General features: G+C 43.7%; 5 protein-coding genes and 2 long non-coding RNA genes across 11 annotated transcripts; 4 read left to right on the top strand and 3 right to left on the bottom strand.

The window, feature by feature from the left end:
- Nucleotides 1-1469: 1469 nt before the first annotated feature.
- On the bottom strand, nt 1470-7869 carry LOC311258795 (E3 ubiquitin-protein ligase RNF126-like). The gene is made up of 9 exons (XM_084355386.1): nt 7775-7869; nt 6314-6372; nt 5598-5658; nt 4912-5147; nt 4192-4260; nt 4021-4090; nt 3747-3840; nt 2725-2840; nt 1470-2615 (listed from the first exon to the last, which is right to left on the bottom strand). Exons 1-9 carry the CDS (start codon nt 7847-7849, stop codon nt 2436-2438), a joined length of 960 nt encoding a protein of 319 aa, XP_084211512.1. The 5' UTR covers nt 7850-7869; the 3' UTR covers nt 1470-2435.
- LOC311258798 lies at nt 5059-21882 on the top strand. The gene is made up of 4 exons (XR_014622781.1): nt 5059-5150; nt 10457-10570; nt 21097-21257; nt 21790-21882. It is a non-coding gene; the product is annotated as an uncharacterized lncRNA (long non-coding RNA).
- fstl3 (follistatin-like 3 (secreted glycoprotein)) lies at nt 18065-24883 on the bottom strand. The gene is made up of 6 exons (XM_084355387.1): nt 24790-24883; nt 22396-23991; nt 21773-21958; nt 19798-20013; nt 19479-19706; nt 18065-19393 (listed from the first exon to the last, which is right to left on the bottom strand). The coding sequence occupies exons 2-6, from the start codon at nt 22463-22465 to the stop codon at nt 19341-19343; spliced, it is 753 nt and encodes a 250-aa protein (XP_084211513.1). The 5' UTR covers nt 22466-23991; nt 24790-24883; the 3' UTR covers nt 18065-19340.
- Nucleotides 24884-30602: 5719 nt separating this feature from the next.
- Nucleotides 30603-42715, top strand: LOC311258616. The gene is made up of 3 exons (XR_014622759.1): nt 30603-30745; nt 40595-40748; nt 42609-42715. It is a non-coding gene; the product is annotated as an uncharacterized lncRNA (long non-coding RNA).
- A 2741-nt stretch (nt 42716-45456) lies between these two features.
- cbarpb (CACN subunit beta associated regulatory protein b) lies at nt 45457-64281 on the bottom strand. 4 transcript variants are annotated; one of them, XM_084354357.1, is made up of 11 exons: nt 64197-64281; nt 62136-62349; nt 61112-61184; nt 58040-58188; nt 55958-56019; nt 54197-54359; nt 53530-53701; nt 52654-52800; nt 51761-51998; nt 51034-51223; nt 45457-50006 (listed from the first exon to the last, which is right to left on the bottom strand). In XM_084354357.1, the coding sequence occupies exons 3-11, from the start codon at nt 61157-61159 to the stop codon at nt 48509-48511; spliced, it is 2667 nt and encodes an 888-aa protein (XP_084210483.1). In that variant the 5' UTR covers nt 61160-61184; nt 62136-62349; nt 64197-64281; the 3' UTR covers nt 45457-48508. The 4 variants fall into 4 exon arrangements, with proteins under 4 accessions (XP_084210483.1, XP_084210482.1, XP_084210484.1 ...); XM_084354356.1 differs by lacking the exon at nt 64197-64281 and adding an exon at nt 63429-63652; XM_084354358.1 differs by lacking the exon at nt 64197-64281 and adding an exon at nt 62807-63396.
- Nucleotides 64282-64334: 53 nt separating this feature from the next.
- atp5f1d (ATP synthase F1 subunit delta) lies at nt 64335-69517 on the top strand. Its single transcript, XM_084354360.1, has 5 exons — nt 64335-64573; nt 65380-65533; nt 66293-66381; nt 69090-69219; nt 69378-69517. Exons 1-4 carry the CDS (start codon nt 64457-64459, stop codon nt 69210-69212), a joined length of 483 nt encoding a protein of 160 aa, XP_084210486.1. The 5' UTR covers nt 64335-64456; the 3' UTR covers nt 69213-69219; nt 69378-69517.
- Nucleotides 69518-82674: 13157 nt separating this feature from the next.
- On the top strand, nt 82675-119719 carry midn (midnolin). Of its 2 annotated transcripts, none has more exons than XM_084355412.1 (8): nt 82675-83246; nt 95448-95676; nt 97312-97399; nt 97498-97560; nt 106415-106966; nt 108322-108445; nt 108688-109011; nt 115846-119719. In XM_084355412.1, exons 1-8 carry the CDS (start codon nt 83081-83083, stop codon nt 116106-116108), a joined length of 1809 nt encoding a protein of 602 aa, XP_084211538.1. In that variant the 5' UTR covers nt 82675-83080; the 3' UTR covers nt 116109-119719. The 2 variants fall into 2 exon arrangements, with proteins under 2 accessions (XP_084211538.1, XP_084211539.1); XM_084355413.1 differs by lacking the exon at nt 82675-83246 and adding an exon at nt 92955-93308.
- The last annotated feature ends 454 nt before the right edge of the window (nt 119720-120173 follow it).

The following is a 120173-nucleotide window of genomic DNA, read 5'->3' as shown; positions in this document are numbered from 1 at the left end:
CAAGAGTCTAGGATTTATCTACAGAAAAATGAGACAAAAACAGCAAATACTATCCTTTCTTGATTAGGTAATCCACTTGGAAAGATATTCAGTCAGCAGTAATTGGACATTACACTCAGCGCACAGTTTCAAAATTACTTTGCAAAAAGGCACCTAAGGACAGATGACACAATTCAAATATTAGTTTTAAAAATGTGGTCATGCCTTGAATCTTGCTGTGGGGATGGCTGTCAAATCAAATCAAGACTTGAAGATGGAGGGGAAAACTAAAATAAAAAAACAAAAAAAACACAGGGCCAGAGGCAAAAGACAACTTCAAAGTCCATCAGCGGCCTGATATTAATCCTGTTGAAGTTTCAGATTAATACCCAGCTATTATCAACTTAAACTTATTATATCAACTTACAGAAGGATGAGTAAATGTATCATACAAAAAAAACAACAAATCTATTTCAATGTTCTCACTTTGTCTCAAGATATTTTGTTTATATTAAAAGAAAATCTAAATCCACTTTAAATTCAATACTGGATAAAGCTACCCACCACTAACATATTCACAACATTAAGAGCTAAAATGGGATCTCTAGTTATTGAATCTATAGTAACTAAATATCTACACTGTTCCCCGTATTTCAAGGTACATACTGAGGCAGAAATATGTGCCACAAAGGTAACTATAAATTATGACTGTGAATCAGCAATTTCACACAAAATTTCATATGCCTATTGTACAGTTACTCATAGACATAAGTCAAGTGTCTCCATTGGTGTTCTAGCTGAGCCTATGTTTTGTCCACAACAATCCCTTCAGATTAAAAGGCCATTACACTAAACCCCAAGGGGAAAACTCAGCTACAATGCAGAGGAACTACACCCATGCGGCTCAACAATAAAAGGAAGCAGAATTTATTGGCTTATTGATAAAATTTAACAGGCAAGCATCCTGTTGAAAGATTTAGGCCTAATATGACCCTGTTTACTATGAGGCTTTACTTTGAAAGTACAAAACAATCTCAAAAACCGTATTATGTATTGAAATCACTTCCAGCAATGCTCTCTAATGATGTTATTGTTCCCTGGTTGAGCCTGCAAGACTTCACTGAACAGACAAATAATTCAGACAGAGGAAACACAGGCCAGCACAGCTCAGAACTTTCCTGTTTGCCAAAAATTTGTACCATTCTACCATTTTATTTATTTTGTTTTAGGAAAAACAAGTGAGTTGTTTGTTGAATATCAGCTCATTTGCTCTAGCAATGACAAAAATTTAGAAAATTTCCTGCTCGTGTTACTGCATTCAATCTAGTGTCTAACCACAGCACCACACACTAAGTGCAGAAAAGGAAACAGCCTCTGCCCCAGTGGTTGTTCACATACAAATTAAACACATTTGTTTGTAGCTAAGTCCAGTTGCTCATGATTAGACCTTCAAAGAATATTATATATACACACGCTGAGAATGCTTTACATGGATTTTGAGTGGTAGCACTCGTGCATCTTTATTTTCATATCAGTTCATATTTTTTGGACACAATCATACTGCAAATCAATAGTTTGTCAACTGGCAACTTTAGAAAATATTTCATTTACCTTTAAGTTAAAATGCACCGTAATGTTTGTAAGTGTTAAATGTGAAAAGCTGATCCAAATTGTAGGCTTGCAGATAAAATAATAAACCTTGTGTGTGATTTAGCAATAATTACCCACATCATTATCCAAACAGCACAAAATTACTGCAATTTGACACATCATTTCAAGTGCAAACAACGGTACCTGTGTGTTGTCAGGTAATCTTAAAACTTCGAGTAGATCTTGACAATAAAATCATTTTACAAACTTTTGTAATTTTGTTTTGAAAGCTAATGAATCAAATGTAATATCCTTCTAAACCATGAAGAAACTTAAGTGCACACTTAAACGGTGCACTACAGTGCACTTGAGTCATTCTATCTGTGAGATATGAATGCTACTTATAAAAAGGAATAACTGTACATTTCCCTTTGCTTCATTGGCAAAAGTGGATCATTTTAAATCATACAAGTCCGGAGATTAAAAACAAAACAAAACAGGAACTGTGTTGTTGTTGTCCCGAGTATTCTACCTTTGGATTCCTTTGTATACTCTTCCAGTATGAGGTGGTGTCAGGCGGATCGAGCCTTTTGAAGTTTTACGTGAGCCTCCACATCCTCCCTGACAGAAGCTGCACTCCAGGCCTCTGCCCCTTCCTTTGTTCAGATTCCTGATGAAGGTGGGAGCAACAGGACGGGCAGTAATACCTCACGTATCACTTACCCCTGAATCAGGCTCGAGTGCTCCTGGTGAGATGCACTCAGGTCTCTGCCTCAGAGCAAGGAGAGACTGGAGGTCACCGCTCTGAAGTACAGCAGCCTAGGAGCTATAAACAGCCCCATAGAGTGATAAGGACAAATCATTCTCTATGAGTTATCAGTGGAGTTCTCATTGCTGGTCGAACTTGAGGACTGAGGGGTAGAGGAAGATGAAGAGGAGGAAGAGGAAGAAGAGGAGGAGGTAAAGTTCATCCCTGATAGTTCTGGAGGGTTTGTTGCAGTGTTCTGTCCACTTAGGCTTTTCCTGCACACTGGACAAGTGTCGTGCTGGAGGAAAAAGAGAGAAAAATATAAGTGCGACTGTCACCCTACTGTTTGAGACAGCAAATGGGGAATATTTAAGTGGGACAAGTGTTAGATAGCTAATGTCAAATACCTGTTCCAGCCAAGGGACTATGCAATCATTGTGGAACATGTGATTGCATGGAAGCTGCCTAACATGTTCTCCGACACTGTAATCTTCTTTACATACTGGGCATTCCAGTCCTGAAGCTGAAAGACAAGAAGACATGTTTAAAAAAAAACACACAATTATGATGAGTCAAGCAGTTAATTTAAGAGGCTTGGAGGCAATGCTACTGGTCTGGCTTGCCTTATCTTTTCCTAAGTGACAGTTGTACAACCAGTGCAACTAGGATATTTATAAGACCAGCAGATAAAGATTAAGCATTTCTGATGCAAAATATGAAATGGATGCCAGTTCAAATATTTTAACTTTTCAGAGAGGCACTGGTGTTGTTGCTTAAGCTATTCTTTAGGCAACTAAATCTATATTAGATGGGGTGGGACTTGTCACCGGTCACCATGCATGGTAACCAAGAAAATGGCAAATAGAGTTGTTTTTGGCTGCGTTTGCCTATCCTGAGCTTTATCAGAAACAGGTTAGCCCATTTGTAGAAGCAGACAGACCAGACACTGAATGTTGCTGGTGAGTGTTGTGCTTATATCAACCTATGAGTTGTAAACTTGTTGTTCATTGCATAGTGAACCCTCTATTAATATAGTGTTAAGTTAGCTACCTAGCTAATTTAATTCAAAACCCACGTGCAGTGGGTTTCCTCTCACCACACAAGTGCTTCATCTCTGAAGCCAGAAGACCCAGAAAAAAACGCTATATGGGCCTTATCTGTTTAAACGGGCATTTTTTTGTATTCAACAGAATCTTGCCTCTGTGTCAAAATTCTGGCAAGTGAAACACTGAGAAGTCAGCTTTGCTAGAAAAGTAGTACCTGCATTAAAATTACACTGCAACTTAATAACAGCCTGCAACCATATGTTGTAAAGAAAATGATACCACCATCCAAATGTGCAAATACTAAAGTCTAAAAATTTCAAAAAAGGAAACCAGCCATAAAACATCCAATTACATCAACAGTGATCATTATTTCTTTTACTTACCAACATGCTCATCTGTAACTTGTACTGTAGGAAGACTTTTTATCTTATCCCTATCTGCAGGCGGAGGGCCTGTGTTCTCAAACTGGTTTAATAACTAGAAACAAGACAAAAAGATAAAAAAAAAGAAATTAGATTAATTACATGTTTTATGCATATCGCTACTCATTTCATGACACATCTTAAATGTTTAATGGAAAATATAAATTCCGTATGAATAAGAACAGTAACCAGTTTAAAACATTTAAATGATTTCTTAAAATCTTTTCTTTCTTACCTGAGTTATAATTGCATCTAGTCCATTAGCTCCCCAGGCATAATCCATAGGATTTGAATGTAGAACACCCCTTTAAAAACAAACAGTAAAACAGTTAGGAGACACTTTTGTAGAAAATGTGCTTAAATAAATATTAAATAGTAGTTAACTATAGCTCTGTTTCAGACTTACCAGGGTCCAACACCAATATTTGGCATTGCAGTAGGTGCAATTATTCCATTCACTAGTTGTTGAATAATTCTACAAAAGAGAACAAACAGCTATTATACAGATGTATTGAGGTGGAAACTGAACTAGTTTCCAGCAGAGATGTCTCGATACCATTTTTTTTTCCTGTAACCCTGTATGGATGTGATATGACTGCTATCATTGTTGTATGGCCTGGCTCAGGTAAAACCTTGCAGAGAATGATTGCCATACAACATTCATGTATTATCTATCATAACCAAAAAAGAACAAATCAAGACTGAATGTGTCGCCATTCTACTGGTGGGGTTATCCAGGGTAAAATATTGCCATATAGCCAACATGTTGCTAGCTCCGTCTGACTCACATGAAATCAACTACTTCTTCACTGCTCTAAAAACAGTAGTTGCCAGGAGCAGCACAGCGCAACTTCCTGTGTTAGCTTTTAGAGCAGCGAAGAAGAATTGATTTCTGTTGTGTAACGTTAAGCAGAGCTAACAAAGCTAACTGGGAAGTAGCAGGGTGCCGTTTCTGAATTACTTGGTATCGAGTCAGTGCATAGACTCGTACGCACGTACGAGCCAATATCGATACCTGCGTTTTCTGCATTATCTGCGGTATTTCCAATACTCTAGTTTCCAGGTGTTAAAATGTGCCGCTATTTACTTGATTCCCACAGGCCAGGCTAAACACTGTGCTCCTTACCCCTCTAAAGTAGGAACTCCCTCATGCCTCCCTGCTTGTCGTCTTGAACCATGACGACTTCTTGGTTGCCGGGCACCATATCGTTGCCGTGATGCGTTTTCCCTTTCCCTCCTGTTTTCAGCATCCCTGTTGTCCTCTGTTCCCAGCCCGGCCCCGAAGTCAAAGCGGTCGTCGAAGACACCGAGAGCAAACTGACCATAGCCAGAGGGGAATGTGAACAAGTGCTGGTCTGGATTCTGGTAGGATACACACACACAGGAACAACTTGTACTATAATCTTGATAGTAGGAAACAACCAGGCTTAGGGATTCCTCTACATACCCACAGCCATTTATGGTCAATACAGGACACCTGAAGCACTGAGACATTAGTTGACAGTCAGATTAGTCAGTTTCAGTATTTTTCAGTAAAAAGTCTTCCCAGAACACTGACATAAACTACATATTAAGACTGTTTCTCATCTTTGGGAAAAATTAAGACAACCCAATCATTTAATTGAATATCACTAATAAAGAGCAAGACTGTGGTCGGCCTCAAAAGCAGAAGTGGAAACTCCTACATGACTTCAGTCATGTCCAACAGTACATTAGCAAAAAACATCAAAGGAAACTAGTTTAGGAATTTCTGACAATGTTATTCAACAATGTTGTAGGATAGAGAGAGCTTGTGTAGAAAAGGTTAGACACCTCAAATGGTTGCACGTTTGGAGGCCCACTGGAGATGGTAGACATGGAGCCATTGTCAGCACTAAACAGGGGACAAACAGTTGACAAAGTTATGTCTCGACTATGCGTCATAGTTTCCATCATTCTTAACAGTTATGACATCATGTTTTTCTGTGTGCAATTTCTTCCTCTTATCCTAGCCCGTCCACTGTTTCAAATGTGAAACATAGCTGTTGTTGTCCAAACTTTAATTGTAGCACCTTGTAATGCAGTGAGAATAGTTGGAAAAAAAGAGGATAAAGGACAGTAATACAAAGCTGCCCAAGAAAACCATAAAAATCCATGCAATCATTGTCAAGCAGAGCCAAAAATTAATTAATTCTCCTTTTTTTAATAAAGGGCCACTCCAAATAAAAAACATAACACATACAATCTAAATTGTTTATTTGAAAAAATACATTGAAAGTTAATGTTTAAAGTCTTCACCTGGAAATTTGATTACAATCATTCATGTGATAAATGATTGTTTAGAGAAGACAGGATCATGCTGATTAAATTTGTTGCAGAAAAAACAATTATCGGTGTTGCTGTCGGGCTTTATCCTTAATGTCAGCTACTGTATGTTGGTTAATAACATAACTGTTGATGGCCAAACATATAAAGATAAGACCAAGATTTAAAAAACAAACAAAAGAAAATGATGCCTTGATTAGAACAGCAATATTAAATATACACACCTTCTCTCCTCCAGCAGTTCCTCAATAAACCCTGAATCACATCTTGGACATGTGTACTCCTGTAAACCAACAAAAAGTAGTAAAAACCAACACAGCTCATAATATCCAGCTCAACCTGTTTTGCAGACAGTCACTGATATTCAAATTAATCACTTGCATGAACTTTACAGCTACGACCCAGACGTGTGTCAGTGTGTGAAAAGTGTAAACTGCACATCCGATATGTCAAACACTCTACTGACAGCTGGACAATGAGATAAGGAAGACAGATGATGATAATACTTTTCTTGTGACTGAACCTGGATTCAACCCCAGAAAAAACAAGCAGCTGAGACTGTCCTGACCAGCTGTGTCACTATCTGGTATGTAAACTGTTGTCTTCAAGCCACTTCAGCCAATACTGCAGAAAGTTGAGAGGATCAACCAGATCTTTCTGTCAAGGACAAGTCTCCAGGTAGCTGATACCATGAGTAACAGCTTTATCCTCCAGGCTGTCACACTGCACCTCACAGCAACCCCACTTTAAACACACTGCTTAATTATTATAAACACATACACCTTTAGACCTTATGTAATATTTACAACATATGTGGATGTACAAACACTTTTGTCCTTGTGTTTTGTTTTTTTTATGTATACTTACTACTCTAGTTTATACACCCTGATCCTGAGAGAAACAACATGTATTTTCTATGGCTGAAATTGCAAACTAAAAGGTCCTATTTAAACTAATACACAAGCTATTCTACACGATCAAACAACAGTTACACATCGGTATAAGGTGTTAATGTGACCACAGGTCATTACCAGCAACCCACAGAAACCTATGGCTGATCTGTCACATTGTGAGGGGCACATTTACAGCTCCATGACAGATCATTCTAGCCTGGGACAGACATGCCACTTGTGTGCCTTACTGAATGGCAAAACAAGAAAAGGACGCAGGGGCATTGTTGTCGCTGAATCATTCACAGAAATGACTGACAATAAAGTAATGCACATGGTCTTGAGGAAGACGAGTGTGAGCAACGCTTGATTGAGAAAAGAAACACCTGAAGGCGCTCATTAGAGGCGATCACATTGTTACAGATGGCACGTACCGTTATTCCTAGTCAATATAGCTAACGTTTATGCTAATATGCCTCGTAAAAAACACAGTTATCAAAAAATAATCCCCGCAAACGTTGCTACAAATTTCGTAAAAAAAAAAAAAACAGCGCTATTCTATAAGCAGCTCTTGTGTGTATGCTGACCGATGCGCTACTTAGATAACAAAACAACTAACACAGGAGAGCGTTAGCAAGATAAACGCGACCCCCCCTTAGCAAGCCAGCTAATACTGTTAGCATGCTAACTGCTGGCCCCGCCGCTACAACCGTTTCTACTAAAGTAACAACAACAGCACTGTGTTTCTCATTTGCCCAAACGTCTCCGTATTTACTTTCCGTCTATGGTACTCACGGGAAGCCGAGGACTAATCTCTGCCGAGCATCTGTGACAGAAGAACCGGCTGGGCCATGGAGGAGCTTCCGCCATCTTTAGTCACTAAACAGGTAGAGAGGGGGAAGGACTACGGAGCAACGGAAAGGTCAATTCTAACTTGCTGGAATATACGACGTCCATGTGATTCGCGTAACTGCACTGCATTATACATATTACACGGATATTAAACTGTGTTATACGAATAAAGGTGATGTCCAACTTGCCTATGAGAAGATTTGTCCTTAAGAAGTGGAACATTACTGCATAAATGATACATAGCTATCATAGAATTACATAGTGAGATTAATGTGACATTTTAAAATGGCTAAATTAATTAATTGGGTAAACATGAGGGATAAAAACAGCTTAGTTTACAGCAAAGGCTTGTGTTATTAACTTATCTGCATTTGAAAGCCAGTAACAAGCATGTGTCTTATAAAATATAGCCACATGGTGGTGCTTTTGTGTATCAAGTGCTGAAGAGTGTTCCTATGTTTCACATTGTGGCCAGGGACTGAGGACTCAATACACTCTTGTTAAGTTTCCTCTGGGACTGATGAGACCTTGAGTCAGGTTGAATGTTGGGAAAACCAGGTTATACACACATGTCAATGTAAAAGCCTCAGAGACCTAAAGAACCGAAGATTGATTAATGTAATACCCCCGACAAATCTGTATCATGTATCACCACGCTGTGTCTCCAGTGAACTCGGCGTCTTATTCCTGCAGGTTCAGGGCCCCCTGCTCTCCCTGTTCACATTAAAACCTGAGATGTGTTTTTGCAATCTGGCACTGCACTGGATTTATTTTGACACATGTTACTTTTCCATTGGATTCCTGTCAACCATCTCTTGAGTCCAAGAGGCATATTTTAAGTGTTCAAAAGTTGCGCAGCATCTGTTTTTTAAGCAAACACTCATCTCATCTAAGGTGGATTTGTATGCTGTCCTTGATTATTTGATAGTAGTTGCTGGAACCATTTTGTCAATTGTCAAATCTGAGACATAAAACTATAAATAAGTAGCCTCTCACATGGGAAAGACATCGTCTCCTTTCATGTGAACAAGATATTGTCAGCTATCTGGCGTCTCTGAGATAGCACTGAAGGTCTCAGAAATCATTTAGTTACGTAAGAATTGGAGGGGGAAATGATTGATTTTATTTTGTTTTCAGGTCTGTTTACATTTTGGGAATTGTAAATTAAAATTCCCTCAATAGTTTTTTCATAATATCCATAATGGGATTGCCATGAGTGCAGACTGACAGCGATAAACATGTCACAAGTCAAGTCTGGAGTATCTCTTTTGTGCTTGGCACCACATGTTGAGAGTAAGTAGGAGTTCCCATGCGACTGCCCATCAGCCAATCACATCTCTCAAGCCGTCTGGCCTGATTTTTATTTACAAATGTTCCGTTTTTATACTCTTGAGGAGAGTAGCCCTGGATGGAAGCCGCTCCTGCAGTGTTCTGAATGAAATGTAGCCACATATCCATATCAGCCATAACACACTGTTTCTCAGTTTCAGTATTATGCAGAGATAAGAAGTTAGGCCATGTTCTTTTGACAGCAGAACAACTGCAATACTTCAGCACCACAATGGCTTAATTTCCCAACATGACACGCAGAACATACATGTGATGACTTAAAGTAAGATTGGTTTAAGTTTGGTCTTATTATGACATTTTACTCACACTGCAGTGAATCTACTTTATACAGCTGCTGTACTTGTACTACATTTACAGTACTGGTACTGTGCAGACAATTTCCACCTGTTTACCTGGTTACTTAAACCTGTACCCATCACAGTATTTACAGTCTATTTATTTTAGTACCTGTTTATCAGCTGTCTATTAGCTCTATCCATCATTTACAGTGTTGTAAGAAATACCCAAAAGTCATACTTGATCAAAAGTAAAGATATCTTGTTAAAATATTACTCTGGAAAAAGTAAAAGTCACCCATACGACTTGTACTTCGGTAAAAGTCTTAGGGTATCAAGTAAAAGTAAATAATACAGTATATTTACATGTATGTAGATACTGTGTACCATGGGTTGACCGATTACCCGCCTTGACGATTGTCAAATCCAATATTAAGCATTTTTCCGATTATCAGAATGTGTTTTTTTGTTTTGTTATTCGATGAATAAATTAATTCAAATGCAGTATGTAATCTGACAAGTAACTAGTAACTATCAAATAAATGTAGTGAGTAAAAAGTAGAACATATGCCTCCAAATTGTAGTAGAGTGAAGGTATAAAGTGACAGAAAATGGAAATACTCAAGTATGATACTTCAAAGTTGAATTTAAGTACAGTGCTTGAGTAAAATGACTTGCTTACATTCCATAATTGTATTCACATCTGTCTAGAATCTGTTCTCATACAAACTGCGTCACTGCACAACCTGTTTACTTTACAGTTTATTCATTACCTTATTACTCACCAAGCTATTATATTTTATTATATTCCTGTATTTTAGGGGCTAAACTCTTTAATGTCTTTCAATTTAAATTTGGTAATGTAACACTTTCTTTATACATGTTTTTTTATATATATACAGTATATATATATAAAAGCAAGCCTGAGAATATTATTCGCTGTAATTATTTACATGCCAGTAAAAGAACCTGAACTTGACCTAACGTCCTCTCTCTACAGGCCGGCGTTGTGTCTGATCGGGCCATGTGGGAGCAGGAAAGACACAGCTGTCCCATGGGCTGAGATTAGAGAGGGTCTGATAGCACTGAGGTTTGCTATGTCTGCCTGGCTGAGGTAAGCTATTGTCTCTCTGTGCCCAGTGCGTCACCGCCATCCCAAGCGAATGCTCATTGTAGCAATGCAATCTGGGGAGTGAGTGACTTTGGGTCAGAGACAGGTCATGTGCGCAGCAGAAAACAACTCTGCCAGACAGACGGACCTTCCACATCACGTAGTTTTAGGTCGCTACTAATCTGGATTTGGATACTAGAGAATGTATAAATGTACAAGTGAAGCACGCTTCTTTTTCAGGAGGTATACGAGATGTTTTCTTGCTGTGACATGACTGAAAACACTGAGCACATGCGGTAAACCACTGCAAGGGGTGGAAGTAACTAATTGTTTTTCTTCCTGCCGCTGTAATTAGGTAAGACTACAGATGTATGTACGTGTACACGCATGTACAGCGACTTACACAATAGAACGATTGTTGTTTTCACGACCTACTTTCTACCGTTTCATTTCTATCACACTCTTAGAGGCAATAAAGCGTTGCAGCCAAGGCAGCAGACAGATATGCTGCAAGGGACACTGCTGCTTTTGTCACTCCATAGAGTTTTTCCAGACACTCCAGCCGGGATTGCCCCACACAGTCCCTCTGGGCCCCCGAATCACGCTCACACACACACACATAAACAGACACATAGACACACACACACACACACACACACACCCACACACTCAGCAATAACAGCCGCCTGCTGGAACTTCCTGGGCCTCTTAGTCATGCGTCACTTGTTTTCAGTCCCACCCATCGAAGACTCTTTCTCTCTCCAGACACAATCTGTTTGAGGCCATGTGTCACAAGAGCTGTGCATCAGACACACACACACACACACACACACACACACACACACTGTAAGATTCCTGGACAAACAGCAAGAAGGGACAAAGCTGTTTTTAAAAAAATAAACCTAACCTGTCCTCTACATGTATATACACATATTAGTATCACAGCAGGTATCCCTTCTGTCCTGTACAGTGTTTTTCCGCTCTGCTTGTGTTCCAGAACAAAATCCCCCCGGTACTGCATTGGTACATGACTGTTTGGGATTACATCACTGGGCAGCTAACAAAATATAGATGTTGCTAGAGTAACAGATGTGTACAATTAGCTATTTAGGCTCAACCGCCTTTGTTGTCGTGGAGTGTTTGTGGTCCCTCACCGCAGATGTTTCTGCAGAGTTTGACTTTATCTGCTTTCTTGACCCGTTGCTTCACGAGATTGTAGTAATCAGTCTTAATCATGCGCAGAACACTCTGTTACCAAATACCATTGTTTTCAGTCTGTTAATGTCTGCTTGTATTTACTTGTGGCAAGGTGACTTGTAGTTTAAAGCAGCTTTTAATGCTAGCAGCATGGTGGGGATGACAATATTGGTTTGTCAGTTGGTGGGCTGGTCCGCCACTTTGGTCCAGACTGAAATATCTCAACAACCACTACATGGCTTCATTTTCCACAGATATTCATGGTGCCTAAGGGATGAATCCAACTAACTCTGGCAATCCTTTAACTGTTCATCTAGAGCTACTACGAGGTTGAAGGTTTTAGTTTTTTGGATGGATTGACGTGGATTTTGGTACAGACATTCATGTCGTTTTGGCCTTAAAGATATGTAACATTTCTGCATTAAAAGGTCTAAAAATGACTAAGCCTTTGTTATATAGTTTGGGGAGTTGTTGTTTTTTTATCCTAAACACTTCCAACAATTTTCAAACCAAGAGAAGTCAGTAACTTTCATTTGGTCGCCTGTCGCTATAACTTCAGAAGGTGAAGAAGGAAGCCGGTGAATGGGACCAACCGTAACGTGAAACCTTTACAACACCACCTCTTTCATGAACACTCCTGCTTGAGTCACGTCGATAGATTTTCATCAGCAATAGACCATATTCACACGGCAGCCATTTTCCTCTAATGTCACACTCAAGTTGGGAAGCTCAAATGTCCATACTTCTTTGTTCTAGGGTGCAAGTCATATAAATGTCGGCAATCTGACAGATTGTTATCATTTCACTGCTTTCTGATTGATTCGCAACTGTAAAGACAACGGATAGTTTACTCCGAAGGGAAATCGGACCTCATTTCGAGGTAAAGCCACAGGTTTGACAACTGATTAGCTTCCGTTAGACAACAGCTACCAATAGCATTCAACTACATTCTTTCCTTTTTGGGAAAGGTGTAAATTAATTCAGAGATATCAATGTACATCTTGGAGACATTTGTCTAAACCTGGTAGTGAAACAGGATGTAATCAAACAGTTGTGTTTGCTAGGAAGTTGTTGAATGCTAACATCAGCTAACAAGTTATCAAATATGTTGTTTTAACCTTGAAATATGGCAGATTTTTACTATTCATCATCTTTTCAGTTGCTGATCAACTGAAAAGCAGTGAAATAACAACTATTTGTGGTCATTTTACAACTATCTACATTTATACGACTTGCAACCAGAAACACAAACAAACTTTGAATATTCCAATACTTTGGTTTATGACCAAACACCAGCTAATGACATTCTCATCAGCCTCAGGCGTTGGCCCACTTCGTGATTAATGGCAATAAGCCGTTATTAGCATGCTAAAAAGCTAAACGAAGCTAATGAGCAGGGTAAACGTTTGGATGTTAGCATTGCCGTTGTGAGCACATTAACAACACTTTTGTACCTAGACTCACAGAGAAGCATGGCTGTAGGCTGACACTGGTTATATGAATGTCATTTTTAATACATCAGAATGGCCTTGGACACTTCAGCACAAGGCACAAAAGAGAACATGTCTGTTGTACTCAGCCCATCCTCCAGAGCAATACCAACCACAATCCTCCACAGGAGACAACATTTTCATTTCAACAAGAAATTCCCCCGGCAGGCGGTTCAGTGTGAAATGAGGACAAAAGAAACGACAATTACGAAGGTTGTGCGTGAGAAGAGGACTGTGTCGAATAATCCCTTACAGGAGTATATGGACTCTTATTTTTGCCATGCATTCTGTGTATGTTTGAATGTGCGTCTGTGTGTATTGAGAGTGTTTTGCGTGCATTCAGTATATACATCATGTGTGAGGTTGTTCACATATTTGCATGTCACATCAGCCTCCTCACCAAGCAACACTGGGGCTGATAACACAATGCATGGGTGAAGTCGCTCCTCTAATCTAAAACTGACCATCAATCTGTGTCCAAGATGTGCAGTTCTGTCATCTGGGGGAATAGATACCATATGAGTTTCCTGAGTTCATTTGTGGTACACTGTCCTACTCTAACAAGCAGGGGATCTCTTAACAGATGCTTTATTTACATGTATCCTAGTGGACATTGTAGGAGTTTAACTAAAAGAAGCTGTTGATAATGAGCGGGCCAAATCGAATGAAATCCAAACCAGCGCCACTTTCCCACTCCCGTCTTTGCGGCATACCGTTACGCATGACAGCAAATTAAATGTTCAACCGACTTTCCATGCTAACTGACCAACTTTCCATTATAAACAAGCAGGTATCTGTGCCAAGGCTTATAAAAAAAAAAAAGGTATTTTCGTCTTGTTTCTGTGTGAGAACCACCTGCAAAGCTGATGTGAAATTATGGTCACGGCCTGGTAATCTTCCAAGCCTCAAATTACGAAATTGAACTCAATTTGAGACAAGTTTGGAAGCTAAGTGCAGCCCAATTATCACACTTCATTGACTTTTTTTTCAGTATGTGGCTTGATATTTCAACATGAACTCAAACCAGAGTTAATTCAATGACCCTGTCAGTGCCAAGACACTGTCTCAGGCACAAGTGTTCCCAGGCAGTACCTAACTGTTTATTAAATACCTTCATCTCAGATAACAATTCATATATTGTAGTTACATTTAACATATTTTTCAACTATGCACTATATTTTCATGTATCCACACAGTACATTGTCCTCCTGTTAGACTTAGTACATATGGGCCAGACCACACACGGAGCCAGAAGAGAAAGCCGTCCCAGAGGTCATGACGAGGAAGTGAAACAATTCAGCAAGAATAATTGGGGACAATTAGCATTTGCACAACTTCCTAACTCTGCTGATGTGTTGTTGGTGATCTAATGCTGACAAGCACTACTCATTTGCAGTAAACCTGCCTGGATTTTCAATTGTTGCTTAAAGTGCTGATAGTAGCCTTGGCCTCGACATTTCTCCGAGCCAATGAATCACAACCCTGGCAGACCTTTCTGTCCTGGGGCTCTGAAAGTATGAATCTATGATTCATGTTGCTCTCATTTTATCATGTCTAAAAACTGTTAAATAAGTCTTCATCTGCGATGACAGTTTAGCTGACAGGCCATCGAATATGCCCCAGTAAAATATAGATGAGCTCAGATTTCTGGGAAATCCATAAAACATAATCTGCCGCAGTATAAACTGTAACACTGGAACGTGGGTGTCAGTACAATCATCAACTGTCAGAAGGTAAATTTCAGGCACATGTGGAAAATGAAAAGACTTGCCGTGAAACAAAGCAAGTGTGGGAAATATAATGTGATGGAGTGATGGATCTGATATCTATTAGTTTCAGATGTGGGACCGAGCTGTTTACAATCCAGTGGCGCGATCCAGAGAGTGGGTGGTCTCTCCGAAACACTCCGCAGCGCCTTGTCTCATCACAACATCATTTCAGATCTTAATGTTGGCTGTTAACTTACTGGAAGTAGTAAGGCAACTTGGCGGAAATGAGACCATGTGGACATCGTTGAGAAGCACGCTCGACATGTCAGAGGAGGATGATTACGCATCCCTGAAATGTCAGTGTGGGCGTCACATTATAACCCCATGTGTTTGGAGGGATATAAACAACCCTGCCAGAGGTTGTGATGTAATACGTGTGACTGATGCCGTACTCATAACAGGTGAGCTCCGGCGGGAGAGGAGCACCCGCAGTCGCACACACGCTCTTACAAAGCTGTGTCCCGGTGGTAGTGAGGCTGACCCTCGCCGGCCACACATGGACCATAACATGTAGAAAAAAGATTGAAATATGGAGTAAAGTGGGCAGAGGATTCCTGAGGTCTCATGTTGAGTGTAATTAGAATAGCTGTGAAATGGCTCATAGGTTTACTCTGCGGTTATGTCATTACCACCACTGGTGTGACGCTGGCGCATCATATCCAACATCAGTCAGAGGGCTGTAATGATATACAGAATGTTCCTGGAGAAGGTATCACATAGTCATAATGACAACAGCAACTGGGATTTTTTTATTTTTTCACCTTGTATCCATCAGGATGGTTTGTCCAGACACATGTATCAAAAGTGCTGTCTCAACTTTATTTTTCAGTTGTGTATTTTACTGGGAGACCACAGCCATTTCAACATATGCACCGCAGAGTGAGGTGAACGCTTCATTTCATGGGGTGTTCACTGGAAATTCCTGTGGGGCTGCCACTTTTTAAACTATGGTGAGAAACACTGGTTTGGTGAGTTTATTGTGTGGGTCTCTGAAGAATTTATAGATGACTCATAAAGGTATGGGAATAACTGGCTTTAACGTTATATTTTCAATGTAATGAGGTTTAGATCTGGCAGTTTAGGTTCAGATGGAATATCTAGAATATGTTTCTATGTATTAATTGAAGAAATAAACAATTAAACTGCTGTGAGTAGATAGAAAGTCTTCCTGGGCAAGTCCAGTTTGCCACACTGAGGTCATGTCTGCACACCTGATGACTAAATCTGCACAGTAATGCTTGTGTGGCTCACTACTGAGACAACATTTAAAGGGTCAGTTCACCCTAAACTCAAAAATACATATTTTCCCTCTTACATGTAGTGCTTTGTAGCCATCTGGATGTTTTTGGTGTGAGTTGCTGAGTTTTAGAGATATCAGCCTCAAGATGCCTCCCTTCTCTCAAATATAATGCAACTAGATGTTCTCTCAGCTTGTGGTGCTCAAAGCAACACAAAAATACATTCAAATAACTAAACATGTCTATTTTCAGAAATCATGACACGGTTACTCAAGATAATCCTCAGGCCTCTGACTACTCATGGACAAGATGCTAGCTAGCTAACTAAGCTAACTAAGGCCAGGCTCACACTACAGGATCTTTCCAGATGTTCTTGTGTCTAATCTCAAACCTGCTCACACTACAAGACTTGAAAAAAATGGCGCATCACACACTGCAGAATATTATTAGGATTATCGGGGCAAGAGGGAACTAAGCAGCAGCTCACGTGATCTCAAATGGAGAAAAAAAAAATTGCTGCAGTGACGGGGTCGGGGAGACGCGGCCATCAAGGGCTAGGGTTGTTTACCGTTGCTTGCCATCACCATCCGCTGCTCCGCGATATCTCTCTCAGTGGCTCTTGTGAAAGTACTGACGTAATGACAATTGCGGTCATCCATATTGTGAATCCTAGATACCGAACACATTTTATATTTATCAGGACGGCCCTGATGAGTCTGGAGACGTTCGTCAGGTTTATGATTGGATCTGTACACCCCTCACATTACCAGATAATCTTCGGGACTGACCAAGATCTTCACCCAGATTTCTCCTCCAATTGTTGGGAAATCAGGGCTATATCGGCCTGATAGTCCTGTTGTCTGAACCCGGCTTAAGCTAGCTGACATTACAGCTCAGCTGAGGAGGACGCTGTGAATTTCTATATCACAAGTCGTGAGTAGATGCACGATTCCTTCTGCACAATGATATGGTAGAAATCTAGATGGATGGATGGATGGATGCACTGCAGGTAAGAGGAAAAATATGTATTTTTGTTTTTTGGGAGAGCTGTCCCTTAAAGACACATTTCTGAAAAAGACCATTTGTTGTGCATTTTATGTGTGGGCACAGCAACAGCCTCGTGTGGCATTGTTATTTGCCCCTTTCAAACTAACAAAACATCTAATTCCATTCCCAGTGTAATAAAAGGGTACTTGGACAGGAATATAAACATCTCCCTAAAGTCGAACCAGATGCTGCTGCATGGTGGAGCCCAGGATTCAGAGGAGGGAAAGGGAGAAAGACAGAAAAACAAGGGAGGTACTTCACACAGGAAAGTGAGTCAGTACCCGGGCCTCGGCACTTCGAAACATTCATTCCTCGGTTCCTTCACCCCCCGTCCCCCTGATCCCTCCCACCTAATCCAGAGCAGGGGGATATCCCTGAGGAGAAAAGCCACCCAGCCTGGATTTGATTCTCTGTCGCCTCTCACGAGGCCTCAAGATGCCTGTCCGAGAGGCGACTCAGCCACTGCACGCACAGGAGTGCAGGTCTGCACGCACCACCCTCAACCCCCAAGTGTGAGAGGAAAGCTGTCCAGTTCCCCTTAGGGTGCAAGTATGATCTCATTTGGCCGAAGCTGGATATGATTAAGACTGTGACACAGTTTAGAAGAATCCAAATATTATAAAATATGTCAGACAGTTTCATGATTGTACTGTGTGTATTGAAATTGAATAGATTGCAGACAAGCTGAGGTTAGTTGAGATGTAGTAGGTAAAAAAAAGGTTGGAACACGTGTGATTGTTAAAGAAAGAAGACACCTTGTGGCAAATAATAAACTTTATGTTGTTTTGAAATGGCAGTACAAAAATACAAAAATATGTCGATGCATTCATCATTCAAATTTCACAGTAGGTACACAGGTAGGTACACATGAGACTGTTATTTACAGAAGAGTCGTTGAAAAGTTCCATAATACACTAAAAAGATATTGAAAGTAATTCATAAATCTGCTTTGAGTTTTAAGATTCAGCGGATCACTTGACCACTTGAAACTGGTGATGATATCTGCCAGGTTTGCCAATCATCTCTGATGGCAGTGGCCTAAATTTGGGTCCATTCTGAGACAAATTCAATTTCCAGTTCAATTGGACGATGCTATTAACATTTGTCTGTTCAGAAGTTCTTTAAAAAAAAAAACCCAATCAAATCAAAGCAGCAGCAGAACAGCAACGGAAAAGACGAGCATGACCTACAAAAATGCACCGAGAAAACAAAGCCAAGCACTCAACAGAGGAGGTATTGTTAAGGTTTTGGGGTTGTACCAACAGTTTTCTGAGACTCCAAACTGCTAATTTTAGTGATCACCGGGTGGCCGTTAGTTTGGATCAGGATCCAGAGTAAACATGTGCGGGGGCAGACAGACTATACAGGTTTGTTTAGGCTGAACCTCTTCCTCACCTCCAGATATAAGCTAAAGTACATACAGAACAACTGTAGTTATCCTGTTGTTGTTGTCTGTGGCGAGTTGAAACCACATTGGTAAGCTCTGAAGTGGTATAAATCTTCTAAACAAATTAGTGTTGCCTTCCATCAACTCGTGAGGGAAAACTGTTTGTTTGTGGGGAATGGAGACCGTTAAAAAGGTTGTAAAACACCAATGCCAGTGACCGCTATTGTATATACACAACAAACAAAACACAATAAATATATATTTTTTTGCATCAGCTTTCCCAAGGATATATGGATTCGTTGCTAGGATAAAAACATAAATAGAGTTTGATACCTTCTCCAATAAATAGCAGTGGTATTCTATTTACAATATGCACACATCCTCCAAAGAGTCAGAGATATTTCTACCTCGAGACACATGTGATCCCCTGCCTCTGTTTTAGATTAACTCAAAGGTTTTTGTAGCACTTTTTGAGGCAGTTACACTAATGAATGTCTTCCGACAGAGGTCTTCCATATAACATGTATCGTCATTCTGAGTTTTAAAAAGAAGGGGGGTGGAAAAAAAAAGAGGTCATCATGGGAAGCTAGTGGTGTGACACTTGGAAATTCTTCTCGAAAAAGGGCTGTGTCAGGACTTGTCCGTCTAGACTGCGTTTTCCTCGCTGCCATCTGAGTTGTTAGCTCTCCGTGGGGGATCTGCACAAAAGAAAAGAGTCGTTAGCTGTAAGATAAGTAAGTCAGGTAAAAAAGAGAACGTGACAGTTGTGTTTTCTGGCCTTACTGTTGCAGTGGCCGTAGTGGCGGACTCCTATGGAGCGGCCGAGGAAGCAGGTGGCCCGGCGCAGGTGGCAGGCGCTGGGGTACGTGATGTTGTCGTTGCCGCAGATCGCCTGCTCAGACAGCATGGCTATTTGGCAAGGAGTTGTGCGGCACATGACGCAGTGAGCGCTGTTGGTCTGGTCGGTCACACAGGTGTGGGTGCCTGGACACACCACGTTGGAGCACGACTCTGCGCAGGGAAGAAGAAAGAGTTAATATAGTCCGAAATAAAAAGTGTGATATTTTTGCTTTTGTGCATAAGCAAGATTAATCTTGCTTACTTTTGCAGTCTCCCTGGTACATGACCTCCAGGTCCGGGTGTCCCATGCAGCGGGCCATCAGCAGAGAGCACTCATCCTTGTATGACTTCCCGTCGCTGCCGCACACAGCGTGCTTCCGGGAAATGTGAGAGCAGTCTGGAGAGCACACACACTGGGGCCTTCCCATCTTCATTTTGCAAACCTTTCCAGGACTGCATCTGACTCCCTCGCAAGTCTCTACAAAAGCACAGCAAGCGGTTTCATATGTGCGTGAGTGTCAGTGTAATGTTACTGTATTAACAAGTCTGCAGACATCAGGTGACCCACAGGCATTTTCATACAAAACAAGCTCCAGATCTGGGGTTTTCCCAGACCATAACACAATTTTCACCTTGCACAATATTTACAATAATCACATCTCTTTATTGACCATTACACACAGGGGTGTCTCGCCTGATGGAATGTGAGGCTGGCGTGTTTTCATAACAGATCTATGTGTACGGCTGCACACAGACTGGGCTAAGCTCCTGCAGAGGGACGGAGGGGCTCCGAGGTAGATGGAGTTCAAATAGCTGTCAGAGACGTTTACAGGCTGAGAAATGAGGAAGCCCCGGGCTCCTCTGACACCCCGTAATGTCAAAGCGCAGGAGGAACTGTAATCCTACACAGCGCAGAGTCAACATTAGACAATGCACACAGGTCTCTTCCCAGGACCTTTCTGAGTCTTTAGAGATGATGTCTGATCAGCTCTGAGTCCTGAAGATCCTGTAAACAATGAGAAACTTATTTCTTATTTCCTGTCCCTGCCAGTACTTCAATATCCTGTTTGATTCCAGAGCTGTATTTTTTTTTTCTCTTTTGGTTGATTTCCATCTTTCACTCCGTGTCTTGCTGTGTATACATTTTCTCTCCATCGCCTCTGCGTCTCCACAATAAGGGACTGTCTGAAAACAACAAACATCTCACGACGGCGTAGGTGTCTCGAGCCACCTTTAAACTTTGACGACGTTCTTGCTTTCCTCCCACAGAATTCCAAATGATTAAGATAGTTTTGCTACATTATGAGTCCCAGACATCTGGGCATGTGGCAGGCATTTATTCCATCCTGCAGGAATGCATTTTCTTATTTTGTTCATGGAAGCAAACAGGGCTCCCTTTTTAACAAGCTTTAGAGAAAAAAGTGAAGACACAACAAGGAGAGAGGGTGTATTCTACAACTTTCATTCATTTTCATGTGAAGCAGCTCTTTACCTTCATGTGGGAGGCATTTTTTATCAAGCTGTAGGCTACCTTTAACCGTGGTCTCTCTGCTTCTTCCAGATTTATCCGAACAGATCTCCACATCTCTGTTTTTACTCTGAGTCACCCAACGAGGCCAGAAAAACCCGGGGCCGAGGCTAAAGATCTGCCAGTAGCTCGATTTTTACTGGAACTTAACAACCTGGAGAATTTCTCACATTTTTGGCCCGTTATCACGTCGTGTAAGTGCTGCTTATGAAAACAGAATTTATCTGCGAGTGAACCTGAATGAACCTTGCAGCGGTTCCAGCAGGGGAAGCTTCTCAGGACAGCTGGGTGGAGTTATGTGGAACGCCTTCTCTTCCATCCACGTCTGCATTTTGTTAGAAAGCTGCGCCGGGAACTCATTGTGCAAATATCTTGATTCGCAAATGACGTGGTTTCAATTAACTTTCACTAACTCTCCCACTGAGAGTCATATTGTCTAACGGAACAGCCAATTTTGGCCCAGTGATATTAAAAACCCAAGTTAACTCTTCTGCAAATCATATCCGAGCAGTGTTTAAAACTCCCAAGTACTTACCAATGACAGTAGCAGCTCAGTCAACATATATTTACAATGTTTATTCACAATATGACTGTTAAGCCTGTGACTAATATCATGCCCCGCTGTGCTAAACAAAACAAATACATGAGTAACTAATTCCGTCTCCTCGGCGGATTCAACCGCTTTGTTTTTAATGGTTTGTTTGTTTACCTTTGCATGGTTTACAGGAGACGATTCCCAGGAAGCCCAGCAGGCTGACTTCATTCATGGGCAGGCTGGTGTTGGACCACGCTGTGTCCAGGCGGCCCCCGGCACAGCACTCGTCTCTGGTCACCCCTCTCATCAGCACCATGTCGCACCTTTGGTCCTGACTCTGCTGCAGCCAGCACATCCCAGCTGGAGACAATGACAAATTACAATATATATAAATATTACACTAGTTACACAAGTTACTCAAACACATGTAAACTAAAAGGTAAAAAAAAAAGGACTTCTTCTAGTGAAGATCCACTAATAAATGGCTATTTGTGAGACTATAGTGCTGTGATTTTCCATTACAAAATGCTATTAAATAGCACTTGTCTGCTCGGATGTTTTCACCTGTGTTAACTGTATTTATAGATATATATTCTTAATAAGTATACACAAACTTTTGAAAACACACATTTGTTTAAAACAAAGAGTCCCAATATATTTCCAAAAAGACTGAGGTAAAGATTCATAAATATGAATTCTGGAAAAACAAAAGTACCTCATCATTAACTCACTGAGTTATTTTAAAAACATGCTACATCGTGGTCTTAGAAACAGAAACAAAAAAAATCTCCACTCACCGCTGGTAGGATTCTTCCCGATCTGAAACAAAGTGAGAATCACTCCAAAAACATAGAAGAAGAAGCTCATTGTTGTTCTCTAGTTGGTACAAAAAGTGTTTTCTGAAAGCTTGTCTGAGCAAATGTCAGCAAGAAGCAGTGATGTTCCAAGCCGATCGGATCACTCTGACTCCACTCTGGAAGTAGCTCTCCCTTACGTGAATGAATGTGTTGTGGATAAGTGATGTCGTTCCCCCTCTGTATAAATATTTAGCCCAGATGGAATTATGCTGCTGGGATGGGCGATCCTCTCAGCCAGTAATAAGCCAGGGCAGGACACAGTTTGACTCTGACTCAATTTCCAGAGTCGGGAAATGATCCATGCCCTCCAGCGCCAGACGCTGGGCACTTATGTGACCTCACAAAACATTTTCACACCATATTAGACTAATTAAAGGCTAATTGAGTCCTGGAAAAGATTTAGGATGAGCTTTAGATTAGGCTTTTCATTATTAAACTTTAAATTACATTTTTTTAAATGCAGCCTATTGCACAGACTAGTTAAATTAGCTTGTTCAGGTATTTGGGAAAATACTTTATTGCATAATATGTGAATAATGTGACCTTATGAGAAGTAGTTTAAGCCAATACTTTTTTCTTTTTTGTCTGAACATTATGTTCTGTATTGTCTCATCTCTCTCTTTGATGTGGTATAGCTCAGACATATCTGTTCCCCTCACAAAGTCTATACTATTTGATTATGCAAGTTATCTGTCTATTCTCTGCTCCATGTGGTTTTGGAGGAGAAAAGTGGCCTATAGAAATCTGACCAATCTTATCTCTTTTGATCCTAAAACTGTGCTGCTCTGTAGTGTAAATGCAGAGCAAAGAAAGGACCGCTGCGGCAAAGCGGTTACAGTAACGTCTGAGGTTATTCTAAGCCCATTTTGTGGTAGATAAGATTAAATCGAGTTGCTAAAAATATGCGCAGCCCTCGAATTAAAGAAGTCGTTCGCCTCTCCAACTCTGTCGTACCTCGTTTTGTTGACCGTCTGTCAACGAATGCCGCTATTTCACTCTAGAGCTGCGGTTAGAATAACACCGAGAGACGAGGGGAAGAGTGGGAGTGAAGGTGGTCTGCCCTTGAGCAGCGTATCAAGTTCAATAAACACAACTATGTTGGAGCTTATCAAGCACATTCATGTCTGCAGCCCCTTTGACCAAACACAGACAGCCACAGCAAGCGAGACTGAAAAACACTGAAAAACTGTGGATACATATACAGTATGTGTCTAGCAGATGGACTGGCATGTTTGCTGAAAAAGATCAGCAGAGTTGACAAGAGTGCTGATGTGCACTATCATCATGTCTGATCAGAACATCTGCACCGCTCCTCTCTCTGCACTCGTTCACCTCCGACACTGAGAGGTACGCCTGCCTTTCTAACGCCAAAGTAATGTGAGTCTGCCCATCTGTCTGTCGCTGTTATTTTACGTTCCCTCTTGATCGTTGGGGGGGGGAAATGAAGGTAGCATATGCTGTCGTATCTGAGTCTTTGTGAATGATGTTCTCTTCTTCAGCGGAGATCCCCAGGGCACCGAAGGAATGCTGCCTGACCTGGGAGGGAAGGAAGGAGAGTGGTGAGCGATGGCTGTGGGTGGCCTGCCTCTTCGATGGGTCTCTGCAGATCCACTCAGCTCCTCATATGGTTTGGATCACCACTGTCGAGCCGTACAAATGGATACAGCATGGTGGGGACTTGAGAGCACCCACTTATGTATGATCTTTATTAGGGGTGCAGCTTACTGTGTCTCATCTTTGAGAAATATTGGTCTCTTTCAAGTGGCCGAGGCTCTGTGGGGCTAGTATGAAATTCAAGGAGCCCGTGGTGGACTGTGTCTAATGTGAAATAGAGCGAGTGCGTCTCGTCTCAGGGCAGGTGTGGAGCTCCAGACTGTTCTACTGGATATTCGCCCGTTAGTAAAGCTGAAAAAAAAGCAAAAACACCACTGCCATCTCGTGGAGGAAATTGGCAGTTGGGTTTGTTTTTCTCCCTCACCATAACCATTTAATTCAGTTAATGTAGTTTGTTTGTGTTTCCTACCGCATATCACATTCTAGTATGAGAAACACGACAGATTTCAAACAATAAAATACAAATTAAAAATAAATAAATAAATAAAAATATATGTATAATTTACTACAATGTAAAAGGCAACGTGAAACTAAATGGACATATTTCATCAACAATATTTTAAAACAAGTGATTAGCTAACTTAGCTTAGCATATTAGCTAGTTAAGTAATGTTAGCTAGTAAAGCTAGCTAACTAAAATGACGAGCTAGCCAGCTGCCCCAGTAAAGAAAGACCAAAAACTAAATTGCTTTTGTTACCCACAATTTTATATTAACCTACCTCCGTTCAACATGTTGCTGTGTGTTCAGCCAGAGCAGCTATGCCGTTAGCTAATATCAGCTAGCTGCGTTAGCTCTGTAGTCAAACACTGTGGCCGAACTACAAGGAAGTTTTAACTGGTTATGAAACAGTCTCAATTTAATACCTCTGTTTCAAACGTTTACAACACTATTTACACAAGATTTATGAAAGATACAATCTTTTTTAAATGGTAAACATGTCAGATTTTACAAATTGCAGTAAACAGTAACAAATAGGCCTACAGTCAAATTATTTGAAGCCTATGGATAAAGTCCCCAGACTCCCTTACAAAAACTCTCAATTTTGTGAGTTGTTTAGTTAGGAGACACTTTACAAACTTTGTAAAACGCTGTCTATGAGAAATTCTTAATAATTTGGGCCTTCTTGTAAATTCGGCAAACGCTACACATTAAGTTTTATCTCCTTTCGTCCAGCTGACGTACGTTTATTTACATGTAGAGCAGGGAGGGATCTGAGACACATGTCGACGCCAGGTGCCTCACAGCCTGGGGAGATGCTGCCCTTCTTTATGCGAGGTTATATCACCTGAGTACATCATAAGCTGTCACTCCTACTCACACACACCTAACCATATGTTGCATAATACCTAACGATGATGCTGCATTATGCATCTGCTGGGAGTCCATGCTGTATAGTTGCAGTTGCAATCACGCAAGCTGACCACACGGGGGCGCCCCTCGCCTGTCTCTCAATCTGTTATCCACTCTACAGTCAGTGTGTGCTCACCTCTGCAGCCTCCTTTACACCACATGTCCTCACTTTATATGAAATGTCATTAAGGCATTTATTTAAGACATCTGAGCAGTCTTAATTTCTACTTGTTGTGTCTTAGGTCTATTAGCCATCTTCAAGATACTTAAGTGATGCCTGTTGCAGTGCCATCCCTGAAGAGTGACAGCTGACATTTCAGTGAGTAGCCTCAGCACTTACAACATGACCGTTGCACCGAGAGGATGAGTCAAGTTTTCTCCCTTTGGTTGAGTCACACCAACAACTTAGTTCACTTCACGGTGACTAATTGGGCATAACCTTCTCCTGTCGTCAGCTCGCATCTTTGTTTTTTTTCTCGATTTCCTGTGTGACGCCTAGGCATTCCCGTCTAGTGACACTATTCTGCAGCTTTTACGTAAACCACCCCCTTCATTTCAAAGGTGCAATAACTTGCACTCTAGTCCAAATAGAGGATATGAAGTCTAAGTCTTTGTGCAGAGCTCGACAGAAAACACTTATTTATTGCCATTACGGCTGTCAAATCGGTTGAGGAGACAGAAATACTCCCAACCCATTACAGTCCACCCACTGCCCTATCTTAAGTCATAGTGTCGGTGTGCACGTCACACGGCTAAACAGGGCTCAGCAGTGGTAATTGCTCTGTCTGCCCCAGACTGGCTGAAAGCAGGTGCATCATCTATCCACTCAATTTACTCCTAATGTGTGTTACTGATTGAACCGGCAATGAGGGCAGGAAAAGTGACAAGGCCGGATAGAATCACCCCCTCTGTCCCTCTGCACACAACTTTCCTCCTCCTCCTCCTCCTCCTCACCCTCTTCTTCCCTACTTCCTTCCTGTGTTTAGAGTCGCCCATGTGAAGTCCCTCCAGCGGTTCATTAATGGGGAAGGTTAATGTCAGCACACGCGCTGCTCATACAAACAGCTCTCCCTCCCTCCTCCCCCGGCCTTCCCCCCCTCTCTGGCCCCACGTCACCTTTTCCACTCTCCGTCCCCCTCTCATCAGGGCACCGGCGCGGTCGTGACTAAGGGTCTCCCTTGGTGGCAGAGTGGATGTCGTTTAGCTCTGTCCGTGCGCTGCTCCGGATCTCTGCTCTCCCTCGGTGGGCTAGAATAACCCCCGGTGTTCATCTTCTCAATACACGCCTCATGCTCCTGCATCCTCGACGGCTTGTAAATGATCTCAAGTGTTTTTTTATACAACTTGCATAACAGACTTTCATGACCTCAGATCTGAGATTTGCAGGTTTAAAATGTACCCCAAGTCAGCCTCTTGTAATTGCGTAGTAATGCAGATGTCACTATTTAGTTAGTGTATTAATATCCATTTATCTAACATTTTGGACAACAAACACAATCATGTCATTTTAGTTGATGAAAGTATCCAATTTGCCGTTTTATGGCTGACGACTGCAACCGAGATTGCCTCAGTCAATGGTTCTAGTGTGCTCATTGCAATATGTTAACTGGCAATTTCCTTAAGTGTGTTATGTGGTGATGGACGATTGAGTGCAGAGGATGCTGGAAAAAGTGAGAAAAACGTTTCCTGGGTATCAGTAATTGCCACTGCGTTTCCATTGTACAAGCAAACAACACAAGTGCTCAGTTCAAAGTGCCATGCAAGGTCTCTTTTTGTTTGTAGTTATTTCTGCAAGTTGCTGAATTGATTTTAGTTCTTGCACGCTGAGGGCAAAGTTGTTTGTTGTTTTTTTTTTGAAGATATTTGGAGCTTACTCCTTCATGGTATCCTGCTCTTTTAAATCCAATTTGTCAGTGCAAGAGTCTCGTCTAAATGAATGATTCCAGGTAAAATGTAATTAGATATATAATAATTTCCAATAAACAACGAAACCTTTGCTCCGTTTATTAATTTAGTTTGTCAGCAGGATGACAAAAAAAAAAACAAATTGCTGAATGGATTTCCACGAAACTTGGACGGAGGATGGGGCTCAGCCCAGAATAGACCACATTCACTTTGGGTGCGGCTCCAGATAAAGTGACAGACTTTTTCTCTCTTTATTGTGTATTAAGCCCTTGAGTTGCGTACTTACATTTTCCCAAATGTTTCCAAAAATGTTGAAACCAAGAGAAATCCACAACGGTTTGGTTAGCAATATATGGGCAGCGCAGTGGGTTCTGGGTCCATTAAACTTTAATTCATTAACTCATCTGTGAACATTTTTGCCACGTCGAGTCAGATAGATTTTCATCGCAGTGTTGGTTGTTTGACAATGAAGGCAACAACTCCCATAATCCAATGCTGCTTCACGTCGTCATCAAACTACGTCTTTTATTTTTTATTGTATTGATTGAGTGGCAGTAATTACATACTGTGTCTTTAAAAATGAGCAAAAACGAGTTTTGTCTGATGTGATGTTTAACATTCATCGGATTAATCTTAATTCACCTTCAATTAATCAAATAAAAGACTCCAAAGGAACATGAAGCATTTTCATTTCGGCTCATTCTTTGTAAAGTTAGTTTCGTACTAACAATGGTGGACTCCAGCTGTGTCGTGATGACAGCCCCACCACCGTACTGGCGAACATACCCTGCCTGATTACAACTGATTTGGCTGCAACCACCTGCAGTCTTTACACTTCACACTGAAACTTATGCTGCCATGGGAACTCACTTGTACGAACAGTGTTCGTCATTTCTCATTTAAAGCTGCCACGCTCCGCACAGCTAATTGGTATTCAACTTGATATGACTCACTTACTGTAGGCAGCCAGCCTTTGCTTACTGTAGTCGCTCCCTGAAATGCCGGGGCGGCAGTGGCAGACGCTGCGAAATGACGTAGTGTGGCGAGGGAAAACGTCTCAAAAGTCATAATGATATTTGACCGAGCTCAGAAAAGTGGGTTGGAAAAGAGGAACAGTGATGACAGGCAGACTCTCTGAAAGACATTTCATAAGATACTGCTCAACAACAACACAAACTTTTTGTGTGAATCACCACTACGACAGTCTGTAGACTTTTTGAGCTTCATCAGAGGAGTTAATGTGATTTTTTATTTGCAAAAGTAAGAGTAAAAAGTAAGTTTTTAATGAAATGTAGAGATTCTGCTATCTTATGTTTCACATTTATTTTTAATGGAGACCTATTATGCTTTTTCAGTTTTTCCTTTCCTTCAGGGTTTTATATCGGTTCTTGTGCATGTAAAAGGTGATGAAAGTTATAAAAGCCCAAAGTCCACACCAACGGGAGCTCATCTCTCCCACAGAAAACACTGCTCCTGAAAGTACCACAGTTTTTTCACCATGTTTAACATTTGATAATTTATGCCTATATTCACGGTAGAGTCGAAGCTGAAAACACAACAGAACCGACTGGAGACACGGTGAGCGGTGCTGGCTCAGACGTGTGTGAGCTGACCAATCAGAGCAGACTGTGTATTCTGGAGGGGGGGCCTTAAAGAGACAGGAGCTTAAACTCAGACAGGGAGAACACAGAACATTAAAGCATGTAAACCTAAGCTAATAGTGACCCAAAACAAAATTACAAGCCTGAAAATTAAAATAATATTTCTCCTTTTACAGGTAAATCATATAGTATGTCAAATACAAGCATCTCTTTGAGACTATTGTGAAAGGAAAGTACAGCATCCCTGAGGACTGTAGCTCAGACCTGCTGTAAGATAGAGTTTGACTGTCCTTAAATCCTCTTTTTTCTAAATCAACACTGGGTGATCAATCATCTCAGGAGCTGGTCAGAAACAATGCAACATAAATAGCCTCTGTGTAGGATGTCACACTCTTGGGATGTACGTGAGAAAGAGAAATCCATTTTCAGGACGTATCGCGGGTGTATTTTAATTCCAGCTGTGAATGTAGTCTGGCGATGTCAGCTGTAGGTGCTCTCCGGATATGAGTCACAGGTGTAAAGCAGGTGTCTGCCAGTCTGTCTCTTGTGACGACGTCATTCGCACTTCTGTTGCATGATGTTACCACCAGAGGGTTACATGCCACCACATTTTTGTGCCATACATTTTCAAGGAGTACACAGCAGAAATGATAGGAGACATAATGGCCGGATCGTTTACAAATAACAAATACAACAGATGAACGTCATCCTCTACAAATGCAGCTGTTGAATACTATTGAAATCCACTGGGCCTGATTGAAAATGTTGCGTTATTACGGTTATTTGACCAAATCCTGAGAAGAGCACAGAACGTGTGTGTTGTTTGTCCTTAAATAACACCAGAGCAGTGTCCCTTTTCCATTGTTTCCGGATGCTTGAATGTGACCCTGCTGATACGCATCAAACAGCGTAAGCAAGTAATCATTCTCCTGTTTTGCCTCTGAAGCAGCAATTTAACTCGGATTCGTACAGGCCTGAGAGGAAGTGCTCCAGAAAAATGAAGTGCAGATTACATTTTAGATGAAACGCAGCAACATCAGTGCTAGTTTCTGTCTGAAAACAAGCTCTTGTCCTGTCATTTGCATTAAGCCTCCTGGTTTTTTGTTTTGGTTCCTTTTTTTTTTGGTAGCCTGCATTGTGTTGAAGTGCAGCGTATTTGTTTCCAGCCTTTCATCATTATCTTGTGTGTTGTTTGCCTTGCCTGTTATGTTGTGATGGGTTCGCTGGCAGCGCGGAGTGAACGGCTGTCAGACCTGTCCTCGTCAAAACCTCATGCAGGGAGACCGCGCAGCATCCCATGGCTCAAACATAAGAAACATGACACTCGTCTATTAGGTGATCTACCTTAATTGGGATTTTGCATGCTTGTAAAACGCTGATGAAGAGCTGCTCGCTAATTAACGGGGATAAACAGATTTCAGTGTAGTTTACGCATGCATCATTTTATTAAAAGTTTCATCACCTGTCCAAATAAACAACAGGTGACTCAGAGCTTCAGTGTCTATGCACTGAAGTCCCAGCCCGTCTCTCGCTCTCTCTCTCTCTGCGAGCTAGCCCTTTAAAGACTCTTGACTGCACAAGAGCTGATGCTCATGCCGGCAGCAGTTACCATGGCAACAAATGACTGAAGTGTATTTGTTGCCGCGGTAATGTTGAAAGCTGTCAGAAACAGATAAATATAACAAAACAGAGGAGGGAAAGTTTTGATAGCGTCTCTCAGAATTGAGCGCCATGTGACAGCTCTGTGGACCATGTGACTTTGATTCACTGCGTCCGGGGGTAAAACGATGAATCAGTCGGAGATGAAAACAGTGTCAAGTAAGCGCACACTGACACGACTATTGGTTACTGTCACCGCCAACATGATATTACATTTCAGCTTTTGATATTTGCTGCTGTTTCCTTTTTTTTTTTTGGTGGCACATTAATGTGTGACAAGCTGATTAATGGGCCTCGTTTGCCAAACCCTGTCTCTGGTCATTAACAGCAATGTATTATTCCAGAGAGTTAAATCAATCTCTCTGCCATATATGGTAACTACTTCCTTACAGTGCCAGGCTGCTGGATAAATATTTAAACATGCGAAAGGGCAGATGGGTCTTTTGAATTAATTACCCCTCTCAGTGTAAATATGAACATTTGGAGCGACTTACGATCAGTCGAGGCACCATGCTGGAGTCGCTGCAGTATTAATGCACCTCACCTCTCAAAGTGAAACACGTTTAATGGGCTGCTCATGCAAGCCTCACCATGTTGCAGTTGCTATAAGAAAGAATGAATGAATTTTAATTGATGCTCGACAACATTCTTGGCATCAGGCCTGCACAGGAATGGAGAGGAATGGAGAGGCGAAGTCATGAATGAATCACACGTATGATGTTTGTCAGTTTAAAAGATAATTTTGCAAGTCAGGAAAGTCACAGTTTCTTGTGAAGATAGTACATTTCCATTTTGCTCAATATATGTCACAAACGCCAACATGGATGTCACCTCGGCACAGAGAAAGTATTAATAAAGGTGAAAATCACAACAAGTCTGACCATTTTGACAACTGGAGTTATGTGAAAAGGAGAGTTAATCGGTTTTATGAGCGAGTTGGACCAAGTTGGACCAGTTCTACAAGGTTTCGGTCATAGAAAGCCGAAGTCACGCCCTTTCCGGTTTGTAACCATGGATGTTTATATGTTTCACATGGCGCATTTTAACTGCTAACATCCCCTAGTAGATGAGTGAATACAGGGACAGAGGAGTTGGTTAGTTGAATATGTTGGTCTAGTCTGCCTGACTCATTGAGACTCCTTTCTCTGAATCTACGGTCCGACCATGACTCTGAAATATCAGTGGCCTAACTGTGCGGTGTATTGATTAATCCCTGGTGCTGTCCGTGGTGCTGAATTAGCAGACAGATTTGTAATTGCACCTTTTTCTCCCAGTTTAGTCTTAAATCTATAATATTCTCTAACCTATATACTATATATACTCAATTCTTCACTATAGCCTGACTGTTTACTCTATAGAGCAATATCACTTTCATGATCAAAGTGCCAAGTAGCAATGTGTAGTGGCTGAAGAGCGAGACGATCATAGAGACGCACTGCTGCCTCTGGTAGTCCTGTAATATTCCTATCCACCTTATTCTTAGCCCCCGTGATACCTTCCGAACCAAATACTGTAGCTGCTAACCATCAGCATCTCAACATTGTCACTGTGAGCATGTTAGCATGCTGCTGTTAGTATTTAGTTCAAAGCTCTCCTGTGCCCGAGTGCAGCCCCAGAGAGTTGCTCGCCCAGCTGTCGAGCTATAAAATCTCCCATTCAGTAATTCTTTAAAAACTGTGCTTTTAAAACTCGTGCTGCAAGTAGTATTTGTTAGATTAGAAAAAATAAATAGATGTAAAATGTCTGTGCTCAATCAGAAAGAGACATGGTGCTGACAATACAAATGGAAGCTCCTGGGGAAAAAGAAATTGCAGCATGCAGCCCCATTAAACACAACATTTTAGTCATGAGTACATGTAATAGTTTAATTAGTAAATTTAAGATGAACAGGTTATGTCTCCTGACATACTCTGAAGCTCCCTTTCTTCTCCACAATCAATATTGTTGAAGTACATAATCATGAAATCCATTTGTCACTTCCTTTGTGTTCTGGGAAATGGAGTCCAAAAATAGACCGACATTCACACGACAACTCCACAACTCTAATTGTTGGCAATATGCAATTTAGAGATGTGAAAAGGAGCAGAGAATGTGGAGAGGCTTTGTTAGACGGCACACTTTCTGATGCGGTTGTTTCACAATATTTTAAAAATAAAGACTCTCTAAACCTCAAAGCCCCAAAAAAAATCACTCTGCTAAAAACATTTCCTGTTCGTTGTCGAACTTGTTGAAAGTCACAGGTAATTGCCCCTTTTAATGCTTTTTTATGTAACTGCAGTGGTGGAGGTGGCGGAGTAAGATGAGCTGTTTAACGTCAGAGAGCGGGAGTGGGTAGGAGAGCTCTCGGTCGCAGGAAAAAAAGGAAGAAAAACTCATTTCTGGAAATAATGGATATTGGCGATTAGAGGAAGGAAAGAAAAGCGAGGCGGTCACAAATCAAATAAACATGGACCGCACATGTGACAACAGCACAAAGAAAGCAATAGTTCTCTGCGTGTACGTCTCTACCTACAGTACATGTAACCTCCCACGCATCACACACTCTTCACTACACTCACACCTTCCACACTTGTGCCCACACACACACACATACTTCATGCAATCGGGTTATAAAAACGCTTACCACACACACACACACACACACAGTCACTCACAGCTACCTACCTCATGCCCCTGTGGTTCAGCTGGCATCACTCATGCTCTGTGAGCTGTTACAAAACAAAAGGTCTTCATCCCTCCATCTCCAAACATTACTCACTGCTCTCACAGAGAGGAAGCTGTGTGCACATGCAGTGGGCTGCTTTATTCAACATTTCTGGCAATGGGAAGGACATGTGGGCCATTTTTTTTCTCCTAGACAATACGTAATCTGAACAGGAGAGAGCCACCTACGGAGGACACATGGAGTATGGTAGTGACAATGAATACAACCATTGCGAAACCATCTATTATAAACTCTCCTCGCTCCCTCCTGTGAGTCCTTGGCCTTTTTTCTATTGCCAGAAGTCACGTTGAAAACCAAGTTGTTGTTGTTTTTTATTATTTTTATTAGATAGTGGGGTTTGTCACAGGTAGCTGAGGAGGATTTTCTTGTGGGCGACACGCTATGATCAACTGTTCATCAGCTCATATTAAGGTGTCCACTCCATCGTTTAAAAATATTTTTTTTTTACGCAGGGGATGGAGGTCTGTAAAGGTACACTTCCACCATTGTGCTGAATTTAATATGTATTATGATAATCATGAATGACAAACTTAATTTTAATGCTAGTCAGGAGGGCGAATCATCAATGGGTTTCCACCAGGTCCCAATTAAGACGAGAGGAGCTCCATTACTTTGTGTGTGTGCGTGTGTGTGTGTGTGTGTGTGTCACGAGTGGACTGACTGAAATGTGTGAAAGACACACACTCCATAATGAGCTGACACCAGTCACGACCCCCGTTAGCCTTCACACCGCACACACTCGTACGCGTCTTTGTCCCACCTTTGTCAGTATGTCCTTTGTTGATCTGGGGGCTGGTTTCGTATCTGCTAACAAGCAGTCAGAGGGTTGACTCCGTCCCCGCTGCTCAGCCGCTACTAACAAAGGCGAGGAAATCAAAGCGTAAAACATATCAAAACTTTATAATAAGTCAGTTATCGGACTCAGATGTTATTCTTCTTGTTCTGTGCTTTCCTCCGGACGATTGCTGCGTTGTGACAAAGAGGAGGAGGACGAGGAGGCCCTTCTCTGGGGAGAATGATGTCATTTTTTTTTACCCCCAGCTAAACTTGTGCTATATAAGGCAGAGCCCCGGGGAGTAATAAGAGCATGCCGGCAAAGGAGGTGCTTAGAGATTTCACATTGACAAAACAGATTTCAGTTTGTGACTGAAAGTAAACACCACTTGTATATTATGAGCAAAAGCAGTTATTACATTCATTATTTCAAGACTAAAACAGAAATAAAGTAGTGCTGGAACATTATTGTTTATTATTATGCTTGTTTGCCAATGTCAAACTAAAGGGTGTTTACACCATGAAATCACATGCCGCTTGAGAGAGTGGTGTTTGCCGGTGGGAAGCCAGTGAGGGATCGGTTTTTGTTGCAAGTCATGTCAGCTTTGCACATTTTGGTGGGAGCTGGAGTGTGATCTCTTGAATCACACAGTTTTTAAGTGTTTGATTTGTCAGTATGAGTACTTAATTGCACTTACAAAGGCACAAATGATTCAGAAATTTGGTTTGTGGACAACAATACTGTGCTGCGCCAGTGACAAAGTGTTGTAGTAAAAGCGAAGGCCAATAATTCCTGATTATGGACACCTCGAGGGAATTATCCTGCTTATACCAATGCTCACTCGCCAAAGAAAAAAAAGACCTTTTTCAGGAGCAATAACTCCATTTTCCTACCTGAGAGTTAGACTAATACCTGGAATGATCATAACAATATAAGATTCTTATGCTGTCTCCAGTAAATAGGACAAACCAGATATAACTCATCAACGGGAGATAAACGCATAAGCTGCAGGAAGTAGCCTGGACCATGAGGACCTTGAGTGGTGAACAGGATGTGAGATGATCGCCTGTGTTCACCGGGATGGTCCAGGCTACTTCCTGCAGTTTATGAGTTTCAGGTGCCTTACTTTGGCGTCCAGAGGATAATACACAGGTTAATATTAATTAATCAATTATCCATGTTACTGGAAACTTATTCCCCATATATGTCGATTTGTATTCTTCATGTTCTTGCATGTTCACCCGACCTGACTAAAAGACACTGTGCAGGATAACAATGAATTCGAATCAACTAATTAGAAATATTCCTTAATTATTCCTCCTCTACTTTCTATATAATTAGGAACAAATTGCATACTTATTTCCTGGAAATTTACGCGGAAATTATTCGAAAATTACCGACCAATAAAAGAAGTCGCCATCTTCCCCGGCATGCATTACATAGCATTTCAACTAGTTTGAGAAAACTCACATTTCAAGCACTCTGTTAAATATTGAGCTTTGTGTTCTTCCAGTCTGACCTGCCTCAACAATAATAGCGTGTGAAGCTGTTCGGGATGATACTGTAGTTGTGTCAGCAGCTATGGCCCGAACAGGGATTTGTAGGCAGACTAACAGAAGGTGCTAGCAGCGCTCAATATGTCATCGTCTCTTGTTTGGCTAATTGCAGCATGGTGCCGGTGTCAGCCCTCTAAACAAGCCAACACACCACACACACACATTCGCAAGTAGACATCCAGATATACGCACATATTGCATAACCAAAATGCATGATCTTACATCAATGCGGTTGGGCCTAAGATACAGATTTTATATAATCTATGGTGAAAAAAAAAACATTTATATTGATGAAAAAAGTTATTTTTGTGTAAGATTCAACATAAAAATGCAACGTTTGTGTGTTCAGGTTTAGATTCAGTCGATCTTCAGTACGTCCCTCTCTTCTGTAACGGCTTTGTCATTCTTATGAAACAACTTTTTTTCATCTTCCCACTCTTCTTGCTGTGACTTCTCGGTGAGTCAAACAAGGTGACAAAGGCTAGAGTGTAACAGCCTCTTCGGAGCCGTTTATAATCAAGCCTCCTCAATCACACGCTCGGTCAGCGTGTCGCTGCGGCAGGCAGTCGGAAGTTAAAGACAATTATCTTTTTATTCCCAGTTAACACACGTTCCTCTGACTGCACTGCTTTTCTGTAAAGTCGGACGTGTCTTTGGGGTCACAGGGGAAATTATGTCTATTTATTTATCAGCCTTTCTTGTTTTATTGTGTTAGTCGCTGAATTGGAGCATTTATTTTTCCATAGTGGTGCTTCATGAGCTGCCTGGAACTGTCCACACAGGACCCAATTAAATTAAACATGAAGACCATCGTTCTTCTCTCCCCTTACTTCTGTGTTTTGTGTTTCTCCCACCTCCAGAACAGGAGGACATGGGGAGGGGAATGGTCTGATTCATCTTCTATTGCCAATTAACTGTAGGTTAAGTATGTCTGACCGGAGTCTTGTGTATGTGTGGTGGGAAATTAGATTACTTCCTCTTCCAATTTGAAGTGAGGACACATTATTTTAACACAATCTAGGGACTGTACACAAGTTATTATGAGGGAGGGGAGGTCAGGAAATGGAAAGTTTTTTTTTCTCTTTTTGCTGACGGAAGGACAGTGTGATATTTTATGAGAGCAGAGAAAGGTCTCTATTTTTTATTTTAACACACCTCATTTAAATTTCATCCTTCACTTGCAGGATTAATGAAAGAAAAGGAGTCAGATAGTTGTAGGTGATGGTTCTTATGTGCACAATGGCTCTTATAAAGGTGTGCTTTGCCTTGCAGAGGATGACGACCCCGTCTCTATTTCGGGGATTGTATTTGTCCTGTCACATTTCCCTATTCATCTTTCTCTGAATCATAACAAGTTAAATGTTTCAGATAAAGTTGACCTATATATCTCATAATTCAGGTTCAGCCTTTTGTTATGTGTGCCGTGCTTTTGAAGATAGTTAATTTTTTGCTGTAGTCGCCATTGTGAAAATGATTAGCTCATAGAAATATGTAGGGTCACATTAGATAAGACCATTATAAATTCTTCATATAGTCCCCCTTTTTTAGTTATTAATGGTGGAGCAAGTTGTACCAGCCCAGTACTATATTAGTTGAGATATTAAGGGGAGGATGTTGCACATAAGACATTATAAAGGAGACACCCGCGTAAAGCATTTTAAAACGCCAGATGGCAATTGTACTTACTTACACTTATCCCACCCGTTCCCCTCAAAAGCCGAACAGGAAACATTATGAGCGAATCATGTTGTTGCGCTGACGTGAGCAAACACTTTAAATAGGCATGAAAGAGGAAGATTACTGAGAAAAGTGATGTCATTCAAGTATCAGACGATGAATTTACAATCGTCCAAGTGCTCTTGGGAAAACAAAACTGCAACCCCAGCAAATTTACTGTAATTTTTAACCCTTTTTTTCTAAATCAGATTCAATCAGTGACTCTTCACGCGCAGTCTTGACGGCCCTGCGACCATTGAAAGTGAAGTTATGGCTCTCTCCCCATTCGTTTAGATAGGGATAGTTAGCCTGTTGCCAAGACTTTGCCTAAAAGGACTTTGGCTGCACTTAATAAAACTTTAATTACGTCGTGCAACTTTACAAACAGATTTCTAACGTTGGTCGTTGAAATCCTTGAAGGTTTGCAAATTTGCGAAAACAAAGAGGGCCTTTAAAGTTTTAGAAAACACGAATGGACACATGGGTTATTGGAAGCATTTGAATGTATTAATTTTGTGCAAGAGACTGAAACTGCTGTTTCTGAGCTTCTGTAAAGGCTGCTTTTTTTCTCTAATTTAAAAAATGTGTGTTGCCATATTGGGTCCTCGAACTTGAGAGAATTCAGCCTGGAAAGTCCCTGAAAAGTCCTTGCATGGATGGATGTTTAAGAAGGTGTGTCAACCCTGATATAAGACTGAATTTATGTACAATCCCTTAACTCAACAATTCGGCTGTCTGTGATGACAGAAGTTAGTCTTCTGTTCAATATGATCATCATCCCTATAATACCCTTTTACTAAGAGTGTGAGTTTCTGTCAGCACAAACAAAACATCCTCAGTTGTGTTTACTGGCAGTCCGGTAATAAATCATCTGTGTTTCTATAATTACTACATTAAATTTGGGTGAAAATGGATCATAGGAATGTCTTCTAGTTGTTACATATTACAGGATGCACACACAAATAACCGGAACAATCAAAACTTTTGGCTCATAATGAATTCTAAAGGGGTTTTAGTTTTGTGGTGGGAGGCCAGACTTTATCCCACATGGCTTTTGCTTACCAAGGGCATCCGAGCTTCACACCCACGCACATCAGTCCACTACAGTGGAGAAGAAACAGCTGCTGGCTTTCATACTGCAGTGCTGAGAGACACACACACACACACAGAGAGAGAGAGAGAGAGAGAGAGAGAGAGGTGTGGTTGTAGCTGAGCATTTAGTGTTTTGTTTTTAACACCTTTTTGCTTTTTGGATATTGAGGCTTTTACGCCCGCCATCCGTGTGTGTGTCCGCACGCTGCCCTCCACGCTTCCACCCCTTTCCCCCCCTCGGTGATTTTTCCTGAAAAAAGCTGGTACATTTTCTCCCCCGTTAGCCGGCAGCAGCCACCGGCATGTTGAAATCACACATCAGAGGAGAGCGTGTCTTTAGGTTGCCATAGCAACAGGGTGAGTCATTCTGCTGCAGTCAGTTTAGTCACACTCGCACTGACTGTATGTTTCCCTCTCTTCCCTTTTTTATCTCTCTCTCTCTCTCTCCATCTCACTGTCTCTCTGCCCTCCACACACACACACACACGCACACACACACACACACACAGATCTGTCTCTCAGTTATCCCCAATTATCTCAAAATACAATTGTGTGTGTGGTGTGTGTGTGTGTGTGTGTGTGTGTTTGTGATAGAGCATGCAGGCTAATAATAAGGGTGAGCAGAATGAATGTCGCCGCACTCGCTCTGATTACTTATTTATGGATCAGGCTAATCAGTAAACCCACAGCTGAGAAGCACACTGTGAAGGAGGCGGGTGGTGTCGACAAGAGATGAGGAGGTGAGGGAGGCTAAAAGAGTAAAAGGGGGAACCTAACACACTTGCTCTCTTCCAAGAACACTTGTTAGCTCTGATTAAATGAGCAGAATTCGCAGAAAACAGTCTCTTTCTTTTTTCTTTTCTAAATCTGATTGCAGTCATGGGAAGTTACTTCCTGTTTTGTTACGAGAAGACATTGCAAGTTTACAGATGCGTTCCCCAACATTAGCAATACGCCCCTGCTTTAGAAATGAATCATCCAACACCTCATTGTCACTTAATTGTCACACAGCTCCAAGGAAGAGATGCTATGTTGGCGTGAAAAAGAGCTTTTATAGATTGAGGTTGTCCACGGATGCCGTCTGCTCCGCTGCTTTGCAGCTGGTGTTTATCAGGCCTGCTTTTATGACAACTTGTTCACTCTCCATATCTTTGTTGAGCTAAAAAAAAAGTGATGAGGTGCTTCTGATAGTACCTTGTGGCAATTTTCCATTTCATGTGAAAGCGGCATCAGATGATGGATTGAAACCTGAGGCTGTTTTTATCTAAGTTAGCATTTCCGTTTTGGCTATTTGAAACAAAGCTCTCTCTCACGAAATGAGCAATAATGCTTATTTTGATAACGTGGCACAGTTTCGATCTGACGTTAATCCAAATACTGTACTTCATCTATACTTTCCATCCATGTATGTCACTTCTTTGATCTAAGGTGAAACGACGCCTCTAGAAACTGTTTTTTTAAATACTTGGCAGGAGAGACAGTTGCAAAATCAAACCTTTTCAGCTGTTGTATGAGGATGTTTTGTGCATTTTGTTGTGCAGCCCTGTTTTGTAGAATGATAACTAAATGAATGTCCATGATCTCAAATATCCCCCTCTCTTTTAGCTCTGTTTTTGGTCTCTACCAGCTCCTGAGGGTAATATCTGGCTCTTTAGCTACCCGCCTCTGTCTGCTGTGCTGGTCAGGTTGCACAAAGTGGGATTTTAGGCCTTCTTTGGTGAAAAAAAACCGACTGCTGAGGCGACAAACGATGCCAGGAGAGTAGCGAGAGGAAGCCAAAACAGTCGAGTGACAGATGAGATGATATAAAGCTCTGAGGAGCTTCAGATTCAGGTGTAATTCCCCCCTTGTTTTTCTCTTTTCTAGGAGGCCCGTGTTACCTGACAGCAGGCAGAATTTGATTTGGCTTTCTAAATTAAGTTGTCTCTCCTTCTGCTCGTCTCTTATTGGTCAGTTTCTTCAACAACTTTACTTCTCCCACTCTGTTCCTCAGGCCCTGTGTGGCCTGGCCGAATATCAATCAAGTCCCTGTGGTAGTGTCGACATCAGTGTTGTTGTTTTTTTGTACTGTATGTCTCAAGATGTAGTGAGTCACCTCCGTCCTTAATTCACCTCAGTGCTGACCCACGTCTCCCCCCATGCAGGTTGACTTAAGGAGGACTGGCATGTCACTGGGGTTGTCTGACTGCAAGGCGGACACTTGGGAGTCTGTGTGCGACAGGTGAACAAGAGCGAGATCTCTCTATCTGTGTCTATCGGACAAAGAAGACTCCACCTTCGGTCTCCTTCACAGTACCGGTGAGGAAACCACCAGCCACACATTCACGCTTCTTTACGCACATTAACCTCATAAATATTGTCATCGACAGTTTAATAATACATCATTAGTAGTAGTTTAATATATGAAACGCAGAGATGGAAAATAAATCCTTGACTCTTTCTAAAAGCCAGCGAGTATCTTTCACCGAGCTTTAATGAAACGCACGACTTCAGTTAAAGGGGTTTTCACAGGCTGCTTGATAAATAAATGATAACTCTCCAGTGTGTGGATTCATGTCTGCATATGCGTGTGGGTGTGTTTTTTTGTCCTTCAACCCATCGCGAAGTGTAACAAATAGCCCAAAAGCTTTCGCTCTGCATGCAGTAAGCGGTGGAGAGTTGTTGCTTCGTCCCCAGAGAGGTGGGAGGAGGGTGGGGGCGCGCGCACAATGAAGAGCCGGATGACGCAGCTGAGAACGGGGAGAGGGAAGGAGGAATGGATGGAGCAGAATCCTGAACGAGGATGAGGAGGATGAGGAGGAGGTGGAGAGAGGGAGCGTGGGCCGGCTGCGTGGGAAGGAGATGCTGCATAATCACTTTTCTAGGGTTTTCTCCTGCTCTCTTTCTCTTTACTTTCTCCTCTTTATGTTTTTTTTTTCCCGAGTGGTGCTGTCCTGTTCATCCCTGCCGGTTCGATCTGTGCCTTTCGCCTCTCATCTTCATGTTTTTCCTTCTATCACTATGTCATTCTTTTACTTTCTTTGCCTTATTTTCTCTGTAATAGTCCTCGATTTGTTTGTAAAAGAGTGAAAAATCATCTCACCGTCTCCCTCCGTCCCTGTTTATATCTGCAGGCGCAGACTCTACATGTCTAATAGAAGACACCGGTATCATTATTATCTTTCAGCTGCCTTTTGCTTCTGTTCTGTGCATCATTAGTAGACGAACACGCAAGATGCAATCATTTTTATTTCTCTCGGCAATTCACAAATCAAACACTCTAGTAGTAGAACCCCTTTATAGCTTTATAGCCGTCTAACACACAGCTAAGGTCTGCTCAGTCAACATTATTTCACACTTATCAGCTTTTGGCATCACATTTGTTTAGCCTCATATAATAAGTGAGAAGCCGCCTAATCGTGAGCAAAGAGGAACCCGGGTGAGTCATCGGCATCTCTCGCACATTCGAACGCCGCCTGGAGCTGCTCAGTTAAAAGGAAATCTGGTGAGAGAGAGAGAGAGAGGCGAGAGGGAGGAGGGGAATGCGTGGGTGGAGGGGGAACAGAGGAGCAGGTGGTGGTGGTGGGGAAGGGGAGCGACGAGGAGGGACGCAAGGAGGGAGGGAGGGAGTGGGGTTTTCCCTTTCAGAAACATCCTTGAATACAGTAGCCTTATGTTGGAGGCAGAGCGGGAGGAGGGGGGAGGCGGAGGGGACTGCAGAGGCAAATGTGTGTTCATTCATGTGTGTGAGGTGGATGTTAAATGTGCAACGTGTGGGTGGGGATGTGAAGCAATGACACAAAAACAGGGAACACCATCACCATCACTGTTTGTGGTTCCAGACGGTGTGAGTAACAGTTTAGTTGTGAATGGGCCAGCCCGGGTGAGTTACTGTGTTTACTTATAGGAGTGAGGTAACAATCTGTGTGACACCACGACAGCTCATGTGTCTTACCACATCTGGATGTTGGTTTTTGATCACATCACTCCCCGAAGTGGGCTCTGTCTATATCCTGACGTCACATCCGGGCAACTGTTTCACCAGCATCAATTCATTGCATACTTTGCTCACAAGTTTCGTCCATTTTTATAATAATGTCATCAGCATAATTGTATTTTTTTCCCAACCTTTAGCTGTGATCTCTGCCGTCTGACACACCCTTGATCTTCTCTGTACAGCTGCTATTACGGACATGCCTGAACTTGCCGTAGCCCCTCGACTCGCCTGTGGACTTGCAGCATCTGTCAAGCAGCGACATTTAACCCGCGGTTGTCTGGAGGTTGTGGGAAATGGCTTTAACAATAGAAAATTAAACAAACAGTCGATCTTTGTTTTGTTTTACATTTCTTTAAAATGATTTTAACACATGGAGGGTGCCATTTGATATATTGTTGAATAAGGCAACGTTCCAAGGCTGGATTGGCACCACAGAAACCAACCAGTCCTCTTACACTGGAATACAACCTGGACCCAGGTTTTCTTTACGTCACTTAGTTTGTGTTACTTCATTAAAACACAATGTTATGAAGAAAACGTGCTATGTCCGTGCAATATTAACTAGATTTTGACACAGAGGCCCTCTATAAGACGGGGTGAAAAGATTGCTTGGTAATGTGGAATGTTGATATTGTACATTCCTGGGTCTGATCCTTAAAACAGATTTTCGGTTGATCAAACGACTACAAAACAACTGAAACACAGTGAACCTGTGGCTATTGGGGCGCTTGGAGGTCTGTACACTTTGCCTGGTTGGTAATCCAGCCTCGGTAAGAGCAAATGCAAAATGTAAATGTCACCATTATGCTTATGTAACTGCTGCATGGAGGTTTTCTTTCACCTCTTTCTTGTTATTTTTGACACTTGGAGACACTTGGCTACGTGAGCAGCCTGAAATGAAGCTTCCCTGGATTTTCCACACTGCACAGACGATGACGTAACCTCACATACCGAAGGAACCCCCCTCTGCAAACTCCGAACTGGCTGACTGTCGAGGTGCCACGCTCGGCGATTGGCTGACGGGCAACAGAGAGTGATGGCAGTAAAGTAAGGCACAGGGTGATGCAAACGGGCGAAAGAACACAGAGGAGAGGCAGAATGAAACCACAGCCGTCCCCCTCTTTCAGTAAAAAGCTCAATGTCAGACCCCACCCCGCCCCCAGCCCTCACTGAATGAATGGAGCTGGTTTAGTCTGCACTGTTCACCCTGCAGTCCATCAGTATGAAGTGCAATGTGATGTGTATTAAATCAGTGGGCTGACAGTTATTTCCCAGAGAACGTTGCTGTTATGAAAATTGTATTTCTGCAAGTGAATAAATGACAGGAAATGAAGTGGCTGGAGGCAGTGAAACGCAGACTTCAGCTTCGGTCCACTGAATGCGTTTATGCGAGCGTTCTTCTTCACATCAGTCTGCGTTGCATGCATGCCTGCTGTGTATTCGTGACTTTCTTCTCTGCATCAGGAGCGGCAGTCTGTGAGCTCATCCACCAACACTCTGCAGCTCGCTTCACCTTGACTTTGATGTATCGTTTTGCCGGGCGGGTTGGCGGTATCCCAGACTTTGATAAGGCGATCCGGGTCTTCCGCTGTGACAAGCCCTCTTCCTGTACAGGAAGAGTCAGACTGTGCATTCATCTGGATCAATCCTAGTCCGTCCACTTTGCGTCCATCTCAGCTCGATGGAGAGAGTGTTTTTAGATTGATCCGAGAGGAGTCTTCACAAACCCACACATACACAGCTGTGCCTCCAGTGGTTCTTGCATTAGTCGTTGCACATTTTGCCCCGGCTTGGTGATTAAAGTGCTGAATTGAATTTCCCTCTTTGGGGCAACACAGAAAACTTTTTCATCACGGATTTTGAGCCGACTGGCAACATGGCTCTGGGGATGGCAATGTCAGTTTGCCAGATGATGCCAGATTGAAATATCTATAATTTTGAACACACATTCACGACCAAATGCCTGCAAAACTAATGACATTTCCATCAAACTCAGTTGCACTTCTTATTCAGCGCTTAATAGCAAATGTTAGCATGCTACCCCTGGTGTGTTATTAGAGATCCCACTGCTTTTCTTGCATTACCCACCCTAATGAGTCAAACGTCAGAGCCGCTCCTCTCTGCCAGAGTATCAATGGGCTAGGCAGAGCAGAGAGGCCAGTTCTGCGACAGCCGAAGAGGTCAGTGTGTTTACTGGGAAACTGCAACTGGCTGTCCGAGGAAAAACACAACCCATTAACACAAACAACCACTGAACATACACTAACCCTAATGCACCAATATCTCAACAACCAATGACTGTGAGGTGGACCGGCACCATGCTAACAACAAATGATCTGCTTTCTAAGGAAAGGTACTTCAGTTCTTCCTTTCTTATCTCCTTAGCATAGGACCAGTCGGATTCTCTTGCAGTGGGGTTGATATCAATTTTCCTTGACCTCATGATGTTTTTCATTAAAGTTAAGGAAAAGGGTTCAGGGAAGGACATAGATTTGGGCTTATTTAGATGAGCTGACAGTTGTGCTCAATTTATGACAATGATAAATATTAAAACAAGAATCTATCAGGGTAAAGCAGTGTCATCATGCGGCTGTACTTCTTTTAACTCTCATCTAAACTTTGGCCCTGCTGTTGAAGGTGTAGGCCACTGGGATAGATTTAAGGTGTGAAGAAGGCGGCAGACATTTGAGATGTTCCCTTTGTAGATCACAGGCTGGATTTGTCTTTTCTCTCCAATTAATTTGGAGGAGGTGATAAGGAGAGAGCAAGAAATCAATATGAGCCTTAGCAACAGAGAAAAATGAAATGAGATTCATGAGAGGGAACCTTATCTGTGATCTGTTCCCACGCCTTGATTAATAAACCATTCCCTGGAAAGAAGGCGAGTTAGAGCCGTTTTTGCTTCATTCATTTATTCACAGATTGGAAAACAACCCTAAAATAACACTTTTTTTTTTTTTTTAATGGTTTGGTCCCTCAAGGCTCAACGGATTTGGATCAACGAAAGCAAAGTTGTTAAGAAAGCTCGTCTTTTTTTTTTTCTTCGAGAAATTAAGCAGTTTACTAACAAGCAAGGAATACATAAATACTTCTACTTTCAAAGAGATAAATCTCACAAAATCTCATCAGTTACAGCATCCTAGCATGACTCTGAAAAGTAGATTCCATAAAGTACAAAATCTCTAGTCATACCAATGTTTCGACTTCTGCTGAATGAGCATCAGCTATGATCATTTTGTAGCGTAAGTCTGAGAAAACATGAAGGTTTATACTAAAATGTTAACTCTCATGCAGGTCTACACACAGCTATGCATCAATGCATTTGACAGGCTACTGGTTAGTAAACAAACACACAGTGTCCCCAGTAATACAGTATCTGTCTAAACCTAGCAAAGGTAATCGATTTAGTCTATAGCTCCTGTGACATTGTGCTTGTATACACAGCAAAGTTTCATCTTTGTACAAATGGACGGATTAGAAATTAACCCATATGGCCATTTTTCTTTAAATTTGCTGTACCGGTGACTCAGCTCCATGACATTTTCAGCTTTTGATCTGCGTCTTCCCCTTTCTTCAGAATTACTAGCATCCTCGGCGCATCAGTTCCAACATAAGTAAGAGGGGGATTTTATTTCCTTTTCTGCCAGAGCACATTGTGTTTATTCATCGTGACATAATGGTTCAATGTGTGAAAGAGAGGAGAGAGCAAAAAATAAATAAATAAAAAAACCTCCTTCATCTCTACTCCTTTTTTGAGCTCACTTCCTTTCATCTCAGTCACTGCTCGCCTAATGAGGAACGCAGCTCCTGCCTCAGAATCCACTTAGCCTCGAAAGAAGACTGCTGTCACGCAAGATGTAATCTGGGCAGGCTGGAAAGGAGCAGCATCATCACACCCAAACAAAGAGATGGAGATAATGGGCTTTTTCTCCTGATTTTCTATACAGTCGCTTCAATTAACCGCATGGTAACAGCCTCAGAGAACGAGCAAAGGGAGACAGGGGGATTAAAGGCGGGAATCCTTCTCTTGTTATGATTAATATTCAACACGCTCTTCCGCAGTGGCTCCCCTCTCTGCACGTGGGAGAGACGGAAAGCCCAACAGCCCCTCTGAGGATAGGATTTTATGAGAGAAACTGGGTTACAATCAACCTGCTGCTACCGCTCAGGATGTCAAAGCAGATGTCTGTGAGCAACAGAAAGGATTTTCAACATAATTCTGGCCGTTACTTTCATTTGAACGGCACGACAGGTTTGTTTTTTAACCAAATGAGAGCGAAAAATAAAGTGGATTTAGCGACAAATACCATCTTTGTACCTTCTGGTTTTATAAGCTGGGGGGAAGTGAAGTTCTCATCTCCCCCGAGGGAGACATCTACTGCGCTGTCAACTTTCTCAGGAGACGAAGAGGAAGAGGAGGGGAAAGCAAGAATGTCTGATGTAGACAAATAAAGCCCGTTCTGTGAGCCCTATGCTCGGGAAAGCACGCCTTTTAATGTCTGTGAGGGCAGCCATCTTGTCTAATAGCTTTCGTCTAATAAACCTTTGCACAAGACAGAGTCTGACAGAGGTCACGTCAGTGATGCCCAGATAACTTATAGGGTTATAAATTCTGTCCGATCCGTGACTGACACAGTACCAGAGTGATAGTGGCTGTCTGGGTTGCTCGTTTTGTCTCCTGATGCAGAACCTGTCCTCTTTAAACCAGCCACACTGTCAGTTTTCATTGTCATTTAAGCAAAGCGGATGTACAAAAATACGAGAGAAAAAAAAACAAATAATAAATAAATAAAAAACACAGTTGTCAGAAGCATTTTCAGTCAAAACAGAAAGAATCGCGACCAGTAGGACACTCAGCGAGGAGAATCAAAACAACATTTATAGAAGTAACTTTGCTAACTGTCTATTTAAACCAGCGGTTCAAAACCTTTTTGGCTTGTGTCCCCTACAAAACAAAGCAATGTCTACTTGTCAGTGACTTGACAGCCGTATGTAGAGATTAAGAATAGGGATGTCTTCCTCGTACACAGCTAGCTACCTCGCTACATCCATGACAAATGGTGACATGGCTTGAATGAGGCCGACGTAGCTGTGCAGGTTGTTGTAATACGACTTTTGACATAATTCATCAATCGATGTGAAAACCATTGAACACTCCTCACAATCGATGTTAATAAATTTAAGGTAACGCTTTGTAATAAGCATCATTAATAAATGGCACATTTTAGTTAACTAAACTTGATTAATAATTATTTGAGTGTTAATGAATAATGAAATGCTTTATAAACCATTTATTAGGCAATTGTAAAGTTTATAAAAAATAAGTTGCACTTTTACGCTAAATAATTGCTTAATAAATGGTTTATAAAGCATTTCATGTTTGTTAAAATTGAAATAACTATTGACTTAAGTTTAATTAAAGGGGTTCTATGAAATAATTTACATGATTGTAATGCGACGTGAAAAATGAGACCTTCCCCGTCTCTCTCGGTTGTCTATACAGCCTGTGGACGATTTGTTTAATGCTGGACTGAAGATTTCTTTGTGAAGGAGGTTAGGGTGAATTCTTTTAGCTGCTGAATAGTAATAGTGGCTACTTATTTTCCACTAATGCAAGAGTCCAGATCTGTAGCTTTCTACATGTCTAATAGCACCTGGTTTCACAGTGGATCAACAAGTACAGAGGCCATACCGGCCCTCAGCTTCATGTATTTATACTGGAGAGCAGAGACAGGAGTGACAGCAGTAGAGACGGAAACAGACATGAGGAAACAATTGTTAACCAAATGATTTTTGATATGTTAGCTCTGTTATTATTATGAGTTGAATCTGAACTGAACAGCTTTGTAATGAAAACAGGCATGAAGAGAGACTAAGCTGCATGTCTAGAGATCAACTGTATCCAGGATGATCTGGGAGGATGTGTTCAATTATGGATTAATATAAAGCATATTTTTCATTGTGTGTTAATGGGTCTGGATCACACCATTCAAGATGAATACAGAGAGACATTTAAATCGAACAGAAAGGATTATGTGTATCAGCAGGTGTGAGGTTGACGAGGAGGACGACTGGAGCCCTGCTACACTGGGCTGTGGTCTGGAGAGGCGTGTGTGGCTGTCACCGTCACACACTCAGTGGCCGTGTCCTTGGTCCTGCGCAGGCCTGTGTACAGCCTCTCGTCCAGGTTAGCAGTCAGTTTGTCCGTGAGCTCGGCTGTGATGGTCTGCGGGCCGTAGCCTGAGGAGTCGGGCAGCTGAGAGGGTGAGCGCTCGTCCAGGGGCTCAGGAGGGAGTCCGGATTGCTTGCTGTCCTCCTGAGGGTCATGGTGCTCACTTCCATCTTTTTCTGAGATGGAGGGATGAAGAGGTGGTGGAGAAGAGGAGGTGTGCTCTCTGGCAGTGACACCCTGCTCCCTGTCCTTGCCCCCATTCTCAGTGGATGCCTTTGGAGTGTCTGGAGTGCTGCCAGTCCCGTCACTGGACTCCTCATCGGGAGCACTGACGATGCGGGGAAGCGTGCTGTGGTAGCTTGTGTCCAGTGGGTAGTTCACACTTTCACCCCTGCGTAGAGGGGTCCGCTGTCTGTCAAATGAGGACTGGAAATGTCTGACACCAGGGTCGCTCCACTGCTTGTGGCGCTGCCACTGCTTGCGGAGGTGGATTCGGGACCGGTGCTTCTTTAGCGGTGACTCCTGCTGGTCAAACTGAGGGTCGTGGCGGAGAAACTCGTGGAAGAGGGCGTCCGTTTTCTCATCTATGCTGTAGTCTCGCCGGTGCAGCATTGGTGGTTGAGGCTGAGGCTGTGCAGCCTCTCGAGGTGTGAGCATCTGACCGTACGGGAACCAACTAAGTGAACCAGTACCTGCTTTAATGGAAACTCCTCCGCTGGCACCCAACAACAAGTCGTCCTCCGGCTCCTCCTCAAAGAGATGAGACTCAAAGCTCTCACCGATAGTGCCAGTTCGTCCTGCATTGGTGAAGTGGTGCCTTTTTTCATGAGCCGTTCTGTCAGGGCTGCTACTGATGCTTCCAAACAGCCGCAGCTCTTCTGGACCACGAGATGGAGCCTCTATCGATGCGTAGCCGCTGTCCATCTGCAGCAATTTACGAGTCCCTGTTTCTCCGTCGTTGCCCCCTCGCTCTGATTCTGTGCTTTCCTGTTTCCTCTTTCTTACCTCCTTCGCCCCCAACCTCTCATCCATATACATGAAAATGTCCTTGTCATCCTCTCCACCCTCTGCCTCATCCCCTAAATCCTGGGATGGGTAGCTGGGCAGCCCTCCTCTTTCTGTTTCTGTGCGTCCGCCCAGCGAACACACGCTGTCAGCATCACTGCAGACAGAGTTCCTGTCGTTGTTGCTGCTCTGGTCAGAGGCCGCGTACTGTTCAAGTGAAGCACGTAGGGTCCAGATGTCTTTGTAAAGTGACTGGGGGTCCTGGGAATCTTGGGGGTCCAATGGGTCTGCACCTTCCCTTTGAGCCAGGGAGGGTGCTTCGTCTTGGGGATCAGGGGAAAGACCAATCACCCCTGGTCCTCCATGGCTGCAGCGGGGCTCCACCATCACCTCTACCTCTACCCTGTAGTGTGCACACAGGTGTGGAGAGATGAGATAAAATGAAAGAAATAAGGAGTGAAGGAAGGGAAGAAAGACACAGACAGGCAAAACAAGTGTCAGTGTCAGAGCATCTGGCTAAAGAACACATTCATCTGAGACATGGCTGTGTTCACAGTGCACACAATGATTTGTATGACTTGCAATGGCTGCTGTTGCATGTCCTTTAACTGAACTTAGCTGAGTACTGATGCCAGAAATCCCCTGCTTTTCTCTTGGGACAGCAAATTTCAAGAATCCAAAGTGTATGAAACACAACTTATCAGGGGCAATAAACTGTTAAGGAGCACGGGGCTCATCACATTTCTTAACTCACGGCAGCGTCCAGGAAATTCCTTTCATTTTGAACAACAAACATCTGCAAACAAACACAGGAAATGCTGTTTAATCTAATATTCAGTGAGGGGAAAATTAATGGTTATGTAAGATTGGTTATTTTTGTTGCATAACGTAATATTGGGCCAAATCTGCGTGGCTATAACTGCAAACTTAAAGTAACAGAATCTATGTGATCCTTGCACTTTTGTGGACATCATGACATTATTAGTAGACCATGTCAGCGATGGAATGGTTTCCTATGTTAGATATAAGCCCTGCGTCCCGATTCTCCACTCCACTCCTCTGGGATTCCCCGTACATCTGGCTACAAATCAGGAAATTGATTGTGAAAGAACTCTTGTTTGCCGGGATCTCATTACGTAGAAATCAGGCTGCGGTTTGGAAATATTAACAGTTACACAGCGTGGTGTGTTGTAACCCCATTAAATGTCCTAGCAAAACAATTAGTCTGAAAAAAAAGAGAGGACATTTTAAAAACATAATCTTTTTAGATTTTGCTGTTTCTCAGCACACTTTAAGGCAAAGTGGTGAAGAATTGGGACTTAGAGCTGTATCCAGTTGTACATCGTCACCGTACGTATTTCTACAGTAAAGAAATGAGTGTAAGGCAGCAAAGCAGTGGACAGGATGAATGGCAAGGGAATTAAAGATACCTGCCGAGGGAGGGGGGTGGTGTGGAGGGAGGTGAGAGGAGGCGTGAGGTGGGCTGGCTGGGACGGTAGGTGATGTCCTGGGTGCGGGCAATGTACTGGATGAGGTCTATGTGGTGCGCATCGTTGTCGTCCTGGTCCATGCTCTCGCTGGCGGCTCGCTGGCGCTGAAACTGTCTCCTCTTCGGAGAGCCTGAGGAGAGGGCAGTGAGTTGTACAAGTTGTGTAACAGCAGGCAGGAGTGAAGTGACATGTAATTCAGGAGAAAAGCCTTCCATCAACTGTTGAGGTCTCTGAGGGGATTTTGTGCTCTTTCTCTGGTCCCTTGGTGTGATAGAAGCCAGAGTCTAGGGCCTCTAGGGAGCGTATGTATGAAGGGGATTGGCGGGGAGGATTTACTCAGGGGCTCAAATTGATTTGGAACGACCAAACTTTACGTCACTGAGCCATCTGTCTTGTATGCGTGTGTCTGTGTGTATATCCGACTCTTAGCAGGCAAATGGCATCTCACAGTTGGTTGCTGGAGCCCCCTGCTTTACTGTTGTCTGTTCACCAGGAGAGGATTTGCCAAAAATACTTAACACATGAGTAAATAGAGAAATTATTCCGAAGAAAGAAACTGCCAACAGTCAAACTTTAGAGAGAATTGTTACACTTTCTGCGGCATTGGCACAGATTGTTTCTAAAAATAATATAATATACTTTTCACCATCAACGATCCATTTCCTACCTCTGGTGTCCAGACTCGAGGCTCTCTGGCTGCTGTCCAGCTTCCATTTCTTGATCTTGAAGTAGGGGCTGGCCCCCTCCAGACTAGCGTGGCGCCGCAGTTTTGTGAAGAACTGCAGCACGGGCCCCTGGCTCCCTGCACCAATGCCAGCAGGAGGGGCAGCCCTCCCCACCACGGCCCCTTCTCCAACACTGACACTGCTGCCTCTGCCCCGGGGCCCTGCTGCCATCATCTCGATCTGGGCGAAAAAAAAGAGAAACGTGGTCAGAAAGACAACCTGCCAAGACTGGTGGTGTGTGTGTAATCCCTCCTGACAGTGATGTTCCACATGGGCTTCCTTGTTTACCCATCAGACATCACTCTTGTTGGTCCTCCCTCAGGCTGCATGACCCTCTGATGTCTGCATGGATGACTCACTGGTTGAATAAGATGCTCGGTGTACTGAGAGACTATCTTAGGAAAATTATTATCTCTACAAACAATTAACTCAATTAACTTCAACTCTAACAGGTCATCCGTATGCACACTCAGTGCTACAGGGTAAATCTATAGTTAATTAAACTTGAGTAAATAGTTTTACTGTTAACAAACAATGAAATGCTTTATAAATGATTTATTAAGCAGTTGTTTGTTGTTGCAACAGACGTTTATAATACTTTACGATTGCTTTATAAATGGTTGATAAATCATTTAATTGATTGTTAACTTAAATAAGTTTAATTTACTATACATTTACCATTTATCAATGATAGTCATTATAGTGTTTTTTAATGTAATGTTTTCAGCAAGAAAATCGCTTTCTTTAATTGAGTTTTTTTTGGTCATAATTGTGGCAATAAGTTATCAAATGATGTGAAGTATCGTATAATTTACAGTAGTTGCAGGTAACTTACAGAGCTTGGCTCTTTGGTGCTGAGAGCAGTAGTTTTCTCACTGAAGCTGGTGTCCACCACCGAGTTGAGAGCGTCTCCAGGGAGGGCACAGCTGGGGTTGACACTCAGGCTGGTCAGCGCTGTTTGTGGAAGGGGGCACAGCATTGGCTGCAGGGAAGCGCACAGAAGAAGATCACAATTTTATCCCTTTTGAATCAATTGTTTAATACTCAGGTTTTCTGGAAAGGACTGTTGATTAATACAGTTATTCAGAATTGTACAACTACAGTCTTTTATTAGCAACTACAGTTGATGGAGACATGTTATACTCATTTTCAGATTCATAATTTTATTTTGAGTTACTACTAGAATAGGTTTACGTAGTTTACTCAAACTGTCCAGAAAGTATACAAATATCTGACATAGTAACATAATGTGATGTCACAAAGTAACCGAACTAAAGGCGAGACCACTGACGAGGCGTTTCAGGAGCAGTGTTTTCTGTGGGAGAGGGGAGATCTGTTGGTGCAGACTTTGGGCTTTTTAACCTTCAAGATCTTTTACATGCACAAGAACCCAAATGAAACACTGAAGGAAAGGAAAAACAACAACAACAAAAAAGCAAAGTTTTCTCCAAAGTTTTCATGTTTAGGTAACACCTATGAATAATAATCCGGTCAAGATTCCCTCTCCAGCAGTGATTGAACAGCCTCACCTAAATGTGAAATCAATGTGCACAGCCTGTTGAAATGAGCAGGCAGAGAGTTCCTTGATTTCTGTGTTTAGGTACATTAGCTTGATACATTTTCTTGCCCTGACCCGAGTGATTGATGCTCTAATAGGCCCCGGTCACGACTAATGACGCGTCAGGAGTAACAGCAGGTTAAAGCCTGTCACCTGGAAGATGGAAAGTGCTGACTTAGCGACAGGGTGCGTCGTCATGGTGATGCTGTTCTCGGCCGAGTCGCACTCGTGGATGGTGACGATCTTGAGTGCCGGGGGAGTGATGTGGAGGTGTGTGAGGCGGGCGTTCTTCAGGTGGTGGAAGTCGCCCTCGGTCAGAGTGTACCTGGGGTGAACAACGTCCAGTTTAATATGAAATCTTTCGAAAGATGCTTGATAACTTATAAATAATGACGCTTATCCTTGCACAAGAGACAAGCAGCCAAGGGAAATATCTGACTTCAAGCCCATCAGAGCTACTCTGGAGTCTGCATTTAGCCCCGCAGAATAATTCCTTTTGAAAAATTTGCATATCAGGCTCAAGGCTTTAAGAGAAAAGTAGGGCAGGGAAATAATAAGAGAGAATGAGTGCTCTTTGTGTCGACAGCATACATAATGCATTCTGAAATCATTCCTAACCCTAAACTAACACAGAAGTGGCATGAGCACAGTAAAATATGTATATCCTTTGATCTTAGAGAGCAGGAAGGCTGAAGTTAATAGACATTAATGCGAGTTGATCGCTGAATAAAAAGCATGGACATGAGCAAATGTAGGCTTGTGTGTGTGTGTGTGTGTGTGTGTGTGTGTGTGTGTGTGTGTGTGTGTGTTGCTGTCTGACCTGCGGCCCTTCTCCTGGGCCTTCTTGCCGTGATCGAAGAGTGCAGCCTCATTGAAGGAGACACGACGGCCGGTGGTGCCCGTGGAGAGGAAGCGCTCAGTCTCTTGGTCGTGAGAGCTGGCCATAGACAGGCACTCTGACTCATCCACCCGGATGGTGATTTCTACCAGAGATACAAAAGGGAAGAGACAGAGGAGGCAGACAGAGAGATAGAAAGACAGATATAGAAAGAGCGAGAGGAGTTTAACCAGCTACCAGGCACGACTCTATGGACTGCAATGTGGACTGGTTGGTCACTTTTGGTCCAGACTAAGATAGGTCATCAACATTCATGGTACCCAGAAGATGAGGCCAACTGACTGCGATGATTTCTGACTCATCATCAAGCAGCATACTCAGTGAAATATCTCAACATCTAAATGATGAATTGTTTAAAAATGTTAATATGTCCAATACTTCAGTGGCAACACATTATAGTAAGGGTATAAATCACATCCTTAAGTAGAAACTCAAAACATAAGTCATCATGATGATTTGATTCTGGATTTATAAAGAATTTCTGTTGCTCACCATTAACAAATGATGATGGTATGATGACCTCATATTATTATTTCACAATTAAAGCAACATTATGTATTATGTCAGCCACTCCGCTCCCCTATTACTTGTTTCTGCACTATGTAACTACAGTGAGAGGGTAGGATCACAGCGTTACATACATGTTTACTTCGAAAGTAAACTAATAATTTGAAGTTTTTAAAGTTTTTCAGCTCTTACTGCTTAAATTTAAGTCTACTTTATTTGGTTATTTCGAGGTAATTGGTTCACTCGCCAAGTAAGATCGCCTTGTCAGATTTTACTGTGAATTTTTTCCTGCCGTCAGCCACGAAATCTCCTGTGAAAATGAACACAATGGCACCACTTCTATCTGCTTCCATGTCTCCATTATAGACTTAATTAATGGTTGGTTGCTACTCTGAGGAAAACAAAAACAATCCAGCTCTCTTTGTGACAGCTGCGCCAACAATAATGCCACTGTTTCCACTGTGAGAGCAGCATGTCAGCGTACTCTCTTGTTTTCACACCTTTTGTATCTGCATGTTGCTGCGCTGATAGGGGATGTTTCATATATTAGGCACCAACAATGAACCATCGGATCCCTATTTCACGTCTGGCCAAGGATCTCCATGCATACCATGCCCCATCTCTTTCCACTCATCTCTCATTATCTTGTGACTGTCGACTATGTAATGAAGGTATAAAATGCTCCAGAAGTCATTTCTAAAAAAGACAGTCTGAAGTTAGCCCACGTCTGCTATGCTGTATATTTACGCTGACTGTATAACTTAAGTGAAGCATCTGATGTTCTGACGCCTTTGAGGAGGATAAGTATAGCAACATGGCAAACTTCTGACTGGAAAACTAAACAAAAAGCCTTACAAAAGCAGTTTGGTGCCAAAGTGATGCTGCCTCTTAATAAATCCTTTTCATTGGAGACAGAGTGCATCCACTGGTCCAAAAATGACCAAATGTGTTCCAGGAATGGCACAGTTACTTAAACTAATTGGGTTGAGATCACAATATTTTAATGGAACAGACATTACACGTTTGTGCTGACGCGATAAAAATATCCCCCGCTTCCATCAATCCAATCCCTCCATCGCCCTGCCAGCCTGTCTCCATTACTCCTCCCTCTCTCACTTACTTGCCTCTCTATTAGTTCCTCCCTACATTTCTTCGTCTTTGTACAGTTTCTCTTACCATGGGTGGGCTGAGACTCTTCCACGTAGGTGGTGTTGGTTTTCTCAGGGTCATCGCTGGCCCTGTGGCACACAGAAACATGTAGATCAATGCTGTGACATGATTACTCCTGAAGTCTGTCTTTCGTCGGTCAAACCCTACTGATGTGGGCAGAGTACAAGGCTTTCACTGTGAAACCATACTGAGCTGCTGTCTTACCAGCTTTAAGACAACTATTAGCACAACACCATAGGACTGAATGTTCACTGTGTTGTTTGTCTAAATGGCTGCCTGGCTGTATAATCAATGAGGGCCTAAATCATTGCCAGTAACTTGATAACCTTTGGGGCCAGGGGACCTCTTGAACTGATAAAGCATGGTGCTTTATTGGATTGTACATTTCCTCTCATCTTTGAGGGCACAGAGAATACACACAATAAAGGTCATCTTGTTTATTCTTCTGGTATATTTTGTGTTTAAACCTTTCAACATCTTTAAACGGGGCTGATCCTCCAAACAAGCCTCTTGCATCCCACGCCCAGAATCTACTTCGTGAGGCAGAAAAAAGACACTGAAAGCTTTTCCCCATCATTTCTCACCATCTGATCTCTTTGTGCAGAGCTATGAGTTGCATGTGTGTGCTTGTGTGCGCGTGTGTGAGTGTGAAGCGACTTGAGGGATTTCTCCGTCCACGCCGATCTGTGCTTCTTCTTGTCTTTCATTTCCTCTGTGGCTCCCGCTTCCCCATACTGTGTGTGTTGCGCGCGTATCCTCGGTGTGCACACAGGGCTGGGTTGAGACGCAAGATTAATCACAGCCGATGGCTGCTATGAAATCTCATTACACTCATCATTTGTACCAGTCGGCCCAATTCTCCTCTGCTCTCCCCCGGCAAACCTCTCCTTTTCACGGCTCAGCCTCTGCGCTCTCATATGTTTATCTGCATCTAGCTGGTGCGCTCTCATATATTTAAGGGTACTTGATGATGCGTGCTGCTGTAGAGAGGGACAAAGCGTCTCGGGGGTAGCCATGTTAATGCTGATTAAACGCAGATGAATCACGTCTGTTAATGTAATCACTCTCGCTGGGTGGAGCAAACTTGACGATTCCACAGGAAGTAGTTAGCTTCATTTGCAATTGCGACGAGTGTTATCTACTATGCAAGTACACACGTTCAAGCACCAGCCAGTCTCTGAATAGTGGTAACATGTGAGCTCAGGGAGGGTAGTCTCCGTCTGTCAACAGACCGTGTGTACTCGTGAGCGTGCACGCGTGTGCTTTCATGCAACAGAAGTGTGCACCTGGATGTGCAACTTTGAGAAGCAAAGAGTCTTCAGTGTCTGTTGATCCTGTGTAGGAGTGGTGTTGATTTAAGTTTGAGGGAATTTTCAAGGCTGAAAAGTTTGGTGTTATTGTGTTGGACTGCAGCACAGGAGGGTTTGAGGGATTAAATTAAAGGGATAACAGGCAACAATATAATATATTATAATGAAAACCAACAGCGGTACATTCTCTGGCCTCAATATCATCATTTCATTTCATTCCTCTCGTTATTAAATTGTGCAGCTGCTGCTTTTATGTCCTTACTGTTGGTTCCTCACAGTGTCCTGTAGTTTAATTTTAAAGATAGAATCACTGTTATAAATAGCGCTAACAACAGTCACCTTCAGGTAGACAGTTGGTTGTTAATTTGCTTTGAGGAGACTCAGCAAACATGTTTATATCTGTTGCTGTTTCAGCTGTAACTGTGACCTTGAAAGTCATACAGTTAAACACGGTGGTCCAACCTATGTGCAGTATCTGCTGTGCTTATTTTATGTACTGTGTTGCTTTGCTAGTGTTCTTTATCTCACCACCGGCTGGACTAACAGCTTGTTTTGGGTAAACACAAGCTGTCATCTTCTTTAGCCTGAGGCCCAACAGGTAAATTAGGTGTCTCACCTAACGTTAGCGGAAGTGTTGTTATTAATGAGATATGAAAGCATCAAGCGTGCATTTTACACGAATGAGATGCATAGACTCTGATATAACATCATGAAAAAGGAGAAGTGAAGTGCTGAAGTGCTGAAATGGTACATGAAATGAATAATTTCTGCATTGTACCTGGCACAGAATTTCCCTCCACGACAGCAGCGACGGAAGACGATGAGGAAGACGGAGACGGAGATCAACGTTCCTACCAGGAAGATGGACAGGATCACCAAGAGGAGCACATAACCATCTTGCTGCTCCTTGGCCTCAAGTGGGTTCTCCTGATAGATAGATAGATAGATAGATAGATAGATAGATAGATAGACTGTAATTGTACTTCAATACAAGTCAGATTTCTGAGTAGGCAGTGAGGGGAAGTAAAGTAGATATAACAGCAAGAGAGGTAGGTGTCTTCCTGGACCGCATTTGAACATTAAGAGTGCTACTTTAAAAATGAAAAAGCAAAGAGCTTCCCACGTAAACACTGGTGTACTGAAAGTGTTCACTGATGGTTAAAGGATAAGTTCACCCAAAAATAAGAATTCAGTCATTATCTACTCATCCTCATGCCGATGTAAAGTCGGGGGAAGTTTTGTAGCCCACAAAACATTTCTGGAAATTCACAGCAAAACGGCGTCGCAGAACTTTTTTAAAACACACACACAAAAAACATAAAATGTATAGCTGTAATTTCAAGTTGTTTTTTTAACATTTTAAAACAAGTCCACCAATTACTTCAATTGTTTAGGAGAATGCTGCAACACTGTTTTTCTGTGAAGCTCCAGAAATGTTTTGCGAATGACAAAACTTCACTCGGCATTCCATCAGCATGAGGGTGAGTAGACAATTTTCATTTTTGGGTGAACTTCTGCTTTAATGCCACACTTCTCCTTGCTGAAAGACAGAGGCAGAAACATGTCTACTCTCAACTCAGAGTCAAAGTTTACTTTCTCTTCTTTTAAAAGCCTTACATTTGAACTCTGACACAATACTTTAGTCTTGCCACTTAGTCAATTAATGAAAATGGACCATCGTATTTCGATTGTGTTTGTTTACAGTTTTGTAATAAGATACTAGGACAAACCACCTGTAAGCCATTCATGTGATCAGACAAATCCCATCCTGACACATCAGCTGCAGTCTGGATTTGACTACCTTACTGTGCAGCTGCTTTACTTTTCGAGTAACACCATGCAGCTTAAATAATTGATTTAGCCCCACTGGTAGGTTGGCCTGCATAAAGTGAATCTATAAATGCAACAGTACAATTAATCAATAAATGCCAGGGCTATTAACCTGTCTACATTGTACCTTAGCTATGGGAAAGCTCTCACAGGCAGGACTACAGCTGAGATAATGAACCACACAAGGAGCACTGGTATAGACTGCATAGTAGCTTTTGTCCTTTAGACAACAATACTACATTTTCTAAAGATAAACAGTGTTCAACAGAGGAGGACAAGACATCTTGATTTCTCTGCCTCTTTGTCAATCGAAAAAACTGTATTCAATCCACCACATAAGCTTGCACAAAAGGTGGAAAGCTATTACTGAGAAGCATTATGCATTCGTCGAAAGTAATTCCTTAAAGGTCGCTGATACCTGATGAGCAGTTCCATGTAGGATCTTTTTTATTTATACTGAACTACACCTGCCAATCGCATCACCACGCTGAAGGAAGCATGCGTCTACTCATGGATGACAAGCTATCTTGCTGTTGAAGGCAGTTATCCCCATGTCTGATATTTCCAAAACTATTTATGCCATAGACATCCATTAATGTATTGCAGACTTATCCACGGAAGTTAGCATGGTAACCAGCTAGCCCCTCGTAATACCACTCCCAGCTCCCAGTCTGGACGGCCAGCTGCACAGCTAACTAAGCTAACTGAGTTAAGTGGGCTCTGTGTTAGTTTATGTAAGTGGACTCGATTTACTGCTACTGTTGCTCCAGCAGCATTAAACAACTTAAACAAATCATCCACAGGCTTGTATACGCAACTGAGAGACGGGAAAGGCTGTAAATTTGCTAAAAATTGTTACATAGAGCTAACCCCTTTAAATAGCTAACAACAGCTATCTGCTAACGCTCATCCTTTTCGGGTCGCAGGGGGCAGGGCCAGCTGACATTGGGCGACGGCGGGGCACACCCTGGATAAGGCAGTTGATCAAAAACAACCATTCATGCTCCCAATCACACCTACAGGCAATTTAGAGTAACCGATGAAACTAACATTTGCATGTCTTTGGGTTGTGGGACGAAGCCAGAATACCCGGAGAGAGCCCATGCAGGCAAGGAAACTTCGCACAAGTCTTGAACCCAGGTCCTTCTTGCTGTGGTGCAACAGCGCTAACCACTGCACCACTCGCTAGCATTAGCAACAGTTAACTATTATCATGATATGCTGCTCCCTAGGAGTGACCTTTGACAGGTGGCCAATTACATATCACACCGTTAAAGCAATTAGCAGATCAGGTAGCTGTTAGCTAGGAATCAAATTTTACTGTGAAAAACCAAACTTGAATTATAAGGATATATATCAGTGGATGAGTAAATAAAGAAAATGTTCAAACCACTTCAGAAAATGAAGAAATAATACATGAATAATAATATATATGTGTGGTCCTTTTTTATCCATCTTTTTAATTATTTTGTATCTCATTCAACACTATCCCCTTATATTCCTTTATTATTAATTTGCCAATGTTATAGATTTATTTCAGAGTTTTTTCACATAAAAAAATAAGTTGAACCTTGCTTATTTATCCAATTTCAATAGCAAAAATGTGCTTTCCCAGGTAAGTTTCTTTGTGCCTATGTAGGCTAAATAAAATGATAAAAGCCAACATGAGTGGGAGAATAGAGAACAACAGCGGGCCAAGCAAGGTCATGTAAAGATAGCAGGCTGTCGATACATGGCAAACAATGAACTTACAGGTGGAGTGTTAAGCCGTACTTCACCCGGGGGTAGAGCAAGTGCAAAGCAAGTGTTAATGAGCGCTACGATCTGACGTCACATTGTAATTTCTCTGCAAGGGGAAATTAAAGCTCAGATTAGATCAGAGATTTAATTATTTCAGGTCCAGGTCAGGATGTTCTCTATTAGCCAGTCAATCGGCCAGAAGAGAATATGAGGGTTCTGGTGGACACACGCACGCACACAGGAAGTTGGAGAATAAGCCAGTGGCGAAAGACAGACTTACTGTGGAGTTTTCTGGTGGGATGATCCAGACGGTAGACTCATTGCTCATGGTCCAGGCCAACTAGAGAGTCCCCCTGAGAGATAACACATGCACACACACAAACACACAGAGGAAATGGCTGTTACTATAGCTGTTCATCGAAACACAAAGTCATCCACCAAAGATACAGCACTTTATCTGCATTATTAAATAAATAAAAAAAAAACTTCTCTGAACTCATAGAATGAAGGGTGATACTCCTTTCCTTTATTGATGTCTAATAACATAGCAAAAATCATTTATATCGCACTGTACAATGTGATAAAAGATGCCCACTGCAGCAGAAAAAATCTTGTTGAATCTCTAACAGCCATAAAAGACTGCGAGATGAAGCAGAAACCAAAAGTATGTGTGCTTGTACGCCTGCGTCCAATCCCACAGAGGATGCAAATGCTGGCATCTCGGCCGTAAATCATCACCCATAATTCCATATCAGCCTGAAGACTCTCTATCTACCTCCCACGCACACACACGCACACACACACACGCACACACACACACACACACACACACACACACACACACACACACACACACACACACACACACAGAGAAGAGAGAGAAACAGCAGCTCTCACAAAACACTGGCTCCAGCAGCAGAGTTGCACTAGCGCTGCTGCTATGCGTTTGCTCTTACAGATCATAGCCATTAATACTGCTACTGCTGCACCAAACGCCCACACACACACACACACACCCACACACACACACCTGGATGGATCTACTCACCCAGCAGGGTAGAAGCAACATACCAGCAGCAGTCAGCACTCCTTGCTCGCCTGCCAGTCACTGCAGCACTCAACTTCAACACCACAACCTGTAAGCTACAGCCCGAGCTCTTTGCTGCCAGCCTAGTCTAAAACTCCCTACATCTACCGTCCAAGCATGAAAACTGTTACGGGAAACACACATCAAGCTGTGACCAGAATGCTTTCCTTTGCAGTGCTGTACCACATCCTGCTTTCTACCAGCCCAAGTGTCTTACCCTGATGGAGGGCAGTGCGCAGCAGCAGCAGCTCTGGATGTGTGTGTGCGCCCGTGTGTTTGTGTGTGTCAGGCTGTGGCTCGGCTCCGGAGTCTCCTCCTCAGCTCCCTTGCTGCATCCTCAGCCCACCTAGCCGACTGAGCCTGAGCAGCGGTGTTTCCCCCTCAGGGCTGGCCCACTGTCCGAGGAGCGACGGGACGGCAGTGCTGCATGACTGAGAGTAAACAGACGGCAGAAGGATCGGTTAGTTTTGCATTTGAGAAGCATTAAAGGGGCACTATGTAGTTTTGGGGATGATTTTTTAACCAGAGGAGACTGTTTTTTTATGCCTAAAATACTAAATAAACAATATACTGAACAGTTTACTCAGTTATGGAAACAAATAAATATTTCTGAGTTTGTGTTATTACCTCATTAAAACTGCAAACATTAAAATTCTTAGTTTGAATTTCTTCTCCAACACTACATAGTGCCCCTTTAAACAAAGGCACTTATAGTCTGTTTCCAGTAGCGATGATCACAGAAAGATACTGTGTTTCTTGTTTCTGAAACTGCCTGCAGAAAAATAACAAAATCATAAATAATACAGAAATAACAAGTAGAATACCATAATTATAAAAAACTAATCTATGAAAATCAATAAAGTTGGTACTTTATTGAGGATCGCTCACTTCTATGGTGTTGCAAACCCTAAAGATCCCTCTATCGATTAGTTGATGAGCAGATGGTAAGACATGGGGGTCCCGGCAATGGCATATCCCGTCATGCTTAACAAAATCTAGCTGCATTACTGTTATTATACACTGTATTGTTGTCGCCTGGAGGAGCCATAATTACCACATTAACCTCCCCAGAACAACACAGAATTGGATTTCTTTTTCATGTAACATCTGTTCAAAATGAGACACTGTTGCACCAAAAGAAAAGCATTTCGATAAATGCAATATTATTTTCACGAGCTTCGATCGTCTCTGGCTCTGGCAGCTGTTTTTTTCTTAACAGAGCTTCAGCTGATCAAATCAGTTGGACGGAGACAAAAAAAATCGCATCACATGATGAAATGCAGCTGCTAGAGAAGTTAAAAAGAGAGAGGGGGGAGAATGAAACCCGGCTGCATTCCGAGCAGGTTAATAAAAAAAAAAATGCCATCTTGATATTTCACAGGAGCCCGTGATTTCCATCAGTCTGCTGACACCGACGGATAAAAAAAAAAAAGGTAGCTCACGATTTTGAACTGGCTGCACAAACAAGACGAGCGCGACGAGCGGGCACGCAGCGACGGGTAGCACTCACCTACTCAACCAGCCCGGGTCCAGGCAGGCAGGCGGGCAGGGGCGGTGGAGGGGCAGCGAAGAAGCCAATACAACGAGACTCTTCTGTGAACACTTTAATGTGGATTTTAAAGCTAAAAGTATTTATGAATGAAACCCCACTGTTGAAGACACGCCCACCACCCAGTCAGAGGCGCACCACGTGACGCAAGGAGTGAGGTAAAGAAGATGAGTGACTGAAGGGGTTTCTCAAAAGCTCGCCCGCTCCTCACAGACGAGCCTGGATGTGTCAACACACGTCAACTAAACGCCCCTCTTCTTTTTGTATATGTTTGCAACTGTATTGATTCAATTTCGTTTGTCTGTTTGTTTCACATAAAGGGGAAATGGCGAAGTATTTCAGGCTGATGAGCATGCTAATAAGTGCAGTAGTGTGTGAGGGTGAGGGTCTTTGAACGCCACACAAGTGATTAAACTAGATAAGAGCTACAAAACCTTGTCCCACACTGAACTACCGGGTCCCCCCAGTCTGTTACAGCCCACCGAGCATGTGACACCACGGCGCCATCTTCTGGTAGTGTGTCCTCAGTAGCTGCATATACGAAAAACAATATAATATTGTGAATAAATGTGTACCCAAATGCTACACTCGTCCATAAATGTTGTTAGCTATACATGTTGACCCTTAAAGAATGAAAACTTAAAGGTATTTGCGGCTCAATAGCTAAAACACACACCTTTTGGCTGTCTCTAGCTTCCTTTTGTTTGACTACAAAGTTATAATACTTACCTATGTTGAAAACAAGATGATAAACGACCGCATAAACTCACAATTAATCCACAATAATCAGCATAACCGTTTAAATGTAGGCAGCGCCGCTCTGTTTTCAAATGCCTACACTACCCAGCATCCTTAGCACCACCGTAAAGCCTTCTGGGTAGGGTACCAACGTCCTTGTCCTACCAAGCGCCGCACATCGACAGCCTTCACGCAAGGGCTTGAGGATCTCTGTCATTCACTTGTACTTGAGCAAAATCTGATTTTCAGACATGTTGGCAGCCAGATTTCTCCGTCGTGCTCTCCCCGCGCTGAGGCAAACTCGCTCCTACGCCGAAGCCGTCAGCGGCGCCCCGCAGATGTCCTTCACTTTCGCCTCCCCGACACAGGTAGCTAGCTAACGTTACTGGCGAGGCTTCTCGGGCCCCAGCTAGCAACATGGCTAACTTCGTTTCTCGTTGAAACGTAGAGTCACAGGTCGCAGAGAAGCTTATGTCTTTGGGTCATTCAGCAGTGTTGTACTAATGCATGGTTTCGCTACACATAGTGTTGTAGTTTCTGCACGCATGCAGGTCAGATAGCTGCAGCGGTACAGCTTGTACTGTTAGCTTAGCTAGCTAACTATGGCCAACCCGGCTGTCATTCACTGCCTTTGACCAGCAGTGTGGCAAAGTATAATGTTACCTTGCGAAGCGGCAACACTTAAATATTGCTCTTTTCCACTACAGTGACATTAGAGTACATTTCGCGTGCATATTTCTTCAACTGTGTGTGTGTGTGTTAGCTTAAGTTTAAATCCGTTAGCTTAGCAGGAGTGTGTTTAATGCAGAGCTCTCTAACCTTGAGGTTAATCTCGTCCTACAGACGTCTTTAACTAAATTCAGTTCACTATTTCTCAATATGAGTCCAGTTTGACACCGTGCTGCATGTCCCCCTCACACTCTGTTGTAAAACGTATGCATTTGATCCAGTAGTTAAAATATAGTCTAAGTTAACAACACAAATGCATGCATCATGTTGCACAATGAGTTAACACACAAGTGGCAGATCATATTTAATTAGCTATTGATTGCACGTTTTTTATTACAAATGCTACATTTTTGCAGCTACATCTTCGATCAGTTACCATTTGTTGGTGTTTGACTGGTCATCAGTCTTTGAATGCATCTCTCCATCCTCTGTCTCCACTCTCCAGGTGTTTTTCAAAGAGGCCAGTGTGAAACAGGTCGATGTGCCCACACTTACTGGTGCGTTCGGCATCCTTCCTGCCCATGTACCCACCCTGCAGGTGCTCAGGCCCGGCATCGTCACAGTCTTCAATGACGACGGTTCCGCTGCCAAATACTTTGGTAAGATTTTGCATTACAGATGGGAACATGAATGACCATGGGTCGGATCTAAATGTATTCTTTGATGCCACCAAACAGTGGCCTGTCCATATATAGGCAAATAGCAGTCAATAATGGTTTTCCACATTTTATAAAAAGTCAGACAATGTCAGATCACTGTCTATTATTTTCACAATAGTTGATATTTGTATAATTACACCCATCTTAGTTTGATTTCTTTGTATTGTTTCCAGCGTTCCTTTCAGCTCAAAGTATTCAGATATTAATATCTGCTCTGACTAGTCCTCAGAGATATTAGTGATGCCAGTCTAGAGAAGGTGGTGTACATCTTCTGCTTCAGTTTCCTCCCCCATTTTAAGGCGATATGATGTGTGCACTATTCTGTCGACACGCTAAGGAAAGTTATTCACTGCCAGTAAGTAGCTCTGCCATCCACCCGGATTTGACAGTTTGGCTGTCAGATTCATGGAGATTGTAATTATGTAAAGCTAACAACAAGTAAATATATTTTTGTTAAAAAAAAGGTTCCTATTAGCTTAGAATATAGCCAGATGTAGCCAGATGACACGTTTAAGCTCTTCACTTAGATGAAAGAAACACTCATTGAGAAAATATATTGTGGAACAGAAGCTACCCTGAAAATAGGGCAGGACGTCCTGGATCTAAACTGCTCATTGCATTGGATATAAAGCACAGTAAAGATGACTGAATGTTGGCATGTTTACTTACTGTGTCATGTGTGTTTTTTTTTTTACACAGTGAGCAGTGGGTCAGTTACAGTCAACGCTGATTCTTCAGTGCAGCTGCTGGCTGAGGAGGCTGTTCCTCTGGACCGGCTGGACGTTGCTGTGAGTATTATGTCAACTCTGCTCCCCTCACGTACAAACTAAAGTGGCATCTGCACTGATGTTCACCACTATGGTCATATGTACCATGGGAGAATAGGAATTTGATATTTCTGTATGTCAAAAACTTTCGTGGGCAGTGTTGTACATTTTTGAGCTGATATTGGATTTGCAATAATGTTGATTTGTCCCACTCAATAGCATTTCATTTTATGCTGTAAAATAATATGCATTGAAAACAGTTGTGCTAATTATAGATGCATAACAATGTGTTCTTGACTATTTAAAGATTGCGTCCCCCCTTCATATACCTCAGAGTGGTTTGGTCCACTTCCTACCAATGCACGCATAGCTGTAGTCGATAAGCGTGTCTGTGGAGCAGTCTCTGGTGGCTGATCTCTAGTAAGCAGCTACTTTGCAAAAGTTAAATTAAAACAAAACATGTCAGAAATGTTTATTTACTTCTGCCACTCACTTGAACAAAACACATTTACAGTTATAACCAGACTGCGTTTTGATCGATCCAAATATTGGTACTAAGCAAACGTGTCTTTTAAGATGCTGGTACAACCCTGAGGGTATTTACCTTACAATTGTTCAGTATTGGTTTTTTTTTTTAGGCATCAGCATTTCTTGTATATACATTTAATGCAACAGTAAATTTGATGGCATCTTTGGTGTCCTCTTGAGAGACATGACACTTGACACTACGTTACATTTCTTCATTAAAAAAAATTACATGTAATAAAAAGTTTGCCTGAAAATATCTTGATTAAAGGTTTACATTGTAGGGTTGGAAAAAAGCATGACTTAGTCTAAAATCCATCAAATGACATTTAGTTTCGCCTTTTGCCTTGTTTTAACGTGAGAGGGAGTAGTTTGGGTTGTCACAAAGTCTTCATCAAAACAGAACAGGTACATTTTAGTTACATGTTGTACCATGTACCAAACCTTCACAATGAATAATCACTTGTATCTGGTTAAATGTTCAGTTTGAAATTAATACAGTAAAATGGAAAAGAGCACAATAGCTTGAACATTGGTAAACTATTTTTTTTATTACAGGGTTAATTGATTGGATTGTGTTATGTTGTACAGGTGATCTTGTAATTGCCTCCAACAACCCTTTATTTACTTGAAATAGTTGAACTATTAAGATATCGATCTCTTAATTATAAGCTGTGTAATGTATCAGATGATCTAACGCTACATATATTTAATGAGATACCTGTAAGTGCCAGGGATCAATATTTGTGGTGTTTAATGAGTAAGACCGCAGCCTTTGAACTGGAGGACTGAGACTCAGAACATCACAACACAAACAAGTCTGTAATAAAACTATAGCTTTCTGAACTGTGTGTTCACTATTTGAGCAAATACAATCAGTACAAAATGTAATTTTTAATCCTTTTTTTGAAGCCAAATTGAACACTTAGTTTGCTTTGCTCCATTACATTTAAATTACAGAGCCTTTGATAAGTGATGTCTAGAAGGTTGTTTTTTTTTGGCACATTTTTTCTTTGTAAAAAATTATTTTTAATTGCTCTTACGGTCTTTACAAAACCTGTAGAGAGGAAACAACAATTACCTTGAGGTTTCCCTGAGTGTTTAACTGTTGTGCAGTTACTTCTTAACTTTGATTTCCATGTTGAAGTGGGCAAGCAAAAAGATCATTCTCTCTTTTGTGTTGAACATTCCCCCCTTGCACGAGTATCTTCCTGTTAAAGTACGTTTCTAAAATGAGACTTCTGCTTTGCCACATTTGAAACGTGTCAAGTTTTTGCACCTGTACTATTCCGTGTTGACAAATTATGTCCTCACAATGTCGTTCTAGTGTGGGTTAGTCAATCGTTATGGATCTTTTTATGCTTTAATGAGAGTTGTGTGATGGGTGTCCACATCCAGGCTGTTGAGGTTTGCATAATTACTGATTGTCCCCCCAGCAGGGACATGATCTTTGACAGCAGAGACTGTTCTTTGAACTGGAGCGAGCTGTTTCTTCCCCCCTCTCTCTGATTTTGATCCTCCCAGCTGATGATTATCTGATCAGTGTAGCAGTTGGACTTGAATGTTGAGTCCTCGTTTAAATGTCAGTCTTGTTAATGCTAGGCCGCGTCATTACACGCTCGCCACGGAGGTGTCCGTCTGTGACCTTGGGCTGTGCCAGTGTCACTGTCAAGTTGACTTCATAGCGGTAAATGAGTTATTTTTTCCTCGTTGTCCTCCACTCTGCCTGGAAAATGCACATGTGCCCACGCTGTTAATAAGGAGGGAAAGGTCAGTCACTGTTGAGTTATAGCAGATGTGTCAAATCCCTACTGGGAGACCTTTAACTTCCAGCTATGTTTGGCATTTCTCGTTTCTAATCACTACTGTGACAAATGGAGCTTTCAGAGCAAAGAGGCAGTGGGGATTTTCTCTGCTAGTCTTACTCCTCACTTTTGACTCGTCGTTTCTCAGTCTTGCTTTTCAGACTTTGACATCACAGTTGGCGTCTAAAGGATTTGAGGATGAGTAGAGCTCTGCAGGCTATATACCTGCCTTGATTGTGATTTTTCTGAACTGCAGGATAATCAGTCTGGTCAAGTCTCCTTTTTCTAAGATGATGAGGATGTGCTTGATGTCCCAAAAAAACATAATCTGAATTGTGGGCCTTATCATCATGTTCTGTTTCTCATTGTGACGTTTTCTTTTTTTCTATCTATTTTTAGGCTGCCAAGGCCAACCTGGAGAAGGCCCAGTCTGACTTGGCCGGTACATCTGGCGAGGCAGCGAGGGCAGAGGTTCAGATCAGCATAGAGGCCAACGAGGCCATCCTCAAGGCTCTGTCGTAGATCTGTGGTACGACAAATCAGCTCCTGCAACATGATTATTATTACTAATTGGTTTAATCCTGCACAGCAGTGATGCAGGACTATTTACAGTTGTTAACATAATTGGAAATGAAAACATTAACAAGACATCGTGTTCTGAGTTTGTGTTTTTTTTCCTCCCTCTAGGTAATCTTTTCTGTTTCTTTGATGGAAATGAATAGTCCATCTGCTTTTCCAGCTCAGTCACGTCAGTGTCCAGAAGATTCCATGTTTGCTTTGTACAGTGGATGAAATTACGAAATAAATTTATTTGGAATTACCTGGTAGTGGAGTCTGTGGTGTTTTCTTTAAATCTGGCCCTCTCCTGCTACCTGGTGAAGATTATGTGCAATATTTTTGATTCGGAAAGACAACTGAGACTCCAAAGATTTTTAAAAAAAAATAAAAAATCTGTTGTTGGAAATCGAACAGCTAATCAAGCAGCCAAACACTCTTCATGAAGTATTTTTCTTAATAAGCAGACGTGCCATTATGTGTGGAAAAAGCAGAAACTGTTTTTGTTTGATGTGCAGTTAGTGTTTCTGCCACTGGGAGGCAGCAGATACCTGCTTTACCTTTGATAATCAGATTTTTATTCTGCTTCTGTCAAACCACAGTTTCAGGGAAGGTACAGTCATTGTTTGTCATAAAACCACTACTGGATGTGATGTGTCCTTTCGATAAAGGATCCTCTTTTTACAAACAAAATATTGCTTCTGTGCATCAGCTCCTGTATCTGGTGAAAGATTAGTCACTTTTACTGTTGCAAACCCACTTGTGGGTTGGAGTGATTTGCAACTCGCAGTCATTGCTGCCTTCTTTTAAGTGTTGGCAGAGCTTGTTTGTTATGAGTGATGACCTCAGGCTTTCTGTGACAAAGCCAGGAAAAGTCCTTCACTGGCGATCCTGTGGAAAACCGGGCCTTTCTCTTGTTTCATAATCACAGGTTTCAGCTCAGACTCGCTCCAGGAGGCGCTGACCTCATTCACGTGCTGACTTGTAGCTGTAAGAGCTGAAAAACCACAACCGGTTTATTTTGAATGTCAAAACTCTCGAGGGCCTTTTAACAAGTGTAAGAACACTGGAAGTACCAGTGTTTACACAGATATGCTCTCATGACTGCTCATGTCCGCGATGAATCTGCTGCTTGTATGTTTTTGTCTCCACGCCAGTGACAGCCATGACCGGAGGAATAACGTCCTCAGATTGTCCGTCTGTGCAATTCATGTGAATGCCATATCTCAGTAACGCCTTCAAATTTGGTACAAATGTCCACTTGGACTCGAGGTTGAACTGATTAGTTTGGTGGACAGAAGTCAAGGTCGATTTACCCTCACACAGGATGTTTTTGGCCACAACTCAAGAGTTCAGACACTGATGTAGTGTATAGTTTTCTTGTTGATTCCACTTGTCAGGCCCAGTTTTATGTTTGTGTTGTGTATCATTCTTAGTTGGCAAACCTCTTCTGGGAATGGCTGAAAAAGTCCAGCTGTCATGTCAGCACGTGCCTAAATGTGCTCAATTGGTTATTTTTGTCAGACTATTTGCAGCCAGCTAATTAGGTAGTAGGCTAAGCTAACATTTGCTTAATGTTGTTTAGAGCTGTGCCTACGTGATTGACCAAATGGGTTTACGTGTTTGTTACCAGGTAAAAACAAATGTCTCACACAACACAATGCACACTGAATATCCAGCCTATCCATGTCGTGTGACTTCTGATAGAGAAATGAAAGAAGACACTGCAGAGAGTAGTTTAACCGCTGATTTATTTATTTTTCAATCGGCACTTTGTATGTCTCTCGCTTTCGTTTGGGAGAAGTTCCTGTCTGCGGTTTAATTGCAGTCTCATCAGCAATATTTGGTCCCCTTCTGGAGGCATTACTACATCAGAAGTCATACGAGGTAGATACGTCGTGGTTTTAGTTTTGTGTTTCTTCATGCATCTCTCATAGACTCCAATACGGCTGGCATCGCAGCCTGGCACCACAGCGATATCACCCAGAATCAGAAGGGGAAATTGTGACTGTATTTCACATGTGGTCGGATACTGAACTGATGAAAGTAATGTTTGGGTGCCCGCCCACACGTAAACACATAAAAGGAGTTTACTCTGTTTTCTTCCTCTCGGGGAACTTAGACACTAATAGACACACAGCAGTAGTCCACCGTAAGCTCATTGGTTCTGCTGATTTTTGAGCCTCGGGTGATTGTTGCTGCAGCATGTGATGAAGATCTCTCTCAGTTGTCTGTAAAAATAGTCTCCAAGTGAAGACAGCACTGGAAATGATTCACTGGGATCATACATGTCAATATAGTCGTGACCTCCATTTCATCAAATATATACTTAATATAATTTTTTCCAATTAATTGACTTTAATTCTCTCAAAGTCTTCATATCTCCACCAAAGTCTGACTTCAAAACAGGAGGAGTTTCTCCAGTCAGGACAAATAACAGTCAAACATGTTGAAATATATCACTCCTCTGATTAAGCACGTGCTGTGTAGACTTGCAGACTGTGACTCAGGTCCGTGTCCATTAATAAAAAAAAAAAGAAAAACTGGTTCTCAACACCTCACACACATCCTGCTCTCTGTTCTCCTTTCCAATCTGTCTGTCTCTTTCATCAAAACCTTCTTGTCCCAGCTGCACACACACACACACTCATAAACAAAACACACTCATGCGCACTCATCCGTCAGCCTCGGGGCTCTGCGACTAACACTTCAGACAGACGAGATGAAACGGTCGTGTCAAAAAAAACGCCACTTCTTTTATCCAGATTTATGATACGGGATGTTGAAACCAAGCACTTGCTCCTTCTTTGTTCTTTTTTTTTTCCCGCTCCACGCTTTTAACGCCACTCTCGTCGAAAGGCAAAGCACAAACTGACCATGTGCTTTCCACGTGCATCCTCTGTTCTCTCAATTTGTGCGCAGTCATGAAACTAAAACAGAAGCAGGACGTTCCAACTTTTCTGGAAAGGAAGACGCTGGTGATTGAGGAACCAGTCTTTCAGCGCTGAAGCATGGCCAGATTTAGCTTTGAGTGCACTTAAACTGGCGTTCTTAGTCACATGGAATGAGTCAGACTGGAAATCACTGAGTTTATATTTTCAGTGTTTTGCTTTGTCCATCAAAAGCTGTCGTGCTGCCTCAGCCGCACAGCCTAATGAAGTCTCATAAACGACCTGTCTGACCCGGGAGCTGAAGTGCTGTGCATTGATAAAGAAGCGGTGAAGTGCTGTACGTTGATAAAGGACGATGAGTATCCACTGAGAGCCCTCGCTGAAGAGCCACTCGGTGGTGTTTCTGAGCTGATGAGGCGTGTGATAATAAGTCACTGTCTATCTCCCATGGATGGCCTTGTACAGTAATTAAAAGATTACGCCGTCTGCACCCTGGAGTGAATAACATGATGCATGCTATGACAATCCATGGTGTCATCTCTGAGTGCTACTCTTAACACAGCGCGGCTCCCAGCTATGCGAGAGCTCAGGGGGCGCTGCATGTACTGAGTCGACCGTAGCAGGAGTAACGAAGACCGGCCCGTGTGAATCATCACATTGAGGATGTTCTGAAATGGTAGTAAAGCCGGTTATTCTCTCAGATTTCACTTCCTAAAGAGCCACGCCCATGAATGTCTTTGATGTGGCCAACAAATAATAATTTGAAGCTTAAACCGCTAGCTGCGTGCGTAAAAGGGTGGAAACAGTTCATCTATCAACACCAAATGAATCATCAATAATTATGATGTTTGGTTATTAGATATTATAAAGAAGAATAAGATGTGTGGTGGATTTATCTAATACAATGTAGACAGTTACAAGCCAATTTTCAGTCAAAAAGAGAGAACATGCTCCTCTTCACTGTCAGTGAATCAGTGGGGTTTAGATTGTGCGTCATACAAACTAGGGCTGCAGATATCAATTCACGTCAATTAATCTCTCAACTGGTTTAAAGATTACTAACTTGTTTTGCCATCGCTGAGTCCGAAACATGAAGATATTTATGGGGAAAACAGATAAAAGCAGCATATTCACACTGAGAAGCTTAAACAAGCTAATGTTTAGCAACATGGCACACAAAAATGAGTTGGGAACGAACTGAATGAATCATTAATGACTAGCTCATGAATAACTGTGATTGAAGGACTATATGAGATAATGATGAGTTACTAGACAACCAGACGTCTCCTTCATCATTACTGAAACAGCTAAGTATTAGTGAGGTATAATCCTGAGGTATATGCCGGACTAAGTATGATATAACTTAAGAGCGAATCTTTATCTAATGACTCGGTAATATAGTATCTCCCTGTCTGTCTAGTGACTCATCACAACTACTACTTCATACCTGCGAATCAAAACAACAAATACTTTCTTCATGAGTTGTTCCTGACTTCCTAAGAACGGCCCGAATAGTAACGACTCATTCATTACTTATTACCTAATCAGTAGTTACTCTTTCTGTGCCCCCCTTAAGTAAAGTGATACATCATTCTGGACAGCGGTCCCTCATTATCTCACGCTTACCGTACTATCAGTTACCCTTTTTAATAAACATAAAGGGGAGTTATTCATAAACTACTTATTAACAGTTCATTCATTAACAGATTGTCCTATTTGTTCTTTAGCAACTACTCACATTTTTGTGTGCAATATTGTGTCACTACCACTCTTTGTCTTGTTCGATGAAAAATTGAGTGTTGACGCCTTTTTTGACATTAGACTAAATAATAAATGGGCAGAGATCGGTTAAGCGCTGAACAATCTGAAAATGCCGTTGGAAATTTGGCTTTTTGCACTATTATTAGATTTAAAAGGATTCATTTATGATGAAAATGGCAGCTCAAAAGTAGCATATAACAAAAAAAAAAAAAAGCAGACCAAATAAAGAAGAAGAAAGACGAAGTAATGGAAATAGATTTGACCTTCATTAAAGTTAGGCTTGTGCCCAGGCATCTGTCACAGTAACGGTAAAGCGGTAATAGTCGAGAAGTGGGCAATAAAATGAATCATAAAGCTGATGGAAAGAATCAAGGCACAAGATTTTCTTTATGTTCTGGCAGCGGCTCCAACATGACACACACTGGCTGTGAGACAGCGTGATATTTTCCTGTGTGCAGTATGAGCGTCCTGCCTTCAGAGCGTCTTGGTACAGGCTTAGTCACCAGCTGTATGGATCTGGATAGGGAGTCACTTTAACCTCATGAGAATTGAAACACAGACGAGAGTCTCTCAGCGGATACTCTAACCACAATCCTCTTCATCTCTTTTATATCAATGCTCTTATTAGCCTCATGAAATCACGGGACTCACTTCACTCGCACCCCAATTGACGTTTCACTCCTCGTGTCAATGATAATTCATGCAGCTGGCAGCATCGGGAGACCTGTTAACTTATCAGGCATGATTATGAAAAAACAGCACGGTGTAATAGGTGAATAATGAGGGAGCAACACATTAAACGGGGGAGTGACAGATGACACATTATGAGAGAATGATCCGATTTTTAAACAGGTGCAGTGACTCGGCGAGACCCACATACCTTGGATTTAAGATGTGATGTCACGCATCGCATTACTCACTTACAGGAAGTCGTGTCATGTTTTGATCTGTTTGTCTAGTTTGTCCTGTTTCCTTCTCGTCTGTGCTGTACCTGCCTCGTCTTGTCACGTTAAATCATATTTTAATTGCGATTTTTGATCATCTCGAGAGAAAATATTTTCCTGTGGCAGGATGCTGAGAGCGCCTGATGTGTAAAGGCAAATTAGAGACCTGAAGAGTAACTGCGAGGAAATTAAAGGTCCGGAAAATTTGAACGCAGAGAGCAATGAGTCAGCTGCGACTGCGGATGGCAATTTTCCACACACCAAAGTGTGGTAAAATTACACATATCATCCAGCGTGCATAATCATCCGCCTCGCAACTTTAATTTACTGTGGATGTCACGGGGTGCAGATGCATAGGCGCATTTTGGGGGCCTGCTTTCCACCCTTTTGCCACCCGTGAGATATGGTCAAGCACCGTTAAGTGTGCATCAAGGGGCCGATTTGTGGCTCTGCAGCGGTAAAAGAGAAAGAGAAGCATCCAGAGAGAGCGGAGCTGATTGAAGCGCTGACCTTTTGGTGGGACTGTGTAAAGAGGGGGCCTGCAGACTCTCAGTCAGCTGTCAGATACTGCATCCAGCCTGGTAGTAGGAGTAGGGCCCTGACACCAGCCTCCCACCACTCTGCCCTGTTTGTGTCATCCATCCTTCCATTCTTACAGCCTTCCATTCCACACAAACACCCACCCACCCGCCAAACACACACAGCCAGGCTCCGCCGCAAACACTCACCCAGACACAAACATCCACACAAACACAAATATATTGCAGCTTGTGCCAGCTAGGTAACATTTCTACAAATAGCAGTGTGGGCATTTGGGAGAAAATCGCAAAGCCGCAAACACAGCCTGCTGTAGGGGTGAGATAATCAGCTTTGTGGTAACAGCAAATGGCCCCTGAGTGGCAAGGCAGGTAATCATTGCTCAGAGTGTTTTTGTGGGAGATGGAGAGACTGCTTTTCCGTACCTCGTGTGTGTGGCTATGCATATTCACACTGAAACGAGCAACCGATTCAAAGACACGCAGGTATAAAAAGTACCATTATACTCACCTGGAAGCTTAATTACCATCTATATACATAAGGATCGGTGTGGTAACAGCACATCTACCACCTACGCTGTCTCTACACCAAAATAACAATGAAAACAACTCAAAATAAATGTGCATTTGTGCAGCCATGAAACATGAAGCTGCCCTTGTTTGCAACATACCGTCTTGGCCATACCTGTGTGACACTAAAGAAGCACAAAAAGGTCTCTGTTACGTTCAAAGCTGCTCTTCCACTTCCTAGATTTACAGAAGTGGTGAAAAAAAAGGCAGCAGATTTGCTTTAATCATGCTTGGAGTTAGTCCATATCCTCGGTCTGTTTCCAGTTTGCAGTGCTTTGATGATCTTCACTCAATTACACATTACCGAAGAAAAACATCCACTCTTCCTCTTTATTGTAAATTCAAGGCTCTAATTAGCAGATTTGAGAGGTTTCACGCACATTTTACAACAATTTGTGCATAACTGAAAACTATAGGAAGCAATAGCTGTCAGCAAGAGGCAATGCAAGCAGAATTAAATCTGCCCTTGAAGAAAGACTGAATAGAGAAGATGAGTGAAGGTTGTGTGTGTGTGAAAGAAAACATGAAGATGATATGAGGCTGGGGAAGATGTGTAAAATATCCGACTTTTCCTGCTGACAATGGGGATTGTGGCAGTTTAACATTCCAGCAAGAGGCGTCACATGCTGGAGGGTTCAGACGAGTGCATCAGTAGGGTGGGACCCAACCTGCACATACAGTTCAACGTGAGTAAGCGTGCATGCCTGTGCTGGGATGCAAGCAATGTTTGAGAGATAAAAATGGGGCAGATGGAAAGGGTAGATTTGTAATCAAAGGTAAGACTAGGTCAAGACATACACACACATGCGTAAGCATGCTGTTCAAGGAAGTGTGATGGGAGCAGGTTGGCCTTTTATGCCCCTGCTGACAGCGTGCACAGATCTATGATTAGTCGTAAGGCTCACTTCAGTCTAGCTTTACATTTCTCATATGTGTCTCAGCAGGAGGTTCCTCCCTAAACGACCAACAAAACAAAAAATTAAAATAAAGTTGCATGCTTTAAATCTTTGGTGCATGAACATTCAATAACTTTAAATAGTTAGCTGGATCACCAGTTAGAATAGTTATCTTAAAATAGGCTAATGGATAAACAGTTAAAGTTAGCTAAGTAGTGGATAAATGGTAAAATAGCTTAAAGTGGGCCAGTGGAAAAACAGTTAAAATAGCCTAGTTAGCTTAAAGTAGCCTGATGGACACAAATGAAATATTTAGTTAAAAAGTAATGGATAGACGGTTTAAATAATTAGCTTAAAGGTGCAATGTGTAAGGGTTTTCGTTTAAAACATTCAAAATTAATTCAAATTATCAACAGAGTTTGAAGAAATAACAGTTTTGACATCATTTCAAAGACACCTATGCCGATGTATAGTGGTGCAGAGGTACTCTTAGGAGTGGAAGCAAATAGGTAGCTAAAAGTGATGGATATAAAGTTATAATAGTTATCTTTAAGTAGGCTAGGCTAGGTTTTATCTTAAAGTGGATTAGCCTAATGGATAAACAGTTAAATTTAATGGATAGGAGTTGAAATAATTAGATTTACACATGTAATATGTAAGAATTTCAATTAAAAACATTCAAAAATGACCTCAAATTAACCAAAAATATCAATAAAGTGTGAAGATATAATAGTTTTGCCATTACGTCAAAGACGTCTATGTATTTTGCAGATATCTACTGAAGTTAGCACACTAACCAGCTAGCCCCGGTCCATTCTTTCTTGTAATACCACTTTGTGCTCCAAGAGGCAATAGTCCAATAACCCCTGCAGGGTTAGCGTAATAAATGAACAAAATAAGCCCACAAAATGTATAGTTTCAGCCCCGGACATGTAAACCTCCCTCTCCCAGCGATCCAAAGCTCCTGTGCTCGCAACTTGACACCATGCAACACTCCCATGTTAGTCTGACCAGCTACGCGGCTAACTGAGCTGACTAGCTAACGGCAGCTACGGTCATCGATGTATAAAGAGGATGCAGTTAGCGGGGATAAGCTGCCTCCTATATGATGGAGTATGAAATCAACAGGTGGTCAATTCTCACATATTGTGCCTTTAATGTAATGGATAAATGGTTGAAATAGCTAAAAGTAGCTTAGCAGTTAAAACAGTTAGCTTACAATGCCTAAACACAGTTAAAATAGTTAGCTTAAAAAAAGAAATAACAAGCTTAAATTAATGAAAAGATGGTTAAAATAATCAAGTTTCAACAGTTGAAATAATCATCTTAAAGTAAATAAATGTAAAAGGTGTGTTATTTTAAAGGAACGGACAAACTGTTGAAGTAAATAGTGGTGTTGATGAAGGGGTATTTGAGTCCACGTGACAGAGCTGCGAGGTACATCTGACAAAGATGTTTTTGAAATACTTCTGTACATAATCTGGCAACGTAATCATGCACACAGTGATTGATCGCCATGGCGGACAGGTGGTGCACTTGCCATCTGTGTAACAGTTCATGTTAGCCTCATATACGCCGCACAGCCCCGGCAGGCAGGGGGCCGCCTCAGCTGACAGCTGTGAACCAAAGCTAACAGTAGCGCGAGCTGAATGCCACTAATCCTGGCGCAGACACTCGACTCTTCCCAAACAAGGGACCAAGCGCTGATCCCTCAGTGCAGATGACGTCTGATTGCTCCACTGTCCTTTTGCGGGGGTTAGTCATCTCTTGGATGAACGCAATTTTCCTGTGCTCAAGACCGTGCACTCTTTCCTCTCCTCCGGTGTTCAGATCACTCAGTCCCATGTGATCTGTCCATCAGGGCCAGGGTGTGTTTTTTCCGCCTCGTGAGACTCTTTCACACACATTTTCCTATGTGTAGTAGACTGGCTTTAGCTGGGTTAAGCTGCTCTGCCCCCTGTTTCCAAAACATCTACTGGATATGCCTGGGCACGTGAGGACGCATTCACACATGAGAGCATATGAACACACACACACTCATCAAAAAAGTGCAGGCAGTCATTTGTTGCTCTTTTAATTGCACGGTTAGCACAGGTGAGGGCCTCGTTACGTGCGTGCGTGTGTGTGCGTGCGCATGCCCGACCGCAACATGCCAAAAGAGGAATCGAGACAAAGTGTAAATAACACCAGAGGAGCACCTCCGGGTTGCCTTTCCTTCCTCTTGAGCCGTGTTGAAACGTTCGTGTCATCGTATCTGTTCTGCCACCTGTGCTGTTTTGAAACTTTCCAACTGACACAGGATTTCTTGAAATCTCTGTCGTGATGTCACACTTCCTGAAAGGCAGATGTAATGAGAAAAATAATTGCCTCCATTATTATGTCACTTTAGCAAAAAGGTAATTGACGTCAGACGCAGAACAGCATCGCCAGTGTCCGATTCCTAATCCCCGTGTGAGTCACACGGGAATTAAATGCCACACGGTAAACAGTTAAATACTGTATATAGATCGTATATCATGCAATGAGAAATTCACCACAACTCATTTACATACAGCATGGAAAACAACTTCCTCAGAAACATCCATTCCAGGCAATCCATCAGTAAACACGAACCCTGTGGCTTTTTATTAACTTTTATGCGGTATGTATTATATTTACTGTCACTCAAAGGAGGAAATTTGGGAAGCAAAGCGGCACTGAAACTGCTCTGTCACACTCACTCACACATGTGGCATACTTTGCAAGATGACTTGTATAAACGTGCTTCCCTTTAACCTTCACCGGTCCAGCCGCTCGCTTTTGTCCCCCGAGTGACTGACATTCACTCTTGTGGCTTTCATAGTCACGAGCCTCTTCGCTGAGGCACAATAGGAAAATATGCCAACAGGCTAGTTTCCACTTAGGACACCTAAAAGCAGGCAGAAATAACTCCCTGAACACGCACGGAGCAGCTCTGACTGACAGGGCCTGGATTCCAGGACTGTTGCTGGCCCTCGCCAGCACCCGTAGGCATGAGAGAAGAGCTTATAATGGTCAACAAGTTAACCTTTAGTGGCTCCTGTTAAAGACATTAATTAATGGAGTCGTAATGATCCAAACTGTCAATCAAGTACTTATCTCATGAAAGCAGACTTCTCCATCAAACAAAGGAAAGCCCATGTAGATTCCCCCTTCTGGATTTCTGCCCGACTTTCCTCCACCCCTCCACCCCTCGATCCCTCTACCTCCTCCACTTTTGATTTTCCCATGTTTTACCATCTGGGATCTCACAGCCAATGACATCGACCGGAGACAATACGTCAACAGGCTGTTACACTCCAGAAGACCAAAAAACCTCAATTTTCTACTATTTCAACAACAAACGGGTGTGACCCTGTGCTGTGTTGTAACATGCAGCCCATGTATAACACAGCTCTTATTGCATGAGCGTGAGTTCAGCCCCGGTCAAAGATCCTCTGAATGCAGCCGATGACTGCCTCCACACAGACGGGGAGGTGGGGTTGTTCCATGACTCCAAATAGAGGCCACACTTTTTGAATGTCTCTGAAAAGGTCAGACAGATGGATTCCAGTACCGCTACTGTACATACAGTGCACTACCTATTTATGGTCATAATCTTATCAAAAAGCCATCGTATGGCCTTGAACATGTTTTTGTGTGAATGTAGGCAAATATTAGAAATGTCTGATCAAATTGATAGCACACATTTGCAAATTGGAAACAGGAGGAAACAGTTTGCCTGGCGCTTGATACTTTTGATGAATGTCGCTTGACAGAAATTACCTTTTTTCAAAAACAACAACTAAAAAAATAGAAATGTTTCTTTCAGGCGGACCATGGACCTTATTTCAGAAAATATTTTTTACAGTAACCATTTTTTGATCCCATTTTAATTACACTTACGGTGTTTGTCAACTTTCAGAAGTCGAGAAAGTCAGTTTATCGTCTTTATCAGCTAGATAAGCTGTCGAGTGACCCTCATTAAAAGTGTTGGGCGGCCTCCCATGGGGGTGCATGTTTTCATACTGACTGAACAAATTGGATATAAAGTGTTTGCTGGTGAGCTTTGAAGGTGCTAATCGGTGGATTTTGTTACTTTTGGACCGAGCCAGGCTAAACTTTATCTCCTGCTTCTAGTCTTTGGGCTCAGCTAAACTGGGCAGCAGCTCCATAGCTACTAATTAATCTTTAAGAGTGAAAGATCCATTCGTGGACTGCAACACTGCATTATTTTAATACATTTCAGTAACTACATTCAAGCAAAATACTGTTCAGTATGTTGATATAACAGTACGTGACTAACGATGTTGTTAATCAGTATACTGGCTCCAAGCAATTCAGGGGTTGTTGACATCGGAGTGAACATTAGCAATTAAAGTGTCAGGGCGTTGAAGGGAAGCTAGCCACTAAATGTGTTTATACTGTCAGTGGCAAAAAGTCAAAGTGGGAAATGTGAGTGATCTGAGTCATTATCTCAACAAAGATCATAAACCGAGGTCCTTTTTTACAGAACCATGATTACATTTATCATATCTGGATCGAGTGTTATCTCCGACTCTGATAGCACGCTGGAAAATCTTACAATAATGTACATGAACCATCATACATGACGCTGTAGACTCAGAGCTCAGAGGATGAATTATGACCTGGTCTGCCGATGACACTGCCTGACAAAATATTTTACTTGAGATGACACACTAGGTATCAGTGGATTACTGCCGCCACCCCTCAAATTTGCAGTTTCAGATTACCCTTTAAACGGCTGCCGAACTTGGCACATCACCGCCAGCCCACCGAGAAATGTGTCTGGTTACATAAAACTTTCACAACTTGCCTTTGTGCGACAAAACACTGGCGAATGCTCGATAAAAACACATCCCGACCGAGCAGTCAACACCAGACACGTCAGCTGGTCCAGTATAAATAGACACAACTGACTAATTAAGCATGAACTCATAGTTGGCCCACTGGCTGTATCAAGTAACATCAAACAGAAAGAAGACATGACTAAACATAGACAAGGCCAAAGCCTGCTGGAGCGAGTGAGTTGAGGTTGGTGATCGTCTGGTTTATACTTCGGCGCTTCAGACACGCTGATGAAGGTTAACACACGCTTGATGGTGAGAGACGGGAGCTGGAGAACAAATGACTGGAGTAGGTTGAATGTGAGCTTATGAGCTCTGTCTGTCGTCGTGACTGTTTTGATTCTGAACAGCTATTTTTAAATGCCTCCGGTTCCTGATGTGCCATGCAGGCAGACAAGCGATCATAGAGGAAGTGCGAATAAAGCAAATAAAGGAGTGACGATGAATAAATGTCTCCTTGTTAAAGCGATCCTCCTTTGACACGTCGTTGCTTTTAGTGCTTTTAAAGTGATCGTTTCAATAAGCCAAATATTCTGTCACTTATTTTAGTTTGTACATAAAGTTAAATAAATAACTACTAGGGTTTCCTTATAACAAGACTAAGTGTCTACAGCTTTGGGCTAAATGCTAACAGCATGTCAACATGATGATGTTGTTGCAGGTGCAATATTTATTATCTCTGTTTGGCGTGCTGCCATTTGCTTAATAGCACTAAACACACAATACAGCTGAGGCAGATGGGATTGTTGTTTGTTTTGCAGGTATTTGGACAAACTGAAACTATGGCCAGAGCTAAAGTTTAAGGTCCAGTGTGCAGGAGTTAGGAGGATCTATTAGCAAACATGGAAAATAATATTCCTAATAATAATTTCATTAAACTAAACGTAACAATCTTTGTGTTTTTGCTACCTTAGAATGAACCATTTGAACCCAAGCACAAGAAAAAGATTCATTAACAAAGCCGAAATCCAAAATAGAGGTAAAATGCCGGACCAGGACACAGGAAACACAGACGAACCAACGAAGAGTGAAGAAAAAACTTGGACTTAAATACACAGGAGCTGATTAACTAACAATAAACAAGGTGTGCACAGCAGACAGGCGGGAATAAGACAAAGACAGGAAGTGGAAAGTACAACGTGACAAGAGAAGATGTAACTACAAAATAAAACAGGAAATGACAAAACCAAAAACCAAACCATGACCACATGGCCACTGTGGGTTCAACCTAACTCCTAGAATCCACTAAAGCCCACACACAGGGTCATCGAATCTACGTTCTAGATGTTGGATGAATGAATTAAAACTTTGACCTGTTGGTGGTGCAGTGGGACCACCGACATCGTAAGGATTCATCTTCAGGGGACCACGAATGTCTGTACAAGATTTCATGCTGATCCATTTCATAGCTGTTGACACGATGGAGTCTGGGCCAAAGTGGTGGACCAACCGACCGACAAAGCCACGTGAAGACAGGCCAGCAGCTTTGCGAAAGACAATCGATATACACACACATTTAAGAAGAAAATGGCTGGATGGTAAGCGTTAGACATATATGCATTAGAGCATCAAGTATCTCACTGCTTGTTTATAATGTTAACTTGGAATGATTAATAACGACTTTGCTGATTTGTGCTGGCTTGACTCCAAAAGGAAAGAAAACCCAACAGTATCAAAACGTCAAATTATGTGGTTAGAAGTAATTGTGCATAATGATGAAACATGAATTTTGATGTCTCAATATTTAAAAAAAAAAAAGTCTAAGCGCTATTGGTGTTCTGAGGTTTTGGGGATCATTTCCTGGTTTATAAATATATATATGATAATGAGTCTGAGTCGTGTTTGAGAGCAACAGGATACCCGGGGTGTGGGCGGTGGAGCTGTCACGGCAGAACAAACGCTGCCTCACTTTCGGTCAGGGTTAAACTGAAGCCTCGCCTTTGATCATTAGTTATATTGATACAGAGGGTCATTGCTGTGCAGTCTTCCCTGTGACTCACTTTTGCTTCATGGTAGTCCGCCCATGCACAGTAAATATTTAACCACACATAATTGGCAGCATTCTGCTTTTTCAGTATCCAAATGCACCTCTTCTCTGAAATGACGGTGACATTTCGACGCTTGAATTTTTTTTACAAGTGCCCGGGAAGTGGCAGGCCAGGGAAGGCCGCGTTCATTTGCATGTTATTGTTATCATTTTTTGGGAGAAACCCCTAATGGAGGTTTCCCTGATTGAATCGGTTACGGAGCATATTTTTAAATTTTCAGGCCTACAGTTGAGAGATAGCCGTCTGCTGGAGAGCAATCAGCCTGAAGTACGATGAACTCTCTTTTATGGAATTACTGCTGTTATCAAGAAGCACAAACAGAGAGGCGGCGAAGAGGAAGAAAAAAGGAGCAAAGGGGGGGGGGGGGGCAGAGCCTGGAAAGTTAGAGAAGGAGGGGGTGGAAAATACAGAGAGCAAAGGGGGGAGAGTGGGGAAGAGAGGGAGGGAGAGAAAGAGTGACAAAGCAAGAGAGGGAAGGGGGCGGCGGAGCCAGAGGGAGACAGGAATGGATGACGTCGTCAGTGGGGACGGAGGGCTATTTTAAGAATGTGATAGGGAGAAGGCCGCTGCGCACTCCCCTGGGCTGACGTCACAGATGAGATCAACTCTCTGTGCGACCTGCCAGCCCGATCATGTGACCCGTAATGACCTTCGCTATCAGTGATTAGATTACCGCACGTCAACGGCGGAGCAGAGACCTGCAGCGGCGAAACAGATCCGCCGCTGCCAGGAAAACAACGGGAGAAAGCAAGAAGAAAGCGAGAGAAAGTGAAAGAACGATCAAGAGAGCTTCGAGACGAGAAGCAGGGGGTAAAGCAGATGGAGAGACAGGGAAAAAAAACTAATTAAGCAACAGTGTGAGAGCAAAGACCAAGGGTGGAGAAGAGAAAGACAACAGGAGAGATATAAAAACAGAGGAGCACCAGCCAAAATTGAATTAGCCTGCAGCTTCGGCCACCCCAAAGCCTTGGATGGAGGAGGATTAGTGGGCAGGGATTCTGGAGAGTGTGTGTGGGTGTGTGTGTGGAAGTATTCAACCGTGTGGGAGGGGAGCAGGGCGATTTGGCAAGTACTGAACTTACTTGCACCAACAAAGGAAATGCCTGCATCTGGTATTCATCACTGTGTACTGTACACACACACAAACACACACACACACACACACACACACACTCACTCACTTGCTATTATCTCCTATCTGTTTTCTTTCAGTGTAAAAGTGCTAGAAGTACTTGTGCACATCACAACATGTGTCCCCGCTACAAACACTGACCTCAAAGAGCACAGTGTTTACAACTGATACTACTCAGTGAATGGGCCGAGCCTTTGCAAAACTCATATCTTTTGTTTTACCAGAAGTAATACGCAAGAAGTCCATTCTGCATTGCCAAAACCACCTACCCAGCCACCCACACTTCCTGCCCTGAGTCTCTCTCTCTCTCTCCTCCACTCTCTCTCACTCCTGCTTTCTCCAGTCTCTCTCTCGTTCTCTCACTCGCTCTGCTCTGTTCTATTTTATACACTCCACGCTGACACCTAACCTTTGTCGGACCACCAGTCCCTCTGGCGCTACGCCGTGGGCTGTCAAACAGACAAATAAACAAACAGATAGAGCTAACACCCTCCCAGCTTGGCCGAGTTTCGCAGCTATAAAGGTTCTTATCGTGCCCGGCTTGTGTCCTGTGGGTGGATTTCATTAGCTTATTTAGCACATTCAGCCCAGTTCCAGGCTGAGTCCTATTGTGGGCCTTTTAGTGTGAGCAGACCGGCTCTGTAAAAGGCAGCAATTATCAGGTCCACTTTGTGGGGGTGTCAAATTTACACCATTTGGAATAGGCTGTGCGGTAAGTGGTCGACAGGCCTGGATCTGGGGTATGGGAGAAAAGTGCAACACCAGTAGCCTCCTATGAGTCGTGCAGCGGCACGACACGAGACTGTGAACAAGACAAATGGTTCTCTGCACATGGTCAGAATATGGAGCGCAGTGTGAAGTATCCTGTTACAAACGTGATAGGCTAAGCCTCAACGGTACATCGTATTCTCACAGGATCCATGTGGGGGCTCAGATCGCACTGGTGTGCTGATTCACATTACTCTGCTACTACCAGCCAATGGTTGTATTTATAAATATTACATTAAGGAACTGTTTGACTCTTCGGAGAATTCACTTATTTACTTTCTTACCAAGAGTTAGATGAGGACATCATTCCCATGATTGTTTGCTAAATATGAAGCTACAGCCAGGAGATTATTAGCTTATCTTAGCATGCTAGCCTAACTCTTTGCAAAACATAAAAATAAGTCTCAAAAGCTCACTACTTAACATTTAAAGGATGGTTTCATGGCTCTGCAGACTGCTTACACTCCCGCGCTACAAGACTTTAAATAATGGCACATCACACACTACTGATAAGGTTACCGTACCACAGGGAGCAATGCACCACCTCACGGGAGCTCATGGGGAAGCAGACGTAAACAAAACAGAGATTTCAAGGCACAAGGTACAAGGCAGTTTATTGGCCATTATACAACACAGGGTTGCATAACACAATGGAATTCATACACTCCTTCATGCTCCTTACGGGAGCATGCCTGTGTTCCCACAGCCCTATGTTCCCACAGCCCTATGCTCCCACAGCCCTATGGTCCCACAGCCCTATGGTCCCACAGCCCTATGTTCCCACAGCCCTATGCTCCTACCCTAACCACTTCCCTAACCCTAACCTCTTCCCCTTCCCTAACCCAAAAAGTGTGGGAACATAGGGCTGTGGGACCATTGGGCTGTGGGAACATAGGCATGACCCCCTCCTTAAATACAAATATACATAAACACATAGTGAATCTTTTGAACGATGATGATGATAATGTGATCGGCATCTTCACATCAAAAGTTCAACAAACATGTAAGCATCAAGCATCAATGACGGGGCAGAAGGTCAAATGAGTCTGGATGAGTGGGGAGACTCGTTCTGGAGCTGAGGTTTTAAGTTTCTGTCAACAGTCGTATGCCAGCTAACATTAGCCTAAAGGGCTAGAAAGGTTACCGCTGCTTGGCAGAACTGTCAGCAGCTCAGGGATGTGTCTCTCGTTGGTTGTTGTGGTCCAGATTTTAAACTGTCAATATCAAACATGATGACTCTGAAAGCAGCAATCAAACAAACAAGTCAGGGGATTAACTCTATAATCAAAGTGCAACTATGCCACAGTAATAAAGACAATTTTTACATCAAGTCTCATCAGCAAAATACTAAATATGTGCCAAAATATGTGAATGGCAGGTTGATTACACATTTGGTACACAAAGTATGTATTGTACTTGAATGTGCTGACTAAGGACGGAGTGACTAACACGTTCCCAATGCCGCATCTAGAGAAAACAAAAACAGGACGTAACGTAACTTGTCTCCGTTCGCACACACACAGACACACACATAAAACTGTAGCTATATGATGAATGCGTCACTTGTTGAGAAAGAATACTGCAAGTTTGATGTTGTGAAATGCTTGGACTGTATCCACTGCGCCTCTGGGCGCTCTTCAATCTACAAAGGTTTTCACGTTTAGTCATCACTCGGTCAGAAACAGGAAAACATAAACTTTACAGTATGTCGACGCCGTGATTCATTCACCAGTCATGTTTGACAACAGATACATCTTTAAGATGAGAGCAGTGTCAGTGAAAGTTTTTCAGGACAGAAGTCAGGGGAATGTCGTGACTCACAGGACTGAAAGAAAAGGGGGGGTCTGGTTAAATGTCCGTGGCTTGGATGTTCAGAAGTTACTGTAGGCTGTGACTGTGACTAAATCCTAGCCTGGTGTGACACTTTCTTTTCTTGTCTCCTGTCATAGCACGTTTTGCACATTTTCTCTCTCTTTCTTTCTCAGTCCGGGGGCCCCCGACACTCTCTATGGCACGTTGTCTTCTTTGGTGTGTGTAAAGCCGTAGAGCTGGAGAAATGTCTCATCAATCATCTGTGCTGTGAGCCGCGAGGGCGAGCGAGTGAGCAGCACTTCAAACGGGGCTCCTTCTGCAGGTGTGGGATCAGAGGCCTTGTCCACACTGAAGCCCTTCCCACTCCCACTCATCTCCTCACCCCCCTGCTCTCTGATGACTCTTTTTTCCCCCTGCCTGCCCTTCGCTGTATCTTGGGTCCTTTTGAACTCCTTTCCAAAAAACTTAACACTGATAGCGCTCTTCATTCGCTGCAGCCATGACCAGATCTCAAGTTTCAGAAGAAGTGAAATTCCTGAGCAATAATTTGTATCTGTAGCAAAACGTACAAAGAAATGTGTTTCCCCAGGAAGTTTTAAGCAGTCCTCTGCCACCGGCTGTTTTAATTTCTGTTAAGTAGTTTATATAGTTTATTCTCTATGCATTTGTCACACACTGACTTGCGTCTCACTCACGTCTTCACACGTTTGCATGAATACATTAAATCCAATGCAACAACTTACATAAAGCTGCGTGTCTGTGAGTTTCACATTCAGAATCTCTTACTACACGTCGTACAATTGATGTGTCAGGATGCGTTTGTTTGTGTGCTCACACGTCTCAATACATGTATGATGACATCATGCCTGTGACGTGTCGTATGGGAAGCTGTGTGTCAGTCAGACCGAAGCAACAGCCAATGTCATAACAGTCTCCACCCTGTTCGCTGATTGACACAGACTTGTGGCATTATGAAATAAAACTGTCATTTGTAAAACCCATATTGTGAAATAAGAGCATACTTTGGAAAACAGGCGTTTTGAAACACTAATGATTGGAATTGAAAAAATCGATTTATTGGATTATGACTCACTTCTTGTTTCTCTTCGTCACAGACTCAGTGACCTCGAGCATTTTCTTCTTCGATGGAAGACAGCTCAGACCTTAAAGATTCACTCACTAAACACACAAAAACTCACAAATCCGTCACATCTCTTGCGACATAACCTAGTGTCCCCATTATCGCTCACTGCCAGGAACATGCTGGAAAGGCCTCTCTAATCGCAATCCAATCTCATTCACCGGTCTGCCTGTACCGACTGCTCAAATGGCGTCCACATAACTCAGAAACTTTATCCACTTACAGTAACAGGCACTCAGGCTGTAGTCAATACCAGCTCAAAGATAACACGCGAATCAAATTAGAGACACATAAAGATCTGTGCCTTATTTAGTCAAAACCCAGAGAGATAGGAGCGAGTCAGGCCAAATCAATACCAACACAACCCACGACGAATGGACATTACATCTTTGGCACGATATTGGCATCATTTCTTTGAGTTTACATCAGAAAAACGATGAGACAACACATCAAACACACAAATCGAAATTTAAAGTGCTGTATGTCTATGATCATACATTAACCTGTTCAGCCTGAGCAGAGCCCGACTTCTTAACATACACTGTCAGTGAAATAGAAAGTTTGGTACCTGAGAAATATTCAAGATATTCATTCTAAAACTGTATTTTTTTTATTTAGAGTATGCTGTGTGCCAGCTTCATTTACTCAGACCTAGTGACATATATACTTATACTTACGCATCTGGAAAAATATTTCAAGTGTCCCCTTTATTATGATACCCTGATTATTCAAATAGACCTGGTAGTTGCTGAGAAACACTGTTCATTATGGGCATGTCATTGTCGAGCAGAGACCCAAAACAGAGGCTAGTTCTTAAGTTAGTTTAAAACATTTAAAAAAATTAACCAACATCATCAACAGTGGTTGATGTTATGCCAAAAACGTCTATGTATTGTGTTGTGGAAATGTCTTCTGAACTCACCAAAACAGAACAGGATCTTTGATTTGTCTTATTTGGATTTCTGGAAAGAGACATTTCTATTTAGTTTTTCAAATTTATTTTATGGAGCTCTTAGTACCACAGTGTTGAGTGCCATCTAGTTGCATTATATTCTTGAGAAGGCACACATCATAGCTCCAAAAGTCGCACCAAAACAATCTAGATGGATTAAAAAATGTGTGTTTTTCATTTTGGATGGACATGATAGACGTGGGTTTCACAGCTTGGAATGATGACGTGTCTCACATCCCGCTGTGGGTACCTCAGTTGAACTTGTTGAACCTCACACACCATTTTCCTGCGTATTCGAGTCTACATGTCCAATTATTCGAGAACCACCCTCCCATCTGTCAGAAAGAGAGACACTCCTTGTGTGATAAGTTTTCCAAGTATTAGTTCACATTGTTTGTATCTGCACGCCAGGTATGCCGGCATCTTTATGTGTCAGCTTCCTGTGGTGGAGCTGTGAGCGTAGCGTGGCGTTGGCTGGCGAGGTGTGTCTGTCCCACTCACAGCCACTCGGGGTGAATCACAAGGGGAAATGGTGGCAGGAGAACAACAGTGCTGAGTGTGTCGGGCATGGTTCATTTTTCTCCCGAGGCAGAGGGCGGCCTACTTGTGACTTTGATGGATAGGAATGCTGCTCACCCACCCACATACACACACACACACACACACACACACGCCCACACATGTCCCACACACTCAGTCTCTCACACGTTATTGCTTGCACATGTACAGAAACTCGTAGACGGGTACACACACACAATCACACACAGGCTGCTCTGTCCCACCAGATCTGATATCCAACGTGAAATGTTTACGACCCGCCCACACGGCCTTCCTCCCCTGTCAATAAACTCTTCCCAGAAGTACGTGTGATGCATTATCATGTGGCTGCATATGGGGGGGGGTTGCTCTTGCATCCTCCATCACAGGCTTACCCATGTGCATCCTGCTGCACCATGCAGCACACAGTGGAAAACATTTGGCTTTTAGGCTGCATGATGATAAATTTGTGCATTAACGCAATTCTTTTACTTAATCACATTGTGATTTGTCACATTAGCGCAGATAGAATGAGGGGACATAGCGTACTAGGTACTCTGGATTAAAACAAATGAAGTACTGAAAGAAAGTCCCGAGCCTTAAGTACATAGATAATATCAACATCGATATTATATTTCGTGAGAGTTTGTCAGAGAACATATCAGATTGTCGGCTCAAGTACGAGGTCTAATTGGGGCAAACGAGAGGAGGTTAGAGTGTTCTGCACGGCCTCAGCTGTGCCGACAGCCAGACCTGCTGACGAGCACAGCCAGGCCTTCTCACAGCTGAAAGGAGAACTCGACTCATAAATACTCCCGTGCACAGATCCACCAATGTAATGTGCTCCTGCCGGCGTGACGAGCGTCAAAACAAGCTACGCCGCAAGCAAATTCAAAAGCGCGCACAGCGCCCCGACTCAAACAAAGGGTTGTGTTTCAGGTAGAGGAGGGAGTTTTCAACCAACTCCTTTCACTTTGTTCCACTGAGTCAGCATCTCTCAGAGACAAAGAGAGAGATTGGAGACCGATAAGGAGAGAGAGAGAGCAGTCGGGGCTGAGTAAAGACAGGCCCTTTTTTCTGCTCATGGAGTCTGTGGGAGATGTTGCTTTTGAACACACACAAACATCCATTCATTTCCTGGAGAAGTAACCTTATCTTAACATTTTAACGAGAGGGCCAGTCCCCGTAACAGATGTCGAGAAACATGAGTGATGCATGTCAACAAACACACAGAGGAGGCCGAATCAGTTCTCAGAGCGTCACTGTGCTGGTGGGGCGCAGCGTCCTCCTGCACACCGGGGAGGAGTGTGTCTCTCTAATCAGACAGACAGTATGTGCCGGTCCTGAGGCTGGAAGGAAGGACAGTTCTTGGCCGGAGTGGTGCATGTTTGAATGTTCTCTGCGGCAGAGTCTGTGCTTTCTCTTCTGACACATTGCGCAACATCTCCCTCGTCCTTGAGGTGAACCATAATGTGATGATTATCACAGATCTGAGTGATGCAGTCACTGCTGCACAGGCAAATCACAACAGCTTGCCCTAACAGTTTGTCTACAATCAGAGGTGGGAAGTACACATCAGATATTTAAAATATGCTGCATCTAGATTAAAGTATGGGAACGGGTGTTAAAGGATAGGTTCGCCCAAAAATCGAGATCCAGTCAGGTGCCTGGCAGGTAACCGGTCGACCCATAGTATGCAGTATATACTGTGCACACATGTGAATATATGTGTTATTACTATTACTTGTACTTTTGATACTTGAGGACATCTATTGCACTTTTGATACATATATTTATTATCAGATACTTAAAGACTTTTACTCAAGTAGTATTTGTATTTGAGTCCAATTTTTAATACGGCATCTGTAGTTTCACTCAAGTCGGACTTTTGAGCACTTCATAAAAAAGCTGCTTAAAGGGCCACTATGTTGTTTTGGAGAATACATTTAAAATCAGAATTTTAATATTTACAATATTAATGAGGTAATAACACAAACTCAGAAGTATTTCTTTCTTTCCTATACCTGAATAAACAAGCTGTTCTCAGAGGAAAATAAGGTCCCCAGAACACTGAAGCTAGGAAAGGTGGCAGGGTCCGCCAAATATAAACAAAGTAAAAAAAAATGTGTTGTCCTTTAAGGTTTTAAGGTTTGTTTAGGCATAAAAAAAATCAGTCAATGAAGATCTTTCTCTTCTGATGAAAATGTCTTCCCCAAAACTACTAAGTGCACCTTTAAAGTACAAAACTTTGTAAAGACAAGTATATAATCTGAATACTCCTTCCATTACTGTCTGCATGTGATTGAGCGGAAAAAAACATGCAACTTTAATCTTCCAGATGATAATAATCCTCCTTCTGTTTGTGGACAGGCGTCCATGCACTTCCCCAGTAACCTCGTCTCCACAGGTGTATCACCTCAAACACAGCAGCCAATCCTGCCGGTAAAGTTTGTGTTTATCAGTGTACGTGCCCTCGTATCCAGGCAGCCTGTTTACCTGCTCTGTTGCTCAGTGACATTTTTTTTTCTCTCTATGTCGTCAAACGCTGGCACCGCCCCTCATATCGCCGAAGCATTCAGTTCATTAACTTTTTCTTAAGGTGGAAAATCACACGCCGGTGGTGTTTTGTTTCTATTTGGGCACCTAGCACCAATAAACGCCTCCTCTGCCGTCCAGAGGGCCGCGGCATTGACGCGGTTGGATATCTTTATCCGGTGCGTCTTTTTTGCGCAGGCACATTCTTTCCCACAGGCTGGCCGAGTCCGCGCCGGACAGCGGAGGCGGATACAGCGACGCGTAGTCCACCTTAAATCACATGCTGACATAACAAGAACTGTACTCTCCACCCATATCCGAGAAGAGTGTGTTAAGAGGTGTCTCACCTTCCCAGCGACGCTCTTATTACGGAGAAAGACGCCGGTGTACTAACAACACGCCGGGGCATCTTACATAAGTGCGGCTCCTTATTGGTCAGGACGGTCGAGGTTTGGTGCGTAACGCGGCGCGCTGGACACGCACTGTCCCCGTCAGAGATCATACAGAGAAGAAACCCTTGTGGATACTCAAGTGTTTGGATTTTTTTCTATTTTTTTTTTTTTTATTTCCGAGCTGTTCCCGTGTCACTCTCTGGTTTATCTTACATGCCAAAGCTGGGGACTGGAAGACAACAGGACACAGCGCGAAGCTTCACGGTTTCCGCCACAATAATTGGTGAGTGAGCTTTTTAATACCAAGTTTGTTCAAAATGAATCTCAACGCGTCAGCATTTCTAGCTTTTCAGAGATAAGTTTCGACACGGGGCTGTGTGCTGCTGCTGCTGGTGGGAAATCGATTGGAGACAAAGCAGTCAATCGCGGATCGATAGAAGCGTGTTGTGCGGGGATTGGGCGAGCCGCCCTCCATGTAAATACTGCGGGCGTGATTAAGTTAATAAAGGTCGGCATCGACGACAGCAGAATGTCACTGTTACTGTGAATTATAATCAGCAGCTGACAGTGAGTCGTTTGTTGAGGAGCACTATAACAACATGATCAGATCACACTGTGGCCGTGACAACCGCGATCAGAGCATCAGGATCACGTAAAGACTGAGCTCGAGTGAAAAATAAGATTATTATTTTTTGTTTTCTAGCTGAATTCTTGCTGTTAAATCCGAGCTGGGGAGCTGCCATTGTCTGACACAAGTAAACTATGAATCGCTTGCAAGTTTTTGATTGTTCGTCCCCTCCTTGACCACTGGGTGGCGACCGAGTATCTTCTTTCTGTGTTGTTAAAGCCCACTGCTCGAGTGTGTGTGCGAAGCTGCGTGCATGGTGATTTGAAACAAGTCCCGTCCTGACCTCTCTTTCCTCTGGTTTTACTCTGCGGCCGGCCCGACATGCATCGGCTCCAGACGCGAAGCCGTGCGCGTCAGTAGCTACAACACGTCTTTACGCACGTGTCACCGGGTCCAAGTGTGTAATTTACATACTATTCCCGACCCCCTGTTAATGCTTTTCTGCGTGCTGCTGAGTTCAGGGGAAACAGGATGGCGTCAGCACTATTAATGTCATCACGGCCCCATCTGATAACTTGGATTTAAAGAGCGTAACCACCGGCCTCGGTGCCAAGTCTTTAAAATAGCTCCAAAGGCTGCAGAGTGCTGCTGCAGAGAGATGGAGAAGCCTCATCAGAAGTCAAAACAATAACCGCGATGATCTAAATGCATCCTGCATGTGGACTTGAACGCATCTCAAGACACACACGGGCATTAATAATAAAGATATACACAAATATGTATGTGTTTGTGTCTATAAGAGATATAAATGTGACAGCTGGCACAGATGAGAGCTGTCTGTGTTGTGTGTGGGCAGACAGCCTCAGCTAACATACAAAAATAAATAAACCGGCTCTTATCGATATATCTTTAAAAAAATTAGTTAAAAAAAATCGTGAAAAGTAAATAAACCGTCATTTCGGTTGAGCTCTCCTCAGTTTAAGGTGCCACATATTTCGCTCTATGCTGTAATTTATTATGAATGGCCTCAACTCGCCTGCCCTCCACGTGGGTGTGGATCTCGCCTCGCCATTGGCTGAGATCGAGCAGCGTCCTGAAGGAGCTCTCCTGCGATTGGCCGGGCTGCCCCTTAGTCTGTGGGCGTACTTTTCTGTCGATGGTGGAAGTGGGATACTTTGTGCCACAGTTCATTGTCGATATTCCACCGGAGCTGCCGTGGGTATGAGTGCGCAGCGGAGAGCCTCTCACCACTAGCCGTATGAGGCTTTGCAGCTCCCGGACTGGTGTGTGTGTTCTCATCTGAGGCTTGCAGAAGCTTCCCCAAACACCGAGAGGAATTTATATTCTTTTTTTAAAAAACCTTTACTATTATTAGACGTCCTAGTTTGTTTGTTTGTTTGTTTGTTTTAAAGGTAACCGCCTGCGCAAGTGAGCGTCCGAGACGTTTTTTTTTTTTGCTGACATACGCGCGTCTCTGCCTGGCTTTTGCCCATCTCATGTAGCATTTAGGAAGACTTTGCACGTCGGGAAAAGGGGCAACAAAGAAAGCGAGCAAACAAAGAAGAAAAAGAGAGGCTTGTGTAGTTGATTTTCCTCGGGGGAATATTCTCATGCTATCGACCGGAGAGAAGACGGACGGGCTTTTATTGTGACTCTCGGAGAGCGAGAGAAAAGGAGGCACCGGAGAGACGCGCGCACGCACACGGAGAGATCTCTCTGAATGCTGCCTTTGATTCGCGAGCAGAACACGGGACGGTAGCGGCCGAAGCGACGGATCTGCCCCACCACCGCCATCCTCCTCCTCACCCCTCTCTGCTCGTCTCGCCCCCTCCCCCTCCCCATCTCTGATCACAGGTTATCGGATGGACCAGCATCCCAGCGCCCGGAGCTGCACCAGTCGCGGGGCTTCGTCCTGCGAAGCCGTCCCGACTGAGCCCTCCATGAATCTGTACATCCACTCCACCACCGGCACACGCTTCGAGCTCTCCCTGCCCCTGGAGGAGACCGTGGAGGGACTGAAGAGGAGGCTGTCGCAAAAACTCAAAGTACCCAAAGAGAGACTCGCTCTGCTGCACAAAGAAACGTGAGTAAACCTGACTGAAATGTTGCTTTTTTTTCCAGAAGTGTGTCGTGTAACATTCACGTACGCTCGTCCTGATTCTGTATCTGCACTATACACACTGACATCATGAGCCGTAATGTCTAGGCTACTCCGCAGTTAAAAAAAAAAAAAAAAAAAAAAAAAGCCGAGTTCGGTGCGCTCACCCCCGCGGGCCCGCAGTGATCTGTTTTTAATCCATACTTTGGATTTATGCGTGGCTGAGCTCTCCTGAGCTTCAGAGACAACCTTGGCTGCTCTGCTCTGCTCATCGATACATTCAAGGAAACCACTGACCATCAGGACGCGCGGTATTGGAATTACGCATAGGGGACGCACCGGTCACTGGAACGGTATTGACGGGGCGATCTGCAGACTTGCATTGATTCATGCCTCCCTCATTATAAATACCGAAGCCTGACTGAATTACTAATGCTGTGGGAATCAAACCTGTTAAACATTGATGAGTAAAGTCACGCAGAGTTGGTAGCCTGTAATTTATTTACTCTGCTGCTGCACATGCACGTATATCGTTAATCTTTGACATGGTGACTCCTTCCTAGTTACAGCCAGAGGAACTCCTTAGTGGTTTCAGTGCAGGTCTCGGTGTGGGGTATCGGCTGGCCGGTTTCTCAAGGGCTCAGAGAGCTCAGCATGGGCGAGGGAGCAGTTAAAACCTTTATTATTTAAAACCAACCGCAGCCTACGGTATTAGGCACTTCCCATATGAATCAGCCCCAGGTTCAGCGCACAATAATGCAGGTGGTGTTATGCAAAAACGAGAAGGGCGCTTTGAGTATATGCAAACAGTCAGCATTGTTTTTCTGCGTCCTTCCCCTCCCACCCATTGTAATCACCCAATAAATCACATCATCCTTTAAAACCTGGCCCCCCCCCCTTTTTTTTAATCCCCTCCTGCTCCTCAAACTGTAGACCTACAGCAAGTCAGTGCTGAGGGCCTTTGTTCAGCTGCACAGGGGTGAGATTTGGGTCATGCCTGTACAGCAGGCTGTCCTGAACATCCTCCAGTGAACTGAAAGGAGGCAGAGAGTCTGACACTTCAGACGCGAGTGGTTTTAATGCATCGTGACTGGCGAGGAAAGACAATTCCCTCATTGTGGAGAAGACGCCGCTGCGCTGCACCAAACATTAAATAGTAAAGTCTAGGAAGTCTTTTTTATGCATCTCAAGGCTCAACTTTGTCAGACAGGCGCCATTATTCTCCGCAGTTCAGTGTCAATAATGGCTACGTGTCGCGCCGTTCATCCTTTCTTGTAACTACTGCAGTTTTGAATGCACCTTGGAGTTTCTTGTGCACATTTGTTCAAGTCGAAATGGCCCAAAAAAAAAAAAAAAAATACTTACCTCCACTTAGGCAAGTGGCAGTGGTGCCAGATATCAACTGCGAGCAGGTTGTCAAGCTCCACTATACTCGAAATTGAAATATGACAGCCCAATCAATACTTCTCTTTCATGGAGCTTTTCACCCACGGCTCTTTTCCAAACTAGTTTTGAAGTCTGTCTGCCCCCCCCCTCCCCCGGCTGAAGGCTGTTTGTGTGTCTGAGGAGAGAAGATATTGTCAGCACAGTCTAATTATCTTGTTCTCTCTAACCCTGCAGGCGACTAAGTTCAGGCAAACTCCAGGATCTAGGCATCTCTGATGGGAGCAAGTTAACACTTGTACCAACCGTAGAAGCAGGATTAATGGTAAGGCTGTGTTTTTTATTTTAGCTTTGAGTCCAAATATAAACAACAAATACTATAGTTGTACTGATTTTTTTAACCTGTTTTTTCTTTCCTTGCAGTCTCAAGCATCAAGACCAGAGCAGTCAGTAATGCAAGCCTTGGAGAGTTTAACAGAAACTCAGGTAAGATGCTGCAATATTACGAATGTCCAGCTCACTATCCTCGCACGGTTGCAATCTAAACTGAGCTGTAGGCCTTTTGTGTTTGTGTGTGTGTGTATGCATGTGTGTGTGTGTGTGTGTGTGCATGGGGGGATATGGGAGGTTGTAGCTTTGGTTGAGCGCAGAGCAACACCCAGATATGACAGATACACAGAGAAAAGAGACGAGATGAGCAGGCTGCACCAGCACAAGCCTCTTTGCTTGTCTAATCTCAGCCTCTTAAACAAGCCAAGCCGAGCTCGACATCCAGTGTGAGCTGTTAGGATATAATAAGCAGCAACACCCTCCTGTATCCTAGTAACATCTGTGATAGCCTGCGTGTCCGCGCGCGCGCGTGTGCGCTCGCACGTCACTGCGGGGAGCCAGGGCGAACACCGCACAAGAAAGGCTTATTTGTGAGCCGCTGAGAGGGCCAGCGCATAACACTCACTGCCACCTTTCTGTTTATACCTTCTGTACTCTCTCTCTCTCTCTCTCTCCACTCCTCCTGGGTTTCATGCTCTAACACACTCTTTCACACACACACACACACACACACACACACACAGAGACAAGTTTCCAGGAAGTGTGCTGTGGCTGCATGGAGATAGAGTGTAGTCTCACTCACTCATAAATAGAGCGCTGGATCATCAGATGGCTGCCTTCTCACTCAGTATTTAGCATAGGGTTCCTGGAAGCCTCGCATGCACACACAAGCCAGAGTGGGTCCTTACACCCCGTCCCTGCAGCGAAGCGGCTCTGTGGCCCTGCTGAAATACAGTATGCATTTGAGTCACTGTGGCATGACTCACCAAAATGATCAATAGTGAGAGTAAAGTGTTAAAAAAAAAAAAAAAAAATGCAGAGAGTTCTCCGTGCCGGCCACAGGGAGAGCGAGAAGAGAGGCGATAAGGCCGAGTGCACACAGACAACAGCGTGACGTATGAAACACCGCGCAGCTGACTGACTGTATCAGATCGACTTCCTCTTGTTGCGTTGGGTAACACCGAGATGTGCGTAAGTGCATCAGGGATGCGCTGCTCATTGATGTCAAAACAGTACGCGATGATGATGCCGGACGCTGATGTAAGAAGTTAAGCGTGTCAGTCATGCAGCGGTTCCTTTTCTGATGAATTAGTCCAAAAAACGATACTGTCACATTTCATTATCAGTGGATGTGGGCTGTTCGGAGATAAAGGTTCGGTATGGTTGATTTTACGGTGGATATCCTGGCCTGGCTGTGTGTGTGTGTGAACTCAGCGTGCGCCCAGTAGCGCTGACAGCAGATGACTGCACGTGTGTAGGTGTGCGTAAGTCGTCGTGCGTGTGTCTGTTACTGGATGTCAGAGTGTCAGTGGGCATTTTAACCGGAGGCAGATGATAATTCGACCGACGAGCAGGAAGAGCAGATTTCTCATTCTCCTTCCTGTGCCCCTATTACTCTTACATTCGTTATGAGTCAGATGGTTTTCTCAAGAATCACTTACTGTACATTCATGATTATTGTGACGTAACTTGCGATCCCGCGGCGGGGATAGAAGAGGAATGGAAGGGCGCCGTAAGAACGATGGCAGGGTAAAGGGGTAAAAAAAAAAAAAAGGCATAAAGCTGCTTTAGTGTGTTTTTATCCAGAGAAATTGATTCCTCTTTATAATTCATGAAGCGGAATGGAATGATATAGATTGCAGAGAGATTAAGGATCTGAGTAAGATTAGAAAATAGGAACACAAAAGCCTTCCCTCATTTCCTCCTCCCCCCCCACACACAACTCTGGGGCTATCAAAAATCAATCAATGCACTTAGCTCTTAAAAGTGTCTGACATGATAACTGATATGCCCATATACCCAAAAATAGCCTCGGGGAAATGAAGAAGAAGCGGGTGTGCGGACCCCTGGACCTCTTGTAACCCCTCTCTCAGTCAACAGTATTTTGGTCATGCAAGGTCTCATTTGTGGCTTTCTAGGAAGTGTGTGTGTGCGCGCATTCGTGGAGGACCTTTTTTTGGCTTCTCCGTTATCAGGATTCCGGGGAACTTCTCAGCTAGCCGGCCAACCAACCAACTGAGCCGAACATGACAGCTCCCAGGGCCGTTTCAGACTTTTGTGGAGCAGGATAGATAGAAAATGTTTTATGGAAATGGAGCCCTGGCAATTATCGAAATGGGTTTTCTTTTTCCCTCGCTCCGTCTCCCCCTTTTTCCTTCCTTTTCCCTCTCGTGTTTCGGCCTAACAGCTCTCCCAGGGCCCTATAATTTAAATGTGCTGTGGTTCGCAAGTCCAGCTAGCCGCCTCAGTTTGACCGTCTTTAGCAAGGACAATCCAGGCTGCCTTAATTCCTCCTCTGGCATCTCACTAGACTTTTTTGCATGACATCTAAGCTGCATTAAGCCACTGCCTCCTGACAGCCCATCAAAACACAGTTGCCTGCGCTACTCTCCGCTCATTCTGTCCGCTAAATAGAGGTTGTGTGTACAGCTTACATATGCAGTCATGTGCGGGCACACACACGCACCAGAATTGAAAGGATATATTTAAGAGGATTTCTGATCCTGCGCAGAGAATGAGAAAATGTCTGATCGTAGTAGTAGAATGAATGTATACTTACAAGACAAGCAGTGAAAAGGAAATGAAAGCAGTATTCACTGTTTCTGGGCACAGAAAGCAGTGACATCAGCTCTCCATCTATTGATCTTGGCATTTGACAAAAAGAGAAGGATTATATGTCCCTCTCAGCACACGGGGACTATTTGCTCATTGATGCACATTGATGTTAGAATAAAAGCCAACCAGGCAGGCAGGCATCACCCCTTACCATCCCCCCGTTGCCCATCCCCCCATGCAGCCACCTCTTTGTTCCTGTCTTAAAGCATGAGCACCAACCTGCCCAGCTGACGAACCCTCGAGCACACAACAAAGATTGAGGGTCACTCTTTAAGTTTGGCTCTCGCCCCACGACCCCCTTTCATCCGCCATACATCCATAGGCATCAGATACACCCAGCAGAGTGCAGCCACAGCGGCGCATACTGGTTTCAAAATCAATGCACGGCCCAGCTGGAGCGAGGCGCAGCAGGCTGCAGATTGACAAATTTTTGCCTTGAACACTAACACAGATTGCTTTGGGAGGAGGCTGTGTGTTGCCATTCCACATGTCCCGGCGGAATACGCTGTTACGAATCTGCTCCACTTTTCTCGCTGCCGCCGACAAGCACCTCCTGTCCTCACCCACCCCCCATCCTCCAACCTCCTCCTCTTCCTCAAGGAAGGATATGGCACAGTTTTGTCATTGTGTCTCGAAGCGGACAGTTGCAAACTAGTAGGATCTAACGATCTGCGGGGAGTCACCCTCACCTCATTCCCTCCGGGGGGGGAAAGGAAAGGGAGAGTTTTGTGCGATTCTCTCTGTAACATATCAAGTCGATGTGAGGTTTGAGGTAAGGGGGAGGGTGGTCACATATACTTGGATAACTCACGGATGAACAAATACAGAGGAGAGTCAAACTACAACAAGGAGAAAGAGGATAGCTACATTTGGATTCGGCAATGGCGGAGAATGGTGTGTGTATACCTGTGCGTGCCAAAGTGGTCGTGCATGGCCGTGTGTACGACAGCTCAATGTAGATGGTCAATATGTTTCTTTTTCCAGTCCTGCACCCTGTAGTCCACCTTATCTAGATGCTAGTTAATCAGGAGGATTGGCACTACTGGAAATCATTGGAGAGTAATTGTATTGAGGATTTGGGAGTGCGAGGGATTGAAAAATGAGTCAGTTTGTTAGTCAATACAAGGAGATCCTCCCCTTTTTATAGCACGCAGCTCCCTCTTTCCTTCCCACTGCCATTGAAATGAAGGCTTTTTATATGCGCGCATTATAAGAGAGGGAGTCTTTGCTCTTTAGAATGGTAATTTGCTTCTTTTTTTTTGTTGTTGTTGTTACCTAAATGAAAGCTACAGAAATTAATTTGTTGCTGGATGTGTAAATCAAAACTGTGCATGCAATGAAAGACAATGCTGATCTAAAGACCCATTCAGTCCCCGCACATGTAAATCCTGGCCTTGAAAATGGCATTAATGAGCTGATCATGCAGTATTTTTTTGCACCTGTGTAATCCCCTTTGTGATGCTTAAACGCACAGCGGGGAGGGGGTGCAGGGAATCAAGGTGTGTTGTTGGGCAATCAAGGGAGAGAGATGGATTTTGCAGGGGATTTCATTGTCCCATTGTCTATATGCATCTGCTTTGCCCGCGCGTGTGTGAGCGCGTGCATGGGCCGACATCCATTTTTAATGTCTTTAGTGTCTTTTGTGCATTCAGCGGCTAGGGCAGCCTTATTTCTCCATATTTGAGTCGTGACCATCATTGTTTGCCATTCCCTTGTGACAGAGCCTTTGTGATTCAAGTAGCAGGCATCGTGACTAGTGGGGCTACTGTGTGGGAGGATGGAGGGCAGGAATGTCACGTCTGATAGCCACCACCAAGTCTAATGAAGTCAATTAGGCATATGCTGCCTGTGAAGAGGCAGGGGTCAAAAGATCCAGGTTGGTCCGATAAGTCGTAACAAAAACATAAAGAAGAAAAGGGACGTGTTCTGCAGAAAGAGAGAATTCTTTGCACCATCGCTGGTAGCCATTTTCTCTTCCCTCGTTCCTCTCCTGCCTCTCCATTTGCCTGCACCCACTTACTTAATCTCAAACAGATGAGATGTTATTTCCTCAGTTTTTCTTTTATCGGCGCAGAGGATGTTGTTCACAAGTGTCCACACATTTGTCACGCTGGGCACAGAATCTGCTTGTTAAGTGATGATTGGCTTGCGTTAATCAGCAGGTAGAAAAGGCATTCGAGGGAGTGAAAGGAGCAACAGTTGGAGCTCAGTGGAGCCGACCAGTTGTCAACACAGTTGGAGCTTGAGGAGTGGCTTTAGCTGGAACCCGATCATCCTGAACTTTGCCATCCTGATCTCTCTTTTCACTCAGCCGATCAAATTCAGTGATGGCCAGCTGGTCCCCCCTCTGTTTCTTATCAGGCAGCATTACAGACGCCTATCTTCCAGATAGAGCCTTTGAAGGCCCCCTCCTCTGGCTGCCTTTTAGGATTTGGGGCATGATGCAAGTCATTGATTTTTTTTTTTTTTCCCTTCTCTCTTTTGAGAGCCTGTTATTGCATCTTTAGCCGATGTGTGTCTGCACAGAGGCTATCAATAGTGTCCTGGTGTGATCAAAACGGCCGGGTCGATCGGCAGGTTAATAAGCAGGTTTTTGAACCTCGGCTCTCACCTAGAGGTTCGACAGGTGAGCTGGAACCAGAGTAGCTGGAGGAGACGGCGTCCTCCTCAAGGCTTCCCCTCTCTCCACCCTCCTGTCCCGCCCTCCAATCCTCTATCCTCTTTTCTCTGGCACAAAGCTGCCTAGTTGTTCATGAATGTCAGCTCAGTGCTGCCAACGCTCTCTATCTTCCCCTCCCTCTCCCTCTGCCTCTCACCCTCCCTCAGCCTCTCAGCCGCGCTCTTCCTCGCTCACTCCTTATCTCCCTCCCTTAGTTCGCTTAGTGTGCAAAGGAAGAACGACTGCAAATGAGTTCCTTGAACCACAGGGACCCCAATAAATAAAACTGTCGGCCAGAGATGTCGAAAGGGAAAAAAAAAAAGAGGGGAAGGAGCCAGAGGCACACTCTCACTGAATATTTCATCACCCACCACCACCACCACCAATCTGACACCCTACCCCCATCGCCCACATCCCCCATCCCCCCTCACCATCCTTCCTCCTTCTCCTCTCATGCCACCCCCCCCCCCCCACTTCTTTTTTTCCTCCATCTTTTCTCCACCCCTCCTCCCCTAGCTGCCCCTTATCATATTCTCCCCCATCGCTGCATAGCAACCAAAGCCTCATGCTAAACAACATACCACCTTCCGGACCCTGACAACTAAAACAAAATGGTTGACGGTGCCGGCTTTGGGGTCAGTCGTTAAAGCGGAGCAGCTCTTTATCAACACCTGTGTGCCACTGAATAGACTCCGCCATGGCACGAGGATAATCCCCCTGCGAGCACACACCTTGTTCTTCAGGCATGGGCTCCTCCTCTCTTTGCATACCACTGCTGCCGCATCAGAAAGAAAACAATGAGCGGCTGGTTTCTCCCTGTCTGCCTTAACACGACAAAAGTGGGGCCCTCCACTCCCCCCTTGCCTTCTCATAACAAACCGCCGCTGACCAGCCATAGGAAAGCTCGCCTCACTCCCAGGCTAATTTGAAGCCTGCCATGTGGTTTTTGGGGAGCTCAGTAGGAGTACATGAATTTCATCTCGGCGGTTTGGAGTAATCCACACTAGTCATTATAAGGGTAATCAAGTCCCGTCTTTGTTTCTCCTGCTGTCAGTCACTGTCTGACTTTTCCCCTCACTTTCTCTCACGTGTGCCTGACAAAGGAAAAGGCCCTGCTCAGACTAGGGAAGTTAAACTTAGACTAGTTGATGAGTCCAGAAGTTTAAACATTGTCTGAAAAGAAATTGTGGAACATCTTAGATGATTAGGGCGGATTAATACCTCAGTTACTGTTTCAGCTCACTGAAGGCATTTAGACGATTACGTTTACTGTTAAGCATTGCCAAGAAATGTGTGTATGTCAACGGGTATATCACTTTCCTCTCGTCTAGCTGTATTACCGAGCACAAATGCACGTTTTTCTGTTCAGCAGCAGTTGCCGTTTTTCTTCACAGATAAAAATCAAATGTGAGCAGGGAAGTGAAATCTGATCACGAGCAGCCAGCCGAGACAGTTTCCGATGCCAGGTGTGAACTGTGACCCGTCTCGACTGGATGTTGACACAGTCGAGATGCATGTGGATACAGAACACCGCCATAGACTAACAGATACTCACCTCTCTCAGGGGTGTTTTCCCCATCTTCCTCCCACCCTTAAACCAAACACCGGGTTGATGGTCTCCCCCCAGGGCGTCTGACTTTGTATGCACGTCTGTTTTTGTGTGTGTGTGTGTGTGTTGTGGGTTGGCAAACTGCCGACTCATTCTCTTGACAGCTGTCAGTCACAGACACAGTCAGCGTCTCCTCCCCCACCTTCTTCTTTTGTCTCACCCTCCCACCCCCTTTTGGGATTCCGGCTCCCCCCGAGGTCTCAAACAGACTCGCGCACACACATCTTGTCTATCAGGTGACCTTTTGTATACATAGTTTCCCTCTCAGGTAGCACCCTGCCCTGTTCTCCTCCTCACTTCACACCCCACCCTGCTGAGTTTATTGTCTTTACCACAACGGGGTAATCATGGTGGGTGTGGACTTCACTATCAACAAACATCAGTGGCTGCGTTTACACACAGTAAAGGCTGAGTTTCTGTTTACTCTGCTGATTTGTGATTTGTGAGCTGTTGATTATTTACATGCTGAAATGCAGCCATCAGATCAACCCAGCCCCCGTCCCTGGTTCTTTCACCTGCCTCTCCTCTCCCTCCATCCTCCTTTCCACGCCATGTCAATACCAATGTGCAAAGGTCACCCTGGCAACAGAGAGGCAGCGGTCGATAGAGAAATAAATAAGCAGAAGAAAAGGGAGAGCTGTGATGGAGGGCAGAGCCTGGTGATTCACAGGGTTAACTACAGGCCAACATCTCACAAGCACACTCCAAAGGCTGCGGGGTCTGTGGGGAGTGAGGCCTCTGCTCTCTTTTGCTGTCTTTGTATGTATGCCTCTATTACTTGTTTTCTCTGCTTTGTGTTCGGTCTCTCTCTCCATCCTCCATCCTCTTTGTGCTCTCTCCTCCCCTTGTGTAGCTTTTCGGTGCTGCTTCTGTCTTCCTGTCCCCCCCCACCCGCCCTCCGCCCCTCTCTGGGGACTGAAAGCACACAGGCTGTAGGGGTTGTTGAAACCTTTTTGGACAGAGACGTCACGTTGTATTTGCCAGGGCCGCTTGTTTCTGCTTGCTTCTATTTGGGGAGAACCTGAGATGTCATTACTCCTGAGTCTTCAAGACCCAAACGAGCTTTCCGACCCCGAACGCGTCTCGCTAAGAAACGCACATGCACAGACATTGGGTGGTGATACACAGGAGCAGAACCGCAAGAATGCAGGAAAAGGGACAAGAGAACTTTTGTTGTTTGGTGTGAATCCTTCAGCCAAGTCGTGACAATCAGCTATCCAGTGTGTGTTTGTGTGCCTCCATCCGGGCCACGGGTGGGTCAGCGAAGGCCTCCACACTTGGCTCCTGTTAGCCGTTGCCAGAGCTCCAAAAATGGGCAGCCCTTCCAGATCCGCCGCAGACAATCGGCCATTCTGCGTTCAAGAGGCAGGCGGGGTGTATTTCCTGGACGTGGGACTGATTTTTTCAGGCCCCGGGCCAGACAGAAGGGTGGCCTCTGTATCTGAGCTGAATGACACTGCTGACTAAGAGCCGGCCGAGGGGGCAGTGGGAGGCAAACGAGAGTGGGCTCTGTTTGTGTGTGTTTTCCAATAGGTTTCCTCATCCAGCGCCCCCCGGCAGATGTAAATAGGCCAGTGTTACAGAGTAGTGATTGATTGCATGATGGGCTAATGTGAGTGTGTGTGTGTCTATGAGAGGGGGAGCTCAAAGCACTGTTGTGTGCATTTCAACTGCCATCCATGGCGCAGACTGTTGATTTACAAAGAAGGAAGTCAATAAGGATGGGGTGGGGCTTTCCTCTTTGTGAAACGTTTTGGCTTCCAGGACATAAACTTGGTGCAGACTTGGCTATAAATCCAATAAATCCTGTATACCATATTGCTTATATTGTTAACTTTTGTAAAATTGTCACCTTTTCTGCGCACAAGTACATTTAATGACTCTGATTCTCTTTTGTTTACCTGCAGGTCAGTGACTTCCTGTCCGGCCGCTCCCCCCTCACCCTGGCACTGCGTGTCGGTGATCACATGATGTTCGTCCAGCTCCAACTGGCGGCGCAGCAGTCCGGCGGTCCCCAGCTCCAGCACAGACACGTCATCACCCGGAGCAACACAGAGACCGCCATGGGACAGCCCACGGGGCAGCCCCGTGTGCCCCACCCTCACCCGCACTCCCACCACCACCCACATCACCCACACAGTCACCCCAGCTCCCACTTGTCCCAGCCTCACCTGGTCCCTTCCTCCCCGTCTTCCCCGGGCTCCCCAGCCTTCCCCTTACCCTCGACACACCACCAGCCGCTCCCTCCCATGTACCATCAGTCGCCCTCCTCCTCTCACTGTAGCCCCCCCACTCCTCCTCCTCCACCCCACTCCCCTCGCCCGTCCCACATCCCTGGGGGTCTCTATCGATCTCCGGCTCATCACCATCATCACCACCACTACCACCAGCCTTCCTCAGGCCAACCCAGCCACGACATCGGCCAGGCCAGCCCTGTAGCCCCAGTCCTCTGCCCTGAGGTAAGCCAAAAAATATCATTAGAAATCCATGTCGTTTGTTTTTTTGCACAAACTTAAGCGAGGAGACAAGCATGCCTCTAAAATCCTGTCTCTAATATAAGGTGCAACGAATAAAAAAAAAAGTAGCTGAATTTTACACAACTGATGTCATCGAAAGCACTCAGCCCTCTCATGAATGAACAATGGCACAGATGGGTTATGACCGCTTGACCCGAGTGCCATGCACAACTAAATCAGCCTCAATTAAATTGATTAGATTAGTGGGATATCCCAGCAGCACGAGGGCGAACCCGTGGTTTACTCAGGTCTGGAGAAGGTTTTGCATGCGATGTGTGTGCACTCGCTTCCAAACCACAGCGCACTTAGTCATCACTGGAGTGCAGCCTGCTTCCCAACACATACAAACAGGCCAACACACACATTGACGAGGACGGGCACAGCATCCATATGACCTCATCCTGCCTGCTGAGAATTACGGGGAAAAGGGGGGGGGGTGAGATGAAGCGATTCAGAAAGAGGTAGATCTAATGAATTGGAGGTGGTTTGTCATGATGACTGATCATTAACCCCAGCATTGTAAGCCATTTATCGTTAACCATTACAACCATTTATTTAACTCGGGCTACGACTCTAAAACCAGCTGCGCACACATGCACAAACACGCTGGCGTGTCTCCGCCAAGCAAATTTGCTGTTTATACTTTCTTTGCCTCCCTGAGCTCCAGCCTATGGAAAGTGAATAAGAACCAGATGTGAGTGGACTATGTGGGAGAGATTCACAACAAGAAAAAAACAGAGACACAGGCCAGTTAAGCGCTGAGAAAACGGAAATGGCTATTCCTCATCAGGCTTTCACATGCGTGACACGCAAACACAGGCTCGCACACAAACACAGAGACCTTTGCTTGGGTTTCGATTTCACTTTCAGATGTCGATTGGGTTAAGGTGAAGGTGCAGAAGCGGGGTTGTCACGTTTGGCCTTTCTCAGGTTTGAGGTAGCAAGATGTTCTGGGGCTATAGTATGTCGAAAAAAATCAGGTTTCCTGTTTTCTGGGGTTTCGTATAACCATCAGCCTGCATGGTTTACTTACATAGTGCAAATAATATTTGCACCTTAGGTAAAGGTCACGTATAGAGCTCAGTATCCCTTATATACTGTATATACAAGGAGTATAGGTCAGAACATGACCTCAACACTTCACAGCTGTCAAGTTATGCCTGACTGTCATTTCATGTATATGTTAACACAGTATGGGATGCAGGCTCGTACAGATTGTGTACAGATGTGTTCCTTCCACACAGCTTTTTTCCATACCCCAAAGCTTCACCTTATAATATTTAATATTTTCCCTCCAGGCTAACTGCAGCACCACCAGCTCCAGCAGTGGCACCAGTCCCTCAACGCGCTCCCGTAAACCTGGCGCCATCATTGAGAGTTTTGTCAACCACGCTCCCGGAGTCTTCTCAGGGACCTTTTCAGGTGAGAGGACTGTGAGCTGCCTTTAGGATTTATTGCTGCTCTAAGCAATACCCATGCACGGAGTGAGATCCAACTGAAACCCTCTTTTATGAGAAAATACCCATAAAATTAAAGGCAGGCTCCTGTGTCTGGTTTCTGTGTGTGTAGGGATGACCTTAAATGCTTTGACTTCCCTGCTCTTTTATTGAAAACTCAATATCTCCTGTAATACTTTATTCCATCTTCCTCGCTCCTTCTCTCAGGCACTTTGCACCCCAACTGCCAGGACAGCACCGGGCGTCCCAGACGAGATATTGGCACCATCCTGCAGATCCTAAACGACCTCCTGAGCGCCACACGCCACTACCAGGGCATGCCCCCCTCCCTCACACAGCTCCGCTACCAGACCCAGTGTGGCTCGCCCACCTCCCCGTCCCCCTCGCCGCCTCCTTCACCCCCAGTTGCCGGCGTGACGGGCCTCTCTGCCAAAGCTACCTCTGTGCCCGCCAGCATCCCTAGCAGCCCTCCGCCGACTCTTCATCCACTGGTGCAGTGCCAGAGCCAGATCCGCATGTGCAAACCCCCTGGTGAGTGACTGAACACCGCACTCCCGCTGCTCATGCAAGCATGTCATGAACACAAACCAAAACACACACACACACACACACACACACACACACACATTAAGTCGTTGTGCATCTCTTGAAGCAGATGTTCCTGGAGTTTACACAGCTTTGGAAGAGTGTGTGTGTGTGTGTGTGTGTGTGTGTGTGTGTGTGTGTGTGTGTGTGTGTGTGTGTGTGTGTGTGTGTGTGTGTGTGTGTGTGTGTGTGTGTGTGTGTGTGTGTGTGTGTGTGTGCTAGACCTGTCATTGTACCGAGCTCTCTGCTCTTACATTGCAACATTGTAAAAAATTCATTGCCGTCTTTGTCTTTTCCGTCTCTATTACACATCACGGTAAGCTATCGGCTCTGTTGGGATGATTTTGCATCATTGTCTCGTTCAAGCGCTTATTTTCATCTTCATAATACAGACGACGCAAGAACAGAAAAGTCAGATTAAAGAACAGAAACAGTCGTGCAAATGTCTCTCCTGGGTTTTGAGGCGGAGGAGAAGAGGAAGAGATGGGAGGAGAGGAGGAGGAGGAGGAGGAGGAGGAGGAGGGGGTCTTCTTAGTAATGCAATGCAAGCTTCCCCAGACCTGTTCAGTCAGGCTTCACTTGTCAGGCAGCAGAGTTGGCTTTGTTTTTGTGTGCCAAGGAGATAGGTTTACCCCTTCAAGCCTGGGCTGGGCTATGTTTAGATTAGATTAGGCTTTGGGTGGTTTAACCTCCCTCATAAAGAAGAGCTGCAGCTGGGGCGTGTATGGGCTGGGGCTGGACAAACCGCGACATACCCATGCCCAAGGGCTGGGCCGGCGCAGGTGCTGGAGTTCAGATGATACCGTTTAGGGAGTCTTTTAAAACCTCCTTTCCCGTGCAGAGACACACAGGATGTTGAGTGTCAGACAGATGTCCAGGACAGATAACATTCAGTCAGTGTTGTAAGGTTAGACTGGCTGTGCTGAGAGAAACAGCATTGTCCTCTGCTGCCTCCTTATCTCCCGCGAAGGAAATCGAGCTCATCTTTGGTGAGCGGCTGGTAAACTTTGTTGCATGGTCTGCTAGGTGGGAGAGTCCTGGAGTGCGGTGATTAATGTTTAATGTTTTCTTTTGTTTGAGAAAGCAAGAGCCTGCGTTTCTATTGTCACACTCGGGCCGTGTCCCCTGTTTCGTGACCTTCTCCTGCGAACAGAATGGAGTGTTTTTAGTTGAAGCAGCTGAACACAGATTGACCCGGGAATGTCCAGTATTCCTCTGCATCACCCTGGGCACCCTTACAAGTGTTCAGCGAACAGTTGGAATAACACAGGCTTATTTTTCTAACTCAGGGAAGACCTTTCCTTCACTGCCCCCACCTACAACCCCTCCCTTCTCCCACTATTGTCAACTCTTGTCCGTCAGCACTCATGCTCCCCTCGTTTGCCGTCTGTAAAATCCATCTCTCCGTCTTCCTCCCTCTCTGTCCACGTCTGTGTTATGCATCAATACATTGTCTGTGTTCATTTGGCCTTTAAATAGATAGATTTGTTCCAAAATGCTGCTCTGAAAAGAATTTGCTTTGTGAAGTGGAGAGCAGTGAGAGGAGGAGGAGTAGGATGCGGAAGAGGGGGGTTGTTAAAACCACAACACTAAGCCTCCATTCATCATACGGGTGTTGATATCCTGTCCATCAGTCTACCAACTGCCCACTGATTTAGTGAAAAAAAAAAAAAGAATGGCCTGTTTCCTGCTCACAGTGTTCACTTCCAGAAAGTGACGCGAATGGCTAACCCGTCCCAACAGAGCGCACTTTGGCTCCCCGAGACAATTAATGTGCTGCTGTGCTCGTGTGGACGGCGGCCGTGCGCGCCGACTCGCGCTTCCACATGGTGTCCGAAGGAAGCCGATGACTAAGCGCTCTCAGGCGGTCTTATCAGCCGACACCTGATGGAAGACTTACCGGACTTAACACCGCGGCTTAACGCTGCTTCACAGAAACCTGCCTTCATTCAGCCAGAGAATAACCTGCGCTTCCCATCTGCCAGCACGTGTGTTTGTGTGAGTCTGCAGTCGCGCACCAGGTTGAGAAAGCCTCTTGAAAATGTCACATAGCTTGGCTGTCTCCGGAGAGCCTTTACCCTTTCCACTGCAAGTTCATGCGCGAGAGGGAGAAGGAGACGAGCGTAAATAAAAAGCTTCAACACACACACAGACGCACACACAGGGCTGGTTAAAGGTTCGGGCAACTAGCTTGGTTTCTTGTGCTTTGTGGTGCTGCTGAGTGTGGGGATTTGTTAGTCCAGGACGGCTTTGGCAGGCCGATTGTTAGCTAAATTCCTTTACTGAGTAGTGTGGACCTCCCCGGCACCTCCCGCCCTCCAGCCCTTCAGCCCCCTGCCCGGCCAAACCTATTGTGCAGGGGCCGGGGACAGGGGCTGCATACAGGGCACCAGGCTGAGCCATTGTGGGGCAGAAGAGGGGAGGGCTGTAGGATTATAGGCCTGCCTTTTAGTCCCACTCCCACTGCAGCTGCCTTAGTTCAACACAGAACCACAGTGAGGGGCAAAGTTAGCTCTGAAAGCTTCTCCAGCATCCTCTCTTGTGTGCCTTCCGCATCCCTTCACCCCGTCCCCCCCCCATTTCGGTTTGTCAGGTCACGTTAGCTTCGTGCTGGCTGGGACCGGGGCGAGCCAAAGGAGGAGGTAGGCAGACAGAGAGAGACCTCATTGAGTTTAAGCCCTGACCTGTTTGGCCGAGGCGCACCGCACATTATCCACTGGTAGGCTTTAGTCCTCTGATGTCACACACACGGGGGGTTTTGGTGCGACACACGTGTGCCGGTAACTCGGCGAACGCCCGAGCCACGCAGCACGGCGCAGAGCTATCTAGCAAAGGCAGCCAAGCACATCAGGTGCCCTTTCATTGTCGACAAGGAGAGCGGGAGGGAGAGAGCGAGAATGCAAATGAAGTTTAAAAGTCATTGAAGAGCTTGTGTCCCTGCAGGGCTGCCGGTGCCCTTTCACTGGCTGTCAGAGTGCTCATATTAGCGGCGATCTGATTGGTCGCTTCAGTTTGTGGCTGATTAGTCGGTCCAAGTTTTTCTTTTTGGAGATGAACTTGGTTGCCAGTTTTTCTCCAGGTCCAGATTTTACCCAGATTAATGGCTGAACTGTGTTTCAGAGTGCTTTCGAAATTGAGTGTTTACCTGTTGACACTGAGCTACCGGTCCCTAAATGCTCGACTCTGATTGGTTAGAGAGCTATGGAGTGTTTGGTCTGTTTTGATAGTGTTAGATTAGTGTTTATTTTGCCAACGTTGTTACCCACAAAATGGAGAAAGAGTGACACTCGAGGAAACCAAGCCTGACTTTGCTGCAATGTGATTTTCTTTCCCCTCTTCCTCCCCGTCCACCCCTCCCTCCCTCCCTCCCTCCCTCTTTCCCCTGCTTCCCTGGATGCTGAGCAAACACAATGTTCTCTCTGCAAGATCACAAGACTTATCAAGGCAAACAAACAAACAACAGCACTAAGACAACTGCAAATGAAGGCCAATCTTTATACAATCAATAAAAGGAGAAGCTCCTTTAATCTCCCTGTGCGTCCTGCACACTGCAGCCCTCCTCCCTTTTTCTCTACCTCCATCCTCTGCCTCTCCTCCTCCTCCCTCCTCCTCCTCCACCCGCCCACTCCTCCCACCCTCCCCGTGTGCTCCCTATCTCAGTCCTTGCTGTGTTGCTGGGCTGGGCTGAAAGGCAAGGAAAACTGACTGACGCATCGATTATTCATAGATCAACCCCTCTTTCTCCCTCTCTCTCCCTCTCTGTCTGTTTTTCTCTGGCTCTCTCTGCAGTGCTCTGTGTGTTTACAGGGCCTGTGTCAGTGTCTTCAGTGAGGAGAGTTTGGGGATGGAAAAATGTGCCGCTCGGGATTGAGTTGTGGCGTGACTGGCAGGCGGGGGAGTGGTTTTAAAAAGAAAAGGGAAAGTGGAGGAAGGGGAGACTGGCGTCGGCTTCCTCCTCCCTGCCCTTGACCTGTGTCCTTTTCTCAGAAAAGATCGGTCGTTGCCTAATCTGTCTTTTCTGTGTCACGCAGGGTTGTGTATGAACATGGGCCCTCCTTTGCTCTCTCTCTCTCTCTCTCTCTCTCTCCTCCATTCATTCCCTATGCCTCTTACCCACCTCTCTCTGGGTCCTCCAAGGTTACTGTGCTCAGGTCAAACCGTAGTCCCTGCATCCAGGCTCCGGGCCAGCCTGTGTGTTTTTCTGGATGTGTGTGTGTGTTTGTGTGTGTGTATGTGAGAATGTGTGTGTGTGTATAGTCTGTCCTTCTTAGCCAACCCTAATAATAGCCCTACTGTCATAAACATAGTCTGGAGATCCTTGCGGCCAGCTGTGTCCGGCCCAGCCGCCCAGGGCTCCGGTAGTGACGCTGATGAATGGCTGCACACACACACACACACACACACACATAGTTTGGTGTCGCTCCAAGCACATTCTCAGAGCTCTTGCCAAGTCAAAGGCCAAGACCTACAGCACCACCGAACTGCCCTTTAAACTGTGTGGGCGTGTGTGCATCTGTTCTTATATATTGCTCAGCCTTCTTGGTAAATGTACATCTCGACACTGTGAGATCGTAGCAGACAACCAGATTCTGCAAGCAGGCATGTGTTGGCTTGGTGCCGTTACATTGTGTACAGCCATATTTCCACACAGCCGAGGGGCGGTTTCACTGTTGGCTCGTAAGAGCAGTGGAGAAAGGGGGAAGAGGGAGGACCAGAGGGGGAACAAAGCCTTGCGGCAGGCAGCGTATATGGATGTCACATGGAGCTGAGGCAGCGGAACAATGGCTCTAATGTAGGAGAACCCCCCCTTTGGTATACCCCGCGTTCTCTAGAGATGACACGCTGCCCTCACACGCAGCGCACACCGCATCTGGATGCACGTCTGTACGAGGACAGAGCGCATCGGCAGGAAGTGGAAAAACCCCACTCTGTCTATGTGAAAGAAATAGTCTTTTCTGTTAACTCGGTGCCACTGTTCACATCCTTTCTGCTCTCGACGCCGCTCTACAGCAGTATAGTTCTTTAGTATGCACTGCCAGACTGTGGTGAATATTTATAGCTGGAAAAAAAAAGAAGGTCTCTGCGCTGCTCGATCCGATAAGCAGATGAGGGAAAAGAGGTAAATTAAGCCCACACAGAGTCCGGAATTCATTCCGATAGGAGGGGGAAGAGCAGAGGAGGGCACAATCGATTCGGAAAACTGCCACCTACGACTGATCCTTTACCCTTCACCCTCTTCCTCCGTCCTTTTTTTTTTTTTTCACTACACCCCCCTCCCTCGCCCCTGGGGGAGGAATTCCTTAACCCACACGGCCGCCCCCCCCCCACCCTCCTCTCCTCTCCTTCCCTCTCGCCTCCTGCTTCCCCTTCTTCACACTGCCCCACCTAGCTGTCTCCGGGGAGATGTGGGGCAAGAGCTAGAGGAGGAGGAGGACGAGGAGGAGAGGGGGGACCTCTGTATGTGTGTGTGTGTGTGTGTGTGTGTGTGTGTGTGTGTGTGAGGGGTGAAAGGGCTGGAAGTGGTGGGGGGAAGAGATAGAGAGCGAGAGAGAGAGAGAGAGAGAGAAGGGGGAGGCGGTGGGGGTGGTCGGGTCAATGAGCTGAGAGTGGGAAGCTACAGCCATAATAAAGAAAAAAAAAATAGCAGAAAAAACCCAATCTCTCCCTGTCTCTCTCTCCGCTTACAATTTCCATTCGCTTGCATTTTCTATTGAAAGCCAATAGCGTTGTCCCGGGCCTGAGATGGATGGCTGCACTAGAGCTAAGGTTTAATCAATAGGTCTTTTTAATTTGCCATCGATCCACGTTAAAAGCTACTGCGGCTGTTGCTGCCGTTGCTGTGTGTGTGCGTGCACCCCGCGAGTGTGTGCATCTGCGCGTGTGTGTATGCACGTGTGCACATTGTGTACGTGTTTTTGTGTGAATACATGATGTGCTCGAATGCGGATCTGAGCGTCTGCGTGTGTGTTTGTGTGTGTCCTGGCGTGCAGCAGAGGCAGAGATGGCCGCTGTGCTTCGGTTTATTGACATTCTAGCCCATTATTTAATTATTTAATTCCCAGACAGATACTAATGGAGCTGGCTAATAGATTGCGGTTGCTTTCCTTTCCTTCCAAGCCTCTGAATATACGCATAAATTGAATTAGGCTCGACTCGGCCACTGTAGGAAAGCATTCACAGGGCCATGTGAGGCCTCTCCCTCGAGACTGTATTCTCCTATAGGCACATCAACAGCTAGAAATGCACTTAGTAGCACATCCAGTCGCTGAGGCATGTCATCTGCAGTTATGTGTGCAGATATCACCGGCAGCTATCACAATGTGTCGTCTCTGGCTCGCGTTCGTACGCTGTTGGCCTTGCTATTGGTTCTCAAGGAGACTCGGGTCTGAAAAGGTCTCCCCATTCAGCGATAAGGGGATGAAATGGCACCGAGGGGGCTAATGATGCTCGGTGGGGGAGGTTAAGCCGCAAATTCCACATTGAGTGTGTGTGTGTGTGTGTGTGTGTGTGTGTGTGTGTGTGTGTGTGTGTGTGTGTGTGTGTGTGTGTGTGTGTCGGAGTCAATGGAATGATGCTAGCATTATCATTAAGGCTGTGTTGCTTTATCTGCCGCCTGCCAAACACTGACACAAAAGCACACAGACATGTATTGACATTCTTCTCAATCCTGGCTTATATTTAAGCTCGTGTTGATTCTGTTCAGTGTAAATAAACCAATCGGCATGCAGAGAGGAATACCCGACTGACCACCTTTTCTCTTTTTTGCTTTCCTTTGTCCAGGTGACCGTATCCGTCAGACCGAGAACCGTGCAACCCGCTGTAAGGTGGAGCGCCTGCAGCTGTTGATGCAGCAGAAGCGCCTGCGCAGGAAGGCCAGGCGGGACCAGCGCGCTCCTTATCAGTGGCTGCCCAACCGAAAGGCAGGACGCAGCAACAGCAACAGCAGCATGTCCAGCGAGGGCTCCCTGGACCTGGACTTTGACGATTCAGTGTGGAAGCCCGACGTCAAGGCTGACTTGAAGTCCGAGTTCGTCATGGCCTAAAACCCATCCGAACCCTGCTGGGGGCAGAGTTTCAAAGATGGGCGCAAAGCATTGCTTGGGATTTACTTAAGAGATATATTTTGAGGGGAGTGGATTGGCAGGAGGTGACACAGAACTGTGCAAAGAGGAAATCAAAGTCATCCTTGCGACTGGCATCTGTCACATGAGAGAGAGAAAAAAAAAGAGGCTCCCTGCAGACTTTAATCCCATTCTGTCATTCACACTTGACCTTGTGAAAAACGGCGACAATAGCAACAGAACTTTCTCTTGATGCTTGGATTGAGACAGGCAGCAACTGGACTTATCAGTGTACAAGACTTTTTACGGTGTGATTACAGAGGCCGTACCTGAACTTGAGCATAGCAGAATTCAGTGGGTGGTGGGGGTGGTGGTGGTATTTACAGATTTTTTTTTTTTTCTTTTTTAAACATTTGTTTTTTAAAGCGCACTCTGGACAGCAATGAAGAGATCCACACTGGACTTTTTAACAGAACAGGAGCACCAGAGGCCTCAGTGTTTCCTAATCACAAGAATGGCAGACCTGCCGAACTCTGGATTATTCCAACGGGCATTCTTATTGATCTCAAAAACGCACCAACCAGAGTCTAGTTTTTACCTGTTACGGGGTGGTTAAACTCTCTTTTTTTTTTTTTTTCTCTCTTTTCTTTTTTTTTTTTCATTTTGAAACATATTATATTTTATAAACAAAAAAAAATATGTAGCATTGTTCACAAAGCATTCAGGTTTTCATATAACAGTTTCAAAGTAGTTGTTGATTTGCACATTTTCTTGATTTATAACAGCTGGTCAATGTGTGCAAGAAGAGAGGAGGTGGGGCCTGAAATAGAATTTTAAAAAAATGATTATGGAAGTATTGATATCAACCTCAGTGACATAGGGTATCGATAGGAATGATTAATGAATAAACAAAATGAATTAATATTAACAGAAAGTGCTTTAGAGGATTTTAAAATCTTTAAAATGTATATGGAAAAAAAAAAAATCTATTTTTTATTTCTCTTCCTATCTGCTGTTTTCAAAAAACAGCAGCCCTCTGTGGCTTCAGTCAAGTCGTTGACTACCAACAAAAACATCCATTCAATCATTCATTAGCTCATTCATGAATTATAGTTGTCTAGCCACAACAAATGACACGGAGAGATCAATTCCATCCAGCCCACCTTCACGTCTTACAGACCTGAATGGACTTGTTCGGGGGTTTGTATTAGTTTGTGTACATAAATGTGACAATTGGCAAAGGTTTATGAGGGTGTGTGTATGTTTGACTTAAGTTTAAATTGGTTTTTGTCCGAGTTCTCCCAAATAATCCTTCACTTTTCTCAAAATCCCGAGGATCAGCTGCACTGAACGCATGGGTCACTACTTTATATCACAGACAGGATTAAACTCCCCAGTTCTAGGCTCATTTGATGTGTACCTTTTACCGCAAGTCCTCATAGTAATGACTCTATTTTTTTATTGGCAAAGAGGGAGAAGAAGTGGGATCTGTATCCAGCATCATTATCTAGTGCCTCCACCAGGACATCCATTGACATATCAGGTTAGGCCTTTCACAGTTCCGCTGCTACACACGGGGACTAAAGACGAACATGAAAAAAATAAGAAAAATAAGCGAGAGGGAAAAAGTGACTTTTCTTTGCATGCAGAAGTGTGACTTACACTGATCTCTTTTTCTATCGATGGAAGAAAAAAAAAAAAGAAACTGGTGCTGGGGGGAATGAAGGTTAACAACATGCATGAATTTGTGAAGAAAATATACAATGCTGCTTTTTGTTGGTAAAAATTTTTTTTTTGTTTTTTTTGTTGTAATTTTTACTTTCCAATGTCAGAACAACGGTGTCCTGCTAAAGTGTTACGACGCAAAACCAAAACAGATGAAGTTAAGTGTGGACTCGTGTCTTGCTCAGCACTGAACATTCCTGTTGTGTGACAATGAAGATGATGAGCAAAGAGCAACTGACTCTCTCTACTACCCGAACGCTGGTTTGTTTTTTTTACCCCCCGTGACTCTCAAGGACCCAGACAGCCTAAGAAACTGTTTAGCCACCTCCCCCTTCCTCCCAAGCCCCAACGCCAACCGAGGCTCGCGTGGACATACTCTCGCAGGGAACCAACAGACCAGCGGATTTACAGTACTGTCCGTCAGAACCTCCTCTAGAGAAGCGTCTGGTCTGTCTCTTTATCTGTCTGTCTGTCTGACCGATCGACCACCCTACCACAATTGCACTCCCAGAGATTGCAGTGAGAGATTACCTTTTTTGGTGAACCTCATCTTTTTTTTAAGTGGCCTTACCTTTCACTAAAAAAAATGAGACACTTGGGGACAATGGGGGCGGGAATGTTTTCTTTGTTTCATTTTTTTTTTCTTTCTTTCGTTTGGAAAACTTTTCTGTGTGCATCGTTGTCGGACTTGTTGTCATCAAGGCACCATTTTTTATCACTGAGGACACTGGGCATCTGTCGTTTAGTGCTTTTAGCTGGTGGAGTCTCTATTATGTCAAAGGCTTCTGTGCCTTAAAAATGTTGCCCTTGCTGTGTCAGTGTCAGATTTAAGCTTGTTTTCATTGGTTGGTACACAGGAGCGTAGTATCCGCAGCCATGAGAGTGGTAGATTTTAGGGGTAAAGCTTGTTTGAGTGAATGGAAATGCTATTCAAAAAGTCGGTGTTGTTCCTCAAATACTGTCTTTGTCCCATTTCTTCATTGTGTTGCCATGCTTGTTGGTCACTGTTGTCCGAAAAACCTCACATCCCTCTTAGCTCAGTCCTCCCACCAAAAAGCTGCAAAAAGCTACAAATCTGTGTGACTTCTGTTACCTGAGGCGTTTACACCACAGTACTTAAGAAGGCAAGAAATGGCCCTGATTCAGAATAAGAATAAGAAAAGGTCCTCTGAGGACTCCAGACTACATGCACTTCCTGTTTTCTCGGATACGACGTTATTAAAGGACAATTTATCCCCTGCCCCTCCCAAATTTTTATTTAATTTCTTTTGTATATGTATGAACTATACTCTGTGTGTGCCTCACTTCTGTGTTAAACTCAAAAAGATGAAACAAAACAAAAAAGATGACTAAAGCATTACAGAGAGGATAAAAAACAGTATGTTGGTGGAATTCTGATCACGTCATTTAAGTTGCCTGTTTTTTCTTGTAGCCAACTATTGAAAATAACAGGATTCAAGAATACAATTTACAATGTTCTAGCTCTAGACCGGTGTAGCACATGTGTGACTGTATTAATTTATGAAACCAAAATGGTAACTGTGAATTATGTATTTCTTTGTGCATTTTTTTTTTTTTTTTTTTTTTTTAAAAGAGGGGGAGAAGGTTGTCGGGACACGGCAACAGCTGATGCTCGTGTCCGAAAAAAACTGTTTTGTTTTTTGGTGGAATATAATGGAAACAATAAAACGTGTTTCCGAAAAACGAAAAAAAAAAAAACGACAAAAAAATGAAAAAAAAAATGAAAAAAAGATGAAAAAATATATAAATATATTTTTTTTCTTAAGCAATACATTTCAGTGTGACTTGTGATAGAACATTTTCTTTTTTTAGGTAATAAATAAATAAAAAACAAAATGAGTACGTCAGGTTGTGTCCGTGAGTATTTCATTACTGACCCATTCAATAACATTGAGTGAAAGCTGCTATTCTGTCTAATATTTCATGTGAGAATCCATTTCATGAGGTTACTTGATATAAGTGGCAGATGAAAACTAGACAAGCTTGGATACGCATTGATAAAATATTGCCTTACACTTTATCAAAAGCTAATGTAATTGATGATTGGACTGAACCATCTCTGCTGGCAGGGGGGTGGACAAGGCCTATAAAAGAAGGGGCCCAAGGTTTTATGGGGCCAAAACTATTTATCAGTGTTGGGGAGTAACAAGTTACACATCACGGTGTAACGTAATTGAATTATGGAATAAATGCAGTTGTAATCTGTTAAAAACATATATTACTTATCAAAGTGTGGGCAATGTCAAAGGGGTTACATCAGAATATATTCTATTTGGTAATATTTGGTAATAAGCTTATATG

The sequence above is a fragment of the Pagrus pagrus genome (genome assembly GCF_965226575.1).
Source record: "Pagrus pagrus genome assembly, chromosome: 6".
NCBI lineage: Eukaryota > Metazoa > Chordata > Actinopteri > Spariformes > Sparidae > Pagrus > Pagrus pagrus.
The sequence above is the reverse complement of the archived record's forward strand: the minus strand, read 5'-3'. Positions and strand labels throughout refer to the sequence as shown.

What these genes read in the sequence shown, in the direction of transcription:
- LOC311258795 (XM_084355386.1), bottom strand. Translation starts at nt 7,849, where the DNA reads ATGGCGGAAGCTCCTCCATGGCCCAGCCGGTTCTTCTGTCACAGATGC. An exon ending in GGAGTTCCTACTTTAGAGGG is followed by an intron (nt 4,261 to 4,911) that starts GTAAGGAGCACA and finishes TCTCTTTTGTAG; the next exon opens with AATTATTCAACAACTAGTGA. An exon ending in AATATTGGTGTTGGACCCTG is followed by an intron (nt 4,091 to 4,191) that starts GTAAGTCTGAAA and finishes TTGTTTTTAAAG; the next exon opens with GGGTGTTCTACATTCAAATC.
- fstl3 (XM_084355387.1), bottom strand. Translation starts at nt 22,465, where the DNA reads ATGAGCTTCTTCTTCTATGTTTTTGGAGTGATTCTCACTTTGTTTCAG. An exon ending in CGGGAAGAATCCTACCAGCG is followed by an intron (nt 21,959 to 22,395) that starts GTGAGTGGAGAT and finishes CATTGTCTCCAG; the next exon opens with CTGGGATGTGCTGGCTGCAG. An exon ending in GTACCAGGGAGACTGCAAAA is followed by an intron (nt 19,707 to 19,797) that starts GTAAGCAAGATT and finishes TTCCCTGCGCAG; the next exon opens with AGTCGTGCTCCAACGTGGTG.
- cbarpb (XM_084354357.1), bottom strand. Translation starts at nt 61,159, where the DNA reads ATGAGCAATGAGTCTACCGTCTGGATCATCCCACCAGAAAACTCCACA. An exon ending in TCCCACCAGAAAACTCCACA is followed by an intron (nt 58,189 to 61,111) that starts GTAAGTCTGTCT and finishes TCTATCTATCAG; the next exon opens with GAGAACCCACTTGAGGCCAA. An exon ending in CAGCACTTTCCATCTTCCAG is followed by an intron (nt 52,801 to 53,529) that starts GTGACAGGCTTT and finishes GCTTCCCTGCAG; the next exon opens with CCAATGCTGTGCCCCCTTCC.
- atp5f1d (XM_084354360.1), top strand. Translation starts at nt 64,457, where the DNA reads ATGTTGGCAGCCAGATTTCTCCGTCGTGCTCTCCCCGCGCTGAGGCAA. An exon ending in CTTTCGCCTCCCCGACACAG is followed by an intron (nt 64,574 to 65,379) that starts GTAGCTAGCTAA and finishes TCCACTCTCCAG; the next exon opens with GTGTTTTTCAAAGAGGCCAG. An exon ending in TTCCGCTGCCAAATACTTTG is followed by an intron (nt 65,534 to 66,292) that starts GTAAGATTTTGC and finishes TTTTTTACACAG; the next exon opens with TGAGCAGTGGGTCAGTTACA.
- midn (XM_084355412.1), top strand. Translation starts at nt 83,081, where the DNA reads ATGTCTGTACAAGATTTCATGCTGATCCATTTCATAGCTGTTGACACG. An exon ending in GCTCTGCTGCACAAAGAAAC is followed by an intron (nt 95,677 to 97,311) that starts GTGAGTAAACCT and finishes CTAACCCTGCAG; the next exon opens with GCGACTAAGTTCAGGCAAAC. An exon ending in AGAGTTTAACAGAAACTCAG is followed by an intron (nt 97,561 to 106,414) that starts GTAAGATGCTGC and finishes GTTTACCTGCAG; the next exon opens with GTCAGTGACTTCCTGTCCGG.